The sequence below is a fragment of the Ylistrum balloti genome, unplaced genomic scaffold (genome assembly GCF_031769215.1).
Source record: "Ylistrum balloti isolate Yb309-2 unplaced genomic scaffold, AGI_CSIRO_Ybal_v1 Utg369898, whole genome shotgun sequence".
Classification (NCBI taxonomy): Eukaryota; Metazoa; Mollusca; class Bivalvia; order Pectinida; family Pectinidae; genus Ylistrum; species Ylistrum balloti.
The window spans coordinates 417,157-561,335 of NW_026782027.1; the positions used below are offsets into that span (position 1 = coordinate 417,157).

General features: G+C 34.3%; 3 protein-coding genes across 3 annotated transcripts; all 3 read right to left on the reverse strand.

The window, feature by feature from the left end:
* Window positions 1-13,276: 13,276 nt before the first annotated feature.
* Window positions 13,277-48,833, reverse strand: LOC132546591 (protein suppressor 2 of zeste-like). Its single transcript, XM_060210316.1, has 10 exons — window positions 48,667-48,833; window positions 38,879-38,997; window positions 25,578-25,674; window positions 24,457-24,512; window positions 21,138-21,203; window positions 18,832-18,913; window positions 18,584-18,620; window positions 17,439-17,537; window positions 16,709-16,789; window positions 13,277-15,684 (listed from the first exon to the last, which is right to left on the reverse strand). Exons 2-10 carry the CDS (start codon window positions 38,988-38,990, stop codon window positions 14,638-14,640), a joined length of 1,677 nt encoding a protein of 558 aa, XP_060066299.1. The 5' UTR covers window positions 38,991-38,997; window positions 48,667-48,833; the 3' UTR covers window positions 13,277-14,637.
* Window positions 48,834-57,614: 8,781 nt separating this feature from the next.
* LOC132546613 (uncharacterized) lies at window positions 57,615-64,027 on the reverse strand. The gene is made up of 7 exons (XM_060210336.1): window positions 63,879-64,027; window positions 62,138-62,252; window positions 60,266-60,417; window positions 59,361-59,445; window positions 58,715-58,788; window positions 58,063-58,189; window positions 57,615-57,668 (listed from the first exon to the last, which is right to left on the reverse strand). Exons 1-7 carry the CDS (start codon window positions 64,025-64,027, stop codon window positions 57,615-57,617), a joined length of 756 nt encoding a protein of 251 aa, XP_060066319.1.
* Window positions 64,028-70,236: 6,209 nt separating this feature from the next.
* Window positions 70,237-82,779, reverse strand: LOC132546614 (testicular acid phosphatase homolog). Its single transcript, XM_060210337.1, has 13 exons — window positions 82,618-82,779; window positions 81,897-82,373; window positions 79,523-79,798; window positions 78,563-78,655; window positions 78,205-78,297; window positions 77,761-77,916; window positions 76,906-77,001; window positions 75,979-76,059; window positions 75,549-75,672; window positions 73,166-73,248; window positions 72,655-72,835; window positions 70,643-70,750; window positions 70,237-70,382 (listed from the first exon to the last, which is right to left on the reverse strand). The coding sequence occupies exons 1-13, from the start codon at window positions 82,777-82,779 to the stop codon at window positions 70,237-70,239; spliced, it is 2,076 nt and encodes a 691-aa protein (XP_060066320.1).
* Window positions 82,780-144,179: the final 61,400 nt, after the last annotated feature.

The window sequence follows — 144,179 nt, forward strand, 5'->3', positions numbered from 1 at the left end:
TACAGACACCGGATATTATTTTTGTACGTTTTCGTTGATGAATTAAATCACACCAGGAAATACACTTACGCATTACTGCCATTTTTTCTTGCTTGCTTTAATGCCTATATTTTGGGTAGATAATAATTGATGCTTGGCTGGTGAAAGCGTTTTGGTCATTGATGTGAAACAATGAAAAAGATATACGATGAGTGTCATTCGCAAACATTTGTCTCTTAGTGTTTTGAAACTATTACTCTTTGTAATTGCACAGTATTTGCGAAAAACGATGTAGTAAAATATGTCTCAATGATATATCTAGTGCGTTAGAGTGATGTCAATATTTTTAATAAATTTCGTTACGACACTTGTAAGGAGTGTTATCTTTAAATGCAATTTATTTCATTTTCTGGTTTTTATGTTTAAGATATGGCGCGTAGTTAACATTAATTCTCTCAGAATAATCATGTGTTTTAACAACAGATTATCTAATCATATGATATTAATTCCTTATCAATACCATATCCGAATCAGTCATTGATGTGCCCGATACTCGTAGTATGCCTGGTAGATAAAAAATTGTTTCTCAATTAATAATGAGACATTGCTAACTTGAATTGACTATACGATTTACTTGGCCGCTATCGTTGATATAGCAGAAGAGCTTTACTCCTCCAGAATATATGGTCTGATTCTCCTTGTATATATTTCTATAGTGTAGGTATGGATTTTCCTTTTGTTCAGATTTTGGCGTCGCTCTATTTGAGTTATTTTGTTAACATGTCTCTTGTTTTCTTGTTGATTTTAATATCTGTGTATAATTCGAAATAGAAATACTTAACATAATATCACGCACCTTTTTACCTTACTATTGCACGTTTGACCTTACGAACATTCTTAAGCAGTGTGTATACGAACCATCATTTCTCCACCATAGATATATGGTGAATAAATGATTGTTCGCATATACTTCTTTCTTCAACATTTACTGATATTAACGAAGAACTAGTTCCGTAAAGATAGAAAGAGACTTTCATCTTCCAGGCGATTGCATGAACTATTTGACATGTTAATATGTAAGCTATAATACCCAAAAAGGTTTATTTTGTTATATTGATCAAATGCTCGATGGTTGTAGAGGAAATTACTTTTTCTGGGATATCCTAAACGGAACATCGAGATTGCCACTGATATATTTTCGAATTATTTTTTTAATTTTTTATTCCTTTTTTTTTTTTTTTTTTTTGTGAATTTATGATATTACCGAAAAAAGTGGGAAATTGTTCCCTATGAAAAAAAAAGCAAAAAAAAAAAAAAAAAAAAACCAAGTCAACATAATTATAATACAAACTCAGAAATATTAAAACAAGGTCAAAATATGAACAAAAGAAAGAAGATTAAAACGGAGAAAAAGTAAAAGGGGAATAAGACCATTTGTTCCAGATGAGTAAGCGTCTTAATATCACGTTCTCAAATGAACAAGTTACACAATAACGTAACCAACATGCAAACTAACGAACTTAATAATTATGTAAAAACATCACTTTTTAAAGCATCTACAATTGACACTTGTAAATGATCTGCCGATTACATTAGTTTAACACATATGCCTTTACGAATAATGAAATACACACGAGTTTGTAACAAGAAATTTTGTAAATAGATACACACAAAAGCTTCTGCATTCAAGAGATATGCTTTCACTGTATTTTTAACAGCTGCATTTTTTATGAAAAAGAATATTCACTAGCAACAGGAAGGTTTTCACAATCGTATTGTAGAAAAGGTTCATGAGTATAATTAAAAACGCATTTATCAAAGGATGAAATAAGTATTAATTTAATAATAATATTTCCCTCGGTCATGGAAATGTTCACTTCCTAAACTGAAGCGACCTCTGATTGATAATCCCTGTTGATTATTTCATTAGATGTAGCCCAGATATACCCATGGTACGTGGATGTTGATTTGTGGGAGCAAACAGAGTACTACAAACTGAACTTCCGAATCGAACAGCTTTTGGTATAAAGAATATTTGTCAATTACATAACCAATGGATATTTATACTTATCTGTGATTAAAAATACTAACATAAAGGGTTAAATAACTAGATACTTGGTTTTAATGGCAATCATTTATTTAAGTCCTTATATCCTTTTTAGATAAAAGAAAATAATGATGTGAACGTTATAGATACCATTCGGAACATTAAAAGAATAAAATGTAAATTTGTTCCTTATCAATATAGCTTATTTATATATATACGTGCATTGGTTATTAACATTACATGAATATGTCTATATTGGATATTAATTCAGTTGAAAACACACATGTTCTTGACCTTCTTTTCAAACAATCACATGTATAAAAAGTCTGAGATTTATTGCGTTAAAGGGCAAGTGCATATTTCCACCTAGAATTTGAAACGTTTTTCACTCATATTTCATTTTCCATAGTCGCTTCTAAGCTTCAACATTTCGACCCCTTAACATCCTTGAAGGACGAAACAGCTGCTACTCCTTGTTTGTCTTTTGTACAATTCTATTATCAATGAGATAAAGTTTGAACCTCATATACAAAAATGTTAAATGTACAAATAAGATAGCTATGAAGTTATCAACATATACCTTAATTGGTATTCCAGTATAAGTTTACCTGGTGGTCACCAGGTGTAACGTACCTGTCGTTCAAACGTCACGTACTCTGACTTTGATTTAGGTTTAATAGGAGCTCATAAACCACACACGGACGAAATCAGTGAAGGCGATAAACTGTGATTGTCAAGTACTATTACTTTAGCTGTCCGACACGTTAGGCCTCTACACTACATAAACTAGTAACTGACACTAAAGGGCGTTAAAGAAATTATAAGTTTTGTTTTAATTGAAGTACTTTAATTTTTTTTTTATTTTTGTACTTTTTGTGGTGTTAATATATCACAATAAAATAAATTGTGTAATTAATTCGATTTATTTAATCATTACAATATATCACCAATTCACACTGCAATTAAATATAAGTGAGGTTCTTGTACTTTATACCTTTACATTAAGGTTCTTGTATTCTATACCCTTATACTGTGGTTCTTGTGTCTTATTACCTTATACTGAGGTTCTTGTATTTTATACACTTATACTGAGGTTTTTGTATTTTATACACTTATACTGAGGTTTTTGTATTTTATACACTTATACTGAGGTTTTTGTGTTTTATACACTTATACTGAGGTTTTTGTATTTTATACACTTATACTGAAGTTTTTGTATTTTATACACTTATACTGTGGTTCTTGTGTCTTATTCCCTTATACTGAGGTTCTTGTATTTTATACACTTATACTGAGGTTTTTTGTATTTATACACTTATACTGAGGTTTTTGTATTTTATACACTTATACTGAAGTTTTTGTATTTTATACACTTATAGTGAGGTTCTTGTATTTTATACACTTATACTAAGGTTTTTGTATTTTATACACTTATACTGAGGTTTTTGTATTTTATACACTTATACTGAGGTTTTTGTATTTTATACACTTATACTGAAGTTTTTGTATTTTATACACTTATACTGAGGTTCTTGTATTTCTATACACTTATACTAAGGTTTTTGTATTTTATACACTTATACTGAGGTTTTTGTATTTTATACACTTATACTGAGGATTTTGTATTTTATACACTTATACTGAGGTTTTTGTGTTTTATACACTTATACTGAGGTTTTTGTATTTTATACACTTATACTGAAGTTTTTGTATTTTATACACTTATACTGTGGTTCTTGTGTCTTATTCCCTTATACTGAGGTTCTTGTATTTTATACACTTATACTGAGGTTTTTGTATTTTATACACTTATACTGAGGTTTTTGTATTTTATACACTTATACTGAGGTTCTTGTGTTTTATACACTCATACTGAGGTTTTTGTATTTTATACACTTATACTGAAGTTTTTGTATTTTATACACTTATACTGAGGTTCTTGTATTTCTATACACTTATACTAAGGTTTTTGTATTTTATACACTTATACTGAGGTTCTTGTATTTCTATACACTTATACTGAGTTTTTTGTATTTTATACACTTATACTGAGGTTCTTGTATTTTATACACTTATACTGAGGTTTTTGTACTTTATACACTTATACTGAGGTTCTTGTATTTTATACACTTATACTGAGGTTTTTGTATTTTATACACTTATACTGTGGTTCTTGTATTCCTATACACTTATACTGAGGTTTTTGTATTTTATACACTTATACTGAGGTTTTTGTATTTTATACACTTATACTGTGGTTCTTGTATTTTATACACTTATACTGAGGTTACTGAGGTTTTTGTATTTTATACACTTATACTGAGGTTCTTGTATTTCTATACACTTATACTGAGGTTTTTGTATTTTATACACTTATACTGAGGTTCTTGTATTTTATACATTTATACTGAGGTTTTTGTATTTTATACACTTATACTGAGGTTTTTGTATTTTATACACTTATACTGTGGTTCTTGTATTCCTATACACTTATACTGAGGTTTTTGTATTTTATACACTTATACTGAGGTTTTTGTATTTTATACACTTGTACTGAGGTTTTTGTATTTCATACACTTATACTGTGGTTCTTGTATTTCTATACACTTATACTGAGGTTTTTGTATTTTATACACTTATACTGAGGTTTTTGTATTTTATACACTTATACTGAGGTTTTTGTATTTCATACACTTATACTGTGGTTCTTGTATTTCTATACACTTATACTGAGGTTTTTGTATTTTATACACTTGTACTGAGGTGTATTTTATAACTTATACTGAGGTTTTTGTATTTTATACACTTATACTGAGGTTTTTGTATTTTATACACTTATACTGTGGTTCTTGTATTTCTATACACTTATACTGAGGTTTTTGTATTTTATACACTTATACTGAGGTTCTTGTAGGTTTTTGTATTTTATACACTTATACTGAGGTTTTTGTATTTTATACACTTATACTGAGGTTTTTGTATTTTATACATTGATACTGAGGTTTTTGTATTTTATACACTTATAGGTTCTTGTATTCCTATACACTTATACTGAGGTTTTTGTATTTTATACACTTATACTGAGGTTTTTGTATTTCTATACACTTATACTGAGGTTTTTGTATTTTATAGACTTATACTGAGGTTCTTGTATTCCTATACACTTATACTGAGGTTTTTGTATTTTATACACTTATACTGAGGTTCTTGTATTTTATACACTTATACTGAGGTTCTTGTATTCCTATACACTTATACTGAGGTTTTTGTATTTTATACACTTATACTGAGATTTTTGTATTTTATACACTTATACTGAGGTTTTTGTATTTTATACACTTATACTGAGGTTTTTGTATTTTATACACTTATACTGAGGTTTTTGTATTTTATACACTTATACTGAGGTTTTTGTATTTCTATACACTTATACTGAGGTATTTTATACACTTTACTTGTATTTTATACACTTATACTGAGGTTTTTGTATTTTATACACTTATACTGAGATTTTTGTGGTATACTGTGGTATTTTTACACTTATACTGTGGTTTTTGTATTTTATACACTTATACTGTGGTTTTTGTATTTTATACACTTATACTGAGGTTTTTGTATTTTATACACGTATATCTGTAATCAAAATTGCTCTAATTATTTTAGTTAGAAAGGTTCTATTCTTCGATAGACTTGGGTGTTAGTTAAATCATATTTATTTCACAATTGTAATCAATATCAGTATTATATCTCCAAATATTAAAGGGTCTGTATACATGAACATATGAAATTTTATTTCATCGGGTAGTACTGCATGTCACCATTAATTCCTAAAATTATCTTAAATGTTTATATAACGATATAAATTCCACGGAATCAAAAATTTATTTGATCTTTGTTATCTATAAAAAAACATTAATTTGGTTTGCAAGCAATTAAGATTTATTCAGAATGTATACTGTCTGTATTTATTCTATACCTTCCTGCCAAATTCAGTTGGATAAATCATGCGTTCCCAGAATATGGTAGTTGCGTTTTAATTGTTGTAAATATTTCGTCATTTTTTCTTTAAAAGGCATTATATATGTAACTTCAATTGTAAACATAGCAGCTAGACTTATGAAAGAAAACTGCTTCATCATAATTTGCCTTTGTGACTTATTTTGCAATATCATTCTAAAAAATATGGTATGCATGTTTGCTGTATTCTCACCGGTAATGGTTTTATTTTTGTTGTGCTTTTGTGTTTAATGAAGAACAAACCATGAAGGATGAAAATACAGATCTTCAATCGTCACCATGAAAAGATTAATGAACAACTGATTGTCATGTTGCTATGGTAATTCATTAAGATATGTTCATTAACACCCTGTAAAGCTAAGTGGTAATATTTGTTCGACCTCGACTTATAGAAACAAGATAGAAATATCTTCCTTCAGAAACAGTTGTTAACAACCCTGAAGCACATATGTTTGTATTTCAGAAAGCTAAAACCAGACACATTCATGTAGCAGTCTATTAGAAAATTAATTAGAAATGTTGTATAGCTCTTTAAACTCCTATCCAGTAAGCACAAATTAGTGGACATTTGCATTGTACTCGTAAAACATAACACGACTCCAATCTCAGGTGGAAATAGTCTGAAATGATAAGAATCGTGACAATAGTATACAAATATAGATTTGTATAATCCAGGTTACTTTAAATTGATGGTATTGATCTAGCAAAGTCTGGGATTCCGAATGGTATGTCGCAGGCATTGATGTCATAACTGGTTTCCATGCTATTGTCTTCGACGACACATTAAATACATTTTCGGTAAAAATTCTAATTAGATGAGAATAACATTATGTGACATGTTGATATTATTAAGACATTTTAGGAATACGTAGATGCTGTGTCGGAGCATTGCTTTATTAGATTGATATCGAATACATAGGTTGATTCAAAAATGAACCTACGAACCTAGACTCCGCCATTTTCATAACCCTCACTGGGGACAGTTTATATATTACTTTATTGCTTTTCATTAACATTAAAAAAAACCCAGCAAGTTCATGTCCAATACCGTTTATAATTCAATACTGTAGAAAACATCATATGTTAAGGTTTCATTGTATCAATGGTCGTGCAAGACACATATGTTAATGACATCTTTAACTACAATTTTAGAATTAGATACAGTAGACCCAAACAATGGATTCAGCTGAATAATACAGCTGTCCCGTCCTTTTAGAATTCGTTTCTAAGGGCCTAATGTTGGAACCTAGAGGACGATTGACAAAATTCAAAGGTGATCGAAAGATATTTTAAAATCTAGATAGAGAGGTACACCTGCCCACAATTCAATACTTTTGTAGTATTCATATACGTGATTATTTCCAAAGAACGCTACGCACATGAGTGTATTCTGAATTATACGCCACTGTTCATTTAAAATGTGACATGCAGGTTACGGCAAACATCGCAAGACTTAAGTCCTCCAGCAGTGCGTATCAGCTGCAATATCGCAGATTTTAAAATTGGCGAAAAATGATACATTGAAATATAAATACTCCTGAAAAATGTTGTCCATTTCATAGCCTCCTTAAATGCATCCTTAAAGATTCAGTCTTTGTGAAACCGAACAAAAAATGGATCACAGGGCAACATCAATAAGGCAGTCTCTCCTGTCGTGTTATTAATGAAGTGTAAATATAATTGTACAGGTCGCAATAAGTATGTGAAGCCCAATATTGAATATGTGTATAAGTTATAGCCAGCATGATAAGCAGCAAGTCATGTACACTATATGCATGTTTTAAAATATCATATTTTTAATTACTGAAGTGTCAAAAGCAGGAATATTGTGGTCTGTCTTCAAAGGCACCTTTATAAATGAAATTGTATTTTTCCAATGAGAACTGTCATTCTTCGCACATATAAAATCCGATTAAAATCGATTGAAGATCTGGAAATCGGGAATTTGGTTTTGTTGAGAGAACGAACAAAGAGCCCTTGCAGTGGTAAAGCATATTTATAATTTTATAAATCAACTTAATATGCTGGGAAATATCCAAGTTATCAACCACATTTTACTAAGGATGTACTCTTTTGAGATTAAAGTCGATGATTCTGCTTCTTTTTCTTCCATAACTCACAATCTCCATGACGCTGATATCGCTATGTGGACATCAAACGAGTGGCCTTTCTATCTGCAGTCAGCCGGCTTCAGATCTGAGCCAATATACATGACACCGACCATAAAGGTCAAATCGACTAATGAAAAAAGACCAGCATGTAAGGCGACTGATTAGAAGAGCGGGTTGTTCATACAGGAATATCAATTATTCTGAAACGGAAAACCAGAGGTCGCAACTACATCATTCAATATCCTGTAATTTTTGTATCAAGTTAACATTCAGAAGAGTCTAAATGACCTAGTTTTTAAGATAACGACATATCAGGAAGAAAAATTTAAATTGAAACGTGTAATTTTCTGTGTTCATTAGGAAAAAATTGTAACGTTACTTTCTGTGCTTATTGGTAGAGCGCTTGAACCCATGCACACGGAGCAATCGATAGATAATTTGATATCGTTAGGCAAATCTTTATTGCTGTTGTAAAAGATAAAAAATATAAATAAAAATGTTAATTTAAAAATGTGTCAATGATGACGGAATTTATTGATTATTAACTGACATTTTATTGAAATGAACAGATAAACTATTGAAAGATCAGAGGCATAAGTGGGAATTCATAAATTTACCCTGGTGAATTAGGTTCGTTATGTTTTGTGTAGTCTTTGATGTCCACAGCATCACCTGGTTATCCAGAATAATTTTTTTAAAGACATGAAAATTTCAGCTTCATTCAATAATTTTACTACCGGAACTTACTATGATCAGATCATGATAATTGTCTACGCTTTTAAAAAGATCATTACCACACGATATGTCACTCATTATACTCTTTATTGATAATAAATAACATATAAGATAATTGAGAACAGTTGTTTTAATTTTCAAAGATATAAAAATAATTTGGTTGAAAATTTCAAAAATGTGGATAGACGAAAGAAATGTTGTCTTCATTAAAATATGGATGAAATTGTGTTTTATCAGTTTAAAGACGTGTTATCAAACTGATCAACTGTCATATTTTTGTGATGAATTCTAATATGGTTCGTTAACAGTAGTCGTGATCACATGATATCATGGCCGTGATGATAAGGAGAGAACTAGCAAGATAACACTTTCCTCTGTGAGAGGTTTTGATTACTCTGGATGCAATCAAACAGCACTGCTGTCTGCCTTCAATGAAATAACATTATACAAGGGACCGACCTAATGACCGACCTAATCATTAGCAGCCATGCGCGAAAAATCAAATGAGAACAGAAATGCTAACTTGAATCCCGAAAGCCTTGAACACGCTAACAGCAATAGTAAAATAATGGCAGGCCCACAAAATTCGATAAGGACCAAATTCAATTTGAGCTGAAGGATTTGTTGTTTTCTTTTATCAAATCACAATCCATGAAGGGATTTAGTGATAGACATATTTGGTAAAATGCTAATCATGTGTCAAACACTAATGAGGAGCCTGGAGTCCGAGCCATCAATGGTTCTGCCTAGTAGTCTAATGCATCGTCGCAGTAAATCTTGTATTGGACGTTGAAGCAGGAAGTCATTATAGACGAGGAATCCCTTGCGAACATCATGACTCATCGATTAACGGTGTTCTGTGAAAGGAATCGGTAATATCACTTGGAAACGCTGAGCCAAGTTCTCGAGACATTTATCTATTTTTAGATGTATGAATCAGCTGACATTTCCTTGCTATACTCGTTAGTTTATGCTTCAAGATTGTCGAGGATGAAATGCCTAATTATAATTTGTATCACCTGTATGTCAACAGTTACCAAGAATATTGTATTATATATGTAGTCCCATTTCAGATTATATTTAATTCGGGAATTCAGAGAAATCCCATCCCAGTGAATATATTACATTGTTGGTTGTGATGTAAAATATCTTATTCACGACAGTTACCGTATCCGAAACTATCTCACAGGCACCAATACATCTACTGCATAGAAAATGAAAATTTATGCGAAATGGATGAAATCTGGGCTTTATCTAATCTTTAAATTCATATGTAACCATTGGAAATAATCGTGACAGCATTGTCAAGTACTTTTTATTGAAAATATATCAAAAATATCTGTGTTGTATTTTTAACAAACATTTGCAAATGATGGTACCAAGTTACTTCATCAGATCTGTTGAAAATGTTACAACTGGAGACTCACAGCGTAGTCAAACTTGTTCTGTTATAACAAAATAACTGGAATTTTAATCCAAACTCGGTATGACGGTGATATGGGAGATACAATTTGCATAACCATGTACATAGAAAATACGGTATTCTCCACAGGCTAACCATCAACTCGTCATCAAACTCAGTCTTTATTTTGATATAGGTTAATCTTTGTTATGTCAAGTCATCAAAATGAGAACAGAGATAATTGCAACGAAGTGGCCAGACATATAATAATCATCTGCTGATCTAACTTCAGATTTCAGGATACATCAACTGTTACAATACACATGCATTGTAAAACCAACAGTATTCTGATAACTGTTTTAAATATTATGTGAACGATTTATTCTTTAAAATGGTTTAACCTCAAGTTCAAAGGATATATTAACCTTAGAATTAAGTTACGTCTTTCTTGAAGTCATTTACACGTTACCTGAATACGGTTTGCTTGATATCTGTACAAATAATAAATTCAAACTAAATCGGAATTTTTAATCAATATTTATTCTAAAATATTCAACAAACAAACAAACAAACAAACAACAGAGATATTTTACAGTTAACATAAGCCATAATTAACTACGATGAATTGATCATCACATCAGTCATAATCTCGAAACAAAAATATCTACTTTATGATAAATGGAACTAACAACTCCGTGTGTTTCATCTGTAGGTTACAACTCATACCTGTGTACATAACTAACTAGGAAATGAATGCAATAAACAACATACTACAACAAGGATATGTCACTATGCTACTTGTAGCATTGATGAGTTGTGAAAATGTTAGTATACTGTAAAGGGAGGTTTCTCAGCGGTTCTAATTTTTATTGGTTTGTTTGAGGCAAATACGATATGTTTTCATTTGTGGAAGTCATGCAATGGACGATGGTTATCACTATAAATCTGATTTTCATTGTATGTATTTTAGCGACTTTATTAACTCCTCGAAAATAAAGAAAATAATAATAATGATAATAACAACCTCAAAAATAACAACCCCTACAGTAGTGAAGAATGTTCCTATATATGAACTGTAATGGTTGGCTCAAATAATAACTATACATTGAAGCGTATTGCTATGTCATAAATGTTTAATGATCTTTCCTTTTGCTATTCTTCTTTAGTACTATGATAATGATATGGTGGATTTTTTAAAACAAAAATTGTGTTGTTCTCGTTATCCGATATATTTCTCTACTTAATTTGATTAAATAACATTAAGCAGCGATTTAGACGCCGATTTATATAATTCTATTGAATAACATTGGGGAATCATTATTTGTATTCTTTAAAAGCAAAGTTAGGAACCGTTCTGATTATTTAATAAAACGATAGGATGTTGCCTTGACATGGATCTAGGATGATGATACATGTTGCACAGATCGCAGAGTTTAGGTACTAGATAGAAAAGAAAATAGATTAAAAGGGATTAATCATACTTGATACTTTTATTGACTCCTTATCTTAAAGGTATAACTTTACTATACTATACAGAAAGGTATTCAAAGGGTTTAAAATTAACTTCAAAGTTTTACTCGTTTTAGTTAAATAATCTCCTACCTTTCTCCGGTAAGGAAAATTCACAATTTTCATTGTTTGCATTTGATTTTTCTAAATTTCTGCTTTTGTAATTCATTGATGAAATGCATAAATATAAATATCACCATGCTGTTGTGTACACTATGATTATCAGTTCTTTATCGGTATCATCTCTGCAATGATACATTATGGCCACACAAGAACTTGGAAAAGATCCAACCCAACAGTTAGTACCTAATGATAACTGCGGAACGCGTGGTTAAAACAATTCATGGCAAGACTGTGATTATGTCATTTCTGTAAACGTACTTAATTTGACGGTACCAAACTTTTATGTCAAGATCCCTATTCGACAAAGAAGTGCAATGAACAATTCACGCAGGAATATCAACTGCTGTACAAACGATATACAGAAACCATTATCGGCGCGATCATATTTCAGTGCAATACTTACAGAAAAAAAGTGCTTAAATATGCAGGTTTACATTTTGAAGTTTTTGTCGCAAACGGTACTTTTGTTTCTATTTACAAAACATTATTTAATTCGCTGATGTGACTGGCCTCTTTTATATACAATACTTTGTAGAAACGTTTATATACAGTATATGATTGCGAAGGGATTGAAAAAATCAACACAATTCAGATAACTATCTATTAGCACCTTCTTAGCGTATGCATTAAGGGTTACATTGTAAAGGATGTATCATAGAAATTAGAAAATTTTACACTATCATGGACGAAAAAAGATATGTCATTGAAGACTTGAATGATAATTTGTGTGAGATATGTATTCCCTAATTTCACATTTTCTTTTTCAAATGGCTATATTTACCTTATGTGGCAGGCTTAAAAGCAAACTGGAAAAACAGTGCTTGCTTAAATGAGAAGTTGTAAGAAATAATTCTTTCGATGTTTATGTTATTTTTATTTTGATATCAACATTATGCAATTAAATCTATTAATACTGTTAAAATGTTGTTTGTTATGGCTTCAAGCTATTATAATGCCAATAAGAATCATGAATACATTATTGTGTAAGCATCTTTACTTACAAAGTTTCATATGTATATTAAAACAAAATGTTGCAAATTTAGGTAGTTTCTAAATACGTTTGCGAAATGTTTCGGAATGTGGTTTAAATTCAATAAAATAATTATAATGTAATCAGTTAACGTCATCAAGAAATCCTAACATGGTGGTTGAAATAGGTTATCTCTCAAGTTGAGGAGTCTTTTATTTTACCTCTTATTAGGTATCACTAGAACTACCTTTATGTTTTTACTATATCACCGCTTTTGTGTTTTTGTTTTTATTTATCTTTTTTACGATTCTCGAAAATCGGTAACAATAATGTTAAAGCTTACAATATAATTGGAAACCAATAAAACATTTGTATATGGGTACCATAAATTTAAAATTAATTTTTTAAGCAAAATGACAAATTTACTTATCTTCAACGTTCTATTACAAATTGATTCATCATCGAAATATGGCGTTTCTCAGAAATTGCCATTAAAATTGTAAAATCCTTTATAACTATGTTAAAAAACAAAAACTGAAAGAAGAATCAATAAGATGAAAGAGTAAGTTTCAAATTCATATTTGACACAGTATTTTTAATTCTCATAATTTGATTGCTTAAAATAAACGTAGGTTAAATGACAAATAACAATGGAACTTTCTGTTAATCTCGTAAATAAACACAAATTGTAATACATACTGAATGCCAAAGGAATGTTGTTAGACAATTGATTCATGAAGGGAAATTTAGAAATACGTTATGATGATAAAATTATCAGTTAACACTATTGCTTCATCGAAGATGTGATAAAAATTCATAATGCAATATATAATTGTTAATACCATCGAAAAATATTCAGAATTTTCAATAGACTATATACAACTATACATGGGAGCTATGCGAAAAGGAAAACAAATTGTGAGTTAAAATGTTATATGATACAAGGTACACATCCAAAACCTTTCTTTGTTCTGTGTTTTCACAGATGATTTTCAAAAAAAACAATAAAAAATAAAATTTAAATTGACAGAGTGTTTAGAAACCACAAATGATTTATAGTTCAAATTAGGTTTATTTCATTCATGTGAAAAAATTGAGACATATTATCTAATGATAGAATATTGTGACACGAAAGTAAGGGAAACAACTCCTGTTCGAATGGAATCTTGTGTTATCTCATATAATTGTCACGCCTTTGATTGAGTGATTACCAGACTCAGTCGGTGTTTAATTTGCAGTTTACAATACAGGTCAAAGAAGAAACGTATCACGAAGCAACATGCAATACATGTGTATTCATAAGAAATACTTGGCATGTAGTATTAACGTCTATGAAGTACCACGGTGCGATCACTTCCGAATTACATTTTGTGGCATCGTTCAATGCGAATTCGAAAATGGCAGCCTTGGCAAACTGCTACAAACTTCTCAAAATGAAACAGTGTAGACTCAATTATCAAATTTTAAAAAATCGATATCGGTTCTGTAGAAAGAGCAGGCATTACATGCATTACCAGTAAACGTTAATTATGCATTATGTATTCTCTGCAGAAAATTATCAAATAGATTTGTATTCTCATATTTTCAAAGCAAAATATCACCTGGATTAAAAAAAAAACGCATTTGTTTGATAGTCGCTGATAAACAGATCCAAAGACATTATTTTGATTACAAAAAATACTAGGGTCTCTTAGTGACTTATTCAGACGTTGTTTTGATAACATGGTTTGCCACGTTCGCATTCCTATGATATGGTTGCTGTATAAGACTCGGAATCCTTTTCTTTGCTAAGCTTGACGACAAGTTTTTCATTTCGAGGTTTGACACTGTGGCCGTTGCATACCCCAGAGCACGATTTGTCCGTTTCCTTGCTCACTTTTTCCTCTGACTTGGAATGAGACTTGTGTGCTGAACACGCAACCTTGTCCGTTCGTTCGGACTCACAACCATTATGCTGAGTGCCTTTGTCTTGGACACTGCACTGTTTCGCAGGAGAAACGGGAGTTGTCTGCATCCCTACATCAGCGCAACTTCCGTTTGAACCAGAAATACTGTCATGCGTTTGCGTACACGTATGTGTATGTTCAACACAAAGGGTGAGACCGAGAGAATCACTACAACACTGCACGTCCGTTTGAACTGAAACACTCGAATCATGTATTTCCGTTTCTGTTGAAGCGTTTGAAAACCTTCTGACATCGATTGTCTTTTTCTCTGTAGATTGATCCATAGCATCAGTCTCATTGTCTGTCTCAGCGATAATTCTATTCACTGTCTCGTCTAATTTGTCAATAACCACATCCTCCTCGTCTTTAAACAAAGACTCCACTACTTCCGGACATTCTCCACTACCGGAAGTACGGTCATTCGTATTGCTAACAGAAGGTAAAGATATGTCATTAGAACAAATGCTATTTGGCGCAGGATTTTCATTCGGAATACATTCTTTATTTTGATCACATGTGGTTTCTGTGTCATTGATTGTATTTATGTCAGTCTGTTCACTGACACTAATGTCTGGTTCGATTTTAGCACTGGTTTCCTCCATAGAACTATCCGTGGCGATCTCCAAGGGTTTTAACACCTCGGTCTTATTCATGTCACATTCCAGGCCCTGTCCACTGTCGTTAAGCATGCTGGTATCTGTACTTGGACTAGACTCAAAACTCTGATTGCCATCCTCAATACCAGAATCATCATTATTGCACCGAACATTATCAATTGACTTCGCCCTTTTAAGTCTCTTTGCAGGGTTTTCATAGATCGAATAACTAAGTTTCAGGACATCTTGCTGCAAAAAAATACATCAATTATTTAATCTATATTTGATCCAATAGATTTGAAGTTATAGCAAACGGATGAAAAACATATAAAAAAGAAATACAATTTATTAACTACGTCATTGGCATTGAAGACGACAAAAAGAAGATAAGTGTGATCGCTTGACGGATGCAATTTATTACTTTACTCAAAGACGAGGATTATCGATTTCTAATACAACCATAACGGTATAGGTTATATCGCAAACCCAAATTCGCCGCCATTACTGTCAGCGTTACACTAGTAAAATGATTAATTCTGCTGAGATAAGGCATTAACAATTGTCAAGCAGGATTATATTCATCAATGGAAACATATCTATGCACATGATGCGCGAAATCAAAATCGATGTGAACCAAGGAAAGAAGACTGATAATATAAGATTGATATATATTCCCTCCATATATTCATGAATAAAATTCAATAACAGAAACCCCAAGCATTGAATTAGCAGTATTGTAGAATATTTTTCAATCAAACAGAAACTTAATTTGGTAAATATTTACACTCCAAAACATTTCAGGCGCATTTTGTAACCTTACAATATAGTACATTTAGGTAATATTACTGAATGTGAGAAAGTAACGTAGATTCTAAATCAGAAAATGCATTTCGGACATCTAATTTTGGTTCATGCATGTGCACCTTTACATCTTATGATTTATACTATTTTTGTGGTATTTCATTGTAGTTGAAGTGTTTCCTTTGATTAAATCGGCCTCAGATTGCTTGATTTAATTCATCACTTGTCAGATCGATCTGATATTTTAGAAACCTTCAGGATACAGTTGTTATTTATTCCTTTTTGATATTTTTTATAAATCGATACTTTCACAATGATGTTCGAAAAAGCCTGGATAATGTTAATACATTGTATCTAAAATAGAATGAACTGTGATGTGTAAGTTGTGTCGTGGTTCCTTTGATTTTGATATCGTGTACCTCCTCTAAAGTAAATATTTGTTTTATCATAGCGTACCATTTACCCTACTTACCCCGTTCCATGAAGAAATGTAGGCTACATCCACCAAACTGTAATTGTCAAGTAAAACCTCGTCTTCGTGGTAAAGATCAACCTTAAATATTATGTCAAAGATATGGTAAATGTTACCTGTTTTCGATGGTTGAAATTTTCACATGTTATCAAAACATTTCGAGCAGAAAAGATTCGTTTTTCAAGATAAGAAAATGTTTTAAAATCTCCATATATTGATTTAGTTTTAGGTGTTTGTTTCTCGTTATTTCACCTCATCCGTCATTATGACAAATACAGAATCCTTCGGACATAACATTTTTCACAGTATTTCCATAAATGAGAATAATTTGGAACAACTTTTATCATTAATACCGTAATGTGCAGTTAGTACATAGCTTGATTTGATCCTTCCGACAATAGTTCTAATAACGTTTTCTTATTCAATAGCTTAAATAGTATTTTTCAAATATACAGTTATGATAAACTGTTTAAAGCATATTTTGTGTTGCTATGTCCACCTGATTGGCTTCTCGTGTAAATACGTTGTCATGAAACTATGATATAATTGTTTGATTAAGATTTACTTAAAGTTTTGCGTATAATGCATTAGATAAAAAAAAAACTCATGATAGAAGATACTATTTACATGCTTGTGGACAGTACCAGTATAAGACACACGACATGTTTATTATTCGTATTAAGGAATGAGAAAAGAGATCATTGAGAAATCATCTGACACAATATCTCACCAGATATGTATCCAACAGGGAGAATTTCATTCTCAGGAATTTCTTCAGATTACCGATGGTCACTGCAGCCGGACACAACAGGTATCGGATATCAATGGTCTGTAAAAAAAAAAGGGCCAAATACGATGCATAAGAAATGTTTATTTACAAGGTTAAATTGCTCTGAACAAATATGTTTATACTAACATCATGCCATGGAATATTGTCAGAAATATAAGAAATATACACCATACTAATAAAATGACGTTATACTGTACATGTTTTGAGGTGATTCTGTCCGAGATTATTTCCAGCGCAGTTTCATAGCCTTTGATGATTTGAAACATTTTCATTTCATAGGTAATTTCGTATGTTGATAGTACCTCCAATCGTTATCATTACTGAGGGACAATTCACACAATCGTAATAGATTATACACAAACTGATTAAATTATTTAAGTCAATCAGATGAAAATCATGGAATTGAAATACAACAAAGTTACATGATAGGTACGTTTTCCACTTTCCGCTTGTATATCACGATAAAAAGTAAATAAAAACAAACCGATTAGCCTCAATTTCCCCTCCCACTCCCATACGTATACTTATTCACAAGGACTTCATTATTTCATAGATTTAAACTTTTAGAAGAATGAAATTAGAAAACAGTTCTTCTATTACAACCAATATGTAGGTATAGTATTACTACCTAATGTACACATTAAAGTTCATCTGTTTGACTTGTTTTCGGTATAATCTTATCGCCATTTTGTCACACTATTGTGCAGCTTACACAGGATTAAACAATAGCCGAATTGTCGATATTTACTTTCTCGCACTCTTTTACTCAGGAACAAATACGCCTCTAAATAATCATTTGTAATAGGTATTACACATTTTATAACTGATTGTGATATGTGTATAAGACCTATCATTCCACACTTATTTTAATGTTGTATATGTTCACAACCAATACATTTTATCTCATATAATATGGCTGTTTAATGCTTGGTATTCTATCTGAATATTTCTTCCATTAACATAATTTTAAATAATATTCAACAATCCACAATTAAAAGAGGTAACATGTTAAGTATAATATATTCGCCCAAGAGACGTTTCCTAAAGATTCGCATTGATTTTTTATCATCTCATATAATACATACCTGATTTTCTGTTTCAATGTCATCACATGCCGAGAGACTGCAGAAATAAACATAAATCGTCAATAATTAATAAGGTATATATATGATCTTTTGTTTAACTTTTGACAGGTTGATAAGAAATTTCGTTTTTTCTTTCCTTGAATGAATGCATTGATTTTACAGTGATATATTCATCTTATCAGTTCACCATTCAGTGGTTAAATAATATCAAATTAAAAACAAAAGATGCAAAAGACAACGATACTTACTTTGTTGTGAATTCAAGCGAAAGGCTGATGTTTTCCTCAGGGGAGATAATTATTCGTTTCCCGATTTCTACTGAACGTTTACCTAGATGTAAAGTATATATCACAAACATGTAACCTTTGAACCCTATAGGAAAAAATATGCATTATTCCTCACACATTTGAATCATTTAAACATCGACTATACACCATTGTTCTGGCATTTTGATAAGTTATCAACAAATGGAATTTTTTTTTCAATGAAGGTTTGATTACGGAATCTGGATAAATATCAAACCCCTCAACGTCAAGAGAAAGAGCTCATAACTACGATTACTCAGGCAGAAGGGCAATGTGTTTCTGATGTGTTTACAAGGGAGACATTATGAAGATACGAGACGATAAAGTTATCTTAATACAAGTTTACTTTCATGATCATTCAGTGCGAAAACATAATTTGTATTTGTCCATACCTTGTGATTGGTGTAGATGACTATACTGAGGTATTGTATGTAGGGAATATTATTTATATTGTATCCAAAACGTTTCAGGTATGATTTAAATGCAAATTTATTACGACATGATCTGCATATGAAATAATGTGGTTTTGATTTTACGAAATTATACCATCTAAAAATAGACCTCACTGGAATTTATACTTTGCTTATTCAACATGACGTATACAGATTGATATAAACCTTTCGACCGTGATTCTTAAATATTTTTGTCAAATTAAGCATTATTTGTTGTTAATGTGTAGGAACATTGGGGTCATTTAGATGGCGAATCATATAATGCTATACGGGAAAAGTTTGGCATTTCACTTGCAAGCGAAAATCTTTAATCAGAATTACAGACAGGGTTGCTTCCTCATGTAATAAAGCAAAAAAACAAAAGGGATGTTTAATTCGGAAGCAATCATCTGTTTATTCTCAAACACATTTAATACGCTGTTCATTATGACTACAAACAGACATCGGAAACTGCTACTACTTCAAATTGAAGTCAGGCGATGCACTTGCTATTAATATTTCCTATTAGTGAAATATCGGGTGATAACAACTGCAGTCACAGAGACGAGATACAAGGATAGATGTATGGTATTATAGAGTTAAAGCTGATTAACAGATCCAACAAAAGACCTCCAAAGCCATTTAAACGTTCTCTATAAATATGAGAAGGATTTGTCAATGTCGCGAGATAGATAGGAGATTAATTATCTTAATGCAATGTTAGTTTTTGCTATTTTTCCTTAGAAGCAATAGTTCTATTTTAGAAGTTCTTTTTCAAGTTTAAATCATAAAGATACAGTAAATCTAAATTTTACATCAAACCGTCATTAGACTTAAGAGGTTTAATGTAATATGATCCTAAACGAGGTTCGCAGGCTGTGATTGCTCTTAATTGGATAACCATTTCTACCATGTTATGGGATTTTATCTAACACATATGTTCAAGCTGGAACATTAACATATCATCCTTACACTTTGGAAACCATATTCCGCAAATACAATCTAAAATGTTTTATCAATGTTAGAAATGTCAAAACGTCATGGAACCGGATGAATTAACATTTTTTTAATGACAAACACTTAAAGAATGATGATTTTTTGTAATCATTTAAGTCAATCGTTTTTTACTAAATAACCTATACCATCGTCCTTAGAAATAGGAAATATGCAAAGTACATAATGTATTGTTATAAGTTCAGTAGGTTGTGTAAAGCTGGACAAATCTATCTTCTATAATACGTTGTATGGTTATCATGATGATCTTATTGCGATTTTTTAAAATTTCCTTTAGCGATATGAAGCCAAGCGTGTTTCACGCTCGTTATTTTTGCCTGGTTGTTTAGTTATTGTTTTCTTTTAATGGCACGTAAGCACAAATTACTTGGATTGACAGAGAATTGAACGGCGGGTTTCGATGAAGCAGACGACGCTTACCCTTCGGGAACACTGGTCTTATCCTAATCGTACTTTTTCAGTTGTATCCATGGATATTATCGTTTGTTCTTGTTTTATTTATTTTTGCTGAATTTTAGTTTGAATTAAGACTCTGTTGACACATCGGTATTTTCTCTTTTTGTTTTTACTTCTAGGTCTGGGATTTAAAGTCAATTGCAAGTTTGTTGGTTTTGATAGACTTGAATAAACTTGGTGTAGATATTGTATCACACCAAAACCTAACTTTGATTATTGATTCCTTACTACTTAAGAAGAATGAAAGAAAATATATATAACACTCAGTATATCCTTTTGACATCAATAGGTCTAAAGCTGAAATAGCATATGGTATTACGTCCTCCATTAAAATATTGTATATGTTACCTATGGCTTCGGCATCTGTTTCTTGATCTTGGTTTTTGTAACACGCTCTTCTTCTACTCATCTCATCTAAAAAGAAAACAAATTTTACTTTATGTCATTGTGCCTTTGATGAAAGGAGCACATTACTAACTTAATCGACTCAATTTATGCAGCATTATATATACAGCCGCATTATTGCAAATCTTGATACTGCATACTTAGCATATAATAATACTTTGATTTTTTCATTTTATGTAAGATATTACATATCTGTAAGCAACATGCATCACTTTATCTTTCGTACAATCAATTATGACAATGTTTATTGCTCATATATAATTCCAGGTCCGTCGAAACTACTTCAAATGAGCATCATAAATTTGTACGATATGGGCATAGATGTGTCGTGAATCACTGCAATGGGAAGTTTTCGCAATAACGATTCTTATCGTAAGTGTACGTGCTACGAAAAAAAACTACATTAGCTTTTTGTCCCGCTATATTTAAATAGTAGGATAATTGTTGAAATATTATCTATCTTTGACTGTGGTCTCTACTTCCATACATCATGTTTAGCTTGTAAACGTACATGTCGGTGTCACTGTACTCAGATTCTGGTATGTCGTCAATCGTCCTTATTAATAGACGTGGCTTTGCAGTGCCATTTCTGTTTCATTTGCCTCTACTTTATCCAATTCTTAATTGGTATTGAAATGTGTTGTCTCTTTTACATTGATGGTGGACGTAAACTTTCCACGGTTTGCCGTAACCGTAAATACATCGTTTTGATGCATTCACATATACTTGCGTTTTCCATGAACAACCCATTTGATAATTGGGAAACGTTTTGAAATATAGCTTATGCACCTTCTATCTACATTTCTTTATATTTCTTTCCATAGTTTTCTTTTTCTTCAACCGCCTTCTAGGTTTCCAACGTTAGACCCTTAACATCACTGTCGAGTCCTTGAAGGCCGAAACAGCTGTATGATGTAGTTTATTTCAGGAATTGGCTGCGGTGTATTGAATTCCAAAGTTATAATGAAAAGTGCTATCTACTTGTGTGTGTTTTGCATAATCTTCCGTTTCCGGTTATGCAGAAAATCGGGGTACATTTAGCAACAAGCAGAAGAGCAAGTTTTGTAGTGTGCTTTGAAATCCATCGACTATCATTATCACTCCGGTTATAACGAATACTTTATTTTATGAAGACGAATAATATTAATTAACTGAATCGACATAAGGAATACTTGAAATACGAAATGCGTGATTAGATTTTCGGTTAGTTTATACAATATGATGATATATCCAATTTGTAACAACGAACCAACATTCTTTAAATATGGAAAATCAGTGTGAGTACATGATTTTTACTCATTAAAGAATAACATAAAACTATCAATATGTTAACAAAAACTTTCTTTGAATTCCCAATTTTTGGTATGACGGCATACTTAACACGGAGGCCCTAGTGAACGGAATTATTGTCCTGTGTAACAAACATGAAATTTACAGCAATAGTGATGCGTGATAAAGGGCTACTGTACAGTTTGTCCAATCATTCTTTTCCATTTTAAAAAGTTTTGTTTTATTTTTCAACACTTTTATAATTCATATTTTACTTATGATATGTTTTAAAATGTGTGGTGTTTGTGTATTAATAGTTACCTCTTTCTTTGTGAGTTAGTCTCATTGCGAATTAATACGGAAATCAAGGACTCTCAAAATGAAAAAAAATATTTTCGTTGTACATATCTACAAATACATCGTTTGCAAATGACGTTTTGAAATTTGTATTCATAAAATATAAAAAATATAAGGTGATCACGATGGAAACAGTTTTTTGTGAAAACCTATATAAAAATCGAAATGAATTTGAAGTTCGATTATTTTGTTCAAATACCATTTTGTTTACGAAATATTAGACTTATTATTAGTAACGTTCAACATATTAAGGACATAAAATATGCACATATCTGACACAGTGAGATGTTAATTTAGTGTTAAATAAAATCGGACGCATGTACCGAAAACACCCTAAAGCATTACTTCCTGAATTGTCACTGGAATTTTGATTGTGTATATATATATTATATAATAAAATATCAAATGCTGATGAAGGACAGATGTACTTAAGGCAATCGATGTAGTATAGGGCTTAGATTTACAAATAATTTACAAATGATTCTTGACTGGTGTGTGTGATAAATTGTCCACATGCTGCAGTATAAATGAATAATCATTTGTCTCTACATTATCATAATGACTCAGTATGTCTTGTGCGCAGTGAAACATCTTTGAAAGCAGACGTACATTTTTAAAGAAAGAATTGACGACGGACGGACGGACGAAGGAATGAATTGATGGATGAGTGGGTGGATTCTTACTATATAGACTGAGATGAATAAACCGGTGACATTTTCATTAACAAAATATCTGCCTTTAGAGAATTATTTTCAACATAAAAGACAACGTCGAAGCCTTCAATATGTCTGGGTTTAATTACTTTAGTGACTTCGGCCACAACATACATTAAATTCTTCGCACATGTGTATGCATACATTATTTGGTCACAAGTATATCATGTTGCAGGCTTGTTTTCATTCAGTTTACATGACGATCTTTGATGTTGCTTCAAATTCACATTAATTTCGATAGCTATAGGAAGTTAATTGAATTTTTGCCCGTGACACCTATAATGTCAACAAACATTGATGGTCATTTTGCTGGATACGATGGCATGAGGAGGTTGACTTTGAAATCGACACACAGAGACTACAGATAACTGACTTGATGTGAACACGGAAAAGAACAAATATTGATTTACTTATCATCAACATAATACTATAGTAATTAAACCATAAACAAAAGAATTATAAATGACTGATTTCCTTCAAAAACTGCAAGTTAGTGAAGTAGTTATCTACAAAATATTGTCGCATATGAGAATCCGTTATTGGTAAACTGCACGCCTGCCATTCCAAATCCGGAAAAAAACACACAAAAAACCTGTTGTCTCCTTGACTTAAACAAATACGCCCTTAGCGACATTGTCGAGTCCTAGAATGACGAAAACGCTGTGTTTGATTTATTGTTTGGCTTTAATGTATCTAACTCTTTTATAGTTAAATGGGCTATTTACTTGTGTGTCTTTTGTCTCATCTTCTAAGGAGTAATGAGATTATCATACAAATGAAAATTCTTTCACTTGATATTTAATATATGAATGACCAATGGAAACAAATTCTATTTTCTTTAAATTTTTTTATGCATTTTTTGTAGAAATCTCCAATCAAACTAATTTTTGAAGTTGATGGGTAACTGTGCATAAAAAACATACCTGTGAACAGACCGGGAACAGCTTTATAGACAATGTTTTGTAGAAGATGATCTGATCTGGAAAAATGAAAATCGAATGATTATGTAAACAACATCTGACTACCTTTATAATCGGTGATACGAAAATCAGCCGGAGTGTATCAATTAGTATTACTTATAAAAGGTAAATCTATAGTGCTGTTGCACTGTAATTACGTCTGTCAGTGGCGCGTCATACGTGGAGAACGTCTTCACAAGGCAATGGTCGTTGCGAAGACGTAACTTCCGACACAAATGAACAATAGATGACATATTCATTATTCATTAAAAACACATATCAGATGAACATGATTCTGTCATTTAATATAAATTTTATATGATACAAGTTTTTTGGCAAACAATTGTATCATGACGTCATAATTACGTTGAAAATTACGTCATAGTCATTATCATAACGGTCATGATCAATGAGACGTCACTGTCGTTAAATTACTTACATATTGGTTTGATTAGAATATAGTATTAGACACATCAGTTCTACTCCAGACACTAGACGTCATTACACAGGGATTTATACAGTGTAAACATCTAGCTGTCAACAAATATACACCAAAATGTGCACGTTCTATCTGTTGTTGTTCGGCACATTCCAATTATTCTAAAGTAACACCTGTGAGGAAACCAGATTACAATGTATCACAAAAATTAAACTATTTTTAATTGATTTTTAATCATTATAGGTTTGTTGTTTTATATGACTTTTTATTTAGAATTTTAGCTTTGTGTTATTATGGTAGATTGTGTTAATAATTTCAAATAACTAAATACAAAGTCAAGCAGGGTATCGACTGAAATTCTATCAATCTACGACAAAATGGAGGAAAGCGATTTACAGATCTAATCAATCAGAATATCGCCAAATTGTGAAGGAAACGTAAAATCAAAATCGTGAAAACATAGAATTCATTTCTAGTAATATTGTAACAAATTCTGATAATGACATGAAAGAAATAAAAATAAAAGTTTACAAATTTGAATTTATTTTTTTATTTGTAAATATTGTTTTGAAAAGCGAATTGTGGAATGATGATAACATAAGTATAACAACGACGAATGTTAAGAATTACAATTTTTATTTCTCACCTTAATTCCGAGAATGGATTTTTCTTGTGTACTAAGCCTGTACATACTGGACAATAGTGACTCGTCTGCAGATAGTGGACTATACAAGTCTTACAGACTGGAATGAAAAGAAATAAAACTCATCACCATAACGACAAGAATATGTTGTAAGTCTCTTAAATTGCAATATATCAATATTGTCGTCAAACGAATTATTCTCACATGTGATTTTGGATTCTGATATTAGGGAATAAGCAATCCTCTCAGATGTTCATTATATTTTTATTACTACTAAATTGCTTCAAGAATAATTTTTTCGGCATATTTTTTCTGTATATTTTTCCGATTTTTTTACAAGGTGCGAAGACAAATATCAAATGTACACTCTTGCTCTATTTCTTCTTAAAAGGAAATTTTATATGACGCATCCGAATATATTTAATAGTGTATACCACAAATAAAACAAATAAATACAGTATCATATACCAAAGTACATATATGTCATTTTATACGTAAATCAATGTTCTTTGTATGACGAAATGGCATATACATTACACCAACACATCATTCCCTGTAATATCATTGGACAAAACGTTGTGACGGATGTATGGTTATCTAATACACGTGACGATTTCTCAATTTTAAGAAACCATTTATTATTATTCTTATCTGGTCGTTGAGACATACATCGTCTTGAATGACAGATAAAGTATATCTATTTTATTTAGGTTTAATCTAGATGCACTTTTAGGAATTAATGAAACACTTATCAACAGAATTTTTTTTAATCTATTATTCAAGACATGCTGTAGACATTTTGATAAATTGTATTACGTTTTTCTTTGCACATCAAGGCATGGTCACCAAATTTCCAAAGTTTAAGAGAGCAGACATGATAACATTTAAAGGTTGACTAATGTCATCTGCATATTCAAAAGGATTATAAACTTAAACACTTCTAGTTCCATTTTGATGGTTTGATAATATTTTACATAAAGTACTACGATCTATACAGCCTTTCCCTATTTCGGGTTATTCAAAAGTGTTCCAAACAAAATAACTTTATTCAGATGTATCTGATAAGACGATCGGGTGTAATTATCGTTTGTTTCAGGCTGAAGACAATAGGCTATTCTCGTGGAAGGATGATTGAGGCCGACTATGCTGCCGCTGCAAATAACACATCTAATGACGATGTCAGACAAATCTGAAGTACGATTTAGGGCCTGTCAGTCTATCTCTTGTAGAGAATCTATTTTACATATATTGTTTGGATATCGTCCCAGTTTTCAAAGCGTTCAAGGTTAAATTAAGTCTTTGTCAAGTTAAAAACAACACGTTTGCTTGAAAATGCAAAACTTTGTTGACAAACATGTGTGGTCTTGTTTTAAGTTCGCTTTAATTTGCGTTTTAAATTGAATGCTTTCATTCTCGTGCCAAGTACCGTCTGAATGTTCTCTCTCGTGCCAAGTACCGTCTTTAAAACAAGAACATTCGCTAAGATACATGTATCATAATAAATTTACTTGATTCATAATGCTATAGTTCACACATATACAACACAACAACTTTTTCTTCAGACAACATACATCTTTCTATTATTGATACTTTTTTTTTCAAATTTGAAGTCTATTTTAATATGTATGATGCTTGCGTAATATGACCTTTAACGCATGACAGTGTATTTCGGTTAACATGTTTTAAAAAGAAACTGTGACTTTCAGTATGGTGTCTGCCTCTCCTTTTTTTCCAATTTTGGACAGACATTTATTATTAGATTTTGCTGGTCCGTCCATTTAACTGAATAAATCTAACTATGATTAACTAATCTTAATAAATTTGGCAAATAACGGCGCTTCAATTTACGCTAAAATCAGTACAGGCCTCTTGACGAGTACCAGAATATTGTTGCGTGTTAGTGATAGTACAGATAAACAAAACAATGAAAATATAACCCACACCTCCTTATACATTACATTCTCCGAGTGGAGTTGAAATGTTTAAACCATCATCTTAAAACAAAATTTTTATGTACGGTATTTCATTTCAGTAACGGGTCACGGAATACTTATGCAGAAACATACCAACATGTCAACATAATCATAATCAAAACTCAAATTCAATAAAACTAGAGAAAATTTTAACATAAGGAAGACTTTTAGCAGACTATCAAAAAGCACAAGGATCATAAGATCAGGTGTAAAATACCTATATATTTTTTCTTATCTTATGAAAAGTCATCTTGTCGTTTAAAGTGACACAGTCATAGACCATGCATAAGTTTTCCTTGTGTATTTCATATTTTTTTCATACCTTCAAAAGTAGTTATAATCACAACTAAACCACATCGGTAAACGGTATAACACATTTGAAATAAACGTGTACGCCGAACATTTTCTGGAAACAAAGACATATTTCCCTGTATTGTCACAATAACACAGATCCCATCTTAATATCATACCATTATCATATCACCGTCCTTACCCCAAGTCAACTTAGAAATTGAAAATTTCATTTTGATACTGCCTGAAATTCAAATCAACGAAAAACCATTCATTTTCCTGGGGTCAGGGTTAGATTTTTTCATGGATAAATCTTGATCGCAAAATCCTCTAGTACTATGATATTTGACAATTTTTGTTCACCATTCCGTGGAAATATAAATTTGTAAATTCAGCTTATATACTATTTAACCATTGAAACCCCACCCACACACCGACCCCGCCCCATCCCGACCCCATCCCCAACTCCCATCCCCACCTTATGACAACAAACAACACTTTCCAATATCAATATTAAACTCTGACAAAAGACTGACATCGGAACGACGTTTTTTCTCTTTATTGCATTTATACATACACAGTTAAGCTGTGTAAGAGTGTAAGGTACGTCATCTGAAGCTGTAACTTGATCAGCGCGACATCAATGGTGTTGGAAACGTGTTTCTATGCAAAGTCTAAGTAGCACGCAACATATACCGGATCTACTCTGACAGACATCATTAATGTGCATTGTTCGTCAAGTAAGATTTCACAAATAGGTGTGCGGTTCCACATGGTCGTGACTTTTGATAATATCAAAACAAGTAAAGTGTTGACGATAAAATAGTCGAAAACAGTACACCATGCAATTCTTCTCGCATAAAAAAAAACAATAAAAATAAACATTTCTGGTAATTGAGTGACAAATACAATGCCGATAGGTCATTCACCGAGTTGTCTGCGAGAAAAAAAATACATCGACGGGATCACAACGTGATTTGAAACAAGCCGATTAACTGAAATAATTCTTTGTGACGCCGTTAATAATTGTCGACATGTTTCAAAAAGCAAAAGAATTAAGGACAACTATAAACTGAACTGTTCTATTTGCCATTTTTTATAGATGTCTTCAGAGATGATTGCGTCAGTAAAATGACAAATTGCAGCATTTTAAATAGTTTGAATAATGATATATTCTGAGCATTTTATCGTAAAGTAACTTTGAATTACAATGTTGAACGGGAATCGGGCTCCGGACGCCTTCGTGAAATGCGAGTGTGCTTCCACTGCGCCATCCAACCACCTAATGATATGACTGAGATAAAATGAGAAATATGTCACCAGTGACGATATTGTAAAGCTTCCTTGGAATATTTAGGCATTTTAATCTTTACATAAAGGTTTTTCCAGCAATTTTCTGTTAGGCTGACATTGACATAGTACCATACTTTTGAAAGATCCGCTTATTTTGCCGAAGTACAGACTGAATAATAGCATTAGACCGCATGTTAGGTTATCAAGCTAGCGAATTATATACCAGGGCGTCATCCTGCCGGAAAATAAAAACGACACACCTTTTAATACAACTTAGAAGTAATATACAATAGAGCTAAACAATGCATTTAAATACATCATACACCGCAGTGTCTTCTCAGAGATGGAAGTTACACCGCAGTGTCTTCTCAGAGATGGAACATACACCACAGTGTCTTCTCAGAGATGGAAGATACACCACAGCGTCTTCTCAGAGAGGGAACATACACCGCAGTGTCTTCTCAGAGATGGAAGATACACCACAGTGTCTTCTCAGAGAGGGAACATACACCGCAGTGTCTTCTCAGAGATGGAAGATACACCGCAGTGTCTTCTCAGAGATGGAACATACACCGCAGTGTCTTTTCAGAGATGAACGATACACCGCAGTGCCTTCTCAGAGAGGGAAGATACACCGCAGTGTCTTCTCAGAGATGGAAGATACACCGCAGTGTCTTCTCAGAGATGGAAGATACACCGCAGTGTCTTCTCAGAGATGGAAGATACACCGCAGTGTCTTCTCAGAGAGGGAAGATACACCGCAGTGTCTTCTCAGAGATGGAAGATACACCGCAGTGTCTTCTCAGAGATGGAAGATACACCACAGTGTCTTCTCAGAGATGGAAGATACACCGCAGTGTCTTCTCAGAGATGGAAGATACACCGCAGTGTCTTCTCAGAGATGGAACATACACCGCAGTGCCTTCTCAGAGATGGAAGATACACCGCAGTGTCTTCTCAGAGATGGAAGATACACCGCAGTGTCTTCTCAGAGATGGAAGTTACACCGCAGTGTCTTCTCAGAGATGGAAGATACACCACAGCGTCTTCTCAGAGATGGAAGATACACCGCAGTGTCTTCTCAGAGATGGAAGATACACTGCAGTGTCTTCTCAGAGAGGGAAGATACACCGCAGTGTCTTCTCAGAGATGGAACATACACCGCAGTGCCTTCTCAGAGATGGAAGATACATAGCAGTGTCTTCTTAGACATGGAAGATACACCGCATGGAATGGAAGTTACACCGCAGTGTCTTCTCAGAGATGGAAGATACACCGCAGTGTCTTCTCAGAGATGGAAGATACACCACAGTGTCTTCACAAAGATGAAAGATACACCGCAGTGTCTTCACAGAGATGAAAGATACACCATAGTGTCTACACAAACCCAAGAGGAAAGTACACTACTGTTTTCATAGAGGAGGAAATACACTGGAATGTCTTTTCACGGGAGGGATATATTTTACAATGTCTTCACATAAGGGGGGGGGGGGGGAGAAACCACACAGTGTCTTCTCTTAGGAGGAAGGCACACCACAGTGTCTTCACAGAGGAGGGAGTTACATTTTATTGTCTTTATATAGGAGGGAAACATCACAGTGTCTTCTAAAAGGAGGGGGATACACCACAGTGTCTACACAGAGCGGGAGTCACACCACAATGTCTACACAGAGAGGGAGTCACATCACAGTGTCTTCACAGAGGAGGGAGATGCATCAAAGTGTCTTCTCAGAAGAGGGAGATATATCAAAGTGTCCTCACAGAGAATGTAAATGCACCAAAGGGTCTTCACAGAGAGGGAGCTACACCACAGTGTCTTCACAGAGAGGGAGCTACACCACAGTTTCTTCACAGAGAGGGAGATACGCCAAAGTGTCTTAACTGAGAGAGAGATACGCCCAAGTGTCTTTACAGAGAGAGAGAGAGAGAGCTACACCACAGTGTCTTCACAGAGAGAGGGGGCTACACCACAGTGTCTCCACAGAGAGGGAGATACGCCAAAGTGTCTTAACAGAGAGGGAGATATGCTAAAGTGTCTTCAAAGAGAGGGAGGTACGTCACAGTGTCTTCACAGAGAGAGAGAGCTACACCACAGTGTCTTCACAGAGAGGGAGCTACACCACAGTTTCTTCACAGAGAGGGAGATACGCCAAAGTGTCTTAACTGAGAGAGATATACGCCCAAGTGTCTTTACAGAGAGAGAGAGAGCTACACCACAGTGTCTTCACAGAGAGAGGGGGCTACACCACAGTGTCTCCACAGAGAGGGAGATACGCCAAAGTGTCTTAACAGAGAGGGAGATACGCTAAAGTGTCTTCAAAGAGAGGGAGGTACGTCACAGTGTCTTCACAGAGAGAGAGCTACACCACAGTGTCTTCACAGAGAGAGAGAGCTACACCACAGTGTCTTTACAGAGAGGGAGATACGCCAAAGTGTCTTAACAGAGAGGGAGATACGCTAAAGTGTCTTCAAAGAGAGGGAGCTACACCACAGTGTCTTCACAGAGAGGGAGATACGTGAAAGTGTCTTCACAGAGGTGCATGATGCAGCGCAATGCTGAGACTGGCTCTTATCTCTAAAATATTTAAACTGCAATTGATAAAGCGCCTCACAATTCAGATCTTTTGGAAACATTTTATAAATTTCAATTGAAGGCCAGAAAAGATAGCAGCGAAATGCAGCTGGGGTTTATTTACAAAATCTGTTTGGATAATAGTCACTCTGCAAACCGCAATACATGAAATTATCATTAGTATGGTATTTGAATAATGATTTTGCCCGTGAAATAACATAAGTGTACTTAACTGTGACTTTTCGATTTCATATATCGGATATTTTTTGTACATAAAACACTTGGGTTTACGGTCACATTTACTGTAAACTTTGTTGCCAAAATACAAAAACAAAAATCTGCTCATATATTAGATATAGGCTTACTATTTAACACAACACATCAAAATAATCATTGTCTAAGTAACACGTGCATGTTTTTACTTATAAGATTACCTACCGTCTTAATCAAAATAAATGTCGATTGTTCATCCAGCTGTAGCCATATATTTCATCATTTATGGTATTACCTTATATTGATTTCTGCGCGAATCAATAAGGCTCGTCTAGCAAAAGACAAGGGCCTTTTCCGGAAAGAACCGACCCGATAATGTCCGGCAATTACATGTACACTTCCCATACAACCTTTGATAGACAAATCTCGTTACTGACCCGGCAGCTATCGAATCAATGAGATGTTCTTGAGTTGTAACGAGATTTAACCAGTTTGTCTGTTGTTCTACATAATTTTCTCAATGTGATTATCTGTTATAAAATCCCCCATACCATAGAAAATGAACACCAGCTTATCGTCGAAATCATATTAATTTTACCTTGCAGATATTAATACAAAACAGAAGTTGATATTGGAATTGACAGGCAACAAATAAGCGTGAAATCATATATACATACTTGGCCGACATCCATTATGGGATCTTCAGATATCACTCAAAAACAAATCATTACATACATGGTTATTAAGTCAAGTACTAATACCAGGATAGATGACAAATGTCATGGTGAACATTTTCCTGAAACAATCGATCTATGAGAGAGACTAAAATCGGGAGCCATGACTCCTGAAGACAACAGGTCCAATTATTACGCCGTACCCGGAGTCTGTAGGCTTAATTTTACTATAAATATATAAAAACAGAACCAAATGTGATTTTTGATGTGTCGATAAAGTTGGGGAATAATGTACAAAAGACATATGAGTGGATAGCCCCTATTAATAATTTAGAGTAAGATACAGTGGAGCCAGCCAAACAAGGAAGTTAAGTGCATAATACAGCTGAACAAGCTACAGAAGAAGCTTATCCTTCTGGAACGCCTGTTCTTATTTGTTGTTTTTAATTTTGTTAGTGTTTTGCTACAGCCTCCTCGAATCTGTGCTTGAAATAAGATGATATTATAATTAATGATGATAAATGTTGTTCTTTTTAATTAATCTTAACAAAATGTCATTTGTAATGTGATTTAGTGTCATCACTATGTCATCAGTTGAGGACGCATCATTACTGAGGTTTAATTTTGTCAATCTTAATATACCAGCGATTGATGTTGGATAATTATAAATACAACAAAATGCAATGTATGTGATTTCATTCTTCAGTTTTATTGCACCGTCCGTTAAATGCTTATTGTGTAATTTTATTGCATAAACAAAAATTGCAAAGCACACAATAGGGCCGACAATTGAGAAAAAAACATGTAATTTAAGTAAAAATTATATTAATTGAAATCTAGGTTGTTTAATCACATCAATGTTCCCAATTAGCGAGGTATATTACACCGTTTTATCTTTGTGTACGTTTGATGTAAGCAGTAGACACGCATTAATTCTAAGTCACATCTGACTTTGTCTGTAACGACAGACAAATAATCCGCTTACCGCTGAGAGGTTAAAATCGACTGGTCAAATGGGGGTCACTACATACCATTAAAAGAGAGAAGTGTCACTGTGGTTCGCGTGCCAGGAAATAGTATGATATATAATAGATGACTACAGTCGATATGGAATAAGGTCAACTGTGGCTACATCTAAATTTGAAAGGTGAAATGTACTTTCGTGTGTTATGTGCAGCCTTTGTATACAAGCATGTTAACCACTTGTCTCTTTTGTACAACTCATGTATTTAAAGGTACTGTTTACCTGTATGTGTGGTTTGTAAATCTTTCAATTGAAAAATGTATTTACTTGTTCGTCTTTTATACAATCATTGCATTGAAAGTTGATTTCTACATGCATGTCCTTTGTACATATTTGTAATGACACGTGATATTGACTTGTGTGCCTTTTGTACAATCTTGTTATTAATTCAATGACACTTCATCAATACAAGTGTTATAAATTAATCCATTACACTGAATGCGGAATGCATGCGATCAATTTGACAGTTTATTAAGAAAAAATGTTGTCTATCACAGACGCATACAGTTAATTGACAAAAAACACAGGGCTTGGGGTTTATTGGAGTTCCTTACGTATTATTAAACTAAATCCATCGTTAATGTGATGAGATGATTTTAACCGAAATTTATCGTTAATGTGATGAGATGATTTTAACCGAAATTTATCGTTAATGTGATGAGATGATTTTAACCGAAATTTATCGTTAATGCGATGAGATGATTTTAACCGAAATTTATCGTTAATGTGATGAGATGATTTTAACCGAAATTTATCGTTAATGTGATGAAATGATTTTAACCGAAATTTATCGTTCATGTGATGAGATGATTCAAACCGAAATAATGATTACATTTAGTCTCATACTGACATTACCGTAAGCATAGTAGGTGAAACAGAGATTGAGTAGATAATTTATTTTATATACTGGTAGCATGCACTTGGGATAAGAAAACGATGAATTCAGAATTCATATAAAATAAGTAATATGTTAACATGTATACATCGGTGAAATGATCAGCAAGGTATACTACAATATGGTGGGATATTCTCGCTACTCCAGGTTACTTTTTCAACACAAAATGCATTGTGTATGTCCACGTCTTTTTCGGCCTTTCAAAAAGGACAGACATGTATCACAATAATTGAAAATAAAAAACACAATCATAGCTATATACTTCAACTTCTTCAAACAAAGTCAGACACGTTGTATCAATTTAAGTTGTCGTTTTGCAGGAGCCACTTTCAATCATGAAATGGCAAAGAGCAGGCAGGCGATTCCCCTCAAACAGGGCAATACCATGATTTTTTCTATCGATTGAAGTATACGGTTGCCATAGAAAATGGCGGGAAGCACATTGAAACAGACCAGGACAAGCGTGTGCCTTGTATCTGAAGGAACATGGTGTAAAGTATATTACAGCAGATAAGGACAAGCGTGTGTATCTGACAATCTACATGGTCGTTTGTGATCTAGGTCGGTGATATGTTTGATGATATTGGATTAGTTAATGACCATATTCATGTAACCTCTCACCCTGAAGCGCTGAATCTCCAATACACGTAACAGGTTCTTTTGAAACTAAACATCCCCACGACTGGTCCTATCTCCCCTCCCCACCGCCTGAGTCGTCTCATCCACACGACATAATTGTAGAAGGGCGATATTCTCTGTAGACTTAACAACATGTGTTAATCCTATCTATCCCAGAAGAACAAACATACACGTCCCAGCATGGCAATATTTCCTGGCTGTATAACACAATAAAAAACGTACAGAACCATTTGAAACGTTCAGTAGGGCAATCCTATCTATATCGATGGATTGTCTGCGTTAAATGTATCTTCTCTCGATATATGTTCACGTACATCATATACATTATCATATTCGTCGTGTACTTTTTTCACGAATCCCCACGTAAATCTCCCTTTTGTTAATATTTTACCTTAGTTTTATTGAATTTGAGTTTGGAATATGACCGCTGATTATTGGTGTTGTCACTTCTCTATTGTATTCAGTGATATGGATAGCTGTAGTATATGGCTTTTTTTTTTATATATATTCTGGAAGAGTAAGCATGCTTTATCGAAGACAGTCGCCATGCCATGACACCGTTAAAGATAAGTAGGTAAAACATAGCCGAAAATTTTACTTATTTGAAATTTAACTGCATCATACAGCCATTTCGTCCTTCTAGGACTTGCCAGTAATGTAAAGATCCTTAAATGTTGAAACCTAGGGTGTGACAATGCAAGATCAAAATTGGTCGAAAGGAAGTAGAGTATAGACGATACATGAACCCTACAGATAACACATTTCATGATCTTCAACCAGTATCTAACAGATTTAGTAACAGGCAGTCCACGGCAAACCTTGGGGTTTGAACAAATGCATGATTTTCAACTAATAACAAATGTCTGTGACGAAAAGTTGTATTCGTCTTAGATATATATATATATATATATATATATATATATATATATATATATCTTACGACAGCTAGTTTCTTGAACAATACTGATTGCGTTAAAATACATTTACAAGTTCTACTTACAGGGACTTCTACTTACAGGGAGAGGGAAAGACGACCATTGATGAGATGGCAGGTGTTTTAGTCAGGGTCTTAATTAATATGCACTGTTATATGATTGAAACTGGGCAATATGGCCGCTATAGACAGGTCTAATATAGTAATCCTCTATAAGGAGAGGTCAGAGACATTCAACAATAAACACGTGTTTCTTTTGGTAAAGTTTAACAAACTTAACAGAATGAAATGTAATTAGTGTCTGTATACACAGCGAAAATTGCCTTTTAAACGAATTATTAGCGGAAAGTTTTTTTTTTCTAACAATTCAAGGTAGAACCATAAAATCGCCCATAGCCTTGATAGTCTTCTAATCGAATTATGAAGTTTCATTCTAAGACGAAAGGTTATCAGCAACAGCACTAGATTGTTCAAGTGATAAACATTTTCTAAAAAACTCGACAATAAGACGAGGCTTATTTCCTTTGTAGTGAGCAAATGCTGATTTATTTACACTGTAAATTACTTATATTTCGAGTGGGATTTACTTTCGCGTTAATACGCGAGGAGAGTCAATCGCGAATTCAAATCCCTCGCGATTATTTGTACAGAAATAATTCTTGATGACATCAACGTTCATTTGGTTACCGATATCGGAATCTGTATAACTGATAGTCCATTATTCGCGAGTGTAAAGTCATTTCTAGGTCACCGTTCGCTATATCAAGTATTCATGAATATGTCTGAAGTGGTAAGTTCTCGAAATAAAGTATTCACGAAATATAGGGGTTTTTTTGTGGTCGGCTTGTTTTTTTATTTTGTTTTTGTTTTGTTTTTGTTTCTTTGTTTTTTTTGTTTTGTTTTTTTTTGAGATTTTAGGGTATTTCAAACTTCGTAATCAATATTATCAACCAAACACAACATATCATAACAGTTAAGATTTCCAAATCATTTTCGCTTGGCCATTAAAATAGCAATAACTACACCAAAGACACTGGCATGTTCTGATAGAGTGGGTGGGTTTTCTGATACTCTGTTGATATTCATTTATATACTTTGAATTCTCTAATATATCTGAAAGTTTCCAATAATCTTACTCAAGGGTTTCTTCAATCTCGTGGTTTACATCACTGTGTACTCTCAGTCAACTCAAAGTACCTTTATTACAACTAACCTTGTAACTTGCCTTGGTTTTTAATCAATAGTACAGATATTTGATGACAAAATTTTAATTCGGAATACAAATCGATTGCACTATGGTAACATATGAAAACATAAGTTGAAAAACTTTATAACAAAGTACAAGGTGATAATCCATGTGTTCCGATAGGGGTATCTAATTCTGCTTTATCGTTGACATCTGCCATACCAATTTTGGGAAATCAAAGTTACTAATGTCACGTTCTCAAAGAAGAACCAAATGAAATGGAAAGAAAACACCAGTTATATTAAAGTGTATTGAATATATTTTGGTTTTCAATACAATAGGAAATGATAATTTCCCCAATGACGTGATTGTGTTACCAAGGTTTCTATAGGGTTGCTAACTGCAATAGCATATCTAATGTATCATCTTAAAGTTCATCATGTCAGGTATTTATAAAAAAAAATGTTAACTTAGAATTGAATAAATTTGCGCGTTGACATTTACTGTACAAGCAGCATACAGATACTGCAATAATTGCAGAACAGTAAGTGCGGAAAGCTCCAAGATAGAATTATAGCTAAAATATGTAAGTTTTCAGTATTGTAAACTAGTTGAAGGTGCAGGCCAGTCAACATACATATACTTGTTTTATCTAAAACCCTTCCACATTAAAGTTTTGTGTATACAGTGTATTTTATCACTATTATTGCCTCTTCCCTGTGGTATCAACTTAATCAGCCTGTCCTTTATTGAGGAAACACCGGTATATTGAAAATATTTATGAGCCTAGATAGCGCAGTAATATTGATGGCATCACGATATTGGCATTTACCAATAAAAAAACCCGCAGAATATAACACTATCTTTCCCCCAAAGGACAGATAGTAGAGTTACTGCGTAAGGCAGTACTCGTGTTATAGACAATAAAATCACGTACTGAGCTGACTAGTGTTATAATGATAAATAATCTGTATAGATTACATGAGATTTTTATAAATAATTTATGCGGAATATCTTTACAAGATACAGTCTTATCAACATAAAATTAAGTATATAAATCTCACAGTGTCTAAAGTGATTCAAATCGTTTTGTGATCTATTCTCGATGTCTTCTATTGTTATATAGATTAATTATCATCCTGTTTCGTTTAATCTATCCCGGCCCATTAATCAATTCATAGTTACAATCATATAATTTGTTTCTCGACGATTTACGATTTGAGAAATGTCAATGAGTCGCGGAAAATCATTTTGACCTGACTATTTCAGCATGCCCAACTGTACAAATGGGGTCCATGACAACACAGGAAGTAATCTGGCGATTAACTGAAGTCCTTCTGGAGACTATTTATACCTGTCAATCAAGCTAGGAATCTCTCAAATAATACATCTGAAATACTTTGTATTACAATGCATTCAAATTCACATTTGTCTTTGCCATTTATACCTTGATATTCCTAATTATTATTAAAATGATTTTAAAATATGACATGGATTTTTACTGTAAATGCATTTTGTTATTATTTTGTATCAATAGAACACGAAACTTCGTATTTTGAGGCACAGGGGAAATGATATTTTGTAATATTTTAAAGGTATTAGGTACTTACATGAATGTAGACATCGCATGATGGTAGTAGCATCTATAAGATAGCCACCACACAGAACACAGATCAGATGGGGATTCAGCTCAGACAGCTTCATCTTGGCCGTGGGCAACATCTTTTACCTGAAATTGCAAACAGTAATTTAACTATCTTATATCTATAAACACACGAAATGCCACATATATGAAGAAATACCAGGAAGATCACTTGTTTGTAAATAAACGTTGAAATGTGAACCATGATTGATACGAAAATGACACCTTTCCCCAGTGATGCTTCAGACCTTCGGTCAGAGCTCTCTCGGCCTTCTTCTATATGGTGACGATAAACATGGCAAAGTACAATGTATGTATGCTAGGTAGGTGCACATGTTGTGAAAGTGCTTCCAAATTGATATATACTGCCGAAATTCAGGAAAATACCCCATCCGGTCACATGATAAAGACAACGGACAAACCTGGCATTACAAAACCATAATGCTAAGCTTCAAGACAGAAATGGGAGAACCCTAATGCTGTATTACTACATTTGAGCAAGACTCCTTTGGGTAGTGCGGAACCTAAGGTCACTTTATAGTGTTATCACACTGAAGTATACTGTCGAAGGCCTTCAACAGGACACTCCACCCAGTCACATCATTCTGACAACGAGCGAGTCAATCGTTACGTTACCAAAATGCTGAACATTACGCAAGGAGTAGTCACTTCCGTTTGAAAACAAAATCTTCCTCACAGGGGCAAACTCTCGATTTAAAGCCATACATGATGCAGTTTCAAAGAAGGCGTTAAAAAAAGACAGTCGAAATTAATAAAATCGCATCCCAAATGTATTTGCCTCACATGAATTTTGTAATAGACAGCAGATAAATCTTGCGGCTGACATTCAGGGAAGTCAATGGCTCGAGGACGTGTTCTATTTGAGAAAGAGAGTCCTGATACCAACATTGGAAATGCGTAATACTTCCCTATAGACATATGATATTTGAAACAAAGGTATCACAATTTACGTCATAAGCTTTCGTACATATATTTGTCTTTCAAAGACTCTTTGATATGTGTTGAAATATGAACACACTCTGATTATCTACCTGATCCAACCAATACAATATAGACATTCACATCAACAATATGACACAGAATTTGTACGAGTACACACATGTCTGAGACACACAGCAAAACATTCATATTTATAATGCAAATCGCAGTTGCATGGATGGTACTAGCACGACTTCGATAAAACTAGGGTAAAGCAGGAACAAAAAAAGAAAGATTAACAGGGAGACGCCTTAAAAGTTAAAAGAAGACCAGTTGTTCTGGAAGAGTAAGCGTCTTCTTCTTCATCGACGACACCTGCGACGATAACAGTAATCAATCCTAGTAAGTAATGTCACGTTCCCACGTGCGAAAACGGTAAACAAAGACAGGGCCACTGGTTATACTAACGAATAACAAATACGTCCAGAGTCAATATCGACGGTTCAATTGATGACAAGTGTCATATGTGTTGCAAGAAATAAAGAGTCAATTATATATATATATTTGCTCTCCCATGTTGTCTTTCCTTTTGATTTGGAGTTCAGTACAATCTGGTTATTTCCTGTTCGAGCCAGAAGTTGTTTTGAATTTCCTTTTAAATTGTAGAAAAAAATGTATTGTTAACACTGTTACATGGATTCTAGACTCATATATTGATAGCATTAAAATCTTGCAGCACACTAGACCAACGGTGTCTAATTTCCTTCCAGATCTAAATCTATGCATCCAAGAACTTAAAAGCTCTGCAACAGGTGGCTGTGAAATTACTTCTATCATTAGAGTTCAAACACGAAAAGTGATTCAAAGAGATCCGGCAAAATGTCACATGTATCGGTAGATTGAATACCAATTAGGCAGATGTATTCCCAACAGTCTCATTCACTGCCTTCAATAGGAGGAAGCAGATAAAATAAGGCTGAGTGAAGGCATGCGAACAGGTGCTACGAAGTAATGTGTGCGGGGCTAGGCTCTCATTAAAAGCAAGAATATCTCCGAATTGCAACATCGATTTTTTGAACTTGCTGCACACAGCTGAAAATTTTGATTGGTTAGCCATCCCTGGTGTAAACAAATGCAGTTGCATAAAAATGCATCCGGCGTCAAACCATCGCTGAAAGAAATGCTCCATTGTCACAGTTAAATGCTCTCCTACACATTAAGATGTTGCTGTTACATTTATTCCTTTGTGTGGATCTATGTTAACTTAACACAATATCTCAACAAGACATTTGTACCTGTTGTGCATTATCACGCATATAAACGCACTTGTATATATTTATTGTAGGGGAAACATATTACCTATCACCACGATAAATTATCCAATATGTGTACATGCTGTTCGGAAAGCATTGGTAGTGATAACAAACTACATTTCTCTTGTCTATGAATAACTTTTGCGTTAAATATAGAAACCAAACAGCAAACATCATGTTCATTTGTCCATTAACACCTTTGTGTGAGAATGTAGTTCTTTACCTACCACGGGTAATAGTGTTTTCACAGATAACTGCCAGAACATGTGTCGAAGGCGCACTCAGTCAACGAAACTCATTCTTCACACATAAAAATCTCTAATAAAACCATGCTTTAGTCCTTAACGAAGTAGAATGTACCACAAGCGCAAATTCTACATAAGGATCCGCAAAGGTCTCTAATTAATTATAGATTTGACATTTCTTGTCGCGTACACACTTCGGGATAAAGCGATTCCACAAGAAGATGACCCAAAACACAGAAACAATTTCCTCAGCGGTCAGACGTTCCATCAATATAGCATGCTCCCGAGCGCGTGATCGGTGCGAAGATCCATCAGTAGCGTTCCCCCGACAGCGGAGACGGTATGCCTGACAGGACAGGGTGTGTACGCGCAGTGGAAGCGGTGGGATAAACCAGCCAGTCAATCGTCTTGCATGACAATTCCTTGTCCCACGTGTAACGCCATTCTCAAAGCTGGGTCCACATTCCGTAAAGTGGCTTGATGTATTTCCAAGTGAAAATTGCTTGCGGGGAGCCATGTAATTTGCTATGCTGTGAATACCATAAGATGACAGCGCAATAACGACCGATTTTTTTCGGAATCGATTACGGTTGGGAAAAGCATTCATGGCTTGAAGATCCACCAGCCACTCGGGGAACAGTCTGTGATACGAAACAACAGGACAGACACAAGTGGCTAAAAGCATGTTAGAGACAAACAGTAATAGCCTCAGAACTGGTCATAAACCTGACTCGCCAATGGAGGAAAGCCAACGGGAAACTATGGATGAGTAGATAACCCAGAAAATTGATACCAATAAAATTGTCAGTGGAATAATTATCTGTGTAAGGCATTTTTCAAAGGCCTTTTCTGGTATTGATTGATTGGTTACTTAAGGTAATCATTGCTTCAGAGTTAAAGCCCTTAGTAGCATTGACTAGTCCATAGGTAATTAATAACTGTATGATTCAGTTTAATTCATTGTTTGGCTCTTCTCTATCTCGAAATCTAAATGAAAATGTGCTATTCACTTGTCTTTTGTACAATCTTCAACATTTTTACAATAATTTAATTCTGTATCATACTTGGATGTTGTGGAACTAACTGTTATCTTCAATCGTAAACGTAAATAAGTTCATTTATCAGCTAAATAAACTATTTTTCAACAAAAATTCGCTGTAGTGACATTGAAAAAAAGTTTACACTTGTGTATGGTTCGTAAACAATGGTATTCAGCTTCTAATCTGTAAAATATATCGTTAATATGAAAATGAAATACATACATATATATATATGTATGTTTATATAGCTGACATTAAAGGCCGTCCCCAATTTTATAACATTTACTTCATGTTTACCCTATTTTCTATGATTACTCACGATTAAACAAGACTGCCTTCCACATCCTTTGTCAGCGTTTATATACACAACCATCGGTGCCAAGAAATACACAAAGTACTGGCACCTCTTGGCATTTGCTAATTCCTACAAAGTGACTCTTGAGACGTTCCCCGTTTACAAAAGCTAAAATGCCTTTTAATGCAGTTTGACCGCCTCCGTCATCAGTCAAAATGTCAGCTTCATTGCCAATTAGGCCCCCTCCCAATCACGGTCAATCTACTCTTGGTTGATCGTCAGACTTATCAGCGCTACACAACCCATCCTGTTATCACATGGCGAGGGAACCCCAGCCATGGTCGTAAATATACTAAATTAATGAACCGTTTCAATATGTATTTGATAGAGCAGTTATTAAAATATTTTGCAACCTTCGTCTGTTATCAGGTTTGGTCTGTTATGTATCTGTTAAGTATGGCATGTGTGTGTGTGCAAATATACATAAATCAAATTAAAAACGAATTAACGACATGATAATCATGTAAATACTTCAGACTAGATTTCAAATTTTAAGCACATACATAAAAATGTTTCAACAAAAAGAAAGAAAGTAATCATCCAACATTTGCTTAAATCCCTCTCTTATTCATATTGTGTTGTTGAATAATATAGGTGGAAACAGATAATTGATTCTTGCTTAATTTCATTGCAAGACATTTCCGATTTTTATTTGCAACCCTGTGTTGTTTCTTTTAATGTGATACCGATGTTCCGAGCAGTGAAGAAATAAATCGACGCGTAATTCAAATCAATGACTCTGCCCTCGGATAGCCCTGCACACTAGCAATAAAACATGGAAACTTGGTGGTGCAGCACATTCCACAATTAACACGATTTTCACTCGTGAAGTGAAAACATTTTACAGAAGAAATAAATCTTGTCATCGTAGAAACATCCCGCTGACGTAATCACTACAATAAAGTGAAATGCGATAGCTGTTATTAGTAAGAAATCACTCCCATCTCTATCACCTCCGTCATGTGTCGTTCTCTGTCAAAATTCCATAACATTAGTAAACGCTTTACGAGTGCTATCAAGTGAAGATAAATAAATCAACGAGATAAAAATGTTTTGCAATAGATATACTTTAAACTGTTTCTCAGGTAAACAGTAAATTACTGTCCTTATGATATGGCCCGGATATATAAAAAAAGAATATTTTAGAAAACGTGAGTGTGAATACATCCTTCCTTATGAACATGATTTCAGGTAGTGTGAAATTCATTTATTATGAGATATGTTTTTTGCTTGTAAGACACGTTTCAGGTAATTCTTTTCGTCAAAAGACATAATTTTTGTAGATTACGTGTTAATCGTTAACTCCAATACACAATGTAGGTATTTTGCTAGCTTTGGTGAATTAATAACTGCCTGGTTTATTTGGGTCGGTAAAGTTGTGGAAGTTATTTCGAAAAAGAACAAAACATTCCCAACAGGTCATATATGTTACCATAGATAAAGTGAAAAGGCATAAGAATGATATAAATCATGTAATTCTCTTAAATTGTGTGTTATTTTCCTGTAACTGTACAAGTTAATATCATAAATGTCTTCATTTTATCGCCGTTTGATATAAATTAAACACTATGAAAAGAAAAGGACCTTCACCTACTACAATCATGAGAAGAAGAAAGATTCCACCTGCAGTGCATCATAATGAAAACTGCTCCATTATTCATTAGATAAGCAAACAGAACGCGTCATTCGAATTATACAACATCTAACGTCTCATCTACTGTACACGTATGCGTTCGATGTTTTTTTTTTATCGTATACATGCATTGCATTGTTTGTCAGCAAATATATATGCTTTACATTAAATGTCTTTTTTAGAGTAAACACGTTCATTTCAGCTTTGACTACTGAATGGAAATGGATTACAACGTCTATTATCACTTGCACGTGCGTTTAATGCTCGCAAATGATATATCTCGTAGTGATATATGTATGTTTACTTGGTGTAGTTTTTGTTTCTTGACAACCTACGAGACACGTGGATACTATATACAATGGTAATTTGACTAATCAGTTATGCTTTATATTAATCAAATACAGAAACACGCTCTGCATGTGTCTAGTGATGTTAATCCAAATTAAAGTTAATACAAGGTTTACGGTGACCATGGTGCTATTTGCAAATAAAAATGAGTTAAACGTTGATTTAGTCAGAATGTATCAGCAAAATGCATCACAAGTTAGATAAAGAAATTTTTGTATTCATCGATTAGAAAATAACATCATTCATATTTAATTACGTCAGGATTTCTGTTAAAAGTTACAACAAAATGTTCACTATATCTTAGATTTTTCAAACGCGATTTTTTTATGATATTACATTCAATGGATTCAAAAAATAAGAAAGAAATAAAGAAAAATAAAAGCTTAAAAGCCCACACAATTTGATAACAACTTTGAGTTTAAATAATATAAGAACTATACGTGTATGAAAGTTTTGAAATTCAAGTAATGAGTGTTCTAGCAATGTAACAGAGTGACTGTGCTTTGGACAATCGAACTTCTCTTCCGTTTCTCGACACGGGAGCTAACTCCGTTTAAGAGCGAAAGGTTTATCAAAAGCAGTAATCTAGAGATGCATTTTCTTAAAGAATACCTAAAGCTGGTGAGATACTCTAGCGAATCCGAAGGAGGACACAAATTAATCAATATTGTGTCAATCTAAAACTTGTGAAATACGTTCCTCCTGATCGATAGAACTACAGATCGTTTATCTGATATTTTACGAGAGATAAAGAGTGTTGCCTTTTAATGATATCTAAATGAATAATTGATTCATTCGTAATGAGAAAAATAATGCTTGAGGCTAACTCATTGAATTTTGTTGAGATCGTAACAAGGTTCTGCGATAATATTGTGTGCTTGGGGGCAAATGTCGTTCACCTTCTTAAAGAAACACTTGTTTAATTCCATCTAATAGTAAAACGTTGAAACAAATTGTCTAGACTTTGAATAGTCATGGAAATTCGTTCTTGTTTTCCGAAATGAAAAAAATATGTTCGCATTGATGCCCAATTTGCCAGATTCGACACGATGTGCCAGTTTAATGTAAAAGTTGTGTTAATATTTACCACTGAGGAAAGCAGCTCTTCTAAACCGTCAAACATGATTTTTGATTTGAGCTATCACTTATTACGCTAAACGACTGTAAAACTTTAATTCAGCCTCGTGATGAACAATGCTTGTTTTCATCAAATTCAGTTTCAGAGGAGCCAGGAGGATGAAGATACATTGCAACCTTCCGTGTTTTGATATCTATATCAACGTCTCGAATGTTTGTTCAGATACCCTGTACTAGCCTACAAAACATTGTCTGACGATCGACAAAGACGATAAAACCAACGATTCAAAACAAAAATGTTTCATAAACCTGATCCTAATATTGGCAGTGAAATCGTATCTTTGCATAAGCTTCTTTTCTGTTTGATGTAATTGTGTTTCTATCACGTTTATCTAAACGACCATGTGGTTGGCATATGTAAAGGGATAAGGAATGTCACTTAATGATACATACTCCCTACACCTTGTACGGTCCCAGAAGGAATCATTCCGTAACACACTTTCTTAAACCTGAATATCGCATAAAATACACAGCATATTGTATATAGATTTTTCAGCGATTTTTATAACATTCAATGATGTCTTTCCTTTTGTTTTGTGGTTCCCGTCAAAAAATGATGAAATTTCAAGATCAGTTCGATTATATTTATATTATCTTATAAAGAAGGCCATGCCGCTAAATACATCGTGTTAGCATGTGTTTTAGATATGCGTGTTCAGAACACTTCTTCAGAGACATAAATTAAATTCGGAAAGTTGAGAGAGTGCAGAGTGTATATCTAAGCATGGCATTTGAATGCGCAAGTCATTTGCGTCATATTTTGTCATTTTGCATAGATATGGTATGTTAGTCCCGCATCTTATTCTAAATATGTTCTTATTGTTAAAAAAGTGCCTCTTGAATCTTGCTGCATCTGATTATATGTAGAGTGACAAACGGGGGACAACATGTCACTACCAATTTTTCAATTCGAATTCTGAGAAGTTGCTTACGTTTATTAGAAAATGATTGACACTTATAACAAAATATTGGACAGTAACGCATTACATCGCCGCGCACAATGTTGTAAATGAACTTGTATGAAATGTACGGTAAAGTTATGACCGTATAGTATTAATGCGCATGTCAATTTACTGCAGAAAAGGAGTAATTCCTTATTCCTTATAATCAGGAAGTACGCACTTACCTGCAATATGGCAAAGATTTGAGTCATACTGAGAAAATATGTTCAATAATGTTTTACGTATTACGGTCTAAAATATTGTGGAGTTCTTTCTCCAGACCGGAGATAGCGTGATCAGACTATTTGTAAATTAAAACCTCACGATATGTTCTCTTCAACCTGAGAAAGTGATAACGCATTCTTCACTCGCACCTGTGCTAAAATCCGTGTTCGAATATAACCCTTTGTATATGCTTTTAAATAAACCGCTAACGGCATATTCATTATTGAACACGTTATATTCCTGCTGACGCACTCGCGGATACATATTACGGCTTCATCAACAAACCAGAAAAATCATGCGCAATTTCCGGTTTTTCATTTCCAAAATAGCGTGATCCGCAGACCAGTCGACCACTACGCAATAACTACATAAACGCGAGGAAAACGGTGACCAGCGAGGATATTGAAGGGGTTGAAGACTCTATAATATGTTTTTTACAGTCGAGAGGACGTCAAATCTACCGTAAAGATGCAACTGTCAGAATTTCTGCTGAAATGGATTAGGCACGTGACCAGCCAAGTACACACGTGATCAGTTTAAATCCACATTCTGTGGGAGGTCTCAGGTTCCATTTTTGTATTATCTCTATTAACATGCATTTAAAAACAACTTTATGTCCATAAATTAAAGTCAATTTTTATTGACGATAAAATAATCGTCCAAATGAGGTAAGGTGACCTCATGATTTGTTCAGTATTATAAGAGATGACGCTGCGATTTTCAACTTAAGTTATAGTGTCCATTTCATTTCATGATATTGACATTACTCCTGGTGAATTCTTTTATGTTCTACGTAATTTCTCGGTGGTCAGGAATTGAATTTCACAATGCATTTATCCGAAAGATGGTGCTCTCCTCAGCTTAATTACAAATCTGAATTATTCATTGGCGTGCAAGATTGTGTCCACGGAGTTACTGGTCAATAATTCAGCAACCATGCAAGCGTGTTACCATCTTATCATGCAGTTCCACCTGATAGGGCGGTCTAGGATATCCATATTCTTCATCTATATATATATAATTTACATTAACATAGTTCTGAAGTCATTGTACTGTTATGTTTATGTGTATAATTTATTATACCATATTTGTTTTCATAACATAATAATAATGAAATTATGCAAATACACGTATAGCATAGTAAATAAACATATGAGTTGTACTTATCGTAGCAGTGAACTAAATTATTCGATTCTTTGCGAAATCATTGGTTATTGATTTCGTTTTTTTTTTTTTTTTTATTAAAATTGCAAACAAAAATATTTTTAAATATGCATTAATTAAAACTTGACAACCTTGATGAGAACAAATGAAAGTTTACTTTTCTTCTTGTAAGTATGATATAAGACATGACAAAGAAATTTCCCGCGGAATAGCTGTTAGCGGGCCACACAATGTTATCAATTGAGGACGGTATGTGGGGCCGATCGCATACACACAAGCTCACGGCGGCCATATTTGTTATCACTGTAAACCGCAGACCGCCGTGCATTCACACCTTCTAATGTCTGATTTAGTACTCTGTAAATATTACCACACACTTATATTTAACTATAGTTCGTTTGTGAAATATATCTTACCTGTCAGGTGTTCTTCAGGCTAGAGAACTGGACAATTTAGACTCCAAAATCTGCATATCCTTTTCATTTTCGCGTCGAAATGGGTCGATACACAGGCAGCCAAGTCACATGACTTGGCGGTAATTTAGCCCACAAGTTCGATACAGATACACAGGCGACTGAGACTAAACGAAGGCAATTTTTGCATGCGGCGTTTTAAGTTCTCTGCATTAACTATGCAAAAATTAGGCCTCGAGTGTGCAATGCCAGTTTGTTTTCACAAAGTCAATCATTGGTGCCCTCGAACATGACTGATCCATCGTCTTGTCTAGCTACTAGTCACATAAGTAATTACAGCAAACAGCTAGGCAAAGAAGGATGCGTGTGGAGAAGGGCTATCAACAGTCATCCCTCGGCTTAATTAAACGAAATTTGTTGGAGGGATGAAAATACGGGTCTCGGAGGTATTGGGCTTGAAATGTGCGTTAATGCCATATTATGTCACCAAGACGGCTCAATAAAGGGATGATTTAACTTTGAAGATAATACATGACCATGGTATTATTTCTATATTAAAATTTAGATCGGGGATTCAGTTCTCAAATGTTTATATCGTAATATTTTACTTTTGTAACACATACGAAACCTCACTAATACATTTTTTAAAATTGAGTAAATTATTAATTTATTTATTTTATCGTTTATAGCGATAGAACAATATTGTAGAATTGTTTGTTTGAATTACACATTAGTTTTCAGTTTTACTTTCATTTGATTATGTTGGATTTTTTTTTTTTTTTTTTTCAATTTTGTTTTGTTTTTGTTTTTTTTTTTTTTTTACTTTTCGCTTGTGCAATTATCAAATGTATTTAAGGGAAATGGCAAATATCGTCACCTATGTTTAAAACTTATGTACATTACTTAAAACAGCACGTTGAAATCATATCTATAACTTCTTAATTTTAAGCATGTGAAAGTGTACCATATTCGAAATAGCGATACTGCTATCGCATCGATTTGAGTTCGAATTAGAATTATGTTGAGATGTCAATATTTTCTGTTGATTTCATTGACATTATGTATTTTGTACGACTTTTCATTAAAACTTCTTCCGAATGTAGAACGTTGATTTTGACATCAATGAAAAAGTTTTTTTTTTGTACTTTTCATTCTTCGTATGAATTGTGTTTTTGTTGTGAATATGTAAGAATAGCAATTAAATTAATGATATTGCTATTTTGAGACATTGTGTTTAGGTTTTTTTTTTTTTTTTTTTTCAAAGGTGGCTTAAATTATACATATTGATGCGTTTCATCTAAAAAAATTGGACACACCAGAACACCAGGACTAACTCCTGATTCATCAATTAAATATAGTTATGAAAAAAGTATAAATTTAGGGGGAAAAACTTTATCATTTAACGCCATGATAATGAAAGCCGTATTACAAAAGAATTCTTTTCGAAGAAAAATATGTTTCATTTTTTCTAGATCTGTAGTCATTATTTAGATGTTACATTAAAGATGTGCATATGTACATAAATTTCCATAATAACTATCTCATTCGTCTTGGTCATTTCCATTTGATGACTTTCTCGTTATTGACGCAGCTCTGTTGAGGTAAGCATTTTAATGTAAAATAACTGGGATTGAGGATGAAGCTGTAAAAGATATAAATATACCGATTGTACGCACCTGTATATTATAGCAGGTCATGTTTAATACCAGGTTTGTGGATTTCAGCAGCAGCATGATTTCCTTTTTAAATTTATTGAAATAATGAATGAATACGGATAAGTTAAAGAATATTTCTTCTCATTCAAAATCAACAAACCGAGTGCTTCAACAAATAAAATATGAATAATAATATGGAAATTGAGTGCATTACAACGGACGCTAAACACACCTATCTTTATATCGCCAAAGAACATTTCTCGATCAACTTATTTTTTGCTTGTGTCTTCATAGTGGTACATATCTAATTTAAGATAAACATTACAATACATTCCTCATTTACCTATTAATGTTTATGTCACGTAAATCTTCCGCATTCTTGATATACATCTCGAATTGCGTTATTTCTATAATCGTAAGATGGAACAATTTTAAAGCTTTTAATTGCTAAAACATTTGGGAAAACGAATTTGAAGAAAGTTGACTGCGTTAACAAAGAAGTTTATCATGGAACACTGAAATCAATATCTCGAAACATAGATTGTTTCTAAAAACATAACCGTGAAATTTTACAAAACATAAAAGCCATGTGGCAGAAACAATTCATTGCTCGGCAAGACAAGTTAACGAAGGAAAGCAAAGACACAAAAGTGACAAACATAATCTCTAAAGAAAACCATTACAGAACAAGCATACTTTATATACATATGGTTATGTTCCCTTAGAAAACCATTACAGAACAAGCATAATATATATCTATATATATATGGTTATGTTCCTTTAGATAACCAAGTGGAGAACAAGTTATATAATTGAAATAAATGTCAAGAAGATCCCCGAATAATTAGAAGGCGATCAAGTTAAAGAGTTTCGTAAGGGTAAGCGTCTTCTGCTTCATCTATTCACCCGATATGTCAATCTGGGTAACGCTGAGTAAGAAATATAAAGTTCAAAATAGAGAACCAGCATTATAACAACGAAACTGACATATATACTGCATAATAGCCAATATTTCTAATGCAAATAGCAAATAAACGATGTTTTCAATAGATAAATCATAGTTCTAAACATCAAAGAACTGCTTCCAAAGAATGCAAAATAGGGGAAATGATAGTTTAAACAAAAACAAAAATGGGATGACAGTAAAAAATATGTATGGAGCACAAACGAAATGAATAAAACATTCCAGTAAATTGCTTCATTTCTGCTCCGATGAATAACATTTTATGATGTAATACAGTATGATTGTTCTTAATTCATTTGATGTTCCCACTCTGTACACACCATACATCATTTCAAACTAAAACAAGCCTACGTTCTCTTGATATGAAAACCGTCTTTTCAAAGAATCCGTGAACGGCGGTACAAATATGTGGTTGTGAACTATACTGAAGCATATTTCATGAAAAAAAAAACCTGTCCAAATCAAAGAAGAAATATACGGAGAATGAAATCATAAAGTTGATCGAGTTTGTCGAGTTTGATTTATACTGTTTCAACAGGCTATTGGCATGGTAATGAGGACTTTTTCTTGGATGTTCTCGTTTATTGAATTTATTGAAGACCTTATCAAATCAAGCCACAAGGACGATGCAAAGTAATTTAATTTCACTTTTAGATATATGAATGACGCTTTGTCCTTAAATAAAAAGAAATTTATTGACCAAGTCCATACTCCATATTACAAGAATTGGAAATCAAGGAAGTGACATACTCTTCTACATCACTCTCTTATTTTGATCTTTTACTACTACAGAACCAACATTGACAGCTTTCAACCAAGCAGTATGATAAACGTGATATTTTTTAAATTCCCTATTGTAATTTTCCATTTCTGGATAACGACATTCTTGCGTCCCCATCCTATTGTGTTTCTGGATAACGACATTCTATTGTGTTTCATCGATATCCAAAGGCTAGAAGTCGACAATTGACGGACATACTCATGGCACAAAGTTTCAAAAGATGAAGGTTGATGAAAATTATGGGAAAGTTTTACTATCATTTTAGTAATCTGATTGAGAAATACCTCGTCTTATTTTCCATGCACGTTAGCAGGAGCTTCCGTATTAATCTTTCTTTTGTTGATATGTTGCCCTAGTTTTATTGAACATGAATTTGGATTGTGATTATGTTAGCATATTGGTATATTCATATTTTCTCTAATAATTGTATGTGATATCCTCAAAGTATATTTTTCGATACTGGACATTTTCGAATGTATAAATACATCCTGTTGAACTGCCTTTTTTATAGGTGTTCTGTTATTATCATGTACCGTCTGTACTTTGTAGGTGTTCTGTTATTATCAGGTACCTCCTGTACTTTATAGGTGATCACTTATTATCAGGTACCTCCTGTACTTTGTAGGTGTTCTGTTATTATCATGTACCGTCTGTACTTTATAAGTGTTCTGTTATTATTATGTACCGTCTGTACTTTGTAGGTGTTCTGTTATTATCAGGTACCTCCTGTACTTTATAGGTGTTCACTTATTATCAGGTACCTCCTGTACTTTGTAGGTGTTCTGTTATTATCATGTACCGTCTGTACTTTATAAGTGTTCTGTTATTATCATGTACCGTCTGTACTTTGTAGGTGTTCTGTTATTATCAGGTGCCTCCTGTACTTTATAGGTGTTCTGTTATTATCAGGTACCTCCTGTACTTTGTAGGTGTTCTGTTATTATCAGGTACCTCCTGTACTTTGTAGGTGTTCTGTTATCATCATGTACCGTCTGTACTTTGTAGGTGTTCTGTTATCATCATGTACCGTCTGTACTTTGTAGGTGTGCTGTTATTATCATGTACCGTCTGTACTTTGAAGGCGTTCTGTTATTATCAAGTACTGCCTGTACATTGTATGTGTTGTGTTATTGACACCCGGTTTTAATGAGATTGTGAGGGACAATATATCTTATATTGTATACATTATTGATGACAGAATTCCATAAAAGTACTATAAATGCTTAAAGTGTAATAAGCACGAAGAGGACAGACAAAAATATTACCACGAGGTATATAGGGCCAAGCAAATAGGCTATTACCACGAGGTATATATAGGGCCGAGGAAATAGGCTCTTACAACGAGGTATAAAGGGCCAAGGAAATAGGTTGTTACCACAAGGTATATATGTCGAAGGAAATAGGCTGTTACCATGAGGTATATAGGACCAAGGACATAGGCTGTTACCACGAGGTATATAGGGCCAAGGACATAGGCTGTTACCACGAGGTATATAGGGTCAAGAAAATAGGTTGTTACCACGAGGTATATAGGGTCAAGAACATAGGCTGTTACCACGAGGTATATAGGACCATGGACATAGGCTGTTACCACGAGGTATATAGGGACAAGGACATAGGCTGTTACCACGAGGTATATAGGCTGTTACCACGAGGTATATAGGACCATGGACATAGGGTGTTACCACGAGGTATATAGGACCATGGACATAGGTTGTTACCACGAGGTATATAGGGCCAAGGACATAGGCTGTTACCACGAGGTATATAGGGCCATGGACATAGGTTGTTACCACGAGGTATATAGGACCATGGACAAAGGTTGTTACCACGAGGTATATAGGACCATGGACATAGGTTGTTACCACGAGGTATATAGGGCTATGGAAATAGGTTGTTACCACAAGGTATATAGGGCCAAGGATATAGGCTGTTACCACGAGGTATATAGGACCATGGACATAGGGTGTTACCACGAGGTATATAGGACCATGGACATAGGTTGTTACCACGAGGTATATAGGGCCAAGGACATAGGCTGTTACCACGAGGTATATAGGGCCAAGGACATAGGCTGTTACCACGAGGTATATAGGACCATGGACATAGGTTGTTACCACGCGGTATGTAGGGCTATGGGAAAAGGTTATTACCACGAGGTATATAGGACCATGGACATAGGCTGTTACCACGAGGTATATAGGGCCATGGACATAGGTTGTTACCACGAGGTATATAGGACCATGGACATAGGCTGTTACCACGAGGTATATAGGACCAAGGACATAGGGTGTTACCACGAGGTATATAGGGCCATGGACATAGGTTGTTACCACGAGGTATATAGGACCATGGACATAGTTTGTTACCACGAGGTATATAGGGCTATGGAAATAGGTTGTTACCACGAGGTATATAGGGCCAAGGACATAGGTTGTTACCACGACTTTCTTGGGCCAGGACATAGGCTGTTACCACGAGGTATATAGGACCATGGACATAGGTCGTTACCACGAGGTATATAGGGCTATGGAAATAGGTTGTTACCACGAGGTATATAGGGCCAAGGACATAGGTTGTTACCACGACTTTCTTGGGCCAGGACATAGGCTGTTACCACGAGGTATATAGGACCATGGACATAGGTCGTTACCACGAGGTATATAGGGCTATGGAAATAGGTTGTTACCACGACTTACTTGGGCCAGGATTAATGTTTACACTGATTGTGTATTGGTTATGTCTGGTTCCTCCTTATCTAATTACATAGTTTTACACTGATAAGAACGACACATAAGATAAAATAAGGTAAACCTTCGTTGATGTTAAACTCTTAGTGTCAATTACGATTTTGTTTTTTATCAGGTTTCACAATAATTTAGATAGATCGCTATTTCTTTTCACTATAAGTCAAGTTTTCGTGTGTACATAACGGCGGTGAGCTATTTGTTTCATGTAATACAACACATATCGAATTGCCACTTCGAGAAGTCTACATTTTCGGATAAACAACCATTTCGTGATAAAACAAATGAAGAGAAACCGTATGGAAGTAAAGACATCAGGATCTTTACTGAACTGAACAATGTCAGCTAAAGTCCTGTTATACCAGTGTGTGTATATTTTTGATAGCACAAAAATATCATTATGTAAATATGTTTTTTGCAAGAAATAATTTCTGAATGTATCTACATATTATAGATAAATACTATCATTAGCAATAATATGACAGATGCCCATTAAATTAGTAATTAGGTATATGATAAAAACACCGCTTTAAAACAGATCGCGTTTTAAATAATACCCGAACGATTAACATAAAGCAGTGTTACATTTTTAATGATATAATAAATGTCTTGTTTATACAACGGTATTCACTGCTTGCTGTTTAAGTGAATATTTAAATAAGTTTTAGAACTAAGGTCCTTACAACTTCAGCCATAATAACTGCACAGAGGCCAGGTAATATTGCAACATTACCATAAGATCAATAAAGAAAAATTATAAATACTTTTTTTTTTTTCTTTTTTTTTTTTTTTTTTAGGATTTTTTCATAAGTTGCATATTTATGGATATACGTTTGATCAAGACAGGCATGTTCAAGTTACCGACGACGAAATATACATAATATCAAATTACTGGAGTTTATTCTATTTACGTACAGATATCTATTGTGTTGATTTCCTTTTCTTCAATGTAACAAGTATTCCGTGAGATCCGTAATGAGTAATTGGTATATCCAGGCCATCTTATCATTGATCTATTGATCAACTTTAATTATTTCTTAACAATGTACTTTTGAGGTTGAAACTGTATTGTCAATGTGTACCAATAAACGGTGACCAGATAGATCAAACAAAGGCAATATGTTTGCATGTATTTATGCATGAAATGAAAGTAACATTTGACTAATTGATATCATCATACCGTTTCCGGCAGAGCAATGAATCGAATATCACCTCGAGTCAAGATACATGAATAAAAAGCAATACTAGTCATCATTATTAAGCATATTTGTAAGTAAACTATCAACAACACAGTCACAAATTAGCAATGTGTATGCCAACCCCAAAAATCAGAGACGCCATTATGAATCTAATTATATGAAATACAATGCTGAAGTAATCATAGCTAAAGAGGATTAATTAATTACCTATTATTCTATGCTAATCGATCAAGTATCGTTAATGCGAAATGGGATTCAATATGCCTGCATCGATAAAGGTTGGCTCAGTCTGCGGTTACAAAGATAATGTGTAATATAATTTACTGTAAATTATCATATTCCCTATCGAATAAGTTCGATAGATCATGTTCGCTTCTATAGCGACAAACGCTGCTCAACAAACACATAATGTGATTTAACGTTACCCGATTGTACTTTTACTATTGTGTGAAATATCAGAAATGATGTATCAATTTCATTCCCTTATGTTTTATTAATTTTGTATTGTGTTATTTTCATTAAGTTTGTCTCGGTATCCTCTAATATCAAAAAGGGAAATTAAATCAAAACACAAAACATAAACACAGAATATATTGGAAAGGTTTCATGTGATTGGCGTTTTGAAAATTATTTCATTTTATCTGAATTGCACGTTTTATTTTTTTACCTAATAAGGCATAACATACGTCTTGAATAAAATAAATCTTTATTGTTTTAAAATGAAATAAAACTCGAATTTGATGAAATATTAAGCTTAGGAAGTTATGCATCTCGTATAGTGTATTATAATAAATCTGTATTCGTTAAGCAGAAATTACACATGCTTGTCACTTCTTAAAGAATGCTGATATCAGTTGCTAGATATGAATTCCTGTGAAAGTTTGTAAACTGGAAAGTAAGACGCGCGTCTTATATTCGTTAACAGTAAGCAAATACAGGTTTATTAATATAAGAAATATCAGGTCGACTTTGTTACCAGTCTTTTAACTTACATTCAAAACAGATTTGAAAAACATATTATAAGTGTAGTGTATGATATGTTGAATGCTCATTGAAGAATAAGGTAAATCCAGAGTAATCATTTCAATGTATATTGGTTTTTTTCATATTATCTACAAATCTGGCGATTTAAAAAAAAATCATACACGTTAATTTATGGGTTTATTCTTTTCTTATAAAACTTGTCCTTGTATGTTGCAATCATTAATAAAATGTCAAAAGAAATTACGATTTATTTTCAAAAAACATCAAAGTTAATCTGTTATCACTGATATTTCGCAGAACTGAAATAATAATATATTGGTTCCTTTCTTACTATATTTGTAAATCGTTTAAAATGTAAAAAGGAGAAAAAAAACTAAGATTCACAAAAATGATAAAACCATCAAAACCGAGAATCAACACGATATAATCACGACATGCGCCATCTGCTGGTTTTTGGTCAAAGGGAAGTAATCCTGAAAATAGTCATGCACAAGTGATTTCCCTTTTATCACCAGAAAATAAATTACTATAATCTCTAAAGTAGCTAATAAGTTAGTATTTTAGTTTGTGCGTTGCTTTGTCAGTTGATACACAGGAATAGCAGCAGATGCTGAATCAATGTTATCCTTTGATTGGATGATATTGTCCTCTTTTCACAACGAAAAACACACCATCCTGCATACAATATAAACAATATAAGGAAAAGATAATCCAACATATTTTAATATATAATCTCACACTTACACCAAGGGGAAGTATTTTTTTAATTAATTTAATTACTTAATTAATAAAATATTTGAAGTACCTGTATAACTAAATATGTATATAATTTGACACGAAATACAGAATTTTGTGAGATCAAATTATAAATTAGATTTTAAAGGATACTAAATATCTTCTACTCTAAATATTTAAAAATTTTTTTGTCAACTTTTATAATATTCTTTTTTGAGACGGTCATTTTAAATATTTTGATAAGTACTTTCATCAATTTGATGCTATTAGCTTAAATGAATTGTCAAATCGGTCGTTAGTCATATAACCAGACGAATGCATTTAATTGACTGACCTTGATTAAGCCTGGTAAAGACACCCAGAGCTCCCGTTGTGGAATCAAGTCCTTTCCACTGTTTCCTTTCTTTAATTTATTAAACAGTACCCCGCCTATTAAATATACCGCTATGACACATATTAATCTGAAATAAGAACATTAAATAGAGGTACAGTATCAATTCTATTTCGATAACCATTTTGTCGCCTTTAAGGGGTTATGGGGAGATTTATTAGTTAAATATGAATATATGTGCATATAGAAGGGTTTAATAATGTTAGGACCTTTAATATACTAGCGATAGAAGATTACTACACAGTATATTTATAACAAAGGCTTGCATCAGCTTCGTCTTTGCCTCATTTACATGAAAATTTAATTTAATAAATACTTCGACATTTAAGATTTTTTTTAAAGAAAATGTAACTATATATAATTTCATTCTTGGTAACAATAAATCGAGCTACCAAAGGATAAAGTATTTCAGGGGTCATATTACCCAGGTGTCTTTATTACTACTTCTTTAAAGAATAGTATGGGATATAAATTATATATCTACCAAATGTTTTCAACAAAATCAGCTTCAACAAAAAATAACACACATATCAATTCATGTAAGATGAAATTAATATTAGACATTGTAGGACTAGCTTATAACACAAGTACTTACACAATTATCAGAATGGTCCCTGCACTTAACCCTAAAGGCTTGAGACATGCATTGGGAGTTGAATAGACATAAATCTGAAACAAACAATAATTGTAAAGAGGATCAATAATTATAGATGGGACTAAGCACAACGTCAAATCTGATGGTAAAAGAACAAAAGGGGGACCAGAAATTACATCGCGCATAAATCATTTATAGATAAATTAGATATTTATACAAACTACATATATATCCAGCATTTTGACACCTGAAACGCTGATTTTTTTTTTTTTTTTTTTTTGTTACCTACCTTTACTTACTTTTATTGTTCCTTCTTTGAGTATCTATTTATATCTTTCTATATGTAATATTGCTAGTTTATTGCAGATGTTTCAGCTTTAGGAAATGCAATGTTTTTACATTCGTATTTCTTTCGTGTACTATTGTTGGTTTCATGTTTAGTGTTTGACTACTGCATTTGATATGAATTCGTTCTTTTCGAGCAAATAATAAGATAAGATAAGAAAATTGCCTAAACGAAAAGCTGTACAACGATATTAATAAAAATGTAAAATGTTGCGCATGTATTTTCGTCATAAATCGTATGCCGTTGTAATGATAGGTCATAACTTTTACTGAATCTTGTCATTAATCCAAATCTTCTTACATATAATGGAGGCTGTGAATTTGGGATTTCACCCACAGGAAGGAAGTCCTCTGTTGTGTCACACTGTAGAACTACAGTCGTCGTTCTGATTAAACAACACAACAAATATATACAGCAATACAGTTAAAATCCATGCTATACCATGCTTTTAATCATTTTCAAGTCAATAAAAACACCTAAACAGCATAGGAAATACACATAGCAACATAATCTTAATTGAAACTAATTCTCTAAAGGCAAATAAGAAAGATTTACAAAATACTTGGATAATAAGACATACTGTGTTTGAAGATCAGCATATTTATGACAAATGAAAAAATTGAATTACGTCGTACAGTTGTACAATATACACAAATATGTTGTAATTACGTTAATTTAGAAAGCTTATAATAAGAATTTTGCTATTTAGATTTAACTCGCTTTAAGTGTTATTAACTCATATTAGATAATTAACTAAAGCAATAACAATAAGCTATCATTGCAACGAATTTTACATTAAAAAGAACTATTCAGTTTCATTGTGCATACTGGATCTTAAAATGATAATTCGTACTGAAGGTAAATTTTTATTCATACCTGTAAGGTAATCACAGTTTTTTCTTTTATCAAGAAAGATTTTAAACATATATATCTATGCCATTGAAAGTGAATGCTTTTACATATGGCTTTCGTATCTATATCGTGCTATGTACTTTTTAAGGACTTTCGAGTTTTCTTGTCCTTCTTAATATAACCCAATATTCAACAGTTTTATCTATTCGCGCACGAATGGATTAACAAATTATCACCAGATCAGAGTAAATGATAAAATGTACAACGAAAATTAATAAACCTTCAGTATCGTAAACAAAGTTACATTTGATATTAACAAACACAGTGCATGCAGTTTTGGATAAACATCATACCTTGCGTTGTCTGCAGCGACGTAAGTTACAGTTAGGACATTACCAAGATTTGGCTGGTCTATTGATGCTCCGTCTTTGTAGCTAAACGATGCGCTTTCCTGAGTACCAATGTCGTACAACTGGTTTTGGGCACCTGGGACAAGCTGACATGCCTGAATTAATAATCATGTCTTTTGACAGGATTTGTTCAGTTCCTTTCAATTCTAAATTATTTTTTATGAAATGTATCAAGTTTAGTGGCTATTTTATCTTTGTGCTTATCTGGCTTTTAAATGTGTGAATGACATAAAGCAATATAAGACTACTTCCAACGAAATTTTATGAATCTCAACAACCTCAAAAAGGGACTTTAGACTTGAAGCATTACGATAAAAAAGATAAATAATAAACGAGTAGACAGAAGGTCAATGCAGTCCAATAAAAACTGTTTAACGGTGAATGGCTCATCACATCCTATGTACTGAGATGGGCAAGGACAACTTCTTCGCGGTGGTTGTCTCTATAGCACCATTCACCGATGATAGGTTTTACGGAATGCAGTTTATTATTGGTATATTGATTCCATTAATCCTACAACTAAGCTGTTAAAAATTGTAAATAAATAGTTTATAATCGGTAAAATGAAGTTGGAAAACAACAAATGGTAGTGATAAAGCTTCCTTTGCGGTAACCTTATCATAATCTTGTGAACAATCAGTATCTAAATGTAGAAATGTTTAATATTCTGACTGCAATATCGAGAAGGATAAACGAAAAGTGCAACTGTCAAAGTCTGAAGTGGGAGGTGACTGCATCAAGTGAGTGCGAACGTTTGTGAGAGACTGATATGTTTGTGTGAGCCTCCTTGTTATAGTGCTACCACACTGAATTTTACAGCATGCCGAAAACGACCTTACCAGTCGTTATACTAAGTATTTAGTAAGAACTAGTTACCATTTCTACAGATATATCTTGACTAGATGACAGAACTCAACACATTCAGATGAATCGAATTTAAAGAAGTATCGATAATTTAACTTTTGAAGATGCAACACCAAAGTGCACATTTGACTTTTGAAATTTTGGCCATCAAACAAGAAATGACAACGCAAATTATGGTCGATTTATCCTGAATTGTTCTTTAATACATTTTATTACAATTTGGCAGTAAAATACATTTTAAAAATCTACCCTCTTAGGAGATGTATCTTGACATTTTGAGTTTTGAACAACCTGAACGTTTGCTTTTTATTCACTGCTTTGAAATGCAATGGTTTACTTTCTAGAAGCAAAATAAATGGAAGGTTGTAAAGGAGGGGCTCTCAACAAATCATTGTTGTTTAAACTATTTGTTTTCTTTAAATTCATATCTTAAGAAAAACGTTGTCTGATTCTCATCAGAAAATAACGCAGAGTGACAAATGAAAATTGTTTGCCTTATTTTCAAGCGCATCATCATATTGTTTTCTTTAAAGTATATCCTTAAACATTTTTGTTAGAACATAGATTTGTCATGTCAGGGATAAATGATAACTAATTCATTCCTTTTAAAATAAAATAAAAGGAGAATCAAATGTTATATCATATCAATTTCACTCGTATGCCAGAACGAGTCCATTAAATGTCATACATTGTATATGTTGTGGCCCATCTTCATAATACCGGACAATCCTGTGAGTGTAAACATTTCTATGATGTTCAGTGCCATACGATATATCGTCAAATATTAATTTTTCACGATACATTTTTTGTTATTAAGGCTACACTAATCTTATTATTGGTTTCATGTATAATTCTATTTCAGTGTCTTCTGGACTAATATGGAATGTGTTCATAATGTAATTGATTATTTAATAACATGTCGCCTGTTGGACGAATATGGTATATACTCACTGCCACAGATTTACAGTTATCAAACTGAGGTGGTAAGCTGGGGTCCGTTTCATCAAAGCTGTAACATGGGTTATATGAATATAAGCTGCCATCTGCTGCTGCTACGTCTTGATATCTGAAAATAATGTTCCCAAACTTTGTTATAAATCTCGACTAAGATATGAAAAAGAGTATTTCTATTCTATGTCATAGAATAGAAGCATTCAATATGACGGTAAATACTAAAGAGAGTCGTTTTTTTCAGTCTATTCGAATTTTTGAAGTTATACTTTTCAAGGTTTTTATCAAGATCTAAACATAAGAAAACGAATGTTATTTTTTCTAGATTTCCATGTTCTATAATCTTGTCTTCAATTTATATTTCAATGTCCCATCTTTTTTTTTGTTTTTTTTTTTTTTGTTTTTTTTGTTTTTTTTTTGTTTTTTTGTTTCAATCTGTGTTTAGTTAAGTTTTATGGCCTGTAGTATCCTCCCAATAGCTAGCTGCCAAGAGGGACAAAGTGTAGAGAAAGAAGAGCATCTGGAAATAAAAGAAAAAAAATCCCAAATGTCGCAATTGAGGAAATATATCTAGTTTATTCTTTTAAGGTGCCCCTGACACAGAACAAAAACTCCGATTCTGCAAGTGATCCTATTTCAGTCGCATCCTATGATCCCATAATCTCTCCGATTTCCCTTGACACAAGACATCGATGAAGCCATCCTAAAACTCCAAGGAGTGTTAAAAAATAGCCTTCTCTTATGATATGCATGAGAAACAGCAGGGATATTTTCCCCGTCTTTTACACAGATCTATCTAAATTTGCCAGAAAAATATCGCGGATTGCTAATTGCACGCTGAATCTGATACTTAAACACTCTTTCCGACAACATTCTGTTATGAACAGCTTAACGTAAGTACAGTATCTATTAACTCTATAACATTTCATTCTGTTGTGAACAAGTTAACGTTAGCACAGAATCCCTTACCGTTTTTAAACTTCATTATGTTTTGAAAATATATCTGTTTTATAAATACATAGATTGTGTAGTATCCTTAACATGTACTTGCCCTTAATTGTGTGAACACACTGCATTGTGGTTTTAACATCTCAATTTCAGTGTAGATTTCCTGGACTATCTCACACTACATTCTGGTGTGAACATCGCAATGTTAGTTCAGTATCCATAGTCTTTTTACACTACATGGTGGTGTGAACATCTCAATGTTAGTTCAGTATTCATAGTCTTTTTACACTACATTGTGGTGTGAACATCTAAATATTAGTTCAGTATCAATAGACTTTTCACACTACATTGTGGTGTGAACATCTTAATGTTAGTTCAGTATCAATAGACTTTTCACACTACATTGAGGTGTGAACATCTAAATATTAGTTCAGTATCAATAGACTTTTCACACTACATTGTGGTGTGAACATCTTAATGTTAGTTCAGTATCAATAGACTTTTCACACTACATTGAGGTGTTAACATCTTCATGTCAGTTCACACTATATTCTGGAGTAAACATCTTTACAATATCTCGTGACGGTTTCTCGGTACCTTTGAGCAGTTCACCTTTAGTTTTCCCATACATGCAGTAACCTTTATTTTTATCCTCCATTCTGAATCAAACATCTTACCGCATGTGCTATATTTCTTTATTTGTTTACAGTCTATATTGTGTTATAAAGATAATACTTTAAGTGATCATACTCATAAATCATTGGATAAATTAACACTCCGTTATAATCCTTACTTTGTCGAAGACTTTGTAGCACCAGGCTTCAGATCAAGTACCCCATCACTGCATTCACACGAACACGACGATTTCCTCTTACATGACTGGGCATTAAGTGTCCAACAACATAGAAGTATTATTACAATGACATAGATATATCCTTTCATTCTCAGCAGCTTACTACACTCACACCGTGATTTTGTCTCTTTGATACCTACTAGTATCGACACTACATCTGTGGCTACTTGTGCATGTGTGAAATATCATACGAAGTTAGTGTACACATACGGGCACATTATCATAGCGAGTTTACCTTCGTACACTCTATATATAGTATATTATCTATTAGGAAGTGTTTATCATTAACAATGCAGTTATGTTGACATTGTTATATCAGCTTTCGATTTATCACAATTTACCTGTTATTAGTAATATATTGCAGTGTTGGCAACATTGCGTCATTCTTTATGTTAACTTTTTTCTCATTGATTGTAAATGTTCCTAATTTCTACCTATAACTTGAGTCACATTCTTGTTATCATTAAATGTGGCCTTTAATCAGAAGTCCATCATTCCACAGAGATAAAGTCATATTCAAATCACAAAGATAACCGAGTACATTTAACAAGTTACAATCTCCATAATCAATGGTGAGATTTGAAACGAGTTTGAGATCGCAGTAAACATATTGTATGTTCGCGAGTTTTGTTTCGGCATGCATTATTTCAAGTCTTTTTATTAGCACTATTTCAAAGAAAACACTCTTGATAAAAAGGCTGTAATAATACTTATTAAGAATGCATTATCACTTTCCCGCATTTTTGACTTGCCAATATATTAAAGAAAATCTTAGTAAAAAGGCTGTAATAATACTTATTAAGAATGCATTATCACTTTCCCGCATTTTTGACTTGCCAATATATATGAAATCACACGAGTCACAGCTATCTGAATTCATTAACATCAATTAAGAATATAGTTTAAAAGTATTCAGTAAATTATGTATAGTATGTAAATGCGTTTGACTTACAAACATGTTAAACTATTATCATACATTACTATTATCACAGCAAAAATTATAGATTTTCCTGCGTGGAACAACCGATGAAGCTATTAGCTATTTATAAGATCCTATCTTCACAAAAACGACACTCTTTCATTTACAGGTTTCTATACATAGTGTGGGCAGTGATGGTCGTGCAAACGTTTCTGACATTATGCTAGGTAATTGACTAAAGACACCCGAAATGTATAGTGCTTTCATTACCTGCTGTGAATTCACAATTTTATTGATTTCCCAATGTAATGGGAACATTTTATTATCTTTTAAAAGTAACAAAATTTATATATATATATATATATATATATATATATTGCGTTTGACTTCTATTTGTAGACACAAAAATTATGTAATATATGATAAAACAGTTAATGGGAGATAACTCTGGTTTAATTTTTGGAATGTTCATTTTATTAGATAAAGTCAAAATCTGTTTATATGTTTTACCTAACATGATAATGGGATTAATGCACATTTGTTGATAACTTATCGTTTATGACTTCCATGTAATACGTCCATGCTATTCGTCCCTGTGTAACAACAGATCGACCGTCCCCACCTTGGAGATGGCAGTTCATTAACAAATAAACATTATCTGGTAATCTATATGATGGTTTTAAAGGTATATATATCCATTTACACAAATGATGAGTGCTTTCATTAATTTGTTGATATATGTTTTGTCACAATATTTATTGATTTAGGTAAGGACAGTAATAGGGCATGTAACATTTTATTTCTTGTTAATTGTTTTTATATCTATATATATATATATATATATATATATTATCTGACCATTCGTCTTTATAAATTGTAGTCCACAAAAATTATGTAATATATGTTAAAACATAAAACATGGATGAGATAGAGGATGTTTTCATTATCATGACACCTGGACAAGGAGAGTTGTTTTCATTATGTATAAACATATTGCCCTTAATGTTTTACCTAACACATGATAAGGGAAATAATTGTTTCAGCATTCTGCTTTATCAAATTATATTTCAAGTGATTGAGTCCTGGTTATACGAACCATTACAATTTCTTGCAGTTGAAATTGAAATTATTACTCTCTTATTTGATGCACTATTAATGACATTTCTGTGATGATTTTCATGGTGATAATCTCTTGCTATTTGATGTATTCACCTTTTTCCAAGAGGATCTTTTTTATCAAAATATCATCGATTGTTAGAATATATTGATCAAGGTTTATACAATTCTGGCCTTCCATACAATGATAACCCTATACCCCGCCAAGTTTGTTTAATAACTTGCAAAGACCTAGGTAGTCCAACTGTCAAGGGTTTATTCTAAACATCAATGAAATCACTTTCATTAGTTGTATATGTTTTGCATTGGCACTACAATAAAGATGAAACATCGGATGCTTTACCACTGCTATACATCCGGGCATTATACCCAACCGATGAATATTTCCAAAACAAAATTCCGATGATGCAGGATACAAAATTCATAATATCACTCATGTTGCATGAGACACCTATAAAGGGATTGTTGCCATCAAGTTTAAATTACAATACTTCTGTTTTCATCCAAGATTAGGGTTAATAAATCTACCAAATGTTGTATGTTTAAGTTGCCTATGAAATTGACAAATTAGCATTGTCTGTGCACATGGATACATTTTGGAAGGGACGAACATTTTCGGTAATTGTTCAGTAGAACGTTTATAACGAATCAAAATACCATACGTAAAAGATTTACAAAACACCAAAAGAGAATAAAAGGTTATTTAGAACTTGGAATTGCTCAATTTTTGGTCACTCATATGGATTCTCATATCATAAGATCATGTGAATGTTGTCGTTTGCTGCAACATTTGCAAATATGGCAATTAATTCTGAATCATTCAACATCAAGACATAAAAAGGAATAATCCATTAGGTGATGCCCACACAAAACTGCTCCTGGACATGATTAATGTCTTTGAAGTACAAAACATGGGCAATAAAGAAGAAGAAGAACTCATAGATATATTCAAAGCAAACTCAGTTTAGTCAGCAGTGGAAGCCTCATCTATTGAAAGTCAGCTTTCACAAACTAGAATGAAAACGAAAGGAAAAAACGTGTAATCATATAAGATTGTGCAATGTGAAATGAATTTTTTTTCTGGGACAAACCACCATGTAAAGAAACTTTTGAAATCAAATTTTTGACAATTACAGACACCAACACCGTAGCAAATTACGACAAGCGCATGTATGCGACCTCACAATAAAAAGTGTCCAGTTCAAATGTTGGAACTGATTCAGGCCAAAAGTGACTCAAACAGCACTTCATTTTTTAATGTGTTACAGAAGCTATGATGATAACAGAAGAATTCACATTGCTATGATTCACTTGGACAGATTAGTATCTTATGTTACATGCCAGACATACGAAAGTTTGGAAAATATAGTTAACGATACACAGCCCAGTGCTTATGTATAACGGTGATGCACAGCTGGTTACCCTAAGGGCGAACCGTATTAATTTTATCGGAAGGTAAGAAGCTACACAAGGAATTGTTCCAGCGACGAGAAACAATCAATCACCAAAACATTGTCTACTGTTGCTAGGGGTAGTGAAAAGTCATGTAGTTCTGAGAGTTCTTCCCTAGAAATCCCACTCGCTCACATGTTGCTTTTCCGTACAGATTGAGAACAACGCCAGTCACAACTGTCCAATCATAATTGAAATACAATCGAACAGCCAGCTGTCACAGCAAGTTATCTCGTCTCGCAAGTCACGTCTGGTTTCTTTTCAAATCGATATTCCATATATGTAGTTTAACGTTCCATAAATGTAAAACATAGTATCAGCAAGGCTTCAAGCTGTCCACGTCATGACTGAAAAAAATGGCTTCCGTCTTTCATTTCTAAACCTGCGCACTTCGTCTAAACGTTATCCGTTGTTATACATGTCCATGTAATTACATTACTTTGAAATATAAATATAACAGTTATAACCTGTACTTTAGATTTCTATATTGTTATTGTCAATCTTACTGAAATATGTTCAACTGTTAAAACAATACCGAATTTCTGCTATACATTACAACATGTAGACTTGCACATTCCCTTATATTAGAAACACTGAAAAGAATTTCACAAGAGAAAAAGACGTGTTAACTGAGTTGATCTTGTTTATAAACTTTTTCACAGTTCAATAAATTTGTCTGAAGACAACCTCAAGTCATCACCCAATGAAATCGACATAAACATGATTTAGCCCTTAAATGAAATAACTTGCTTTTCATCTGAGAGACACTTCAATGGTAAAGGCATTTAACACATCTTTTGTTTACTCTTAAATAGAGTTAAAATCCAGATTTGTTTTTGAAAAATCGACTGATATACAGTAGTTCTACAGGGCGGAAGAAAAAATGCGCCCGTCCCTCGCCGACGAAATACTGTATAGAAAAGGATACAAAGATGGAAATTGTAATAATGATTCACAATTTCATGAAGGAAAACAGCGCTATATACTAAAATGATTAAGGGAAGGAGGAGGGCGATTTGAAAGTAATATCTAGATACAATTGAGTGACTTAAAAACCATATTTGCCATTGAAGGGCCATATCTCTGATAGAGACAAAATATGCTGCTTATCATATGAATAAAGGTCAAGGCCCGGAAGCTTCGTCCGGAAATAAAGGTCAATCTCAGAGACCAGAAAAACATGATATATGTAACAAATATTATAAGATGTTTAAGCATTTTGCGAGCTGAGAGAAAACGGTCACGTCAGTCTTGGCCGGTTTGGTTGATGTGAATAAAACCCCGCTTATGTTACAAATCCTCAGTGAGTAGAAATTACCTTTTCTACATTAATAAAAGCAATAATGAAAAAGAAGTAAATAAGACACCATAACTATTACTGATAGAAGTATTTTACTACTAGGCTCAAGTCACATTGCAAGCTGGACCTCTAGATCTCAATCGGATTAAAATGCAGATCCTAATTATCGCTTCGTTACTCTACGCATATGATCCCATAAGGGGCTAAATTTGATACCGCCAAATCACAAATCTGTATTGAGCAAATATAACATTTGACAACTATGAAAAGAGCAGCTGTCGATAGGCTTAAGATTGCATAAGACCAATCAATAAAGACGATGTATAATAGTGTTGGCACCACGATCCTGCTGGAATATATTGTTTTATACTTTTGCTTGTGTCATGCAAATGAATTACAACTCTAATCAATGGGTAGTTTATAAAACTGGCTTGTATATTTGCATATGTACTTTCAAAATGTAGGTGAAAATTACCTATATAGAAATAACAAACAAAAAACAAAACAAGTTTGCGTTGAATAAATATGAACATCTTTAATCTGAATGTGTATGTAAAACATGGTACTTTGCTAAGACTAAATCACGACACAATTACGACTGACATGCATGCTCTTTATATAATTCATCATAACGAAATACAATAATGTAACTCTAATGTTATTCTACGTATATTTGTGTGTATGTTTTCCAAGAGACAAGGCACATTATATCTGAAAACAAGGCTTTAACTAAACAAAATATGAACATCCTATCCCTGTATAAAATGAAGACTGATGCGGAGAAAATTTCTAAAAGGGAAATTAAAAGCAACCTTGTATAACATTGTATCATTTTGGTTATACCATCGAACATTTGTAATGTGATATGTTGTGGGTCATATTTAACTACTATCAGGAGAGCTCCGATAGTGTCTCTTTTATCTGAACGGCGAGCATCCTGTTCAGGTTTCTAGTTTATCAACACAAAGCACGCCAATGACTGTAGCAAACAATTTCAAAGTGAAATCAATGTCCTTTCAGCATCCTGTCTTAGAATCTAGTTCGCCTACACAAAACTATATCTGCGTCGTTGGGTCGCTCTGTGTCAACTTCTAGAAGCTAATCAACCCAAGATACATTAATTAAGTTGGGCATCTAGTGAAAGCTGCTTGTTCACCAAGACAAAGTATATCAATCTTGTCGGGATATTCTTTGAGAGCTTCTAAACAAACGATATCAACGTTCCTTAAGCGTTTTCTGCTAGTTTCTAACTAACAAACCGTGAATGATATCGATGCTGTCGAGCATACGATGTTAGCTCCTAGCTAATAAATGTAAAACAGCAACGTCGGGCGTCCTTACCCTGAATAAATACTAAGAACACACACTGACTTACTTGACTTGACATTTCATTTACAGAGTTGGAAAATACTGCCTTGTATTTATTTATATCTTTAGTCAATTGAAAAGATTTCATCTACATTATATCTTAACCAGATGTAATTTCAGAAAATATCATCGTTGTATTGTTTTCAAATGTCCTCGTCCCTGGTTGGTACCGCTTTGTACGCTGACGTATAGTGTCTATCACGGTATATCAAGATAGTGAAGATGACCATTACGATAACCAATAGGGTAAGTAAACTCGCCAGAAACAGCAATGTCACTCTGTTATCATCTGTACAAATAAAACCAAATACTCCATCACGTTATATTTATTCTTAACCAAATTTTTATACATCACGTAACAAGATGAGGTCATTTCAATTGTGATAATATCGTCTTTGTAGTCCTTAAAAAATGAAAAGTATTGTGTTAAGCTCGTTATGGATTCGTTAATGTAATGTTATAGCATGGTGATGACCACATTCATATTTACATCGTGTCGTTAAAATAATTTAGAAAATGCATGAGTGAAGATGATAAAGCATGACTCACTTATCCAATAAATGTCGTTTCTAATGTTGCATTCTTCTTTTATGTCTTTTGGTGTGTTCCTTGTCAGAATACTGATAAAGGTTTTAAATGGACAGTTAACAACACACCCTGTAACAGGAAAGAATATTTAATAACATCAGACAGACTTTTAACAAATAAGGCATATTATAGATGGAGGTGATCCATCTCAAAATAAAATTGTCTACAGTCGGGGATAAATCTATTCTCAGTTCGTAACGTGACGTTAAGCTTTCGTCATGAATGAAAATAAAATCAGAACAATGGTATTAATAGATACAAGCTTCAGAAGAGTTTTCATTACGTAAAATTTCGGACGATATAACGCCATCTTTGTGAATGCTGATTTTGGTTGAAGTACATGTACAGACATGGAATGTTTAATAATGAAAAAATAATTTTAAAAGTTCTATTTTTCAATGCTGTACAACTACATTTTTACTTACAATTTCATTTTAACATAGAAATAACGGAAACAACTGTTTATGTCTGTTCTGCAGGGACCCTGAACGCACGATCAGATAGCAAATAGGTTAAATGCATATCACTAAAAAAACAATTTCACATCATTTATCCTAACACAAGAAAAGTTTGTTATCAAAGAGATGAATGTTAACACTCGTCTTCATCAAAGTGGTACTGCTTAGTAACAATTCTCGTCAATACATGCGCTGCGACAGAAGCTTGTGGTATTTCTATGTTCGGATTTTTTCAATGAAATAATTCATTTCGAAATTTTCAGGGTCTTTAAAACACTTCGATGTCTGTATATGGTTCCAAACAAGAATCACACTTAAAGGTCTACCGATGATCGGAAACTATCGTTAGCTTAGTCAGCAGGTATTCTTAAAATAAATTCAACATGGAAGTTTTTTACTTGAATTGTCAGCTTAAACCCCAATCACATTCAAGACCTTGGCAACGCTGAAGTCGTTTCCATGTTTAACGAATTTTACCACCGTGACCTTTAATATGAGTAAAGGCTAATTCTTTTTCACAGCCTTTGTTGGATTTCAATCGAGGAGTCTATTAACCAAATATTAGATAATAGACATACTTGGTTAATCAGATGAAGTCGTCTGAGGGTTTGGTGTGATTAATGTTTAATGTCTATCAACAGCCATGGTAATTAAAAATGTTATTTTCTTGATTTTTTCTTAAGGACAGCATCTACATCCGTGCGACTATCCCTCTTAATAACAGTTTTTAGCTTCATCCATTCCATAACTCTCCACTTTTTGTTAATCAGAAGACGTCGTTTGAATGTTTTAACTTTTGTGGCCGCTGTAATTATTTATAACAAATTTCGGCCAAGTAACCTTCCATCCCAATATAATTACTCTTGGTCTTTTTGTTGTAAAAATAGTCGTAAGGGAAACGTTTGCGCCAGACAATCAAAATAACACGATTCGTGAGAAATGAGACCTGCTAGGTAATTAGTAATATTTTCACAATTACACTTTTGCATCATTGAATATAATGTCACGTTGAGTATTTCATTCCAAGAGATGTAGATATCTTATCCTTGCATAATCCTTCCATCCTCCCAACTACTTATTCAAAGATTTTCAATTTTAATTTGAGAAATTTAAGTAATTGAAAAATATTATATATCATATTGGCGTGCTTAATGCTAGTTAGTTTCCCTATTGGTTCCAATGTATACCTTGTTCTCATTTGAGAATGTAACATAACTTACATAGATTTACCAGTTACATTGGTGAAAGGGGTGGGGATGGGGGCATGAGTTGTTGCCGATGAAGCAGAAGGCATTTACTCTTCCAGAACATACCTGGTTCTTCTAATTTTTTCAAAAGACTCCTGTAAATCTTACCTCTGTTGATGCCCATACTTCATTGAATATGAGTTTGGGTTATTATTATGTTGACATGTTGGTATTTTGTTCTTTTTTATTCTTATATTCAGTAAACAGTTATTATACTATAAAACATTTAACAGTTACTTTAATCTGTAATGGTCAACAAAATGAATACCTGGGATTGGTAGAGATATTGTTCGATTGCTGTCCGTCTCATTTCTGTATATAACCTTGACAAATATTGTTTCATTCACGCCACTTTTCCACAGCTCCAACAATACACACGAGGAATAGCTTGGATTTCTGTTATTAAACACATTCAATACCCGCAATAAAGCTATCAATGTTGTATCGTGCTAAAATGCAAGAAAAAATTAATCTGAAGTACACATATAAGTGGCATTGACAATAATGCTTAAAATCATGATAGGGGGCAATACATGCATGTAGTTATAATGTAGTTCAAATATTCCTTATAGAGTTTATTTTTCTACCAAGTCTACCAGTATTGAGGGCCCAAATCGAGAAATGTGGAGGTGTTCCAAACTCAAAATACGATGTACTTAATAAATATTGATATTGCATATTCTGAAGCGTACCATTATTTAAAAGTTTATTCCTATTTTTTATAGTTAACTTCCTTATTTTCCGTTTTTGAAAATCAATATCTCAATTCAAAAACTTACCCCAGAGTACAAGTAGACTGTTGTACTCGATTCATTATTCAAATTCCTCTTCATGTTGTCAATTATCTCCATCAGTAATGGACCTAGAGGTACATTTTGTACATAACCATACAGAAAAAAGAATACAATCAACGGTAACAGTAATCAGAGTATTTAGTCATTCGTATTTTAAAAGCAGATCACAAATAAATCAAAAACAGTAACGAACATGAATGAATATCTGAAATAATTGTGATAATGTAACTGTTCGCCAATACTGTACGATATATACGAATAAGAGAATTTCCCGGAAAAAACACAAACAAATAAACAAATGGTCATTAAAACACACAAACAAACTAAACGGGAAAAGGCAAATACTAAAAATCTTAAATGGGCATATTATCACACAATATCTAAATGGTACGTCATAGTCTATTATATAGACCAACATCCTTCAGATAACCTAGAATTTTACAAATCTCAACAATTTCAAAAAGGGTCTTTAAATGTTACGATAAAAATTTTCTCGGGTAGACAGAAAGTCAATGCAGTCCAATAAAAAATGTATAACGGTGAATGGCTCATCACATCCTATGCACAGAGGTTATATTCGCCTTTCAACATATATGGATGTGTAGGCATATATGGCCCATCCGAAGAGGGCAAGGACAACTTCGTCTAGGTGGTTGTCTCGAGAGCATGGAGGCCATTCACCGATGATAGGTTTTACGGAGTGGAATTTATAATCGGTATGTTGATTCCATTCCGCTGTTAAAAATTGTTTGATAAATGGTTTAAAATCAGTAAAATGAAGGTTAAAAACAACAGGTGATAGCGATGAAGCTTCCTTTTTGTTGCCTGATATTCCCATGTGCCCATCAAAAAACAATACGAAAGTTTGAGGCAAGTTCATGATATAGTATTAATGTATTACGAATGAAAATATTTTCGATATTTCTATTGCTAAGACTTTGTAGTACAGAAGAGAGTATTGATAGATACGAGCTCTCATGACATTGTTTGAATATCTTTAAGAGCGAGGTAGATAACTCGCGCTTCCGCCGATAATATTGAGCTTTGTTCGGTAGTGGGCATCCATAGACTTCGTCTTTTTTAACCATGAGCTTATCATTATTTTTAGAACCATCAGTATATAAATTTAGAAATGTTTTATATTTTTACTGCAATTTTCAGAAGTATGGACGAAAGGTGCAACTGTCAGTGTCTGGTTTAACCATTTCATGAAGTGAAAATTTAACTTCTGAGGAACATTAGAATTGATCCATAGAAGAATTGTCTAAATATAGATGGTGAGGTGCACAAGCCCGATTATTCAACACATTTTATAATTCCTCTTATGTGATATGTTCAAAAACACATCATGTGCATTTTGTGAACTGTATCATTACATAATAAGCTTGTTGTCAGTATAATATGACCAATCAATAAATCCTTGTGTTCTTTGCCTTCCCCCCCACCCCTCTAAAAAAGAAAAAAACATCAATCATCAGAAACAAGTTGCAATTTTAGAATGCATTAGAAGAGTCATTTTTTTGTACTTCAGATATGCATGTGTTTATTTTTTATATAGGGTATCATTTTGTCATCATATCTAAATAAATCGTGAACAGCAACATCTAAATGAGTTATGTGTAATTTATGATCATAGAGTATTTAAAAATCGTTGGTTTGGCGTTATGTTGTTAAACAACCAATCTCTTGATATGCTTATTTCAAGACGATCTCCCTATGTTGAATGCGCGTATTTTCTAGAGCTGCGATATGTTTGTGTGAGCCTATTTGTGATAGCGACAAACAGATATGGACTTCAACGTGGTATCACTGACAAACCCAACAGCAGAAAACCCCATTTATTATGCAGGATATTGTATATCGTCGCATTAGAAGTGTAAAGTGGTGTCAGTCGTACTTTATCCTACAAATATTGTTTAAAAGCCTGCGGCACAGAGGCCGACATTTTAGTGCTATTTCACTAAAAAAATACAGCCGAAGGCCCTCAGCGAGACTCACCACGTCACATTATAATAACAACACGCAAAACAGTCGTTACACTACCACGATGCTCCCAGATAACCAGCCAGTAGTACGTGTTACTGCTTCCTGATGTTATGATAAATAGTTTTAAGAATCGGCTGCTCGTGTTTAAATATGAATAAGTTGATATTAAATTCTACAAGTCATATATAGAAATTCTGATGTTCCGTCAGTTGATAAGAAACACAATTAATTGCTTAACTGAAACAAGAAATGACACCACTTAAACAAGAACGACACTATCTGAGAATTTCCTTGTACGATGTAACATGAAAAAAGGTATCTATCTGGTAGTAAAAGATATATTTGTGCCTCGGAATACGTTGATAACGTCACGTTAACTTACCTCCCTTCAATTTTGCGAGTTCTGGTGTCGGAAGATAATATGTGGCAAAAACATCACGGATGGATTTAACCACATCTAAAGGTAAGATGGACGCCCATTCAGGTAAACTGAAGTTGTGGATGTACTATAACAAAAAAAAATTAAAAAAAAAAAAAAACGCATATAAATCAACTGTGTAATATTTCTCATCACAAAATGTTGTCACGTGGTTCTGTTCTAAGTGTAATTATGATGATTCAAACCAGGAATATCATTTCAGTACTAAACACATAAGGTTGTCCAATATTTTCCTTTAAAGTTTTAATTATTGAAATGATACATACACCTTATTCAAAACTTACAATGGTCCCGAGTTGAATTATCAGGACAATACAGGTGTGCGAGTTATATACATATTTTTTTCAATGCCTTTAAAAACTATGCTGCTCACCTGACAGAATAAACTGTCTGTTATGCTGTTCCACGATTCTATTGGAAGTCCCGAAATGTTCACAATATTTTCAATCAGATCCTGAAACAAACGAATTTATATTTCAACAAACCTTCTATTTAAAATTTAACAGTCGTCAGATTGATGATAATTTGGTTTGGTTTACATTGTTATACGTACGATCGATAGCTATAAGTTGTAACAAATCTAATCTTGAAATCATTTAATGAAAAATGATATTTACATTTTATGTATCATTATGAAACACTTGAAGACTTTATAAAGTTGTTGGTTCATTTGCTGCAGCTTCATGAAATCCATGGTTTTCTCGAGATTTGATATTATTATTATTATTACAATCTAAACGGCCCATTACAGTTATTGATTGCAAATATATTGGCGATCACGCGTCTTGATGACAGTCAGAAATCAACACTATTTTTAAATAGAAAAGAATGCGGATGTGGATAGGTTTTTTGTCACAGATGACGGATTTAACAATTTTTGTGGGATTAAGTTAAGTGCTCCAATATTCCTCCTACTTTTGGTACGCCTATGTTCATTCAATGCAAAACATTTTACAATTAAAGAAATTGCGTTTCTTTATCCTTTCTTTTCATAATATTAAATCGATATAAAGATACCAAATTTGTTAAGTTAATTAAATGCACTACCATTCATTTTAATGTGTTTTGGGTCGATGCAGATTCTCAAAAAAAAAAAAAAAAAAAAAATCTTTTGATCCTTTGACACTTCTGACGTAAGTATTATTGACGAAGTCCTACAACGCTGAAATATTTCGCTCTCTAATGTGATTTTAGTATGTATTATTTACCATACGTAGTGGAGTTTACATATGTATAATTCCAGTTATATATTGCAGATATATGTAAATACAAAATTTATGGTAGCGGAGTTGATAGGTACCTGGTGTTTTGCCATGAAAATGGCCTTTGTCTTATTTCCATTATACTCTGTTAGCAGTTTATCAAATTTTGGACAGTCAGCCTGCATGCTAATTATCTGAAAAAGAAATGATTTTTTTTTTTCGTTCAGCATGTGTTTGTTAGATAGCATCTGTTCTACATTGTTACATATCAAATCGTCGTTGATCGGATTTGGCTGAGACGTTGAACTTGAAACCAATATTTAACGGCAAGTCTTGATGTCACATAACATTAGATATATAGGTATGTTTTTAAATTCACCAATATTGATTATATTCATATGATATTATATTGTCAAGATCCATCACCCTTAAAGTTAAATTATTACTGTTAAAATGACCCGAAAATCACATATGTAGTAGCATAATGATATGGTTAAATACGGTATTCCTAAAAACATTGGGGAAATGAAAGCTAATACGCAAGTACGTGTCAGTTCACAGCTGTTGCTAGATACTATTGATAAACAAATACATACGAATGTTAGCGAAAGTTTATGTGACTTTTAATGTCCAATGTTGTGTGTCATGAGTATTGTTACATGGATCATAAAGCATTACCATTGCAGAAACGTCAAGGGGACAATTTAAGATAAAAATATTTTATACAAATCTCGCTCAGCTCCATGTTTTACATTCAAGCGAAGTAGAACATAAATTTTAAACACATTTTATAATTCTCGGGTATCAAAGTAAAAATATGCTTCAAACAATATTTTAACTAGCTTAAAGATGGACAGATATTTTCATATATGGAGAATGAAAAGTATTGATCGTTGACAGTTTACACCTGTTAAGACTAGGTAAAAAGTTTGTATTTAGCAGACAACACTTACAAAGTCCTCATGTCGAGGTTTTGTATGAACTGGAATTGGCTGCCAGTTAAGGTCTGGATTCCAACGCTGATCAGTCCCATCAGGAGGATAAATGGCGCTGAGGACACAGTAGGCACTCATTAGGGCACGGTCGTAGTCAGAGCTTGTTATAGTGATCTGCGAAAACAACTCAAAGTGTTAACAATATTGCAACTATGCATTAGTTTCCCTTACTAGCGAATACGCATATTCGATATCACGGTTGATTCACTCGGCGTCCTGTTAAGATCACCTTACTTTAAAATTACAAAATTTACTGAATTATAGGCAATTGTACCAATGAATCTACATATATACCTCCAGAATTCAATTACGGCCAAAACTTTCGACTTTTCCCAAGGCAATTACCAAGATTTTTTTCACAATTTTGTATCATATAATATTTTGTTTCCGCAAAACACTCACCTCAGAATGATTATATTTTGAACTTAAAAGTACGCCATAGCCATATCTACTTTTCAAGAATTTTCCGAGGTTGTATTCCTGAAGCATTCCTTCCTACAATATGGAATTCTATGATGATTATTTCGAAAATTGATACGCTTCGCCATATGATGGTAAAACAATCAGTTTCCCATGTATACATGTTTATCTTGTACATACTGTATAAATTGGATGTAGCAGAGGGTATTCAAACAAAACTAATAAAAAATGTGTATGATACTCCTATTCACAAGTGTCGTTATCAGCTATAATTTGTGTATATAATACGATTGGTATCATCCCTGCTGTATGCTAAGAATATTCGCAACACCTCGCTTACCTGAGTCAGTTGACCCAATCCCTGTTTCCAGAAGTCTCTGTGTTTATCATTCGGGAAACTCCTTATGGGACTTCTATCCCCATGGCGGAATACCTATAGTTAAAATAACACCTGGTCTTATTTTCCTTGTACTTTTTCAGGGATCTCCGTATAAATCGTTCTTTTGTTCCTATTTCGCTCAAGGTTTATGGAATCGAGTTTGAATTATGATTATTTTGCCGAGTTTTATTTTCTGGATGCTATTTATTAGATTGGTTAAATATTTTGTGTACCAAAGTTATATTTTCTATCACTTGGTTCAGATTTTTAAAGCATAACTAAATTTACAAAGCAGAAAGATATGTCTTTCTTTATAATACAATAGTTAAGGTTTCAAGGATCCAAATAAAGACATTTCAAAATTCATGAATTTAATGGTGTATTTCTCGCCTGAATGGTATGCATGCATGTGTGTTGTTTTGTAATTTCTTTTAAATACGCAATTCAGATTCAGCATTTTCTGTCAGATTATAGATCTATGAATCGTCCTTGTAAAGACCAGATTGTCATAAGAAGACAATTTGTTGAAATACAGCCCCCCATCGAATGTGAAAGTATTTGCAAAGAATGAACTGAAAGAAAACCTATGCCTAAAATAATTATTCAAGTGACTAAGTATAGGGGATAAATTCTTGACAAACTTTTTATTATGAAAATTTGATAAAAATGACCCACATTGATGTATATGACCCAGCTTTAATTAATTGAACCCATATCTGAAGTAAAATTCTAGTAACTGGTAGTGTAGGAGACAAAAGCCGAAAAGGTAGAAAGATGAACGGACACAACACAAAACTAAAGATCCTTGTATTAATTATGTACCTAATGCAGACAGTTAAAATCATGCTTCTTTGACCATTTCAAACACTTATTACTTTTTCGCCAGTCTGAAATGATGAGTTGTATGAGGTGTTTACTTACCGCTTGGACCAATATCAAACTATCTTTACCATTAGCAACCGCTGTCACAAACATACACATGAGACCAATATAACCTATTGTTGGATACATGTCCGCAATGTCGGAAATCCCACGCTTGATTATAGCACTGACCTTTGTCACCTTCTGGTCATTAACAACATCCGGCCACGTGTAGCACAAACTTGTTTTTAACTTACGTTCGGAACAGGAAATTATATGTGTAACATAAAGTTCGACGTACAGCGAACCATAAACATAAAGCGGCTGATGCATAGGCTACACACAATAACGAAATGAAGGTATAACGCAGTGCACTACGCTTTTTTACACTATAAAAGTACATGTAAGGACTGGTTTGGTGTTCAGCTGATAATTCGGATAATGAAAAATGAGATAAATAAGTAGATGATAATGCAATAAAGAAAGTGAAAGAATGAGCAATAAGTTACCGTTTTACTGTAACAAAGCAGCTCCTGTAAGCATTGTCTTTGAAAAGATGGTAAGCATGGTTAAAGGTAAAATATTTTGCTACTGAAACGGAAATGTAGTATTTTCTAATACTTATTAATCAACCTGAAACATCAATAAATCATTTACGTATTCTTGTTATGTATACATTGTTACAAAAGCATGAATCGATGACGTAACTATGTTTACAGTGCGAGAGTTTCCATAGGCGGGTTGACGAGAGTTGCATATGCATATCCCAAATCTTACGTTTTGACATTCTGGTATGAAATAGAGTTTAAAATGTACCATACTTTCGCATATTTATATTTAAACTATAAATAGTAACGCCGAAAGTTAGACGGTTTCCTATTCGCGAGCCCATCGACTCTTATCTATAAAAACAGTTTTAACAGGACTATGGGAGTAGGTTTCCCTAGAGCAGTGTTACGTATCTTTAACAACAGTTTGTTGTGTAGTTGAATTTAGAGCATATTATTAGCATCCATAATGCATTTCCACGAGATCTGAAACAAATTTCAGAGGATTGATAATCACGTGTTGTAACAGCTGTTGTCTTGGGGGCGTGTACAAATAACATAAAACAAACCCTATTATTTCGAGTAAATTAACATCGATCTCGATGGTTAAAATATGCAGTTTTACACTTTATATTGAAATGGAAACAATTGTGTTATCAAAACACAAAATTAATCCAACAATCTGAATTCCGAGTCCATAAATAATTTCAACAATAAATTTTCAAAATACCTTATTTTTTATGCAAATTTTGCTGTAGGCAACAAAACAAATGAATAATATTCAAATGGACAGTACTTCTTGAATGATTTAAATAATGCTATCTGCGGTTACATATGTTTGGTACACTGTTTCACATTTTTGTCTTGTAGAAATTGCGGAATTCAATAGCGATATTAATGTTGCCATATCCCTGTCACATCTCTTTATACAAAGTGCATGTGCACGCACTACGTCAATATGATACCGGAACAATAAGTATGGATTATATTGGTGTCGACGAGACCTATACCGGGCAGGAAATGGTGCAATTAAGGCACAGAGGAAACGTTATTGTATTTTAAAGTTAAGTAATAACTGAAAAGCAACATTAATGATGATACATTGGAGTTGCCTCCCATTAAACGTGTGGCTGTTCATCAAATTAAATGCTTGAAAATATTAGCTCCGGCTCATCACTTTGAATTTGCAGCACGCCATTAAGGTATCGAAGGTTACATAAATAATTGTTCCTAAGTTTCCGTTGAATATCTTGTTCCTAAATTGTTGCATCAAATGTAGTTAATTTCCTTAGTTTTACGAAAAAAGCAAATCTTACGAGAAAAAAAGGTTTAATTCAAAGTCAATCGTCGTTGTTTCAATGAATAACTTCTGAAATTGATATTTTCCTCGGCTCTGGTGAGCGTTTGGTGGAGACAGATTACTCTGGGGATATGTTCTTGAGACGGTCAAAGAATTTCATCAATATTAAATCGGAGACCTCTACAATTCCATTGGATTATTGTAACCATTATTACTAACATACACAGAGATAAATGTGGGACCATTGATTATTAGCTCGACTGCTTGTTTAACCTAAGGTGTTTTTACAGCTTAAATAGAGATCGTGGAGGATTTGGAAGTAGCTACCTTGTACTCCATATCCTCGAGAGAGCCGAATTTGTTAAAGGTGTGAACTCAGACCCTTTTTTCCTTCTATCTGATAAAATTTGAATTTTCATCTTGGGCTGATTTTTTTTAAGTGATGGGAGCTGGTTTTGATGGGGATTGTGGGTTTTGATGATGTTTTGATGGTGATTGTGGCGGTCGCAATGACTTTGATGAAGAAGGCTTAGATGCAGCATCCGAAGGCAAGAAATATAGTCGCACTCCATGTCAGTCTGTGTACCTTCATCACATGTCTGTGTAGCAGCATCAAGGGTCTCCATGGTCGTAATACCAACCTTTGCACGACTGGCATAGGATGGACCCGATACACAGGTTTTTCAACAATCTGCCTTGCCTCTGGAAAAGTAATGTTGTTTGTGTACTTGACGCGAAGGATCTCTTTTTCCTTGCGTCGAGCAGAGCAATCTATGGAATATGCTGGATGCCTTCCACCAAGGTTCGCGTAGTAAGCCTTACCATCACATGCACCATCTGCTGACCCATCGTCTTGACCCGCAACTCCACATTTACCACAAACTTTCTGGGTTTGTTTACAGTTATCAGAATGATGACCAAATCTTTGGCAATGGAAGCATCGAAGTGGATTTAGGATGTATACATCGCCAACACTTTTGAAGCCAACCTTTACATGTTTTGGTAAAATTGGAGTGTTAAAAGTGAGCACGAAAGTGTTGGTGTCATCGCGTTTCACGCTGATCTGTTTAAAACGGTGACCTTCTGTTCTTTTTCTTTGAAGTAACTAAGGATGTTTTCTTCGCTCTCTCCCTGAATAGATGGACACCGCATAACACCCTTTGATGAGTTCAGAGAGGAAAGAGAGACAACCTGTAGCGCTATATCAAAAAAACTTTGTCATTCCTATGAGGGTCTTGGCCTGTTCCTGGCGGATAACTCCACAAGGAGTTCACCAGACCGCAGTGTTTTAACACTCTTTGGAGTACCGCATGTTGATAGGATTTTTTTTCTATGACAGATGGTGAAACGGATGACATTTGTTTATCCTTTTTCAATGATCGTATTACGATGAACTGGTTGAAATTATGGTCATCTTCTGAGTCTGATGATGAAGGTAAAGGTCGTTTATTTTGGTTTTTAGTGCCCATAGTTAGGTATTTAGGTTTTAATTACCCGTGCTCCTCACCACCCACCTCGGGGCCCAATGAGGGGACACTACTAACGGTACGGATCTCCGATACACGAGTGCCAAGGATACAAATAGTATACTCGAAAGAATAGAACTCTCTCGATTGACCTTTAAGCCACCGGCTGCTGGAATACAACTGTAAAAGAAAAACTAAAAAATAGATGGGTATACGGTTGAGTGAAATCAAAAGGAAAAACCTTAACACTTAGGACATATAGTTGACCTAGGGCTTGGCATGACCAGCCGATTGATCACTGAGGACCACAATGATCACCCGTCTTACTGAGATAGAGGCCAAAGCGATGTATTGGGGGAAGGCCATGCGAGATTGCTTGAGAATAAACCGCAAACCACATAACCGCCCATCAACCACCAGGATTCATTCTTCCCCTTTTAGTGTACTTTTACCGTAGCAGTTGGACACTGCAGATATATTCTAACCCCTATCCGCAGGGGAATAAAAACTGGGAAAACAAAGATATTTAATACACTGTCAAGGTTAAACTCTTTCTGATCAGGATTGGACATCTAAGACGTTACATAATGATACATATTTGTATGAGTCTTTTGATATATTTTGTTTGAATTTATTCTCAATGATACTGTTCGCGATTCAAATTATGACTACAGCTGTTAATCAACAGGAATAAAATTATTCCACTAATGATAACAAACTCTCTCAAAATGCCTTCTGCGGTCAAGGTGCCTAACAGTAGTAAAGGTACCTGACATTGACCAGAACATCAATGAAGACATCACTAGCGTATATAAGCGTTGAAGTGTGCTGGAATGCCCCTGTCTTTTTTCTTGGCTCTCTGACTATTACCGATGATGACATTTTAGTGTTCGAACTTTTATGTCTCGTTGTCATTGCTGGAAATTACGTGTTCTGAAGTTGGTGCAAAATGAGAGAGCCCCGGAAAAGATTAACATTATGAAAACAATGGAGAGTACCTCTTTCAAATACCATCGACAGCAATTGCCTTTAAGGAAAACACAAATGTCAAAGTAATCAAAATCTAAATGAAACATCCAAAAACGTAAAGGTTTACGACGGCATACCACAATGCGTCCCGTCAACTATTATGGGTTTATCACAAGATAAAGATGATTACCGCAGATTCAGTCGACTCTTGGGATTATATAATGGGCGTAGCAGGTACAATAATTACGTACTACCTGCAAAGTATTCCGTTCCTTAAGCAAGACCTATTCATTACATGTCAACAACTATAAGTGTGTTACACAATTGCTGTAAAAATGAAAGTTCATATTATTAAATATGTTGAAGTTAAGTACAACATTTACCGGCGAACATGACATTTGTTAGAATTTTTACACATCAGAAAATTATATTAAGGTGCATGAATGCTGGAGATGACACTATCAGGACATCCTTTATACTCCAGGGGTTACAATCACATCAGCTCTCTGCACTTCTGAAACATGGCATGGCAAAATTGAAGATTCCATGTGCAACAGACTCTGGACGAGACGGAAAGACTAGCATAATACTTTGATGTTTATCAAACGAATTTTGGATCGTATAACAGGATATTGTTATGGCTTTAACGTTGAGTGTTGCTCATTTGTATCAGTCTGTGATTCGTCAGTTGTTTCTCCTGGAACCAATCAAATAACTTCGGTTGTGCCTTTAATTTTGCCATGAATTGTTCAGAGTATCCTCGACACTCCAGAGGTGACGGTCACGTTTGCTCTTTGCACCCTTGAACACGTCATGGCAGAGAGCGAACGTGACCTCTGTCAGGACCACAAACATGCTTTGAAAGGCTTTCTGTAGGCATATATCCATATACAAGGAATAGTAGGTACCCAGTTTTCAGTATGACGTGAGCATATAGGTGTCAGGCCACTTTATTAAATGATACATGCCACTGTCAGTTGTCACATATCCCGTGGGCACTGCCAGGGCTGTTAGGCGTAATACCCATGACCAACAATTTGTATATACTAAGAACTTCTCAGTTGATTACAAAAGATCTCAAGGAGTCTCGATCGAAATCAATGGTGTTATATGGATTGTACACAGAATGTTTTAGGTACACATATGAATCCTTATCAAACCAGATAATCATCCGCTTGGTTGTTGCAGTGAAGCCTTATATTTATGGGTTTTCGTAGATATTCGAACTGATTAAGGGATAAGTGGACGCCTGATGAGATGGCATCACTTGAAGGGTCTTATGGTCGACCAATGTACACAATGATGTATCGGAGAGCTAGATTCTTAATACCTGTGTTCGGATTAGTGAGCGCTTGTGAAGCATCAAAGCTGGATGCCTATATGTCGAAAAACTACGAATATAACATTAACTTAGCATTTTACAGATACCAAATCAGTGATTTGAATCAAATGCACCTACGCAATTTCTTTTACTTCTTTTTGATTTATTAGGTCAAAACATACACAGCGTTTCTAGACATGTTACATTGATTGTCCTTCAAATCCGACTTTTTCACTTGCATTTGATGCAGAATATAAAACATTGTTTCAAAACCAACCAAAGACCATTCCATCATTCGGTATTCGAATTTTCGCTCTTTTACAAAACATGAATATTTATAATCAAATTCAGTAATTTGGAACGATAGAAATTCCACCTTGGTTTTTTAATTCACCTTAAGTTGACTTTGCACTTTTCGTAATGGTTAAATCAGTTACACCTTTGTTTTTTGTTCATCCTTCTCGAAATTGCAGTTAAAAACATATCTACATTTATATACTGATGGTTCAAAAGATAATGACAAAGTTGCTGCGGCCATGGTTACACAGGATGAAACTTATGGATGCCGGCTGCCTATCAACGCCTTAATATTCTCGGCAGAAGCGCGAGCTATCTACTTCGCACTTGAATATATTCAAACAAACAGAGTAATCAGAGATGTTATCTATTCAGACTCTCTTTCTGTACTGCAAATATTTAGCAATAGAAATATCGAAAATATTTTCATTCGTAATACATTAATACTATATCCTGAACTTGCCTTTAACTTTCGTATTGCTATTTACTGGCTTCCTGGGCACATGGGAACACTAAGCAATGAAAAGCAGATCATGCCGCAAAGGAAGCTATATCGCTAACATGTGTTATTTAAAAAAAATCATTTTACCGATTTTAAACTATTTATTAAACAATTATTAACAGCTCAATGGCAGGAGGAATGGGATTCATATACCAATGATAAATTGCACTCCGTCAAACCTATTATCGGTGAATGGTCTTCGTGCTATAGAGACAACCATCGAGACGAAGTTGTTCTTGCCTGTCTTCGGATTGGTGATACATATCTTACACATTTATATATGTTGAAAGACATAGATAATTCTCAGTGCATAGAATGAGATGAGCCATTTACCGTTAAATATTTTTCATTGAACTGCATTGACCTTCTGTCTACTCGAGAATGTTTTTATCGTAACATTACAAGTCTAAAGACCCTTTTTGAAGCTGTTGAGATTAATAAAATTCTAAAATATGTGAAAGATGTTGGTCGGTACTATAGACTATGACAATTTATAACTTTAATCTTTTATTATAATATAACCCTTTTTAGCATTTGTCTTTTACCTTTTAGTTTGTTTTGATCGCTGTGGTGTTTTACCTTTTGATGGCCCAAATGACCTTTAATGTGTTGACAGGCAGTTAAGAATGTCATAATAATGATAATAAAACATTGATTGCGTTATCGATTGAAGATAATTAAAATCAACTTAATGGTCGCTTCAATACAGAATTAATAGAAAAACCCTGCCTTTTTTTTTCCTTCAAATTCATATTCATTTTCCTGGTACAAATCAACGTTATCTATAAAACATACGAGAGAAGACTTGACAGCAAGGCGTACAGCAAAGTACTTATCGGTCAGCAAGATTTCGATCGAAGGTAACAGTTTTAGTAAAACAATCTTACAGATACAAGTATTATTTATACCATGATGACGAGACAGGTTGGCCCGGTATGGTATTGTGTTAGACTGTTCTATTGACATTTCAATAAATACTTTTGTTAAATGAGTACCAACCACCCAACTACTGAATAATTTTTTTTTCTATGGAAACCATCCGTGCCACTCTTTCGGCTGAATTGTTCTTGTTTTCATCCGAAACTGAATTTATAAGAACTTGTCACAAGATTTTTAGGTTTCACTTTCAAATGTATTGATATTGTCATTGAATAACAAGAAATGTATGAACTATTTGTATCGTATATTTGCGCATCTCAATCTAACATCAACTTTTTCTGAATATCGTTGACTTCGACAGCATTTTGCCAAGCTGAATAATAAGCTTAATGATTTCATCATTCATATTATGAATTTTTCAAGTATGGAGAGCCACACACCGACATGACCATCAAGATGTTTACATTTTGCAGTTCCATATTAAATGGCTCGTTTGCAATATCAATTTTTTTTCCTGTAAGATATCGGCAACTGAAAAAAATCCACAAAGGGTTTGAAGAGATGCAGATGAAAATGAAATGGAAGTTGCACAATCATCACTACGATCTCGTTGTTAAGTACTCTATTTTTCTGATGCGATATCAAGTAAGACGCAGTTGGTGCTCTAGTATATCTGGCAGGTGACATAAGTTACTTGCAGTGACAAAGATTTGCATGGCGGGTCTCGTCGATGAAACAATAGACGCTTACTCTTTCGAAATGCAAGGTCCTATTTTTTCCATTGACCTTATTTAAGAAGTCTGTGCAAACTTTTCTCTTGTGTTCATGTTTTGGTCTAATTTTATTGATGTTTACTTTTATTTTTGGTAACTGTTACAGTTACTGAAAACAGATTGGTTGAGTCGTCTTAATCCGCAAAATCAAGTACGAATGTCGAGGTCACATAACGGTATGTAGTGTGTCGCTCCTTTGTAATTTTCATAGTTTGTTTTGTTTCCTGAAATCCGCTCGAGACCAATCAAATTACTTTGCTTGTGCCTTTAATTTTGCCGGGAAATATCTCTAGAGTATAGGGGACGGTAAAATTGTTGGTTGGCTAGGCGAGAAGTATGCACTCGAGACTACCTGTTATGGGCTGGTTTATATTTTTAACGTCCCATTAAGGCTATGATCATTTATGGCTGGTTACCAAAAAGAAATTAGGAATGGACATTTGACCGCTTTTACATGTATACATAATTAAAACTCAACTCTTGGAATATTATGTTTTGAATTTTATCGGTTTTGCTGTAAAAGTCTGCATTCCATTTAAAATCGCTTCATTTATATTGGAAAGCCTGTCCCTAAATGCGTTTTAAAATACTTCCTATCAAATTCATTTGATCATTCAATCTTTCCTAGCACACTTTCCGTTTGCATGACAATTGATGAAAACCGAATTGAATGGTGTTCGTCATAAGTTAGTATGTTTTTCCAATACTGTGTAGTGGTTCTATATTTGAGAATTTCATGGAAATAAACCCGAAGGAAATCATTTCAGCTGACTCCACGATACCTATAGGGATTAATTTTCCTCTTTGCCTTCATTGCTTGTTTTTATGTGAGGAGTATTGTAGCTTTCACAAATAATTTAAAGTCACTGGGGAACAAAAGTGTTCCTGTTTGAATTGGCGAGACCCATTTTTCCGGAATATCTATTTCAAACTTGCTCCATTTGAATTGTAAACCCATTTTGATCTTCATTAGAACAGAGATAGTTATTCATGTGTTTGTAAATATAATATTTGGACATAAATAATAATCTTACACCAACAATAGGCGCTTGGGATCAATAAGAGATCCAGTGATGAGGATATGTTGCAGGCATAACCTTTATACACATATGAAAACGTGTCAATGAATAGTAGCACGGACTTTCATTGCGTGCTCTGCTGTCATTAAGTATGTTTTCAGTTATTACAGGACGTTCGCCTGTCAGTTTCAGGTCAAGTTAAACTGTATCTTGTCAGTGCTTGTTATGATTTTACTATCGATGGGAAATATACATTTCAGCTGTGAGGTCATTAAGACGTTAACTTATTCCAAGGATTGTTTGATTTTCGGATATGAAATATGAACTACTACTTTCACATTTAATAAAACACTTTTCGCTTTTGGTTATGTTGTACAACTTCACATGACTACATTTTACATTATCACATATTTTCTGACTAACAAATACATTCAAATTAAAGTCATGTAAGACAATTATATAGCACCGTCATATGGAAATATTAGAACTCCAATTTGGTCGGTGTAAATGTATATATATATATATATATAAGTTTGATTCGTTATCACTTGTCTTGTACCTGACAAGGCCTTTTACAGACGCTTATAAAGTATCATCACACTGATATGTGTTAACCTGGACACGATACCACGACATCGTATCAGATCACATTACACTAACAACGTATTGTCGTATTTGCCATCGATCCATCCTCACAGGAGACCAAGTATTCCAGCACTATCATGTAACTCGTCCTCTGAAACATTATCAAGAGTTGGGGGATGTTTCCAGGACAGGATAATGTAATTAAGTTTAACGGCGAGTTTTAAACTCTTAAATTTCTATTTTGATGTTTTATCTTAACCTTTATTTAACTTCCAAACGTACCATAAAAAAAACAGAAGATGTCATATATACAATTACGTAAAATTGATTTGTTTAAAAGTACGAATGACATAAGAAAAAAGTGAGGATAGAAAAAAACGCGAAAGAATTTTCTCAAATTCCAAGCTTTGCGAACTGATGTCTTATTTGGTATATTGCAATCAGAGTAATATGCAGTTCGTCATTCTCGCTACTTTACTTATCACTGAGGCTCTACCAGCATTCCATACGGAGCCATCTTCTGTTAAACGTTTGCATAAGTCAATCAAATTACCGTTTATCGAATCTTCAAAGTGAATAAAGTAGGGCGAAAACGCTTGTATAATCGTATTTGTGCAGTAAGTGATTTCGCAACAATATATTGCTAAAAGCTAGAACATATCAACTTTTCAATCTGATTGAAATGCAGATTACTTTCTCACTCTGATGCGGACAGGAAAGGAGCAAAGTTAGGATCTGCATTCTGATAAGATTGGATGTGTGTTTTGTTTGATATTCCTGTTGTATATACCGTATAACAGCCATTTTCACTGTCTTGTTTCTTCTTAAGATAACATGGAGCACTAACTGTAGATTTGACTTCGTTTAGAAATATATAACAGTAACTACTGCTTTTCAATGGCGAAAATAACCATATTACCAAAGAGTTGTGGTTTTGACACCAAATGGTGAAATGCATGTTATAAAGATCCAAATATAATCCGTTTTCAGTCTGAAGGTATGTATCACAGATGTTTTGAAATCAATCGGCTCGGTGGCAATGAAAACATAGACCCGATAAATCTACTAGAAAAAATTTGAAGTAAGCAATAATATTTTTGTATGTAGTATAATTGATACTACTATCACTGAATAGATTATTTGTATATGAAATTTGAAACTGGCAGAGTAATAATATCTAGCTATTCACAAGCTGAAGTAATGTATAAAGGCATTTGTTACTTTACAATGAATTGATTTAAAGTCACATCCATATCCAGAATACAATTATATCAATGTTTTGTGACATCATTTTAGATCATCTCTTGCATTGACATTTTTGATATATTTACTTTTTATCTTTTCCAGTAATTTTAAACAAATGCGATCGATTCGGGACAATCTGACATAGTATCTGGCCGTTACATTTCTTCTGCCACAAAAACAAAAACAATAAATAAAAACGTGGACTGACATTTTGATTCAGTATTTCAAGGTAAAGATCACTACATGAAGAACGTCTCATGTGTGTCGACCGGATATGCGTTAGATAATTCTGTATTGTGATAACCAGGTTCTCGAAGATGTCTGATGTACTGTACACGTGACAGATGCATACATTGATACACAGACTCTATCTTCATTTCCTATTAATCATTTATCATTTATACTTAAGCCATCGACCAGCAAAGATGAGCAAGTGAGTACAGATAAGGTTACACTTTTACAGAAGTGAGTCTATTGAATGTTGTGGAGCAGGATGGTAATGTCTTTATCCCAGTCTCGGGGTTCCCCTCAACACTGTGCTTCTCATTTCAATTATCTGTGCAATGTTTTCAAAATCTACTTATTCACTCACATTCAATAAAATTACATTTTTTTTCAATTCAACAGATATTAGTTTATGAAAAAATATAAGCATTCGCTATTAATTCCACTAATATTACGATATCTATATAGAATAAATGTGAAAATAACAGACAATCAGTTTTGTTTATTATTCAATGTATATGCTCTATATTTATCTATACTTGAAGGTTTAATTATTCCTTTGTATCACACATGTATGTAGAAATAACCCGAAAAGACGACAATATAGTAAACAATCTAACCTGAGATATTAATCCTTTATTACAATACCGATACACGGGACACGTGTGGTGTTTGTCCGAAAAAAAATTCTTACAGTGAAGAATGTGTTTACAGTTGGTTTTCTACGTCGAAATAATGTTTCTGTAACTGGCACACATTATCTTGATGGCAAGTAGTGTAATTTGTATTCGGTTAGGAGACGCCGTCGTTGATGGAAGGATTTAGTATGGAAAGCAATTGTGAAGTCGGTACAGAATTTGCTGGTCATCATTATGTCTTTGATCAACACACTTATGGATACATTGATTGCATATATTACACTATCATGACATTAATCTAAAGCACAAGTGGTAGGCTATAGATCGAGATTGGCGTCCGACTTCACAGTACACGGCGAAGAAATGGAAACGAAGAAGGGATACTAGAAATATATATATTCAAAAAGACAACGCTAAAATGGTCATCGTCAGAGTCATTTTATCTGTTGTTTCATGAGAACCAATATCATAACAATGTGAGTTGATTGTTTTTAAAGACAAAACTACTAAGATGTTCGACACCATCGCTAAAGTTATTGTCACATTGGTAATGCAACATGCTGGCAACATCTGATACTAAACAATTCAAATCGATAATTTTGATTCTCATTTTCAGAGAGACCGGACATTGGCTGTAAGTAGAAGAACGGATAAGTATAATTTGCATAAGAGGATTGATACATCAATGAAACCACGTTAACAAACGTGTATTATTAGAATACAGCACAACCAGTAGAAGATAATAGTGTGACGGTTGGGTGGGTGACTACACGATCACCTTCATCAGAAAAATGACAGATTGAGTGTACTAGCACTGGAAATGAATCGGCCAACTTTTTCGGCTGTACTATAATCCTATAAACACGTAGGTCGAAAATAGTGTGACAAAATGGTAAAAAGATTCGGACCAAAAAAGGACAAGATAGTAATAATGGACTGTAAGCTAATGTCTTTTGACAATACCAACTCGATGAATTTTTTCCGGAAAACATGTTCCGAAATAATATGTATCAATGTATTTCATCTTCGCCCATATATTTATTACCTACTAACTCAGGGCTCTCACACCCCATTTTGGGACTGGGGCCCGGGGCCCTTAGAATTGGGAAAAATATCGGCATTTTTCTTAGAATTGGGGAAAATTGGGGGAAAAAATACTATTTTGCATATCGGCCCCAAATCTGGCAGATCGAGAGCCCTGTAAAACTTTGAGTATAGATCGTACAAAAGACACACGAATAAACAACACCATTTAGTAAAGATTTAGACACAACACAGCAGAGTCAAACAACGAACGAAAATGCATATTGCTGCTGTTTTGTCATTTTAGGACTCGTCAGTTATGCTAATGGCCCGAATGTTAGACCTAAGAGGCGACTGAGAAAATCCAAAGTAATGGAAAGAAATGCCATAATCTAGATTCAGGAAAGACAGTGATTTTTTCAGAACAACATCACGTATATATATATTCTGAGCCATGCCACTATTAGAGTTAATGAAAACATGGCGTACAGGTTACGGCAAACCTCGGTGACTAATAGTCTACGAGCAGTGGCCATGACCTGCAATCAGGAAGCTTGCACAAACGACACACAAGTGAAGACTGATCGGTATTTTAGTAACTCGGTATAACTCACTGAAGCAAGATGTATAGGTAGATGCCGTATGTGTTCCTAGTCAGGTTAGAAACATAGGCCATGAATTCGCCCTCAATATTGTTCTGGTTAAGTCTTCATCGATCTATTACCGTCAACAAAAAAGATATACATTAGATACGTCAACCATGCCCTTGATCTTCATATCAAACGTTTGTCGAAATAGATATAACTTCATTATTGTTTCCAGACTATTTGCTGATAATTTTATAGACGAAATTGCTTATTTAGAATAATTGTTTTACCGGACGGTAATTAAGTTATCCGGTACATTAGGGAACCGGTACAACATTATATACAATGTGCATTTATTTTTGAACGCACAACAATGCCATTGCATTAAGTCCTTTGGGATCAGTAACACCAGCGGACAGTGTCATCAGAAGCCAACATCATTGTGTATTTTTGTAATATCTGATATAGAGTCGCTGTATGTCGGAGTGGGCATAAGATCTCAGACAAGAATCTGCGCTACAACTAGAACTTTTAAGTTAAAGACTGAAAAGACAAACAATTTATTTCGGCGCCATGACCGTGATAGGAGCGAACAAAAAAAATATTCGTGATTTTAATGTTAATGGATAAAAAACACTTGGATCTGGTTTAGCAGCTTATTTAGGCAAGGCCTTAATTCATGAGTATAGTGGTTACATGGAGATCTGAATGTGATAACCGGTATGAAGATTCCTTAAAACACAGAATTATATCATGTATCGACAGCGTATTTTGTTAACACCGATGATTTATTGAGAACGATTTCATTACTCTCGACGAATTATGAAAAAATACACACAGTCGCCCTAAAGTCGTCATGACTAGCATATAGTCACTAATGTCTCGGCTTCCTTGCTGTTACACCAAGATGGGATTGTCCATGACAATGACCACCCACCGTTATGACAGACGTTCCCATAATAAGCACAGTAAAGACACTTTTATCGACATAGATAGTAAACAGGAAGTCTATTTTGGTCACACAGATCAACCAGTGTGTAGTGATGATTTAGCATCACAGCCCAACCAAACCTAGACAATGCGTTAACTGAATGATGGGGCTAGGGCACCTTCCAATCTAAATTTTACATTTCTTTCGATCGCTTTGAATTTTCCTAAGTTGCCGCTTAGGTTTAACAGGCCCTTGCCATCACTGACGAGTCCTTGAAGGAGGAAAAGGCTGTATGATGCAGTCTATTTTTTATTTGACCCTACTCTATCTATTTCTAGATTTTATTGACGACTCCTATATAATTATTATCATTAAGACCCAAGTTCTCGATGCATTAGTTACTTCTGAACAACAGGGATACAGCTGGTATATTTCTTAGAGGAATATCAGTATCGCTTACTGTGGTCCGTGTTATCACCAACTGCCAACGAGTAAAATTTATTTGATCTTCTATCTATAATACACATTATGGGCACAATCTTGCAAATGAGAAATCTAACAAAGCTTTTGTTTACACAAAATATTACCTGTTACCTGTAGGTGATTGAGATTTCTGTCGAGAACTGACATTTTGTAATAAAATCTCATTTCATTCGAAGCCAACAATGTAACGTTACAATATGTCCGACTGAGATAATGGGTTACATATCTGGTAAAAAGTGTCAAATTTGAATAAAACATTATTAATTTTTTTTCGATTCGAATAACGTACTTTCCATTGCAGTTATACAATAAAAAGATAATTGAAAATTACGTCACAATGCGTTAAACATTGTATAAAGGTACCAGAGAGACGAGATATCTTGCGCTTGGAGGGGGTAGATTTCCCTGCTGTATGACTTGAAGCAATGCGCATTCCTTATTACTTTCGCAATTAACTTTAATTAAATGTAGGGTTTTTTTTATTTGTAGTCTTTTCTGACACTAAATTGTCTAAACACGACACCTAGATCTGTTATTTTTTACAATACAGCACCAGAAGAACAATAAGTATAATTCTCATTCAATAAGAAACACCTTTAACTTTAATGTATGAAATATTGATATGACAGATTTCGACCTTTGCCCTATGCCCATGGCAAGTTCAACAAAAATGTGTAGGCAGTAATATGAAATGAACAGAATATATAGTACGTAAAGCTCAGGTTCATGATAGTTGTATGACGGTTGCCGACGTGTCTGTACTGCAACTCATCACAAGGCACGATAAGAAATCGAGAAGCAGACTTGGTGTATGAACATAAACAACACGTTGGATAGGCAATCAAAAGCCATGATTGTTTTTGCGTCTATTGCTACACTACCTACATCCTGAAAGCTATACCACCAGGATCTCCCCCCAAGCAAATTTCACCAATACCACTGTCTCGGTAGGCAGGGTAACATATATCTGTTGCGATTAATGAAACAAGACAATTTGATGGACGTGGGACTTTTCCCGGGAGAAATAACGCAGTGATATGTCTTTCTTACGACAGGTTTCTGAGACGTGCATTGCCTCAGGAATGTCACAGGTTGTTCCTATTATTCTCTGTATTAGGTTTATACCGCACGCTTTAAAAACACTTGATACAGAAATGACACTTCTGGTTACTTACAAAGCGGACATGTGAAAAAAGGACATAAAATAAATAGTTCTTTCCTATCAATTTACTGATGATTACACAGAGGAAATTGTGAATTAAACAAATGGCTCCTACCTGCTGTTTATCGTACGTGACCGATATAGCCTCAAACGGCGTAAGTTTATGTTGGCTTTCTCTGATCGCTACAGTAAAACTCTGCTATATCCTGATTAATGGAGCCACACCACATCAGACCATTAAGCAACACAAATGATGCAAAATTGTCTTATCCGGTGAAAGCTGGTGGTAATCTGTTGAATTCTCGGGTATGATGCATATTGATATATTTAGTCATTGTGCTTTTCATCTTCTTTGATAAAAATTGTTGTAAAAATGTGTTTCTGACTTTTTTCTCATTTTAATGTATATTGACATAACAGACATTTCCCTTCTTACACATCAACAACCATCAGCCAGGCACCACAAGTTAATATATAAAATATGTAGAAAGTTGAGAAATTGATTTACTGTAAAATTTCCATTTGAGATTAACTGATTTATTTACATTCGATTTCATGTGTTCTCTTTATCAACACATTCAGATGTCCATGAAATGTCCATATCAGTATGATTATATTCATGGAGCAATATTTATTCACGAAATATATATTTTCCTTGTCAACAACAATTATGTATCTTGAAAGAAATAGATACTGATAGGTCAATAATATCAATAGAGTATGTTTTGGAAATAATAATATTTTCAAATATTCGAACAATAGCCATACAGAAACGGTAGTTATCTTTCATGTATTTTGATGTTAAATGTTGACGTAATGGCTTCTGATCGTGACTTGATCTGAAATTGTGAATATTCACATTACAGAAAAGCATTTGCCCAGAAGATGATAAACCAGTGAAGAGCTTAAGATACCGTATGTTTGTGCGTGTCTATGTGCTCTATACGCAGAAGTGTTATTTAGCGAAACAATGTTAGAATCGTTAACTATATTTACAGAACACTCAATTCGTCACAAAAGAATTGCAAGTTATCTGACAGTTACCGTGGTCGTCCTATTTAACTGCAGTCAAATCGAATTGACTTTATGGAAATAAATGCTCGATACCCAATAAATCTTCTTTGAGAGAACTTTAAACCTTGCTATCAATTGATGCTACAAACAAAACAATATTGTGATAAAAATAATGGTAACTCATTTCAATTTTTGTAATACACAGCACATCACAGGAAATAATTTCACTCAAACATGCTAGTGAGAAAGCAAACGAAACCTGATATATTCTATATGTTTAAATATAAAGATATTGTATACCTCTGTATATGTAAAAATAATTACAAGATAAAATATTCCAAAATACCGACCGGATGAGTTTTATGCTAGCGTGCATTGATGATAGAACACCTCCGGTACGGAAACCTGCTGTCTCTTGACATTGTAAGAAATAGATAAGAATATAACTAAATGGTTTTCCCGGGTTCAAGTGAGTGACCTTACCTAAGGTCGGTTAAGATGACACTTAAGAGGTGCTTAAATAATGTTAAGAAGTTATTAATCCTTGATTCCAGTGTTATCAATCTGGTCGCTAAGCACTCAAAAATGACAACGTTACATCCTTGACACAAAAAAGTACACCGGTATTTACAAAGGCCTCATTGACAGACTATCACAAACCATGAGCGTCTGGTCCATCTAATGACCATATTCCGTCATCGAATATCGACTGGTAATAGCCGTTATTTCATTTGGCGTTGTTGGTTGTAATCAGCAATAAGACTGGCGCTGTGTAAATGCGTTATGTCCTCCAAGAAGTGTCCCACACAATTATTAGTATTGTTATAGCCCTGTAGTGTACTGTTATATGATTCCTTTATCACGATTTAGTGACGTGTGTACAGGTAACCTCATCTGAAATGCGTGATTAAATCTTTTTTTAAGTGCTGCATTTGCCGTTTATCCCTTTTTTAACGGCTACTCGTGTTAACACAACATTTCCTTTATATTTGACGTTGGATGTCAGTACAAATATGTCTTGCTGCTTTCGAGAATCCGAAATATATAGAGTTCAAATAATTTGTAAGTTGTGCAGGGTTAAGCCATTTTTAATCTGATATTGATTCATCACTGGCCTGTTTGTGTTGCTTTTAGATTGAAATGTATTTCTTTGTTAAATACGTGAGGAACAGAACAAGCTGTGGTGTAAATATGCAATATATACAAACGATAAATACAACAAATATTCAAAAATGGAACGCATGTCATGCTTTGTGTTTCTGGTTTTACAGACGTGTTTGTTCTATACTAGTTTGTACTGTGTTTAATGTTATGAATTTTTGAACGCCAAAGTATTGCCTTGTCTGGATTGGTTTAGAAAATATTGACGGACAGACATCAAACAAACACGTTAGTCTTCATGGTGTTTAACTGGACTCAAATGAAACATCACTGTGATTATAGCCGACAGGACTGTTACTTTGAAAATATGTTCAATAATGGGTTGTCAATAGGACGTGGTACGCCGGAAATTTTCACTACAACCCGTGTTACAGTTCCTATTGTTGAAATAGGTCTGCCTGTGAATAGCCAATCTTTTAAGTACTTTATATGTTGACTAATTTTCAAGCACGGAAAGAAGACGAGTATTCGTCTTTTTTTTCTAGGAAGACAAATGTTGCCATTACAAAACACCAATCAAGAAATACCAACATTTTTATAAAAATTCTTTTTTGGTAATGGTCTTTAAACCTGCTGCCCAAATTCCTGATCACAAAAAAGTGACTAGATGACGTATCTATATCAGTTCTTTATATTTTGATATTATTTTGCTGGTGCCACAGTTGATAAGAATTTGGTTTCTACTTTAATATTGAATTTCCGACCGAAGATTATTGGTTCTGTTCCGTGACTGACATACATCGAGTCACATCAACTTGGTACTTTGCTATATTTCACGTTCAGCACTATTGATACACTGGACTGGTTAGTATGATGGCACCATAAAGGCGATCTTTAATGTCCTAACTATATTTGGATACTTAATAGCTGATAGCTTAATAGCAGTTGAGTGGACGTAAATATAGCCAATGAGAAAAACCTTAATTCAAATAATTGAAAATGGTTAAAACAAAAGAAATTACCGACATCTCAAAAGTTTTAATTCAAATCCAAATTTTAAAAATAGGGAAAAATACATAAATAATGGTTTACAGGTTGACTCCTGCAAAAGAAAACAAAGTGTTCCGGAAGTGAACTTGTTCTGCCTCACGAATGGCACCCGCCATGTAATTTTTAGTCAATTCAAATAATTATGCCAAATACTCAAATGAATAAGGAAAACAGATGCAGAGTTTAATATATGGATTTACAAGAAAACCTTGAAAAAGAAAATATTATTTAACATCAAAGTACGTGTGATATTTGTAATGGTTTACTTGTGTCATTAATAATTCTTGGGATGCGTTATTCGATTAGATTTCCTCAATGTTCCAGGGGCATTTCACATTATTAAAACATGCTTGTCATTTACAGCAACTACTTAAAATCAACAATAAATTAACATATCAACACACTCATAATCTGAACTCAAATGCCAAATAACTAGCGCAAGATATGGACAAAAACAAGATTTACACGGAAACTCATGAAAAAGTATAAGGGTAAGTAGACCAGATGTCCCGGAAGAGTAAATGTCTTTGCTTTATCAAAGACATTCGTCGTGATCCAAGTAAGACATATTGCGTTTTCAAACGAGAACAAAGTATACAACAACGTTATCAACAGGCTAACTGACGAGCGTCATCCACCTCCAGCATCATCGAACAAAGAAAAAGAATATTTCTCATGGAAATAGCAATGTCGACCGTAAAAGACTTCCCATGATTTTCATAACAATGCATCTTTTGAAACCCTGTGTTACGACATCGTACGCCAGTTGACAGCTTCTTGCAGGGAAATCCTGATAACGGAAACTGACTTCAGAATATTGAATCAACTGCTACATATAAAATTTTAATTTTGAATAAGCAGGGAGATTGCAATTCAAAACTGCAAAATTAATAATAGGGAAATAAAAAAATCAGTATGCTTATCATACAGCTACTTAGTGGAAAGCTGCCATTTTATCGTTGTATAAATATATCGAGACAAACGCCTTATGAAGACAAACACTTAACACTTAACGAATTCTTAGCATCACTGACGAGTCCTAGAGGAACAAAACAGCTGTACGAGACTAATTGTTTATAAATCAGATTGTCATGTCACAAAAATAAAGCTCTTCATTCACAAATCTGCAGTCTCTTGGCCAATTAGTTGGTCAGAACAATAATGATCACATATTGGTTAGAGTTACCTGTTACTTAATGAAATATTATAAATATGAATTGAATAAAATAGGGATCACCCTTATCGTTTCACGGGTGAAAGTGTGTTTTGAAAGGACATCTGGGCATATTTCGAGAATAAGTTTTGCTTTAAAAGCCATAGCTATTTGATGTCCAACAATTTGAAATTTTCCAGCGATGTTGTTGATCTCTAACCAGGCTTTGAACAGCTGGAGCCAGATTTCTTGCATAGCGACCACTGACGGTTACGAGACGAAGCCCTAATCACTTGGGTCTATATTCACGTCTTAATTGGAATGTTGTTGAGTGGGGAGGGTCAATGTTGTCTCCCGACTCCTGTGTTCGTCTATCGTAGCAGACCGTGACTTACATGAAGTTGTCATAACGATTTCCCGTCGCGGCCAATCTGTAAGACAGCCTCATAAATCAGTACAAACGAATTTTCCTCGAGTCAGACTGGTCGGTCTCTTCGGTCAGTGGACTTGACACATTCTCCAAGCAATGTTCAGGATCAATTTCGTACATCAATGATAAAGTGAGCTTCATTTTTGAAGCGTTTCATCATATTGTTGACTTTCATTTAAATATGATGTGTTTCTCATATTTGATGATAATATCGTTATGTTTGAAAATATCAAACACACGGAGCAAATAGATGTGCTGATATTGCAGTGTTAGTGATAGCGCTTACGGAAAATGCGATTTACATGCAGTCACAATCGCATAAAATGTCTTTTTTCAGAATAGTGTTCGAGTTGAGAATTGTACAAAATAAACACAAATGAAAAGTACCTTTTAAAACAAATATCGTATTAAATACAGTAGAGCGAAACAAAGCATTAATTTGCGCCATACAGCTGTTTCGCCCTTCAAGAACTCGTCAATGATAGATAGTTCATGAAGTTTGAGTCTTGTGAGGAGAATGCAAAAAAAGTCAAATCTGAATTGGGAGGTACACTTCCACTACCGATTGAATTATAACTTGGCATCAGGCAAATCCCGAGTTAAATAATGACAGCACATCGTAATATGATAATGCCGAAAATCTCCGTGTCGGATAAACTTAACTTGCAAATCTCATCTTCATAGAAAACAACACAACATTGCAATGATACTGAAACACCATATCGTGTTAGTTTTTATATGGTGTTGGTGCCGCCGCTTGTCTAGACAAGCTTTTGCAATCCCTTATGGAGTAATATTTTATAATCATTGAAAAAAGTGCTGTTGGAATATCAGATTGAAACAATCGAATTATGCCACAAACACATGTCCGAATAAAGAGGAATGGGAATAAAATATGAACCGTCTCCATTAATAGTTGAAAAACTCTCTCGAATCAAATGTCGACGAACTTTTGATATAGCAGTTGAATCACCACTTGAATGAAATTTAATGGCTTATTATATCAAGCACATCAACATATTTTAATACAACGACGAAATATCAGACACCTTTATGATTTTGACTAAGGATACAATATGTCAAGATTTCTTTTTAATCTTTATGGCTAATTATGTTACTCTGGGGGTGCATCTAAGAGACATAGCTAATATATTGTAATTTCTTTGTGACCAGTTCTGATTAGCTCTTTCAGAGATCCTGCTTCGAACGAAAAAAAAAATACAAATCAACCAAAACGGACTCATTTTTAAGAGGATAATTGAACAGTGTGTATCAGAAGTAGGTTCTACGTATCTGTTACCTCGTTGTTGATTTCTTTATAACTCCTAAGTGACAATCATATGGGAACGGAGTTATTGGACAAAGTGCAAATCAAACTTTTGTAGTGCCATCACCTTGAAATGCCATAACCAGAACACAGTTGGGTAACACCTGATACCACAACAGTCCATTTAAAGCTTATTTTCATCAGAGGGTAACAATTGCTGGTGTTGAGATTTTATATTGGATCCTCTCTCAATTGCTTAATGAGGCGTTTAGGAAGATTCTTCCAATGCAGGCATCTTACATCATTCTTAGCTTCTGCTGCGGTGACAGGAATCGCCTTTAATGGAACCAGCCATATCCCGACGGAGCAACCCAATATCATATATTGAAGAAAATTATTGCCCTCCCAATAGATAGGCCAAACTGGGTTGAAATCCAATTGTATATTTTAGATGAATATGTTAGGGTTAAGTTTTAGATGACCTACCGTCACGATGAATTTCATCTATCAATAGGATCAATTATGCAAGAATTATTGTCCTCCTACAATGTTTCAGACAAAATTTGGTGTAAGTTACTTCAAGGAGGATTCCACTTTTGAAAATAAGTTTATGGATGGCGGTTGACTATTAACGAAGCATGAATGAAAAGTACCTTAGTTTAAATATTGGTAAAACGATCAATACATACAAGTCAGGAGGAAAACAATGACATTAATCGGCAGTACGTAGATTACAATAAAGCAATTGAAAGGTGTAAAAATATCGAATATAAATCAGGATTTAAAGAGTAATTGTGCCACGAAAACTTGCATTTTCTTCGTTTCATTGATAGTTTGGATAATACTATCGCTTAACGTCCAATCAACATCTTTGGCCATTTAAGGAAACGCCGGTATATCTGTGTGTTCGAGCGGAAAATGATAGCACTAGAATATGGCATGATAAACGAAAGTTGCAGAGTTCCGTAAGAAATTTCCACCTGAGACATTTCAAGAGAAAAAATCGAACAATAATTTGCCAATTTCTAAAACAAATTAATTGCATAAAAATTGGAGTCTGTTTATATCGATATCAGCAGAGTGACTAGAAGTCATAGGAAATTTTGGTGATAGCTGCCGTCGTACGCCAGCTGTATCTTAATGCATGTCTTTGGATGGGGTGTCCGTTACATGTCGAAGATGGTTTTTGTGATGTCATCCGCGGATATTGGAGTCACAAGTTTGGGATCTGACCATCCTCGATACTCCAGGGTTACGCACACTTTCCATCCCTTTTCCCGAAACATTTCCTAGCAAAACTGATGGCCCAAGCACAATAATTTGATTGGTCTTGAGGGAGTTTCAGGTGACAAAAGGGATTAGATACAAATTGATACGCTTTGGAGATTACAGATGTATCGTTTGTATGAGTGGTGCGAAAGTTATCGTAACCCCTGCAGTATTGAGGATGGGATCGGCTAAATTTGACATGATTAAGACGGTGCGACTTAAAGAAGATTCCCTGTTATCATTGTTTTCAACAACGAGGACATTGAAGTAACCAAAATAGATCTGCTCTCCTTATTGTATAACAAGGAATTTTGAATTTGATTTATTTTCTGTGTTTCCACTTTTTCCGCTTTGTCTTCCTCTGTTGCTGTCCCCACTCAATTGACACCCGAATTCACTTGACTCTAATGTATGACTTTAAACCTGTGAAAACAAACAGCCATCGTATTTCTTGATTCGTCATGTAATATATCCACCCTTACCCTTAATACCACATTGCTTACTTTGGCCTATAAATGTTAAGCAAACAGCAGCATTGACGATGAAGGCAATTACCATACAGGTATAGTATCAAGATTTTAGACTTAAATCTAATAAAACGACCTACAGCATATTGCTACCAGCAGATTAAAAACAAATCTGGACATATACTAGTATTGCTGACAAAATAACTCGGGATAAATTGGGCTACTGCCGATATTTAAAGGTCTTCAGAGTAAGCTAGATTGTTTAATTAAACATGAAGAATCCCTGAAGTGATTAGTAACCACCAATTTTTGTTAGAATAAAATAATTACAGCTCGAATACTGATCCATCATCTCCTCTCCAAAACCCTTAATCGTCCATGTAATTACAAATCCCTGGTATCGCGTTCCTCCAATGATTAATGATCAGATCTGAACTAACCAGCTGGACCTTAAGATTCTTCTAATCAGTAACGGCATCAAACACCCGTCGTCAGCGGATATGGACGCTCACGTAAAGGACGCGTTATCTGTGATATTTTTCATTCGGTTTTATCTTTATGAGAAAAATAAATGTTGTACATTGGAAATCAATAGGAAGACTCCTACGGTGCCGAGTTATTCTTTCTTATTGATCTAGTGACAACTTTGATTAACGTTATAGTATGGGTAAGATGATCGGTCAATCCAATGTCATCAACTACACCCAGATATGCAAGAGCTTTGCCAGTAGGAGCACATAATCAGGAAGACTCGCGAGTTAGAAAACATGGCCAGAAAAACCAAATCGATTCCGACATGTCACTCCGTTTCGCTACCAGAATTACATGCACAGACAAACATAATCACGATTGAACAATAGGTCTGAATGTTTGCCAAGCGTTGTCAAATTATCGACATTTTCATATTCTAATTTTGCTCTGAAAGTATCTATACAACTCTCAAGGTCAACTTGTCACTTTGACATAAAGTTGAGTGTCGTTTCTTCAAGTCTGGTCATTGTAATGCTCTAAGAAATATTCTTTCACTCATTTGGTTTGACCACTAATTTCTAGACATGCCACATTACACACCACCAAGTCTTGTTTGGGCGAGCAAACGATTAACATAGGCTGGCAAACTTCAATGCCTGACATTGTGTATGTCAGTTCTTTCAGAAGGTGGAATGAGACGATTTTTATTTATTCGGCGTCAGTACTTGTCATCATAACGATAAACATGCGAGCAGTAGCCCTTTTTTTGTTTCTTTTAAATGTGGCATCGCCTTGTTTTGTGATTTATGCATTCTATATTTGACAATCAAAGGTTATATTGGAACCCTTTGCAATTACACACCTGAGACATTTATCTGAAACCTTTTAACCAAAATACCCACCTTTCCCACTGTAACGTTACGAACACCAAAGCGAGCATCTATTGAAATCTCGCATTATCCCCAATATCGTTCCATATAAATTCAATGTAGATAAGTTACATCTGCGATACTAAACATACCAAACATGTATGGCACTTAGTTTCAGAAAATAACACTAAAGCCTACATAATACCTCTATGGCATTGTATTTTCAACATAAAAGAGAGGAATGCAATTAAATTCAAATCTCCAGCTTTAGATATAATGTCATCCCTGTTCCATAAATTTATGAAACAATTCCCTGCCGGTCATCATGTACGAAAGCAATTGTGTTTTACAGTAGATTATAACATTTTAATGTGGATGTTTGTATTAGATTTGAATCCCGAATGGCTGAAACGTGCACGGCAGTACATTGTTCTTGATGCCAAACAAACCATGTATCTGGAGGCACATTTACTAGCGCAACTGTAAAATAACTTTCAAAAGCACATTTATCCGGTTGAAGATTTAGGCAGTCTCAACGGAATCACATATTTCTTCAATTTAGCCTGATTTGAAAAATCTGTTTTTTCTAAATTCAGATATCGTTGTTTAATCTTAGTTCATAACAATAATGCAGATGTCTCGAGTTTCCAAAACGACTGAGTGTTGAAAACATCAGAAATAGTCCCCTGTATGACTCATTTTTAATGAATTCAGTTCATGGATTAGCATAATGGTGTATTCTTCACATGATACCAAAGGCATAATTTTATTGCTCTTTAGAATATATAAAAAACAGTATTGTTTTCCCCCTGGCTTCTGTTTGCACAAAAGACGAGCGAATATCACCTTTAATACAAATTTAACTAAAGTAGTGTCAAGCAATGAATTAAACTGCACCAACCATACAGCTATGTCGTCCTTTCAGGTCCAAAATTGACCAAAAGAAATTTCAAAATTTGGATGGGGAGGTGTACTAGCCCAATAATTCAATAAATTTCGTATGTGTATATTCTGACCCGTGCTGTATGGTAGAATTGAAACATAGCATGCAGGTTAAGAAAAACATCGAGGACGAAAAGTTACCAGCAATGTTTACCAAAAATACACACCAGAAAACAACATTTCTGATATAGAATCTTCTAGGACTCGACAGTGATGTTAAAGGCTTACATTTTGAAGCCTATGAAGCGATTTAAGTTTTTATTAAAGGTAAGGATGGCCTAGGCCGTTTCCTTCACGCGGTGCGAGTGCAGAATAGGTCAACTAATTCAAATTTCAGGGGTTCTGGGCAAGTGCTGAATTGTAAATAAAAGTATCTGATTTAATATTATTTCCTGAAGTACTTAGTACATGATATGTGCCTAATTCTAGCATATATTGACTGTACAGGTAATTTGAACCGTAGTTGACGATTAACCGGCAAATTAGAATTCTTGATGATGATATCTGATGCCTTAGCTTGATACCATATCTTGCCTTAAGTGTCAATTGCGCACTGTATCGTTCTCGATATCGTATTAAGTAAAGACCATGCAAAATTCGAAACGTAATGAAAGAAATTGTAAACATCTTGTTTTTTTTCTTTCCTTTTCTTCCTATCCGCTTCAGATTTCTGTGATGAATTGCATACTCTGTGTATCGATTGTTTTTGTAAATACTTCATGCAGAGAACAATTAATTGTCTAAGATAATATCGCAACCGCATCGGAAGTACGTAGGCTCATTAAACTTTAATCTCAGATGTTCAGTGATATTTTTGCATCGATGCATAGGATTTGAATGAGCTATTCATCGTAAACATTTTTTATTGGACTGCATTGACCTTCTGCCTACTCGAAATTTTTTGTTACCACAACGTTACAAGTCTAAAGACCCTTTTTGAAACAGTTGAGATTTGTAAAATTCTATATAATCTGAGAGATGTTGGTCTATATGATAGACTATGACTTACTATTTTAGTCTTTTGTGACAATATAACCTTTCAAGATTTTTAGCATTTGCCTTTTAGTTTGTTTAATGTTTTTTCCTCTTTTGATCGTTGTGTCTTCAACGGTTGATGGCTCTAATGACCTTTTATGTGTTGACGGGCAGTTAAGAATGTCATAATAGTAATAATTATAACTAAAAAGGAAAAGTAAACCGGTATTTCATGATTTAAGTCGTGTGCTGCATTACACGAACACTTTATTTATAAGCCGAAACTTTCAAGTGCAACGTATCAATTCTTGTGAGATGAACCAGCCTGTAACACATATTGACGACTCTAAAACGTCACCATTATCTCAAATCGTTCATTTCCCGTTTCACGATAACTTGAAAGGTATTTTTGACGACACGTTAGTGAGACGTCTTTGAAGTATGACGCAAAGGGTGATTATTTCGATATGGAGATATTTAACAGCAATTCGATAGTTTTGATTGCTGAGTCAGCAAAGACAAAAACTAGGGTATTATTTTTGTGTTAAAGCAATAAATCATCTCTGAACAAATAACTTAGTAATAATAGGGATATGTTTGGTTGTTCCCGTGTGGCTTTGTTAACATTTGTTGTTGTCGTTAGAGAGACATTAAAATTACAAATTATTTTATCTCTTGTCACAATGTAGTTTCGAACCCTTTGGAGTAGGCATACATGTAAATCAACCACTATTCGTGGCATTTTTTCTCGCGTATTGTTCAGAACAATAGAATTTTTTTTTTCCGAAATTCTGAAGCCTATCTCCTAAGTTTTTTTACAGTATAATGCCAACTTTGAAATAACGTTCATAAATACTTATCTGTTCCGCTTTACAATGCACAACCCACTCTTTAAATACGCAATATAAACTCTAAAAAAATAACATTTCTAGGGTTGTTATATGTTACGTCCTTGTTCAAAATGTTGACAAAACCTGTGTTGACATTAACACTTTTATTGCAGTCAATGGAGCATTAGACTCTTCCTGAAAACTTTGCCGTGGTCTCTATGTTCTTTTAAAGGGTCGGCGGGTAACTTATTATTTTCTTTATATTTCCCTCGTTTCATCGATACATAGTCATATAACTAACATATCGATTTTCTTTTCTCGATTTTGCAGTTTAAGTACAACTTTGAATCGCTCACCTAATTTAGGAAGCAGAAATTGATCAATTTAAAATAAATGAGAAATATTTAAAGGACTTGTATCTTATTCGCCAAATACTTCAGATCAAGATCAGGTAAAACTAATTGTTCCAATATAATTGTTATTATTATGACATTCTTAACGGCCCGTCAACACATAAAATGTGATAAGGGCCATCAACCAATAAAACACACAGCGATCCAAAGGGAATAACATCAAGCAAACTAAAAGGTAAAAGACAAGTGCTAAAACTTTTTAATGATTATATTAACACAAAAGATTAAAGCGACTATAATGTTTAAAAAAACACTACGAGAAAACGATATAAAACGTTCTATTTTCCAATAGTATGTTACAAAACTAAGACTTTCTGTTAATTACTAAAATTAAAAGTCATTGCAATCGTTTTTAATCAATATCTAAATAAAATAAAGAATGTAAACATTGTGATCTTGATCTAATTCAAACATTATCGCTCGTAACCCTGATGCTGCGCATGATTATAAGCCTAGAAAGAAGCAATATGACAGACGCAAATACGAAACGGCGACGAGGACCTAAAAGTTACCTTACAGAAAGTGCCAGAAAGCGTAAGAGAAAGGAGTCAGACCAGAAAAGAGGAGAGACAAGAATTCATATTTGACAGGAGATCGATAGATGGCGAAAGACGAAGGAGGATGTTTGACTAACTACGGATTCGGAATTTGCTGGTGCTTATAGCGTATCCGCATGTCATTGATTATAATCCAATATCCAGTGTTTGATGCGTGAATATGTTATGAACAACACTACTAAAAGTGTTATCTGATAAATGTTGAATGAAAATAGTTATGGTATTCGCTTGAATTTACTATCGACAACGTGTGCAAGGGGGCCCAATTGGGGGTATTCGTTCTGAGTGACGGTACTGGTGTTACTGTGAAAATAACGACCGTGATGATAAACATAACTTTCATAATAAACACATAGACACATGTTAAATGGTTAACAATATCTAGTAACGTGTACAGACAAAGTATCAATTCCTGTGCATTTCTGCACAATGAGTTTTTTCTTTTCCAATTGTAATTACCCCTTTGGGGCCCCACTAGTGTAGCCTCCGCGATTGACATAGACAATTCTCGCATGACAAGCCAAAACAAAACGAATTACTAAGATTGATTGTTAAAAATTATATGTCATAACCTTATAGAATCATTTACTGCAAACAAGAATTAGCAGAAAGCCGCAAAACAATTGTCATACGTAAGACATGTGCGTTTGTTTACACTTTTCTTGTAATCCATTTTTCTTTGTGGCGGAAGTAAATGACTTCGTCACGTGACAAACCATGTGGCCAAATCGGTTTTCTTCGTAATAGACCGAGCATGAACATGTTTATAAACAATAGTCAAGAAAAACAATATGCCGACGCCTAAAATATGTACAAAAACAACAAATTTGACGTTATATGCACGTGTATCGCTTTATTTGGATATATTTTATTATTCATAAGCCGAATTCTTCATTTCCCTATGTTGAATTCTAAGGTAATAGCCGCTTTAAAATTGTAAGTCAAAGTCTATTATATAGACCAACATCTTTCAAATAACCTAGCATTTCTGTTGCTAAGACTTTGTAGTACAGAAATGATAACAGCTCTCATAACTTTGTTTGTTTGAATATATTATAGTGCGAGGTAGTTAGCTTGCGCTTCTACCGAGAATATTAAGGCGTTGTTCGGCAGCCGGCGTCCATAAGTTTCATCTCGTGAAACCATGGCCGCGGCAACCTTATCGTTACCTTTTGAACCATCAGTATATAAACGTAGACATGTTTTATATTTTAACTGCAATTTCGAGAAGAATGAACGAAAGGCGCAAACGTCAGTGTCTAATTTAACCATTACGAGAAATGAAAAGTCAACCTTTGGTGAATTCAAGAGCCAGGGTGGAATTTCTATCGTTCCAAAGGACTGAATTTGGTCAATGTCAATATTTGTGTTTTGTAAAAGAGCGGAAATTCGATAACGAATGGTGCAATTGTCGTTGAATTGTTTTGAAACAAGGTTTTATATTTTGGATCAAATATATGTGAAAAGACTTGAGCTGAATGGTGTATTGCAAAGCCAATTTATTTCGACGGCTATATAGAGATGGTTCGTTAGCCTCTACATAGAGGCTTTCTGAAGGTGTGGTCGTAAAAGCTCTGATAGCGAAACTGAGACCTCGTTAAAGTCTTAGCAAAACTTTTCTATCGGGTCTCAACCTAGTGTGAGACACAACTTTTCGAATATCCAATGCCTTAAGGCATTTGGCTTTAAGGTATTTTATATGTGGAAGGAACGACATTGTCCTGTCGAATGTTTCATGTCGAAATAACTTCCGATTGTTTTACGCACATGGAAGATAAATTGTTTTGAGCATACTGTCTCGGTAACTTTTCTAGACACAAACACCCAGATTTTTTCAATTATAACCTTGGTTGTGTGTTGATGATGTATAGATGACAGACTATTGTGTAACTGCGGGCGCTGACATTTAGAATCAATTAGTACACAACAAAATACTAATTATCGCCGACAATCCTATAGGCTGTAAGGAAATGTCAACTGGAAGCATAAAAACAACAACCACTCTGTTTATCCATAGTAACAGAAAACATCGATAAATAACTATATTTTCAAGGGAACGTTTCGATGTCTTAGTTCGAGTTGATTTATCAAATATTACTAAACGTTAAATCCTTTCTGCATATGAATCAATGTAAAGTTCTCTCCTTGGTCTCATTTAAGAAGTATCTTTTTATTTATGAAGCAGAAGGCGCTAACACTTAGGGAACGCTAACGTTTATTCTTACAAGTTTTAAATGGTTTTCGTGACAATTATCTAATTATTGTCCTCGGTTTATCGATTTCAAATTGGAATAGATTTTGTAGTTATTGAAGTATTTAGTTAATACTCCAAATAAATTGTATGTTTAATTCCTGTGGTGTGTCAGATGTCGATATTGTTTTTTTGTTTTTGCCAAATGTTATCCATTTGACGATATCCTCCGTGATCAGCGGCACATACCTGCAATTCTCTCTTTGTCATATTGTTGGTCAAATTTTAACTGTCTAAGACATGATGTGATTGAATGCTTTTAGTGCAAAGAAACCAACAACATCCAAACAACAAACGCACATATATTTATCTCGCATAAATAACATGCCGCTATTCAATGACCAGAGTTATTGATAGGACGTTACTTCTGAACGATGTACCAAACACACTGTCTGTGAACCATTAACTATTTATTTGATAAATTATATGGATTGATATTATTCAATCAACTATGTATGCCTGTAAAGAAATGCGTTTCCGCATTCGGTTCGATTGCTATCAGTTTTTTGGAAATTTTAACTAATTCGTTTAAGGTTTATTTGTTTCTTTTAAAAGAGCCTGTTTCTGGTGTTATTGGCTCTAAATGAATAGAGAAAGTCGTGCAATAATGTAAAAATCAAAACAAAATCTATACTGCATTTTAAATATATTTGTCTCTATGTCGTTTTATGCTGTTCCAGTGTATAAGAAAAATAATTTTCTGCACTAAGTGTGCAATCGTGCGCGATATTCCTATATTTTTTCCTGTTTCATTCAAAATTATTACGAGGATATGATTCCGTATTCCCATCCGACTTTATTGACCGTACATAAGCTATCCTATGAGATGATTCATGTCCGCTATATTGAACCTTATGTGGGCTCTGCTGTCTGATGTACGCAGGCTTTCCGTTATGTATGACCATCCACGGGATAGATAGAGCTGCTTGAGGTATGACTGCTCTGTTGTCTGCGATCCACTGCTGCTAGCAGACGACATCATTGAAAGCATGCCGTAAACCGAGAAATCCTATCGTCATTCACGTGGCAAATAAGGGAGCATGGTCAATATTTGCAAAACTCATCAGAGAACTTTAATTCGTGAAAATAACCATTGTTGATGAAAATCGAGACAAGGAACGACTCGAAAAATTCAAATGCTACTACAGTGTCAGCGTCTGTGATAATACAATATTTGTTTAGTACTAACTTTGTACTACCTGACAATCGTTATTGGACAAAGAGATATGTTTGGATCAACAAGTGGATGATGGTTTACCGCATAAAGTAATTGCAAGTAAGTAGATATAAAGTATTTTATAAAATTGAAACAAAACCACAGTCGTGACTTTAAGTAATAATTTGTTATCTGTTTCTTCTAATGTTTCGAATAGTTTTCGAAGCATGATTGGTTCTGTGTTACAAGTTAAGAAATCTTAATCTTGTACATGTATCTAGGTATTATGTTTTCCAGACATCAAAATACCCATGTTTTCCCTAATCATTACATTAGCTTCAGTTTTAAAAGTAACTACAGTGGTATAGGGCAGTTTGGTACGGGGCAAGAGGTTTATCGACACTTCTGTAAGCAAAAAGATAACGCAAGTTTAGAGAGGGCAGGAAAACAGTTCACTTAAAATAAATGTATTTACATTTGTAATCAATTTACAGTGTTTACGCTGACTAATGTTTCGCCTTATAAACCCAAATAATAATATCCTGTTACTTCACTGTCAGGATGACCCGTCAATCGAACAAAATCGTATACAGACGTAAATGAACATAATGACAAGAAGAATTTTTTCAGTTATTAGAAATCAATGTTGGAAGTGTTAATAATTAAATCAGATCATGATTCAACTTTGACAGACGTTCTTTTTAACAGATCATTTAAACTATTTTTAGTTCCTCGTCACCTTCATAAACATTGACGTAATTTTTACTCGCCTGTGCGTATATTGCAGTTCCGTGGATGCAAAGTTACATTTTACAGAAGTTCCTCTGTTGCTTGTAACATAATCTCTGCTTAATGTGTTGTCCAACAAACAGTCGGTTAGCAACCATCTATACTTTAACAGAATAAAATACGTTCCAGCTTTATCTCAATGCCAATTATGATTTGACTGATGTATATAGAGTATATCAATTAACCATATTGACTCCATGTATTTCTTTGATCATTAGGAGATTGTAAAATATTTTGTAGCGTGTATTGACAAACAGTGTTATTGGAGAGTGTTGTCCTTGAAATAACGAGAAGCAATTTTATGGAACGAGTTTTGTTGCAATCGGGCAAATGAGTCTTATCGATGCATCTGTTAAACATAACGAGACGGTTCGCATCGAATCAAGCCAATATGAAGTTGTCTAACATTACATAACATGGACGTTTTCATCGTTTTATGTTTAAAATGTTGGTTACCGAGTTAAACAAATCATAAAGATAACACTTTATAATATAAACAGTAACACCATGTGCAGTTCTACTTAAATAACCAGTGTCATTGGTAAGGCTTTGGCAGATGAAACAGAATTTTATTTTTTTCCTCGTTATATATGTAGCTGTTAATTTGTTCAGCTTATGATTAACGCAATACCTTGTAAAATTGACGCACGATATACTCAAAAATAGCATCAAAGTAGAAACTAAAAATCATTGCACCCAGACAATACGAGTGTCACATTTTGCCAAATAATGTGCATTCGTATCAATTCCAACAATTTCTATCATGTTGAAATGAAGTGGGGAAAAAATGGTAGTCAATTTTTATATTCGCTGAAAGAAACAATGATCGTGGGAACATAAAATTAACAAAAATACTGAAAACTGCTGAAGCAATACGTGTCTCCTACCATTCCCAACAACCTATTATGCAGTTATGATTTTTCATTTTTCTGAAATAGTAACCGTGTCCTTGCCCCAACAACTCTGAAAATCGGTGGTCTTGTCCAAGATAATTTGTAGTTTATGTGTAAATAGTGATGAGAATACTTCAAGAGACGAAGCCGCTAGAGCGCCGACAATGATATTCTTAAAACGTTAGTGATCTTGACACAAAACATAGAAACTCGACTTTGTCCAAATAATAAGCGTACAAAATTTGATAAGAATATCTCGTGGAATGGCGCCGCTACAGAGCTGACAATCATTTATAGACGGTCGCAGGAGTTCCCATGGTTTCAGCGTAAAGTGAATAATGACGACTAAAATTGAAAAGTTTTTGCACTACGATGGAATGTCGTTCTTTAAGAAATGTATGTTTTTATTTCAAATACTCGAGAAGGATACTACTCTTCCTAGATAAAGGAAACGCATTTTGTAATAGTTGCTGTCAATGAACAATTCCCTGAAAATAAAGCAAACGTACACTTATTAACACGTTTTGCTTCGTTCATACAATTCTTTCAAATCAGAGAGCAATTTTGTGAATATTATCATTGTCTTTTAGTTGATTTCAACTTGTAATGCACATGAAATGAATTCTCAGATATATCCTGATTTAAAACATTACCAAGAAGTTGTTGATAACGAGGAATACAGTGCACAATGTTGAACCGAGCCTGTACAGATGACAACTTTTATCTCGTTACCTGCTGGCGATGTTTGTTTTAAAGCATAAAATCCATTTTTCTATGTTCTCTACAGTTATACAAGTCTAGTTCATTAAACAAACAAGGATTTCAGTTACGTAATCCACAAAGTCTTACTGTTTATTAACGCGGAACATTTGTTAGTCCGTTAATAGTATATTCTACAACTGCCTGCAGAAATAGTATCATCGTCTTTTCAAAGACGATTTATTTCAAATCTGATATGTGTCGCAAAGTTGACAAACTTTCATTGACACTAAAGATATTCAGAGTAAAGGGAAATGTAATTCAATAATGATTGGAAGCAATTGCAATATTGAAAATGAAAAAAAACTTGAAATCTATTAATCTAGCGAACTAGAGTTTTTCATTAATTAACGTGATTTTTTGTCACGTTTAAATGCTAACAAACGACGAAACAAATCTAGTTACAATCTTCACTAAATGTTTTCATCAAGTTGTGTCCGATCATATTTCAACCAACTTCTAAGACACAAAAACAATGTGGTAAAGCAAACATCAAACGATTTAGTTGTTATAATAATTTAACTTTTATCTCGATTTATCTATACTCCTTGCAACGAAGCTAGGGGTTGCACTTGAATCAGGTTGTCTGACCTTACGGCCTGCTTGTCCTGTCAATTCCTTCAAAATTTTCAAACCGAGTTTGCTGAAACTTCATAGGAATATTCAGGACCGTATCTCGATACGCATATATGTGTTATTATCATTTTGATAAAAAGTTTGTTTACCATGTATCCAGGTTAATTTGCATGATATTGGTTTAATGGCCCAAGCTAATTAGTCCTTAGATCGATTTTAAACAAACTTTGGTCAAATTGTGTAACATCTGTGTTCTCAGAACCGTTAATTTGTGTACATAATGGTGGTTTCAGATTGGTCGAAAAGAAGATGTTGTCTTTTTATGCTGAAAATTGATATATGAGGGTTTTGAGGGTAATTACAACAATGGTATATTTTCCAAAACATTTTATGTCAGTTAGTTGCCATGGTAACCAAATAAGATATATGATAACATGATATCTTGCTTTCGTCTCCTTAAATGGAGAACAAACTATATACAGAAAAAATACAGGACATATACAAATGTAAGTGAAGGAAGTTTTTCATTTTTCCTAGGAGCAATCTGAACTTTTTTGACTTGTGTAACTTATCAAAATCTATAATTTGACACATCAGGGTCGTTATTATGGAAAAGGAAATAAAATGCATTGAGACTGTTTTCCAAGATATTAGTACCCCTCTCCGTGCCATGATAACTGAGAGAATACCTATAATTTATCAAAAATTTTCTCAGCTGCTACCCCTTGTCTTGTAATTTGTGATCCGAATTTGCCGAAGCTATATGTTAACAGTAGGAAAACCTTACGGTATTAAACTCCTTGTACCTGGCGTTGTCATACGAGAACAGGTTTCAAAAATGTAGCATAATATAGAGAAAAAAATAGCAATATTACAAAGCGAAGGAGGTTCCTTTAGATGGACCTGACAAATATAAGTGTTGCAATAGGAGAGGCAGAATTATTTTGGTCTCTTTAATGTCCAAGTAGTAGATTTACACGCGAAAGTACACACCCAAATATACAGGAAGCCAGAGTGTTTGCAGAGTAATACTCTATTGCTGAGATAGGCAAATACTCGATGTATCTGCCAGTAGAATCAGAGGGGGATGCTTTAGGTTTTGTGTCTACCAACACAAGGTAAATCAACAGAACCTTAATCCAAGCCATAATTCGATAATACTCGGGCAAAACGTAAAAATGTAAGATTGTATCAATCCAAGTAAGTAATGTGGCGTTCCCAAACAGGAACAACGAAACCACCAAGCAAACTAACGTCCATTAAATACTTCCAACTTCATACTGCAAAAGGAAATATTTGTCCCAGTGAAATCAATATGACGACAACAAATTTCGACATTGTCTTTATTAGACTGCATCTTTCTAAACGCTGTGTCGTAAGTTTGTCGACTGCCGTCATTTTGCAAAAAAAAAATCGTCATAGTGGGAATAGGTCCCGAAATATGTCATGCAGATTGTTTGGAAGTTGTCCCTGTTGGTTTCGTTATGAAAAAGGTTCCGAGGTAAGCGGTCGATGAAGACCCATTAGGAACGTGCTAAAACGTAATAGGCAGATTACATAAAAGGATTTCGCATGCACCATGGAGGTTCTTGTAGGGCTTTAATTAAATTCAATACGGAATTGATGACTTTCAGTTGAAAACAACACATAGAAATTAAAAGTCTAAAGATTCATTAACCAATAATTTTAGACGTCATGTGTCAAGCTCCTCTACAACAAAATAAGTGTTTATTTCAGCGAATTTAATTAAACATCCCAAAATACATGTAAACCACAAGACCTTAATTTCTGGTGAAACAATTAAAACGTGTTAGCTGTTCCTACTAAAGCCATGGCGAATCATGCAGGCTAGTAAAATGTACTTTTAAGTGGCTTACGTTTTTTTCAATCATAGTGTAATCTTGTAGAAGTACACTTCACGAAGGATAATTACACAAGCTTCAACACTTCAGATTTTCGTTGAGGACTTGTTTCTGGCGTCGAAGATTTTGAATTTCGGAATGAAACATATATATATAATAGAGACTTTTCATATCGCAGGAATTCAATGAAAACAACTGAGCAGAGAAAAAAGCACAGAAAAATATCAACATGTCAAAATAATCGTAATCCAAAATCAAATGCAATAAAACCAGGGCAAATTTTGAACAAAAACATACTGTACATGGAGACACATAAAAATTTGCAACGATAATAAGACCAGTTGCTCTGGAAGAGTAAGCGTCTTCTGCTTCAACGATGATATCCACCATGTACATTGTGGTCATCCGAGTAAGTAATGTAACGTTCTCAAGTCGCTGCATAAAAAGATGGTGACCATAAAAGTTGGGATTTCGCACTGTGAAATATCATCACACTAAACGTAATAATCTACAAACGGAAAACATTTTGCAGAAACAACAATGTATTGATAACGAGTACCTGCTATTACCGCCCAGTTTAACCTGAACACCAGGCATAGCAAGTAAGAAAAAAACGTTATCGTCACTTTTACAAATTGACTGACACTCGATTTTTATATTTGAAAACAAATAAAGTCAGTTGATCATTTGATTAGATTAATGTTCTGATATGTTTACTCTTTGGAAATCAATATTTATGAGAATATTTTTTCTGGTTGTCTTTATTTAGAATTCAAGTTCATTGTATGTCTCCAAGCGTAATATGACCTTGCTTATACAGCGGATTTAATTTAACCGTATTTTATATCCCTGATCTAACATTACATGCTACATCATTCTTGTAAACACACAATGTCATTACACAGCGATATGTTCTAAATCTAATATCCTCCGTCCTACTATCTGGTTAAGATGCCAGGATTACTTGACCTTGTTCCACAATCTCGTTAAAGTAGCTTTGCTGAAGCATAACTAACAACGTGCTTCCTGTATTTATCGAAAATTGGTTTTCGTTTGCTTGTCAATGATGACCGCTTGCTTGACAATGTGTTGGCCTAATTACATACCTACAGTAGGAAAGCATCATTTTTTCCACATCAGGGTGAAGGTTTTTCGTGTTGCTAATATCATATTTTGTAAAGAAATATTTGTTATACGTCTTGAGCATTCAGTTTTTAGGTCACTTACGAAGTGACATAGAGCGATCGCCTTTTGTCTGCCCTGCAGTTTCGTAAAAAAAAATGTTAACCAATTTTCTGAAAATTTAATAAGGCCCGAGGCTAAATTCGGTCATACTGACTCCAAAACTGAGCACTTTTTTAATATGGAAGATCTAAAGTGCTTTAAGGAATCGTGCATTTCATAACCCGGGGTAACACATGGCCTCCTTGAACGGTAGTTACATTTCATGCTATTTCGTTCAGGACGATTGCAATTGCTTGAGAATGATTTGTTTCATTTCTAATGGAAATAATTCAAACTTAGTATTGAATATAGAAAAAAATTAAAGCGGGTTATGTAGCAGGACGACTGAGGAAATGTCATTGGTACAAGGTTATTAGAGTTATGCGTTCGATATGGTCACAACCTAGGTCAACGTCCCAATCGGTCAATACAAAAAAAATCTTCGAAAATGAAAATCCATAACGAAAGATATTTGTGATAATAAAACCCCAGTTGTACATACATGAATGTGTGATGATCTTTATTGATTTTTCCAAACGGGTTTTGTAGAAGGTGGACATTCTAAAGCAATAAAGCACATAATATAACAAGGCTGTCTGGTACTTGGCCAGTGCAGTTAACAATCATGTATGACATTTTGCATCGACTATCATTTATCATTAACAAATGACTTGTCTGAATGCCAGTAAGCTGGTAAATCATTTCCTTGTTTGGAATGAGGAAGTATATCGTGGTAGTGACCTTTCTTTGTTGACACCAAAAGAAATTTCTTTTAAGTCTCATAATGCCTATTATTTCTCAACAGATATAGAAAATATCACTGACAACACGATTCGCTTGCTACTAACTCTGTGTATCTACTGTTCTGAAGGAACTATCGGGGGGAGGGGAGGTTTGGCAACTAGATATTTGAATGGTTATCCATTGACCATATTTCCTTCTATCACTTGTGTGTCTTTGTAGAATTTTCACGTTTACTCACCATGGTTTTAATTTGATAGTCCACCCAAAAGTGGATGGTTCCAAGTTACAAGATATCAAAGTCATTATCATTGTAACTCTACGTCCTACTTCTAGCACTGCATTTAAATGGAATAAAACAGTCATTAAAGTGTGACAAGGAAGAGGCTATAACGTTAAAGCGCCAAGGTTATGACGAAACTGTAAGAGAGGCCCAATCATTCCGGACACCATCGTCAGTTATGATGCTGGCTGTTGCAAGGACGGAAAACTACATTTCCGTAAACAAATAAAACAAAAATCCTCACTGGGCTGCGCTTGGGGAGATTAACGGCGATGGCGTCTGAACATGTGTATTAATTCGTTGTTTTTCTGTTACATTTAATTGCATAGTATTATCTGTAACATCAATTATATTAAAAAACGAATTTATATGTTACATTCTAGTAAATTCGAAACAAGAGTCATATTGTTTGGAAATATTCTCCTCACTTCTATTGATCGAGTCCGTCTAAATCCTCGCAATATGTTGCAACAACGTTTACAGCTTTAACCATATGCAGACATGAGCCGCTAGGGAAATCTACTTGCTGTTACCGGCAATAAGCCCATATCAGGTCGTGACCAACTGAGAGCTAACGTCTGAGCACGGCCATAGGTGGAAAGGTTTTCTTTGTTCAGTTTATATTCTTGACCGTGCGTGCATGACCCGCGAAGATCAATTGTATTATGCAAATTGCTTGCCTTTGCAGTCAGATTTTTGAGAAATTCAAGTTTCCCCAGTTAAAACAAAAAGTGTTTTATTTACATCTTTGATTGATTTTATTGAGATACGTAATAGTTGAAATATGATAGAAGTCTCATAATGTACAATTATTTCTTTGCTTTAAGCAATAAACTTGTTTTATTATATCAATAAAACACTAATGCATGCTAGTGTTTTCCCATATTTACCAGTGTTTTTCATGGCACTGTTATTGGAAATCGGTCAAGGATTGACTATAACTGAAATTATGAAGAATCTTTCCGAGTAGTTCATACGATCGTTCAATTTGTAGTCAGCAAGTCTGCTCTGCTAATATTTTTTTCATATACTCATTTCATATACATATTCTAAAAATATTTAGAAGAATTTACCAGATTTACAGAAATTATCGAAATGTAGACTAATCTGCGTTGGTTTGTGATTAAAAACCTGAAATAAAGTAATTTCACGGAGACGAAAATACAGCATACCGTTTATCTACATTGAAATACGTAATTGATATCTGCACGCCATTCATTACAAAAAAAAAGTGTTTTAATTGAAAGTTTAACTTTTTAATAATCTTTAAGAATGTTATACATATCACAGTGTCATTAAAAGTTGACTGGAAACTGATTTTTGTGATGAGAATGTAATACAAAAAATAACCGTTTCATACCATTCGACAAATTTATTCTGGAGTTTTCTGTGTACAGCACAATTGATTGACATTTTTAAGCATGAATACAACAACTTTGCAATAACACTGCTGAACTGTAGACTTGAAAAGAATTTTTTCGTATTTATAAAAATTGTAAACACTGCCAAAGGCTATCAATAAGTACCATAGAATGAGAATAAATACACTTCCATACTCCCGATGCAGATGTTAGTTTCAAATCGATTTTAGTATCGTCTGAATTCTAGGGCGTGCTACGGACTACACACAAGCGAATATTCAAAATAGAACACGGGGGCAGCAAAAATGGACGGTAGTGTATGTTAAACGAATTGATCATTCAAATGATTTCCATGAAGGCATTTCCGCTTGGACGCATTTGGGCACTCCTTGTATATTTTTTTGTGATTAATAGGTTATTTCCCAACTGGGTTCACCTAATTAGACAAAGTCGGATACCGTAAGAATTTGAATGCCTTACGCATACCATGGACAGTTGTCAGCGGCAAGAAGCAGTCACATTAACAAGCAAATTTGGATTAACATCTTATGCATGGACAAAAGCACCCGCATGCAGGTAGTCACAGTCGCTGACTATCAATGTTCAAAGTTAGCTCTAAGGTGTATGTTTCTCTTCAGGGTGCGGTATTAAATTAACACAAAATGTGGGAATTAGGTCTATCAGAGATTTCCAAGGTCTAATATACCAGCAGACCTGTAATGTTCCATCATTCTAACAATGAATTCTTATGAAAATCCGGGTTGATATTGACTTATTTTAATCGTGTGAAACATTGCAAGTTTTTAGGTGACATTGAAGAGACGCAATAATAGGGATCTTGATCTTGCTTATCGGAGTTGCTCTTTCTTTCCGTGTTGCATGTTAGGTCTCACAAATGAAACAAAGTTTTGGGGCTTATCGCTTTCACCGCAAATTTTCTTATTACCGTAATTCTTTTCTCTTGCGCTTTCCACCGTAGCTATTTCCACCACCTTCTCCAAAACCGAATATTGACCAAACTTATGGGATTAACAATGATGTTAAAAATGATAGCTAAATGGCTACCAAAAGGAGTCTTCTGATTAGTCGAAATTATGTAAGTAGTTGTAGTATGACATCTGAAACACGCTAGTGATTACCGATTTTTGATTGGAAAAATTGGCCGGCCTGGAAATTAGTCGAAAACATCGTTTTACAGGTGTATATCAGGGTTCTTTGTCTGTGTCAAATGTTATTATCTATGCCAGGTTGGTATACAGACACATATTCCCTATGCTGAAGTATTTAAAAAGCATCATGTGCGAATAAAAGGGTAGTTCTGGAGACTTATGTTAAGGGTCACGTTATAGTTCTTACTTGTTTGCTTTTGGTGTCATTCTTTAGACCTGTCCTGATATACCCTAGCTGTTGTGAGGACGTTATATCACATGAAAAAAGAAAATAATGGAAATACTGCATGATGTTTTTTGTAGCCACACGGTGAACAATGCAGGCCCATCGGACATCTTGTTTGTTTGATATGACTTTCACACTTTTACAACAAAATGTAAGTTTCAAAACTATGATTTGTTTTCTAAATTATGAGTTTACTGTTTCCGATATAAATGTTTATTTACACCTAGTTTGGACTTTTTCCAAAGTTGTCTCTTGAGCATCACTAGAATTCTGGGATGTTTTTGTCTATTTTGAATGACCATTCCTACTAATAGCAAGTATAACTAGGATAAAGCAAAGTGTAATTAAGCCCCTATCGGTTGACATTCACAAAGTTTTTTTCACAACTATCGCCATTTGGGCGAGTTTTGCAAATCTACTTTTCTTAAGTACTTAGCGAGACCGTCCTTTATTCACCGTAGATGTTAATCGGACGTTAAGTAATATGAACAAAAAGCAAATCCTTTAGATTTAACATGAACTTAGAATAGGACAAAAAATGAATTACATCATGATACAATGTTTATACCTAAGGAAACCATACCATCAGCTGCCAATAAAAGTAGAGAATCTTTGATGAATACCTATATCAAAGAATCAGTTAAACCAGTTATGAAATCGAACATACCGAAAGGATTTAGTATTACTTGTATTCCAAAAACAGATTTTGGATTTCTCTCTAGTGAATATTCCATATCTCGTGTATAACAGTCGTGTTCTCTAACCTATAGTGTTGTCTTGTTGCCTTCTATTCTAACTCAAATTAGTTCCCAATATAATTATTTGTATAGTAGATATCGATATCTGACAAAATTAATATCAACAGGCACAGGGATTTGAGAGATTTAGGTTGATTACAACTTAATGTTATGGTAGCCACCTCATTAGGAAGTATTCCATTTCTTTGTGCAAGATCAATTAGTATCTTTCTGAAGGCCCTTGGTCCCTTTGTTCTAACCTTCTCCTCAAATGAGCTATGCATATCTTTCTATGTTCATAGTGTGTCCTTGTTTTCGGTTTGAATTGTAATTTCATGTTGTACTTGGCAGTTTTTATTCTTAGAGTACTTGTAATATGTGAATATGTGCTATATATGAGATGAAATTGTATTTAGTCCAAGGTGCAGCATAACCCAAATGATATAGTAAATGTTCAGTAGTTGTATAATCAGATATATAGATTGAAATTTTCCGAGACTCCACTTCATGCATGTCAGTTTCATACATCATGGCATAAACCAGAATTGTACATACAAAAACAATGTGTATGTATATCAACAGAACGATAAATGTACTGAACGGTAAGCTAACATAATACGGTCAGTATTGACAAAGATTTAGAAAATTAGAAGGTCAGTGACTAAAATAAGCCTAAATAGATGCACTGACCAACTGCTTCAATAAAGTTAGTAAAACCTCTGGTATATGTGTATGCTCTTCTCAGTCAAAAAAACTGTTCAATTTTTATGGAGGATGACGCAACCAACAGAACATTGGTGAATTAAGATCAAGCAATTAATGACAAAGTGAACAGAATGATCAATTTCGATGAATAACACGATGAATATTTTGCAGACGCCGAAATAATTCTTAAACAGTCTTGCATGCAATAGACAGCATTGACGGTGCTAAGCATAAGTAAGACTCACATCTTGATACATTCTATAGGGTACATTAATAATGTTTACAAGCACGCCATGGTTTCGGAAATTGGATTTAATTATTCAGATTTGAATTGACAAACTTACCATTGCAGCAGACAGGTAGAGCACATCTTGATCTCTTTATAACTTTAAACGTCTTTCTTTCAAAATAAACTACACTTAAAATTCAATTCTTATTCCAACTTGACCATTTCGAAGCGTTCGTAAATATTAAGATGAATATGAGAGTATCATTCTCTAACTTCGAGATTTAAGTGCGACAATTCTCACATTCCTTACAGCATAATTACATCAGCTCACATTTTAGATTATTTATTTATAAATCAACCCCTTACTACTTCGATTTTTTATGTCAGGTCAGCAAATAATGCATTGACTTGTTTCTCCCCTAAAAGCGGTAACCTGTCTTCCATGAGTTGCGTTCCGTTAGTACTGGGAGAAAGGATCCTGGTAGTGAAGAGGTGGTTATGTGGTTTGCGCTTTATTATCAAGTAATCTCGCAGGGCCTTCCCCATTACATCACTTGGGCCTCTATCTCAGTAAGATGGGTGATCATTGCGGTCCTCAATGATCAATCGGCTGGTCATGCCAAGCCAGGGGTCAACTATATGTCCTAAGTGTTCAGCTTTTTCCTTTTTATTTCACTCAACAGTAGTGTTCCCTTGTTGGGCTCCGAGGTGGGTGAGGAGCACGAGTAATGAAAATCTAAACACCCAACTATGGGCACAAAAAAACACAATAACCGTCCTTCATCATCAGACTCAGAAGATGACCATGATTTCAACTAGTTCATCGTCATACGTCCTATTGGAAAAGGATAAACAATGGTCACAATTTATTATAGAAAAAACAATCCTGTCAACATGCAGTACTCCAAAGAGTGTTAAAAAAAACTGCAACCTCACGAACTCCAGGTGGAAGTTATCCGCCAGCAACAGGCCAAGAACCTGATAGGACTGACAAAGGTTGTTAACATAGTTGTACAAGTTGTCTCTCATTCCTCCTTGAACACTCAAAGGGCGTTATACGCTGTCCCTCTCTTCAGGGAGAAGGCGAAGAGAACATCCTTAGTTACTTCAAAGGAAAACCACACAAGGTCAACCATGTTAAACGGAACAGGGTGAAGCGAGATGGCTCCAACCGCGATATCAACACTTTCGTGGTTACTTTTAACACTCAAATCGTATCAAATTGTGACAAGGTTGGCTTCAAAAGTGCTGGCGGGGATGTATATATAAAAAATACACTTCGATGCTGCGGTTGCAAAAACGTTGTTCATCATTCCAATAACTGTAAAAACAGAAAGTTTGTACTAAAAGTGAAGTTGAGGGCAACGAATATGGGTTGGCAGATGGTGCTTGTGAAGAGCAGACTCACTACGCGAACTGTAGTGGAAGGCATCTAGCATATTCCAGAGATTGCTATCCTTGGCGCAAGGAAAACGAAATCCTTTACGTCAAGCACACAAACAACATTACTTTTCCCGAGACAAGGAAAGCCTGTGTCGGGTCCACCCTATACCAGTAGTGCAAAGGTTGGTATTACGACCGCGGAGACTCATGATGCTGCTACACAGACATGAGAGATAGGTACACGGTCTGACATGTCGTACGACAATCTTTCTGGCAATCGGCCTGCTGCATCAAGGCCTTCTTCAAGACATCGCGACCACCACCAGCGAAACAGAATCAGAACCCTCAATCCCCATCAAAACCAGCTCTCAGCACTTAAAATGTGAAAAAATCACCCGAAGCAAAAAATTCAAATTTCCTCAGACAGAAGGAAAAACGGTTCTGACGACCCAATTCACGCCATTGATAAATTCGTATCTCTGGAGGATATGGAGTACCAGGTTGCTGCTTCCAAATCCTCCAAGATCTCTTTTAAAGCTGTCAAATCACTATATGTTCAACAAGTACTCTAGCTATTTATCAATGGTCCCACATTTATCTCTATTTATGTTAATAATGGTACAATAATCCAATGGAACTGTAAAGGTCTTCGATCCAATATTGATGAAATTCTTCGACTGTCTCAAGAACATAACCACAGTGTAATCTGTCTCAAAGAAACGCTCACAAGAGCCGGAGCAGATATCGATTTCAAAATATATTTATTGTTTAATTGCTTCAGTCCTGTTATCAACAAAGCAACCGGTGGAGTTGCTGTCCTGGTTGACAACCAAGTTCAGCAAAGAAATGTACCGTTAAATATAGACCTCCAAGCAGCTGTTGTTAGTGTTACGCTCCATAGAACGCTTACGGTGTGCTCGACCTATCTCCAACTAAAAGAACCCCTATCGCAACTGCCTTCCCTTTCATACTTTTTGATGACTTTTATATCATACCAACCTTTGGGGTTAACTCGACACTAATGTCAGAGAAACAAAAATTGAAAAATTTTTATTGGAAAATAACTTTTCTCTTTACAATAATTAATACCTCTTCCGGAACATTGTCGTCCCTTGATTTAACTTTATATCACCTATCGTTGTTACTCGATTTCGCACGGAGGTGAATGAAGATCTTTGCGGAAGCGACCACCTTCCAATTTTTCTAAGGAATTGTGGATCCATAAAGAGTGATCATATACTCTTTTGGAAATAATATCAGGCAGATTGGAGTAAATTTGAACAATCAGTAAGAAATTCTCAACACCATTGATTTTAGAAGACCCGATAGAATCCTTTACTACCATACTTCTTGAGATAGCCAACGAATTGTTACCATAGTTAAAAAGAAAACACAACAGAAAACCTTGGATTAATGAAGATTGTGATAAAGCTATTTATAAATAGGAAAACCGCCTTGAGGTAAATCAAACACAATTCCACAAACGATAGTTTAAACAACTATAAAATCATCAGGGCAAAATCCCGCCGTGTTATACGCTTACACAAAACATTTTCTTGGAGATCTCATGTGTCCAAATTAAATTCCAATACATCCACCAAAACAGTATGGGATATGATTAAACGAATCAGCGGTAAGACATCATTCAAAACAATGGAACATCTGAAAACAAATTGAAAATTAACAACATCGAAATTTGATATTGCAAATGATTTAGGATCCACTTTTTCGAAATATTCGTCTGCAAATAATAATTCTAAAGAATTTCAAAAATTTAAGACCACGCGAGAAAAAAATTAGTTCAAATTCTCTTCCGAAAACAATGAAATACGATATTCACTATCAGTTTACAAAGCATATATCAGAGTCATCATTAGAAAAACTTCTTGATATTTTCTTATTATATTTTTAGATCGGGTTATGTACCAAAGTCATTGAAAATGACAACTGTGATTCCTATCCCCAATATCACTCACGGGTTGCGTTTGTAAAACTCTAGAGCGGATGATATATTTAAGATAAATTTGGTATCTGAAATCCAATCATATAATATCACCCCTACAAAGCGGTTTTAGATATAAGCAAGGTACCAACGATCATTTGGTTGGACTTGAAACCTTTGAACGTCAGGATTTTGCTAAAGAACGATCACTTGTTTGCTGTTTTCTTCGATTTGGAAAAGGCTTACGACACAACGTGAAAATATGACATAATGAAAGATCTGCACGATATAGTTATCAAAGATGATCTACCAAATTTATTTCAAATTTCAGTTAGAGTATTTCAAGTGCGGAATGGAACGACCGTTTCCAATGTTCATCAGCAGGAAATGGGTGTACCACAAGGCAGAAATTTTCTCGGAAACATTTTTGAACTTAAATTTAACAGCATCGTCGAAACATTATCCCCTTCAAAGGAGGGCGCTCTGTGTCGATGACTGCATTATATGCTATCGATCTAAGCATATGAATACCATCGAAAGACAACTACAACAATGATTGAATCGGCTACAAACTTGGGCAGATGGAAATGGATTTAGCTTTTGACAATCAAAAACAGTTTGTATGCATTTTTTGACAAATTTGGCAAAAACACGACGATCCAAACCTATTTCTGTGTGGTGTGCCCATTCCGGATGTTGAGCAAATCAAATTCTTATGTGTAATAATTTACAGGACATTGTCGTTCCTTTCACATATAAAATACCTTAAAGGCAAATGTATTATAGCACTGGATATTCTAAAGGTGGTGTCCTGAACTGGTTGGGGAGCTAATAGAAAAAGCTTTGCTAAGAATTTATAGAGTTATTATAAGATCTAAATTAGACTACGGTTCCATTGTGTATGGATCTGCTTGACCTTCATATCTCAAATTATTAGATATTGTTCATCACCAGGGTCTGAGGCTCGCTCTCGGAAATTTTAAGACCACACCTGCAGCAAGCCTCTATGTAGAGGCTAACGAACCATCACTACATAGCCGTCGAAAGAAACTGGCTTTGCAATACACCATTCAACTAAAGTCACACCATTCAGCTAAAGTCAAACCCTTAAAATCCTGCTGTTTCGCTTTTATTTGATCCAAGGTATAAAACCTTGTTTCAAAACAAACCAAAGACCATTGCACCATTCGGTATTCGGATTTCCGTTACAAAACACAAGTATTGATATTGACCAAATTCAGTCATTTGGAACGATAGAAATTCCACCCCGACTCTTTGAATTCACCTGAAGTTGACTTTTCACTATATGCAATGGTTAAATCAGACACTGACGGTTGTACATTTCGTTCATCCTTCTCGAATGATTGCATTTAAAATATAAAACATTTCTATATTTATATACTGTTGGTTCAAAAGGTAATGATAATGTTACCGCGGCCATTGTTTCAGTAAATGCAACCTGTGGATGCCTACAACGCCTCAGTATTCTCGGCAGAAGCGCGAGCTGTCTACCTCGCACTTGAATATATTAAAAATATATATTATAGCACACAAAGTAATGAGAGCTGTTATCTATGCAGACTCTCTTTCTGTAGTACAAAGTCTTAGCAATAGAAATATTGAAAGTATTTTCATTCGTAATACATTAATGCTATGTCATGAACTCTCCTTTAATTTTCGTATTGGATTTTGTTGGGTTCCTGGGCACCGGGCATTGAAAAAGCAGATCCTGCCGCAAAGGAAGCTTTATTGCTACCACCTGTTGTTTTTAAACTTCACTTCACTGAACTTAAATCATTTATCAAACAATTTTAAACAGCCAAGTGCCAGGAGGAATGGAATCAATATACTAACGATCAAATGCACGCCGTAAAGCCTATCATTGGTGAATGGTTTCCATGCTAGGGAGACAGCCACCGAGAGGAAGTTGTCCTTGCCCGTCTTCGGATAAGCCATTTATACCTTACGCATTCATATATTTTGACAGGCGAAGATAATCCTGGGTGCATAGGATCTGATGAGCCATTCACCTCTAATATTTTTATTGGACTGCATTGACCTTCTGTCTACTCGATATTTTCTTTATCTTAACGTAAGAAGTCTAAAGACCATTTGAGATTAATAAAATTCTAGAAAATTTTGGAAAATGTTTGTCGGTACTATAGTCTGTGACTTGCCATTTTAATCTTTTGTAATAATATAATATTTGAAGATTTTTACCTTTTTGTTTGTTTGATGTTATTTCCTTTTTGAATCGCTGTGTGTTTAACCGTTTGATGGCCCTAATGATCTTTCAAGTGTTGACTGGAAGTTAAGAATGTCATAATAATAATAATTGACCTGTATAAATGCTCTTTCTTAATAATGATGTCTTTCATGTCACTAAACTGGTTTTCAATTCTGAGTGTTCGACTCACTGAGGACGGGTGTCGCCAAGCTAAACCGTTGGGTTTATCCGTTGTCAGGATGTGTGTAAGGATGTGGGCGAATGGGATGTTTTGCTGGGGGCCTTCTGAAATTTACTTCATTGTGGTTGCAATATGAATCCTACTTCAGTTCCATATTATCACATTGGGGCTTATATGAACACAATCCACTTTCCTACGATTTAATTTCAATTTCAAACATTTTTATTGCCATGTACATATATATATGACAAAAGGGATGTATACAAGTTTTATTTGTAACAGATAGTTGCATGAGTCCCTCAAACTACCACTACTATCTTAAAATGATACTAAGTGGCCAGTCAGCAGAATCCAGTAGACGAAACTTGACTATAAGTAGCCAATATGACTTTTTAGTGATTAACAGCATGGGCATACTTCCTGTGAATGCCATCTTGGATTTTGGGGAAAAATATCTCAAAAATATCTTGACACTGTGACCAATATTCCCACCAAGTTTACCTTTAATCGGATAAACAGTTTTCGAAAAAATATGACAGATAACGTGCGACGGAAGAATAAAAATAATGATAAGAAATTTGGTAAACATAAAATGAGTCCCCAATGTTGTTTGGGGGACACAATTATTTATCATAAGTGCAATATTTGCCAATATTTGTTGACATTAAATATCCAAGCCTAATCAGGTCAAAAAGTCCACAATTATGCACTCAGCACATGCAATTACCTCGCTTTCAATAAGACATTGAATTACTAATGACATTAAATCAAACAATAGCTGTGTCGTATTAGTTTCTGGTTTGTCTTTAACAAAACAAATGCGCTCGAAAGAGTTTTACCAGTGACACTGGCAAAGTGTCTCCCAAGGAGCACACCATGTATACTTGTCCTCAGAGTCCATTTCCTAGTTATCTTTTTATATAAAATAGATTCCAAAATTTTCATTTATATTTCATTGATGTTTTGTCCTTATTTCCTATTCCTAAAATGGTGCAATTCAATTTCCAAGATGAATTACTAATTTCGCTATTGCAATGAAAACATTACACTGTAGTATTCTCCTGTTAGTGATTGTACCTCATATAGCTACACTGAGCTCTTTCATGGACATAAACCAGAATATTTGTAATGCAAAGTCATTTCGTAGGCCTCCCCAGACACAGTTCCAATTAGTAAAGTGGCTGGCTCGATGGCTCATCTATCACAGGCCTTCCTGACAAGAAATTCCATCGGAACAAACATTTCTGGCTACAAGTGTATATTCTAAGACGCTTTCAATGACAGCTGTATTTCATATTTTTTATGTTATAGGCGATATACGAGCAGAGGTTTCTGGTAGGCCGTTCAACCAACAATATCAAAGACGAGTTTGCAACATAAGAATTACATTACAAATAATATTTTGTCGAATAGTTTTTGATTGCTTTAATAAAAACTTTCATGATGTAATAAAATATATTTCGAACTGCACTTAAATATCTGTCAGTACTGAATTACACGTTATTTTATTCCATTTGATTGAAATAGTACTATTTTGATTGTAGCATTCCTATATTCAAAATCATCTTAATAATCTTAGAGCATTGGAAGAATGTATGTATTGATAACACACGTTGTTTAAAGTATCTGTAAATAGCGTTCACTCACCAGTAAACACCACAAAAATAAACGTCATTTCTTACATAACTGCTACTGCCATTTTAGATATCAATAAAATGAAAATAGAATACCGGCCACGTAATGAAAACCGAACGACAATGTACCATACAATCGACATAAACTTAACAAAATCGTTACCCGATATGAAAATCATACCACAGCTGTAGCGCTGGTAAATACTAGCCGCAGTATACCACTAAGCTAGAGAGATATTCTCTTTAGTTCGATCGGTTAAGCGTAAAACTAGTAAAACAGTGGAACCAGGTTCGAATCCTAGCGGAGGCATTATAAGTAACAATTGCCTCTGTGAACAGAACAATGTTATAAAACCAGTATGAAACGAATACATTTGAAGCACAGATAAACAAGTGAAAGGTAATTTGGGTTTCCTAATCATTTCAGTAATTATCAACAAACTAGTCATTGTCTAAGCGTTAAATGAAATATACTCAACAAAAAAAGAAAGGTTAACATGTTTCCTTGGAGAATACCTGTAAATGAGTGAAAACAAAATGACGTTTGCGAATATTAGAAAGTGGTTATGTTTTACATTACAAAATCCAAGGGGTTTACCAAAATCATTCAAGCGTGAAAGTCTGTATTAGCGAAAGGTTGAGGGCCTACCAATTGAAAGCGCGGCGTTCCTACACTGGACCCAATTTGTTGCGACGTCACCGTAATAATCGGCGTAACTGGACCCGTGTTGGGCCTTACGACAATGGAACAATGTTCTGTTTTCAGATGAGTCCAGGTTTTGTCTGCAACACGGTGACGAAGGCGCAGAGTGTGGAGGCGACGAGGGGAACGTTTTGCGAATCACTGCGTCGCAGAACGGGACCGCTTTGGCGGCGGAAGTGTAATAGTTTGGGGTGGTATTTGTGGGGGGACTCGTACCAGGCTTGTTGTGTTAAATGGCAATTTAACCGGCATTCGATATCGGGACGACCAGTGGTTCTGCCATTCTTAAGACGCCATTTTTCAACAGGATAACGCACCAACGCACACCAGCCGCGACAGCATAACTTTCTTGCAGCAGAATAACGTACAGGTGTTAGATTGGCCATCTAAATAACCTGATTTGTCACCGATTGAGCATGTCTGGGACGTTCTTGGGCGACGCGTGAGAGAACATCAAATTCAGCCGTCAAACTTGCAGAAACTGGCCCAAGCCTTGATCGCTGAATGGAACAACATCTCCCCTCGAATTATCCGCCGGTTTACGAGTTCCATGCGACGACGCTGCAATGCTGTTTACTTCGCAAACGGTGGCCATACCCGTTACTAATGGTGTTACCTTTGAAATTGACCCCAACGTCCTTTACAGCCGAATAAAATCAACTGAACGCAAAGTTTTATAATGAACCATGACTGCAGTTTTATCAGAATTGATCAATTACTTTATTCGTACATGATTGGTAAGGATTTATGATGGGGTTAATTAATTATTCACAGAATAAAGTAGTGTTACCTTTCTTTTTTTGTTTAGTATATATGGATATTATACATGAAGATACGCTTTCCGAAAACAAAATTGAAGACAAGACTTATATCTAACTGACAACATAAAAACAATAGGATAGTGAGATGTTTATCATAATGCTGAAAAATGTTCTTGTTATGTCAAAACACTTATCAAACTATTTAGTTAACCCCAATAACCTTCGCTATTATAACAAGAATATCTTAGCGTTATATGACTTTTGGTGGGTTTGGATGATAGTAACATACAGTGGCGTTAGGTTTGGACATCTGGAAGGCAAATTGAGAAAATCAAAATCGACTACCAAAAATGTTCCAATTAAAATTGAAAGGTACAGCAACCTAATTCTACAATGGATTACGTGAAATTTCAAAAATGGAGGATGACTTACAAAAGAGTGCCAAGTACATGGGAGTGAGAGAGATCAAAGATGAGGCCGTTCGCAGTTATAAATTTGACAGCTAGGTTTAACTTAAACAGATTCAAATTCACGTAGAAGATTACTATACCAAAAAAATTGTTCGATAAAGAAAAATAACTGCACGCACAAGAACGAAATACAGATAATATCAATAAAAAGTTTAAGATCAGCTTCTGGTACTTCTCATATGAAGTAGTGTAATTGATTTCCAACATGCAATAATAAAATATGAAACAATTTGTCATGAAGCCAAATTTGTCATCACAATAAAAAAACCTGAGATATCATTTTAATACGGTAGGCAGTTCTATCTAAAGGAAGTTAAATGTTTTTAAAATGTAAGAAAATTTGCGATATCATGTGACAATGTGCCATGTTTCTGTGCTATTCTAACGGAGACGCTTTCTTCGTGTAATGTGAATCATTGCTGCAATCATTTGAGAAACAACGTCGAAAACGTGAAAAAATCAACAACAACATGGCAACATGATCATAGTCCAAAATCAAATTCCATACAACTAAGACACAATTTTAACAAATGAAGATTTACCGGAGACTCCTGAAAAAGTACAAGGAGAATAAGACCAGTTGTTCCGGAGGAGTAAATGTCTTCTGCTTCATCAATGACACCGCCATGTAAACCTTTGTTAATCTAAGTAAGTAATGTTCCGTTCTCAATTGAGAACAAGGTATACAACGGAACCATCAGGAAAACTAACGAGCATTTAGCACGTCAAGCATCATATCACACAAAGGAAAAGATTAATGAGATCACAATGACGACAATAACATTTCCAAATAATCGTTGCAAGTTAGAACTGTCAAGTTAACGACTCACAAAAATGTCTGTGGTTGTTTTTGGTATAAAATGCATATTTGTGTTTTGTATATCGATAAAGTCTACCTGTCGAAGATGATTCAGTATTTAAATGGTTTGTTCGATATCCGACTTATAAGTTACAATACACTTTTCCAGATAGGGAGTCTGATAAAAACTACGACTAACTTTTATTAGCGACATCATTTATAGATATAAATGTTCGATGCTCTTTAGATTTCGTTAACATGACAAAACTTACAAGAAATGACCATGATTTACAACATGGAAATTATATCATTATATTATAACCTTTTGGAATACCTTGCCATATCAATTATCTATGTACTTTGTCATGATATATGCGTAATGTTTTATTGTGTTCATATTTTGTCATCGCTTTAGCGATTCTGAATTTGAATGACAGCTTTTTTAGCGTGTTTTTTTAGTTCTTTCATATGTTTTAGATGTTTACCCGTCAAGACCTGCTAGTTTATTATTATGTAAGCTCACAAAAGATAGAAACTATCCCCTTGTATTGTTATCGAATGTATCATTTTGGGAAGCTCAAACGAAACAAATAAGGGGCTTGTGTGTGTAAAAACTGAAGTGCTACAAAGTCGGCGGTATCCACAGGTGACAATCTGAACATGGTATAATACAATGTAAAGATGATATGTCTAAGAGAGAGATTCCATATGTTTCAGTTTTGTGAAATTTCGTTTGTTTCGAACTGGTTCGATAAGTATCATTCATATTATTTTTAGCATAGACAGGTAGCTTTCAAGGATGTTTAAATAAAAAATGTGGTAGGCTAGATCATTTTATATTTAACAATCTAGAAATTTGAACACAAAATGATATTATATTTACTTAAACGTTAGAAAGCGATATTGTGAAATGTGATTCTTATACTTTTCTAAGCCAATACGCCAGAAACATCGCGTGTAAACAAAACCAAACAAATATCCGAAATGCTCGATGGAAACACCATTAAAGAAACGTTTCTTTTATTTCATTTTTTAATGAAAACAGATTCAAAGAGACTCGAGGCACGTCAACATAACGTGCAAAACATTATACGAATTTAAATATTTTTCCTTTAAAAACAAAAAACAAAAAAAAAATGTTAATATAACCTAATTTGTCACATGTCAATGTGACATGGCTGTAGCTCTGTCTAAATAAGGCTACCGACATCTGGATACAGCTGTATTATCATCATAAGTAAGTAACGTGCTGATGCTAAAATTCAATCGTTCATTGTTATGAGGTGTCTAGGGAGGTTCTTATAGTATTTAATGTCGGAGACTTTTTTCGCTGAAAAATAAGACTAAGTGCTTTTCAACATAAAAGGCACGAGACAAAATAGTTCCCGCCTAAAGACTCCTTAGGGATATCCATATACGTGATATCAAGGGAATAGCAACTGTCAACTTCCTATCAAAGACGCAGCTGTAGTCCCAAACGTATAGTATATACAAATATAATAGTTATATTGTATTGCACAACACTATGGACATATACATATTTGTATTGTCAATTTCGATCCTCAGCAATGTTAAGAGAACGTATCATATATTCCACGTTGTCTCTCTTTCATCACATGCTTTTATTTTGTCAGTGGTTATCCACAAAGTTGAAATGTACATTCAAATCAACACTTGCACTCAGTTGAATAACGCAAATATTAGCGCACTCAAAAAGGATTTACAAAATTTACATATTCGGTAAATTGTAAACAAGTGTAATTTGGAACTGTAGAATCGATTACAATTGTCTGGTTTCAGATCTTTGCATATAGTTCTATATCATCACACCTTCATCCATATCGCTTTAGAGATAAAACCGTCTTCAGAAAATCGCATACGATTTCAAATAAAAGCAACGAAACTCAAATGACATACCAAATGGAACATTTTACAAAAAAAGTAAATCATTTCTTAATAGGAAATTTATGTCTATATCAGAAAACAAACATTGGGTTCAGAAAATGCACCAAACGGAAATATCGAGAAGACAGAGTCTTGATACTGAGTGGATAATTATCCTCTTGTGGTGTTATCGACCACATCAATCACATGACTGGAAGAAACTAATTCAATTACAATGAGGAGTGAATGCAAGCTGAATAAGGTGATACAAAACCAATAATGATTTAAATGCATTTGCTATCCAACAACATGTTGCGAAATTTGCAAGTCTGTCTGTAATAGTATTCTATATGGAGATAGCGTATGCTGAATCAGTTAAACGTCAAAGGTATGCGTCTCAAAATATGTTGACATATGCATTGCATAATCCTTAACAGGTTTTTAGTTTCCGATCTTTGGAATACGTTTCTTTTTAAAACATGTTCTTTCTAACGCCCGTGCGAGACGGACCGAAGTCCATTAAATATGTACCTACTGTTTAGCTTGTTATAGTGTAATCTGGGTCGCGACATAATAACGTGTTAAGGATATGATATTTTAGTGTCATAGCACATGTATCACTGTCGTTATTGGCATTTCTTACAACAAAATCTGATCATTGTTAAATGTATTTGATGTCTGATTTAAATCTTTGTACAACTACACATGAACACAAACAACAATAAAATACCATTATCTCAACATAATCATAAACTCAAATTCAACAAAACTAGGACAAAGTATGAACAACGAAAGACTAACCTGAAACCTCCTGGAAAAGTACTAGGAGAATAAGACCAGATGTTCCGTGAGAGTAAGCGGTTTCTGATTTGTCGATGACAACCCATCATTTCATTCATTTTAAAAGACACCGAGAACTGATGCCAAAGCAATGTGTCAGACACTTTTGAGAGCATTGGAAAAGTTATTCTGGAAAGTAAAAGGTATGCTTTATACTTCACTTTGATAAACATTAGGAAGGGTTTTTGTATCTTTTGACATGTCTAAACCATCACCTTATACTACAGTACAACCAATATGACTGACTAATACACCTTACATGGAAAAAAACATAACACATCCTCTCTCTTAAAACCAAGTCTTACATTGATTTTTTTTTACAAATTAACTGTCTGGTACAAAGGAACCAATGAGTTTCACGATAACTAATGTAGATGTGTCTAATTTACATTGTGTGAATTTTAAGATTTTCCATTTCAATGGCTAAGGCATATCTATGTCCGATAGCCATGATAGACAATGTCTGGAGGACGAATTTTATTGGAACACTTTTATATCAGGTGTTATGTAAAAAACAGACAATATGGATGGATTCAGCAGACTTTTGAAATAAAAGAAAATCACGCGAGACACATTAGAGTGATCCATTACCTGATAAGATTGGAATCTAACTCCTTACCAAAGAAATACATTACTTCAAAACATTTGCTGCCAAAAACCTTTGTTGAAGTACTGACATTATTGACACATATTATGCCAGAAGCTTATTTTGGAAAATAATCACTGCTCCTTTATTCATAACAAAACAAATAAATATCTCTAGTTGCTTTATAAGGCGCCAAAATATAATTTACTACAGAATGAGAATTTGTGTCTCCATGATAACTGTGGAATCACCAAAACACGCTTCGAATGTTTCGTTGCAACTGATCAATGGTACAAAAAAGAGAAGGCACCATTTAATACGACTTTAAAGAACATGCATTAACAGTACACCCACAAAATAAATTACACTATATCATATAGCTGTTTCGTCCTTCTAGGATTCGTCAGTGGCGGTAACGGCCTGACTTTTAAACCTAGGAGGCGACTGAGGAAAACGCAAAGTGATCGAAGGGAAAAGTTTAAATTCTGGATGGAGACGTGCACTAACCCTATAATTTAAAGAAAATCGTAAATGTCATACATCTGATAACAAAGTATTTGTGTATATTCTGACCCGAGCCACTATTTCAATCAATTAAGTCATGCAGTTTTAGAAAGCACACCATACATATACTAATTGCGTTTGTGGTTGGATAAAACATCTTATATATACCTGACATAATTGTTCATGTAATGCATCTGTAATTTCAGGTAATGATAATCACATTGCCTTTCGTAACCTGTAACTAACGGCCGAAATAGTCCAAAATAAAATAGCAATCAATCTGGAAACCAAAATTTCCGTGATATAGCGGGAAAAAGTCCTATCAATGCGTAAACTATTATTGTTCCTGTCTGCGTTTGTTGGGTACACGTTAATTAAATCGCATTCAATAATACCTCATGGTTTAACTTTTATGAACTTCCCTTTGTATACCGCAATGACGTGTTGTCGGTTTGGAAATTCTCATGCAATAGCCAAAGTCATATGAGAGCGATGGTGTAGGGAGACACCACTAACACAGATAGAGTGAGCACGGACGAGAATAAAATATACCATGTATCATGTGTTGCTATAAAGGCAGATCAATTTCAATTTACTGACTAGAAAAAAGAAAAAATAGAAAAACATAATGCACAGAGGGAGATGGTTTCAAAATTAACACACAACAGACATATTCTTTATTTGATTGTAATACAGAAACAGCAAAAAAGGGGGAAATACATCAAAACAGCAATGTAGAATACGAGAGATGAATGTACCACAGCATCAAAACAATGGAAGAAAATCTATACGTAAACAATAGAGTATATGAGTGAAAATATACCAACATCATGAATACATGAAAGTTAAGCTGAAATGATGAGATTCAAAGGGAAGAAAAACACATCAAAACACAAGAAGATAGATGTATAAGATGAGGACAAGTGCATCAGAATGTCTTGTCGTCCTAATATGATGACTCAAATCAATCAAAATCTTATTAAGAATATTGCAACATATGCACGCTCCAAAATAATGCTTTACCTCACGTGGTTTCGACCTAATGACTATATGGATCTATAGATTTTCTAAGAGAATTGTTCAAATAGTAAAATATGGAGGTTATTAATATATCATTGCTGAAATGAGAGGCAATTATGTCTACAAAGTGTACGATAAAGGTTCATTACAAGCATTCAACGTTGACCGTGTTTGACTGATAAACGATTTCTGACCGCAAGGGAGGAGTGTGTATCAACTCATCTGCGCACAATAACAGTAATTAGGGAGACACGGAATATCAATCCGCTATCTTCTTTGGGAGTGCATTCAGTAACTTGTACGCGGGTAATCGATACAGATTCTGCCTACAATACACTAACAACATTCCGGCCGGTCTTAAGGCTACTCAGACGAATACTGATTTCGCACTATCTGACTTTCTGCCCTCGGTGAATTTTTAACAATAATCAATGAATCGAGAAATGTCTATCTTCTGTTACGAAAAAAAGTTCATTTTTTACAAAATTATACCGTAGAGCCATATTGCTAAATAATTCTCTTCGAAGAGATAGGTAAGGGAAACATTGACGTAAGCAATTGAAAATATTGCAATAAATAGGCAATTAATTCCTTTTCACTGAATTCTTGAAGAGATAAATGAAATGAAGAGCGTTCCATTTCGGATAATTTAGAGTATGTTTGTCACATTTTAACGTGTGACTATGCAGGCTTCAAATAAAACATCGATCATTTATTGTATTCCTAATCGTAATAAAGGATTACGATTTGGTTATATAGTTCTCTGATATGAGAACAAATGGTATTCCTCAGTCCCTTTACAGATTAGTTTCCCATATCAGCAACGATTGATTTCTTTCTAAACCTCTAGGGCATATCACTTTGTACTTGATGAACTTGGAGTAGATATCAGTATAACCCACTGTATAGATAAGCACAGTGTGTATTCGCTTGTGTCTGTTGAAGGGCAGGTACACATTTAATTCATAAACTGACTACGCATGAATAAACATTATATTTAAAGTCCATTCCCCCGTGATAGGGACACTTTCCCCTTTCAATGCAGAGAAAATAATGCATGCGCATTTTGTCGTGAACGCTTAGAATACAAAGATCTCTGTTTAAATTGTCCTCGCTGTTCATGTTACCCTTTCATTTCAACGTCTTTGTTTTAATGGTTTCGTTGAATAAAGAGCTATAACTGTACGTTGAATGATCATATGATAAGATTACATTGTTATCAGTTTGTCAATAAAGGTAAGGTCATTAGAATCAATCATAGACGAAAGCAAAGCAGTGGAGGGAGAAAAATCAGACAAACGAAAAAGCTTATATTCTGAGAATGGGACGAACAGGATATTATACCTTTTACAAATGTATTTAAAAAAGTGTAGTTGTGGATTTACATATCTCATGGAACAAATAAACTTCGCTCGGGTAATGTAGTCGTACAAAACGTCCTATTTTCCACAACTAGGACTCAAACAGTAGTGTTATTTGAGTGATGTCCCACGGGAAAAGCCTATTGATCTTTTATTTTATTCAATAAACATGAAAAACCTTTATCGGCATTTACTGATGATACCAAGTCATCGATACTCCCATAGTAATAGATATACCGTCATGTGTTACAACTTTTATATCGACAATGGAGAAATTATTTCTGATGACAACTTTAGAAGTATGCAGAGTAAGCTATATACTGTGAGTGAACTGAACTCCCCGAGGTTTGCTGTAACCTGTATTTTTTATCAAGTCGTATAAGGGCACGTTTCAGAACATACACATGTACTTGACGTTGGTTTGGTATTAGTTCATACCGAATATTTAATTTCAATCTTTAAGTTATCAACCGTTTGGGCGAGTGCATCGTACTCATTTGGATAATGACACCGATTTCGACCATGTCGCGTCCCAGGTTTCAACGGTTTAGGCCCTTGGCATCACTGATCCGTCCAAGAAATACGATGCACTTGCATGATGAAGCTTATTTCACTCAGTCACGCATTATCACCGTAGGACTAACAAGAGGAAATGGCAGCCTCACATATATACACACACTTGACGCACTCACTGAATTTGCTTACATACATGAAAGGATTTATCACGTGTGACATGAAGTTGTACCTTCCAGAATAGCAGTTTCGGTCGAAAGTATTTTGGAAGAGTTGCATCCCCTTGCTTTTAGCTTTAATTTTGTCTGGATATTTTTCCTCCTTCCTTTTTGAGCCAACTGCATCGAAACTTGATGCTTTAAAACCAGTACGTAAGATTCGCGTTCCTGGAAAGAAATATATTCAACCAGATTTTAAAGAGTTATTGGTCATTTCTCTTTTCAACATTATATCTCGTCATGGAAATTTTATCATTTAGTTTTCAAATATATGTTATATTACTTTCAACACTACAATATTCTCTCCGCTGATTTGTTTGAGGATGAGAGTGTGTATACGTGTGTATTTTTATTTGGTCAGATGCACCTTTTTACATGTGTAAATTTGGAAAGGAAGAACAATTTTTCATTGCAATTTGATAAATTTGTTTCTAAGCAGAGCAAAGAAATAATGCTCTTAATGTAAGTGATATCAATGTCTAGCAAAACATTTAAATAATACAAAGTGGCGACATCTTGGAGAAATACAATCCATTCAATAGAGAATCATGCATATAATGCATGGTATGAATGAAGACAAATTAGTAGCACAAACACTTAATCATCATGTATAACAACTAGCTGTTAAACGCTAAATTGATGACTAAGCAGAAACTGATCGGGTCTTGATATCTTAAATTTATGCATCATTGGATGTCATCACAATTAAATCGCTCTTTCATTATCCAAAATAGCACATTTTCCGGATTATTCAGATATCTCTGCATAATCATTGTCAAAATATAACGTTATTTATGAAGTTTGAATAATAGAATAAATAGCAAAATGCTTTCTGCACTGACAACTCCATGATCAGTAAATCAATATGGATGAAACAGAAGGATAATACTTTTCTGATCATTTGTCAGGTGAAGGTGACCGTTTTGTCATCAAAACGTCACATTATAATCTTTTACTGGTTATGCTAAAAAAGTTCTGTTCTACACTGTCGGTAATGAAACATCGCCGCTGTCTTGAAAACATTTTTGGATGTTTTATCTGGTTCAACTGATACCGTTGAGTGTAGTTTTGGTTGAAACGTTATGAGAAGAGGATGCCGACAAAGTCATGGTAGTCGGAAGTTCCGCAACAGGGTTACTACTGTCGCGTTTTACAATAATTAGCTTCCACTAGTGGTACCTAATTTACACTGAGCACGAATGATCTTCAACCAAAGGAATGCCGCAATCTTGAAAAATCTATTTCAAGGGTTTGTGCCCCATTTGATGATATTCGTAAAAAGATTGTAACGACAAAAAATAAAACAGCCACACTGGAATTAAAGGGTTGATGAAGACTATGGGAAGTTTGATGGTCACCACAGTCATCTATCATTTTGAACTTTATCATCGCCCATTAATATGCCTGGTGGTTTTATTATCCTCACCTTGGAATATGATATTTGTGTATGTATGTGGAATGGCCAATATTCACATAGAGGAAGTCGTGCACTAGGATCATGTATTGAATTTCTTCTCTGTGTCGATTTATTGTCTGTTCACTTAATACGGTATTGATTTTTGTGGTTGAAGCCTTGTTAGGTACATTCGTATTTTACTATCTAAACTATCTACGAGTTTATTTACAATTTTAAAGTAATAAAATCATACTAAACTCAAGAATAGCACAAAAACACACAGGTTAATACCATCATCCAATTACAGTAGAGTCCATTAATGCGATGAACTGCACCATACAGTTGTTTCATCCTTCTTAAACTCGTTATGATGTTAAAGGCCTAGTTTTTGAAGACGAGGATGCAATTGAATTTTAGATTATTTTCTGCTAAATAAACTTTTCTTAAAATCATGTACCAAATAAGTGCTCAAATTGTGAACAATTATCCATGTGACTAAATCAACTATGAACGGCGTAAGCAGGTACACTGAAACATAAAAGAAATTGGTTGTGGAAACAGGGTTGTTGCTATATAAAAATGGAATATTCCTTATATGAATTTTCATATAATCGCCTTTTTCTTATAGTATAGTGGAAAATGGTTCCTGTTATTTGTGTTTTATGTTGTGATCGAATTATGCGACTGATGTAAAAAGTTCATCGTGCCCTTTTGATTTTGAAGAGTTTATTCGGCAGACATCATCGATTGTCATAATCAACATGTTTAATGACAACGTAACAAGTTCCCTACATGCTGTTATTGCATACGTATAGTACAGCACTGCCACGTAGTGTTGCTCATGATGTAATACAATTTTAATGGTTCGCTGCAACACAATGATTAACCATTAGTTGCGGTTTTAATTTCACCTTAAGAGGTTTCCGACTGGTGAAACAAATTGAAAAAAAGACTCACTAGTGAATAGCACTTGTAAATGATTTAGATAAGATACAGAAGAGCGATACCGAACAATGTATTAAACCGCATATAGAGCTGTTTCGTCCTTCTTGATCACATCAGTGATGCTAAGGGCCTAACGTTTGAAGCCTAGGAGGGGACTAAAGACGTCAAACAGTAAACGGGGAGGTGCAGCAGCCCCATAATTAAAAGAATCCTTTACTGCCATACATCAGACGATTATGGAACAGCGTCGAGTACATATGTATATTATGAAAACACGGATATTGACGACTTCTGTGCATCCAGTACAGTTTGAAACATAGCAAGGTCTTATGCAGTTGGTGATGAAACTATTTCTGAAAGATTGTCGTCAGGGTCTTTGATCGTATATGATTATAAAATATTTCTCATACAGTAAATAACAACAGCGCAGCTATCTTGAGGTAAGAACATGAATATAAATTGCTATATTTGTTTGTCTGACGTTATTGCTTTAGGTTTATGATTTTTAGTTGTATCGTTAAAAAAGTGTATAGGAACAAAACGAACAGTCTCTAACTAGGTATCACTGTATAATAGTGAATTGGTAAAATAGTGTCCGCAATATAGCGCTCGGCTAGAAAGAACTTCTCTTCAGACTGGTAAACCAAGGGTCTGGTTCGAATCCTAGCGGAGGCATTGAACTAAATAATGACCACTGATACATGATAAAAACTAGTAAATGGCAATTCTCGGCAATAAGTTACTTTTTTTATACTTTCTATATAATGCTTTGTACGACTGTATCCTCCTTTTATGTTGTATCTAACGGACATATTTAGAAACGGACAGTGTCACGTAAACAGATTCGTATTTTCTGTTGTGATGTAAACGTAACGTATTTGGAAGAATGTAATTAAAAACATTGATTGATGACTTAACCGAGGTGGTAAACATTCTAAAATAGCAACAATTATCACCGCGGCAGCACCTATCATTGATCCCAAGCAGCGTCTAAAACCTGACGAAAATGATTTCTAAAATACATAGCTTGTCATCTTTCAATCTAAATCGCTCTAACGTTTTTGATATCGGCAACAACTTTGATGTCGGAAGGTATAGTGTCGTGATATATTGTACTGTTAGAGATATATAACACCAAAGACCAACACTGGCTGTTTATTACGCAATACTGCATCCCATTTTCCAAAGACCGATCAAATATTTAAAATGCACAATCCACTTTTTGTTTGGTTGTGTTAGAGGATGGATAGGTTGGGTTTAAATTGATTTCAATGATGTACTGCCATTTCACTTCGCTCATTTAACCAAATATGAACTGTAATTTCACCTTTGGAATTTCTGAAGTCAAACATCTTGGCATTTGACTTTCATAAAACTTCACGTTTATATATGTCATTAGAGATATGTTTACAACGTCTTTTCATATTAAAAAGAATAAAATTTAATGTTCGAAGTGATTTCTTACAACGAATATGCATTGTATGGACACTTCGTTTGGGATAATACTCCTAAATATCTAAGTAAAAATCTTATATGACACCATTTATCATATATAAAATTAATACGCGATTCTACATAATATACAGCTAATAGTGAAATTCAAAGTAAAGAACAGAGAGGGAGAAAAT

Bases quoted from the DNA above. Each gene is read 5' to 3' on its own strand.
- LOC132546614 (XM_060210337.1), bottom strand. From the start codon at position 82,779: ATGGGCACTAAAAACCAAAATAAACGACCTTTACCTTCATCATCAGAC. The intron at 78,298-78,562 runs GTAAGCGAGGTG...TCCATATTGTAG, and splicing joins GATTGGGTCAACTGACTCAG to GAAGGAATGCTTCAGGAATA. The intron at 72,836-73,165 runs GTAAGTTTTTGA...CTTGCATTTTAG, and splicing joins CAGTCTACTTGTACTCTGGG to CACGATACAACATTGATAGC.
- LOC132546613 (XM_060210336.1), bottom strand. From the start codon at position 64,027: ATGAAAGGATATATCTATGTCATTGTAATAATACTTCTATGTTGTTGG. The intron at 62,253-63,878 runs GTAAGGATTATA...CATTATTTTCAG, and splicing joins GCTACAAAGTCTTCGACAAA to ATATCAAGACGTAGCAGCAG. The intron at 58,190-58,714 runs GTAAGTACTTGT...TTCTTATTTCAG, and splicing joins GGGACCATTCTGATAATTGT to ATTAATATGTGTCATAGCGG.
- LOC132546591 (XM_060210316.1), bottom strand. From the start codon at position 38,990: ATGTTGCCCACGGCCAAGATGAAGCTGTCTGAGCTGAATCCCCATCTG. The intron at 18,621-18,831 runs GTAAGTATCGTT...TTATTTCTGCAG, and splicing joins TCGCTTGAATTCACAACAAA to TCTCTCGGCATGTGATGACA. The intron at 15,685-16,708 runs GTAAGTAGGGTA...ATTTTTTTGCAG, and splicing joins ACATTTCTTCATGGAACGGG to CAAGATGTCCTGAAACTTAG.